General features: G+C 40.9%; 1 long non-coding RNA gene across 1 annotated transcript; it reads right to left on the bottom strand.

Annotated features, from left to right (window-relative positions):
- Window positions 1–80,218: 80,218 nt before the first annotated feature.
- LOC142651626 (uncharacterized) lies at window positions 80,219–131,427 on the bottom strand. The gene is made up of 3 exons (XR_012847654.1): window positions 129,108–131,427; window positions 86,406–86,531; window positions 80,219–80,677 (listed from the first exon to the last, which is right to left on the bottom strand). It is a non-coding gene; the product is annotated as an uncharacterized LOC142651626 (long non-coding RNA).
- Between the last annotated feature and the right edge of the window lie 12,752 nt (window positions 131,428–144,179).

Raw genomic sequence — 144,179 nt, 5'->3', positions numbered from 1 at the left:
ATATAAAAAAAAAGAAATATGATTCACTTTACACGGTACATTTCTGTCATTGTTACTGTACAAAGTATTTCATTCTGCAGAACCAAATGATACACAAGTCTAATGAAAATATATCAGTTTTTCTGCCAAGACAAACACTTCGCAATGTAGATCTCAATAGATGTGCTAGCCAACATATATAAGACTAACACTTTGAATTCATTTGAACCGATATTAGCAAAAACCCATGCTGTTTATTTTCTGAGAGATTAATTTTATTTCTTTCATCTGATCAACTACAGTACAAGAAAGAATATCAAAAATTAGAAGCAACATAGAGTGACTGCTAATGTATGAACAAAGGGAATTCCATAAGAGGACACGTAGATTTTTTCACTATTTATTATTTCTTTTATTTGGTATAAAACTGGTTTTAGAGAAATAAAAAATTTTGTGGGAAAAAATTATTTTTCTATATTTTTGTCATAATGAATACAGTTATGAAACCTCATTCCAGCACAGCCTTATTGTACCTCAGACGGCATTACCTCAATAACAATATCATGGCAATGGGTTCAAATATATGAAACTTTCTTGCCCTATGGCCAAAACATCTATGTGAAAATAGAATACTAAATTATAGGGCACCAGGCATCAAAATGCAATATCCATATATAGACCAGTCCTTTTAGGATATATTCGGCATTATATAAAGTTTATTTTATTTATAGAACTTACGTTATGATCCGCCTGAACTTAACCCGCGTGTTCCATAACCAAAATGGCTGCTTATAAATATTTGGTATGAGTTTGCAGCCCTCTTAGAATACATAATTTACCAATTTCCAATACATGCTGACAGCTAATTGGCCCGTCAAAGTGACCGCACATTGATTGCTGCGCAAAAGTGATTGAGATAGGTCAAAGCTCTCTATGGATAACTCTACAAGCGCCACTCCAGAGACTCAATTCTAGGCATGCAAATCCCTTAGGCCCTGTTCACATCACATTTTCAGGCTCAAGTCGGAGGTATACGTCAGGAGGACTCACAACGTATACCTCTAAAGTGAGGATGCAATGTATCTCTCTGTATAGGTATACAGTGGTATTTGTTGTCCTGGGCAATACCAAGACACAAAGGTCACGCTGCACAGGAAGCCGCGGTGTTCAGTACACAACACAAGACTTTACCTCCAGCCTGCACCGCCAGGCTCTCCAAAACTCTCACCTCCAGTCCACCCTCTGGCTGGAAGTACTCAGTGATTGACTGACAGGCTGGGGATCTTCAGTAGATTACTGACAGTCTGAGAGTCCTCAGTGGATGTCTGCCAGGCTGTCCCTGCTTGTCACCTGTCCCATGCCATATAGCCTGCATTTGCATCAAGCACAGCTCCTCATTGGCACTGGTAGCTCCTATTCATCAGATGTCCATCAGATGTGAGTGCTAGTTTTTGGAGTTTCTACCCCCGCTTGCCCCGCTCTGGCACAAGTGACAGTGCAGGCCACTGGAGTATATAGGGAAAGGAGGCTAATAAGAACTACGTTTCCTGCATTTATCTGAAGTGCCTTCTGTTCTGCTACTACAGCAATTATTCATCCATGTCTACCCTGTCTCTCCTCCTTCTTTCCAGCCCCCTGGACTGAAGAGCCGCTAAGTTGGGAGGGTGGCAAGGATCACAAGACTGGACCCTGGATTGACTGGATCTGTCCCTGGATGGACTGGATATGTCAACCTGTGATTCCCGTAGGATGAGAGAAGATATCAAAGTGCATGGCCTATGTCTTCATGACCGTGTCACTCAGAGGGTGAGAAGAAAGCATTTCCACATCACCCGGCATTATCCCCTTTGAGGAGCAACATGGAAGTAGCTTGGAGGGGATCCAGGGGAGGGGGCACTGTCACTGTGGTGTGAGCATCTGTTGCTGTGGTGTCATCATTATCTTTCACCTCCTCCCACTACAAAGCTCCAGACGTATATGTTTAGCAGAGGCCTCTGACAGATTTCATACAGCGGCATCCGTAAAAAAGTGCACGGGGACACTAAAAATGTAAGATCTCATGTAACGGGATTCATTCACAAAAATGTAGAATAAGTTAACGTTCCTTGTAACTCATAATGTGACAGATGCTCTCCAAATAGTATGTTTTGAAGCGGTAGAAGCCTACCAATAGTCATGTTTTATACGTGAACCATCTTCTAAAATATTCTTTGACAATATGTCGTTTTGATTGTATATGATTGTATATATTTTTCAATGCTGTTGCTTTTTTCTTTTATGAACCCCTGTCAAATGCCATATTAAGGCATATGTAATTGTCATTTAGGTGTTATCCATGATGGTCAGATGAAGGTTTCTGCAGCAATAACAGCTGATCGCCGGGGGATTAGACAAGCCGGACCAGTGGCGATCAGGGGTGGTTTTCATGAGACAACTTGTTTAACCGCTTGGTAACATGCCACATAGATATATATTTGGCAGCTGCCAAGGGGATGTATGGAGCGAGCTCGTGGAGTGAGCCCGATCCATATTAAGTGGGTGTCAGCTGTTGACTACAGCCGACACTTCACTGCAAAGAGTGGGATCCTGCTCGCTTAACCCCTTAAATGCCACGGTTAAATGCGACTGCGTCATGGCAGCCTGGGGCTTAATAAAGACCCCCAGGTCTGCCATCTTTGTGCTCCTATTAAACCTAGTCAGAGGCAGGACTTAATAGAAGCCTGTAAAAAATCACAAAATACTGCAATACATTAATATTGCAGTATATCGTGCAAGCGATCCAATAAACTCGCCGCTTCAAGTCCCCTAAGGGGACTAATAAACAAAAGTAAAAAACAAAAATATTAAAAGTTCCAAATAAAAAACTTTTTCCCATTTTTCCCCTAATGTAATGTTTAAAAAAAATAATTAACATAACTGTAGTCACCGCGTCCGTGAAAATCCAAACTATTCTAATATGATGCTATTTATCCCGCAGGGTAAACGATGTAAAGAAAAAAGAAAAGAAAAAACTTTAACCCTTTAATGACCGGGCCTGAAAAGGCCTTAATGACCAGCTACATTTTTCCATTTTTGCCTCTCTGCCTTTGTGCAGTCATAACTTGAATATTTTTTCTTTGACCTTTCTGTATGAGGCCTTGTTTTATGCCGGAGAATTATTTTTTTTTCCCCGCAGTTTGGGGGTAGAAAAAGTTCACTGTGCAAGGGATATAATTTACTTTTATGGTGTGAATATTGGAAAAACCGATTCTCAGAAGTTTTTTTTTGTTTATTTTTTATCCTATTCAATGCTAACTAATCTGTTAAATTAAGTCTTCTTGTTATTACGGTCATGTAGATACCTAATATGTGTGTGTTTTTTGTTTTTATGTCATTTATGGGCAATAAAATATATTTTATGCAAAAGAATGACTTTTTTTAATTTATTTCTTATGTTAAATTTTTTTTTTCTTTAATCCCATAATGGGATAACTTTATTTTTTACTTATAATGTATTTGCACACTCCTGTACATACTCCTCCTTACACTAGTACACTATGACACAGGCTGCTGTTAGGGCAGCACATAGTGTGCCCTAACAGCAGGAAAACCGAACATACAGCCCTGGGTCCTTTCTAGTCCCCAGGGCTGACTGCAGTGGGATTCCCCGGTCTTCAATCTTGTCACCGGTTTTCTAGTTACGCAATCGAAGAGGGGAGTTCCCTTTGATCACGTTGTGGCCATGGACCTTGGCGATCAAAGCGTTAAACAGTTGGGATCTGAATGTTTTTCCGATTCCAGCTGTGTTTAGGCTGCTCTAAGTTCAGCTGACAGGAGCGCTCATCAATTTCTTCTACAGCAACGCCAAAAGACGTCGCTACAGATGAAGGACCGTTTTTATGGTCACTTTAGTTTCCCTACAAAATTAAATTAAAAAAAGCGTATGCTTTATTATCATGTAATTAACATACTTTGTGTTTTCATTTCATACCATTTTTGATTTCTGTAAGTGAACTGAAACATTCTTGCTTACGTTCAGAGTATTACAATTCATCCTAACCTAGTTCTCTGAGGGTAGGTAAAATCTATCAGTTTGGAGTTAAAGGAACAGTGTCACCAAATTATTTTTTTTAATATGTTAAAGATGTTAGTGTTTTATTAAAAACGTTTGGATTAATTTGTGTGTTTGTGTGTTACTTTTTTTTATTTTTACACTTTTTCTTCCCTATGGGGGCTGCCATTTTTTTTTCCATTTCTGTATGTGTCGATTAACGACACATACAGACATGGAATACGGCAGCTCCAGTCCCATAGGGACTGCGAACGGGGCCGTTCCATCCACTATCGTGTACGCCGCTGTGTGGGAACGGCGCATGCGCCGCTCCCACACAGTTCAATTTGAAATGCGCGCCGTCCGGCGCCATTTTCCTGTGGACCGGAAGTCGCGGCCGGACAGTAAGATTACTACTTCCGGTCGCGGCTTCGGGACTTCGGCACATGGAGCAGCGGCAGCAGACGGAGCGGATGGACCGGAGGGAGCGGCAGCGACTGGAGCAGGTAAGTTATTTCTATGTATGTTCGTGTTTCAGTGTGTGTTTACTACTGTATGTAAACCTACTACACTGTGTGTTAGCTCAAAAAATAGCGACACACAGTGTAGGAGGTTAGACCGTTCAAACCCCTCGTTTCTCCCGGCACTAGCCAGGATAAAGGAGGGGGGGATTCTGAGAGCTCACTAGAGCGAGGGATTTTTACCCAATTTTGCAGCATAAAGCAATGTGGTTGCTTTACCACATGCAATGCTGCAATTTTGGGAATTGCTCCATCTAGTGACCAGTGCTGGGAAATATTATAAATTGAATCCAATTGATAATATTTCCTTACTCGTGAAAAAAAATAAAATAAATTAGAACAATGTTTAATCACCTACACACTAATTGTTTAACTAAAAAAAAAAAAACATGTTTTGCTAACAACACATACCCTTTAAGGACAGAAGAGAATTGTGCTACTGCTGCTGTGTTTAGCTCACAGAGGATTTTTTTTACACTGCTACTTTTGTCATTCTAAAATGATTAGGCCTTGTTTACTTGCAGATTTTGCATGTATTTTTTAAGCCAAATCCAGGACCTTGACCTTGTAGGTCTGCTCTCCCAGATCTAATTCTGGTTTTTGCTTAAAAAATGCATGCAGAATCTGCAGCAAATCTGTACTGTATAAACAAGACCTTAAACTTTATTTTCACAACACATCCATCCTATTTAGGCACCAATATTTTTGAGATGCCATAAGAAGCTTATCTATTACATTTTTATGTATTATATACAACAAGACATTTTCATAAATTTGTTCTAGTTTGTTGTCATACTGTAACCGCTTAGAACGTAAATACATTTAATCTTGGTTTCTGAGTAATTCAAACAGACAATGTAAATGTTGTATCCCAATGATTATACATTATAGGCTATAAAATACAATGTTTAGTAACCATATAAATGTTATAACTAAAAAGGTATTTTGGTAAAGAGTCGACATTAATATCTCACAGGATTTTGGGCCTGGTGCAAGCTGCCCAATAAAAACATATGTCATAGTGCATTCCTTCCATGTTACTTGAAACCTAACCTTCTTAAAGAATACTTGAGCTAAAACAATGGAACATTCCTGAATAAATTATTTTAGACTTGGTTTAGAATACTCATGGCAACATATGTTTGTTGTGAAGATGTTTATCTAAAAATTGTCTCTTGCCATTGGATTGTGGGTTACAGATGATTTAATTATCATCATTACTTAATTATCAGTCTCCTTTCATCATATGCCTTTGTGCATTGAGAGGGTATTCTTCATAGTGAATTGAATTATTTTAACGTCAGCTAATTTTTTTGCATTGAATTCCAGTTTTAATTCTTAAAGTGAATTTGTCATGAGAATATTATCTATTGTTGAAATCAAGTTTTTGTTAAGAATATATTTTCATCATCTTTGGAAAAAATATATATTTTCTATGTCATAGCTATATAAAAAAAATAATCCTAAAATCTTGCAGGTTTCACTCTGGCTACTGAGCCTCACAATAAACTGACACTTCCTGTTCTGTAGAGATCACTTCTCAGTAGTCATCTCATTATCATCACGGGCAGGATTACAATGAAAGGTAGATAGATAACACAGGATCCTACATTGACATTAGGTGATGAACACAGCTCCCCTCTTTCACCTCCCTGCACAGTGACCTCTGCACAGGTCACAGAGCATGCCTAGAAAACTCTCCCATAGTAGTCAATAGGTCCCCTCCTGTTCAAATGTTCCAATGTTCCATGAGGCTGCTGTAAAGCATATTTCTAAAAGCTGTTAACAGCAGCTCAGACAAGATGGCTGCCTCCATAATTATGTACAGGAAATGAAAAGAAAAATCTACAATCAAAACATAAAAACAGATTAGAAAAAATTGACTATTTTTCACATTCTGGTTTTAATTAGGAAAATAAAATTATAGGTGACACATTCCCTTTAAGCCCGTTGTACATGAGCCGATGATTAGGGGAAAGGAACACTTGGTTCAGAGTATCGGCATGAATAAATTGGCCAGCAATCAGCCAACATATGAGTAAACACTTGTTTTGTCTGCCGATCGCATCTTTAATGTGGCTTTAAAAATGACTGTACGATGATTGTTTCATGTAAATGGAGCTAAACGGCGCTTGTTTACTTGCATATATCTGGAGGGTGTAAAGAACCTTTACAATATGGCCAATGGAAAAATAGTTAGATCTACAGATCATTTGACACAAGCCAAGTCAACATATGCTTTTAGAAGAATATCAGGATTGTATGCCAGCTTTATGGTGGTCCATTGTTTGAGATGAACAATGTGTCAGTTGAGAGTCCTTTGAAGGAACACATAACACTGGAACACTGGACTACAGTTGTCATGTGAATGACTCACAGTAAACCTTCTTGATTTAGTAGTCTTTTGGATATATCGAAGTTTATTGTATTTTGTTGGTAAATTTTGGGTGATGCTGCCAGACTAATCATTAATCAACGTATACATTCTGGCTTATTGCCTGCCACCACCCTGCTAGATAATGATTTACAACATTACATTTTCTTCTAAATATAATTCATCACTGTACTTTGTAGCATCTACACACATCAATCAGGGTTCTAACTTCATTCAGACACTTGTAGTCAGATCATGGGGCAGAGGAGTCACACTGTTTTGCTAAAAAGCAGAGTCCTTATTATGTTCTCCTGCTGAAAATAACATTCAAAATAATACAATTGAGGAATGAAAACACTTTCTCCTTTACAAATAAATAAACTAGACTAGGTTAGATGGTGCCTTGTGCAGTATCTTCTATCTAAACCCACAGTCTCTTTTATGGTGTATTATATAGTGCCCAAATACTGCAATAATACAGTGTACATACAACCATACAATGCAGTGCACTGCTAGTTTCTGAAATATCACTGCTCAATCAATAAACTAGAGAATTTAGCTGATTTTTCATAGTTTCGGGCACTAAGTGGGGGATCAGAGGTGCAAGTTCCGGTTGCTTAGGCCATCATGCCAGTAGTGTGCACAGGATACATACCCCTTCAGCCAGCCCTGATGGTAGTACCAGTTTTCATCTGTTGGAATCCCCAATGGTTTTAGTAAGAAATATAGGTCTCTCACATGATTGTTAATATGGAGGTGTGAAAGAACCTTTCGTAAATAACGATATATCTGCTTACTTTAGGTATAATAACTTTATTGTAATATGATTTATTTTCCAGGTGCATTACTCGCAGTGTTTAAACTAGGGGAGGCCCAATATGAGACGCCAGAGCAAAAGACTTGGACCCTAGAATTAGAGGAAAGAACAAAAGAAAAATGAGGGAGCACATTTTGAGAAACGAAAGGTAATAATTATTATTATTCTTTTATCTATTTTTACAGTGCCAACATATTCCGCAGTGCTGCACAGAAGTTATCATCACTTACTGTCCCCATTGAGGATCACAATCTAAATTCTCTATTTGTATGTTTTGGAGTGTATGAGGAAAACCGGAGCACACGGAGGAAGCCTACACAAATACAAAGAGAACATACAAACTCCATGCAGATGCTGTGCTTGGTCAGATTTAAACCCAGGACACCAGATTAGCAAGAGTGGTAACCAAGGGGCCACTTTGTGCCCTTAGTGCTTACCCAAGATGTACAGGCTTGGAGATTCTGTAAGCAATCTCTCTTTGCCCATAGAAACGTATTCATTGTGTACTACAAGGTAAGTGCAGTCAGAACACTGAAATTCCTACCATTTTTTTTTTCTGGTGCCAAGTTCTAAAAACAACACATATATGATTTTCACACTGAAGCCTATATCTACCTGATAAAAGAATCCAGAACATCTCAAGATCTACTCTCACTTTTTGACACTAAACTTGCAAATCCTGTGTTGAACTTGGAGAAGTGCTACAACTCTCTCTTGGATGTCTAGTGGAGAAATGACCTAAACACCAGGACGTTACACTTCAGTACCACCTCTTTCCATTGGAGGCCACCATTTTGTCATTCATTTTTTTCTGCTTTTATAGAAAATTTATGTGGAACTGATACATGTCGTTCCTGGTACCTTAATATCTTATTAGACTGTTGACAAATGTTTCTCTTTTTTCTTTTTAAAGCTCAATATAGCTAGAAGAGTATATAAAAAAAATATCTTTGTAATCTAAAACAGTTTTTAGTAGTAACTTCTATAGTACAGATGCCTTTGTTGATCAGAAATAAACACATCCTCATTAAAGGGGTTTTCTGGTTCAGAAAATCCCTTGTAAAATGAGCTATGGGGGCATTTTGATGTAACAGAGGAAGGGTCAAGCAGTCGGACACTTTATTTCCCAGAGTGGAAAGCCACTGCAAACTGGAGTAGGTCGACTGAAATCAATGGATAGCCAACTGGTTTTTATGAGACAACGTATAATGCTTATTTTGTAATAAGACATACCTATCAAATACATAAAAAAAATAAGATAAAATCATATTTTTTTTCATTTCTAGTAAACAAAGTTTTTTTATTATTATTATCAGGGCCGGCGTTAGCACCCGGTGAATTCGGGCAAGTGCCGGGGCCCACACCCTTGGGGGGCCCACTCAGTCGCCTGATGCTGCCGCTGCCGTGATGTCTCCTCCAGGAGTGGAATCCCTGGCCAGAGTCTTGGCGGGGATTCTGCTTCTAGTGGGAGCACCTGTCTAGGAGGCAGCATGACTACCGCTGTAGCAGCCATAGTGGCTGCCATAGGGCCCACGGCATGAGGGAGCCTGTGCCACCCGTCGTCATGGCTCCCCCATGCCCAGTGGCTTCACTATGGCTGCTACAGTGGTAGCGACGCCACATTCAATAGTATCTGCAACCTTAGAACGCAGATACTATTGAACGCTATGGCTAAGCAGGGAGGTATCTCCCCGATCTGCCATTTACTATGCTACAGACACCCAGGCAGGGTATTAATGGCTAATAGCGCTCTGCCCAGGACTCCGGCACTCGGGAAGCCCCAGATATCACTGTCTATATATGGACAGTAATGTCAGGAGGAGAGAAGGAGTCCCAGACAGAGCGCTAGAAGCAGCTCTGCTCCAGGACTCCGCCTCTGGGGAAGCCCCTGACATCACTGTCCATATATGGACAGTGATGTCAGGAGAGAGCAGTGTCACAGGCAGAGTGCCAGTAGCGCTCTATCCAGGACTTTGGCTCTGGGGTTGCCCCTGACATCACTATCCATATATGGACAGTGATGTCAGGGGCTTCCCCAGAGCTGGAGTACCGGAGCAGAGCCTTTACTAGCGCTCTACCTGGGACATTGCTCTGCACCTTACATCACTGTCCATATATGGACAGTGTTGTCAGGGACTTCCCCAGAGACGGTGTACTGGAGCAGAGCCTTTACTAGCGCTCTGTCCGGGACTTCAGCTCTGCTCCTGACATCACTAACCACATATGGACAGTGATGTCAGGAGCAGAGCAGGAGTCCCAGGCAGAGTGCTAGTAGTCCTCTGCCCGGGACTATGGCTCTGAAGTTGCCCCTGACAACACTGTCCATTTATGGACAGTGACGTCAGGGGCTTCTCTTGAAGCGGAATCCCCAGCCAGAGCTTCGCCAATGCGCTGGCTGGGTATTCCACTCCTAGAGGGAGCCCCAAAGGCGCTACCTACAGGGTGGGGGGCTGTGTGACAGTACCAGGGAGGGGGCATGTCTAGCACTACCAGGGAGGGCGGCTGTGTGGCACTACCAAGAAGGGGCGCTGTGTGACACTACAAAGAAGGGGCGCTGTGTGACACTACCTGGGAAGGGGCCTGTGTGGCACTATCTGGGAGGAGGGGGCTGTGTGGCACTACCTGGGAGGGGGTCTGTATGCCACTACCTGGGAGGGGGGGCTGTGTGGCACTATCTACAGAGGGCACTAATTTTATGGGGGTACAAACTGGGGGCCTAATTTCTATATGGGGGCATAAACAGGGCCTAACCTCTATATGGGGGCACAGAGTGACGTTTTCTGCCATTTTACTGCCGCCGTGAGTTCCCCCGCAAAGGGGCCTACTAAATCTGTATCGCCCAAGGGCCCACATAAACCTGGAGCCGGCCCTGATTATTATTATTATTATTATTATTATTATTATTATTATTATAACTGCTATTAAAGGGGTTGTTCTATTAGGAAAATCCCTGTTCATATGCCCTATTAATGCATATGGTTGTCATAGAGGAAGGTTCACTTTTCGAAAACCCGTTTCTATGAGCCAGAGTGGTGAGATACTGACAAGCAATGACTCTCGCTCTAGCAGTTTCGGGCCATCCATATTTTACATGGATGGCCATTCATCTGAATCATCATCTTGTAATACTACATTTGCACTGACTCTTCCCATGGTAAAATCAGCGGTTTGCTGGGGGTCTCGGGAGCTGGACCCACAGCGATTTATTGATCTGATGAGACAAATAATTTAAGTTTCTTATTTTTATACTCCTATTTAGCTCCAGATGCATGAACTATATGAGAAATATCTTAGCTTTCTGACATTCTTTTAATTCTAAAACAGACATTATAGACAGATAGCTTTAGGTTTTCAGAGGTAACAGTCACACCCGAGCCCTGTGGCCTGAGGGGGCCCAAAGGACCCTTTTCCACATAAATATTATTATAAAGGGCAAATGATAGTGAAGAGGGCACTGCTACATATTTTGCGTCAGGACCCAGGAGTTTCAAGTTATGCCTTTAACTATAGATCATTCTCCCATAAAAAAACGTGTCAAAACTTTTACTTCCCTCAGATTACTGGTACATGGACTTGTCAAAAACCATGTTTCTCTTAAGAAGCTCTCTTGCAGTTAGTATGTGCTCTGATACCGGATCACGTTTAACTTTTCGAAATGTTTGAATGTTTTCTGGCATGTCAGTTATTATTGTCTGCTCCATAATGTAGGTATAGTTAAAACATTCCAGAATCTCATTTTGTCTACAATACATGTTAACATTAATAAAATAAATAAAAACGTATAAATTTAGGGTAAAATTAGCCGTTTACAAGATCAAATTGTGTCATAGTGTGATCCACCAAAAACAAAGCTAATTTGCTGCAGAAATGGGCACTGTATAGAGATATGATATTGTTATTAACATAGTGTAATGGGAGTATGTTCTGCTGCTCTCCACGCCAGGTGCAGGGAGGACAAATATAGATGCTTACATACAAGAGGGGCTACTGTGGAGAACAACATTTTTAAATCAATACCAATCATGTAAATTTACCTCATATGGTTCTATTTTCTGTCTTTGAGACGAAACAGTAATTGCCAGTCAACAAAAGAAACTGCATCTGTCACACAGAAACATGGTACAATATAGCCTTATTTTGTTTAGTAGAATAAAGCTGGCTGCCTGCAATGTACTGGTAAGTGGTATTCACATGTGCCAGTGCATCTGGCAGGCTGGTTCACAACCCGCCAATCTTGTTTGAATACAGACATGTGCAACAAGTTTGATAGAAAGCTTTATTACCTTGAAATTTGGTCTCTAGGACTATAATTTCTTAAATATACAAAGTATGATAAAATGCAAGAATTCATGAGAAGAACCAAAAAGTCCTGCAGTTAAATATTACAATTGTAATATGTATTTAATGGTATTCAGAAATTTCTTCAGGCAAACATGTACTATATGCAAATATTATAGTGGATACATATACGTTTAGGTTTTGCAGCAAGTGTGAATTCTTTTTTTTACCATCAATATTTTTATTGAAAATTTTTCAAAATGACAAATATAATACACAATAACCACAAACACATGGTTGTACAAAAACGCAGTATAGCACATAATATACTTAGTACATAGAACTGGCATAGTGTCGTAAATGGGCAACGCAGAATCATTCTAAGCACCCCTACATTTATACAAAGTACTAGCCCTGCGGAGAGAAAAAATACATTAAAACATGTTGCATGTGGTCAACACACACAGAAAGGCCCTGAAAATAGGGCAAAAACATATATACAGAAAACCAAAAATAGAGAGTTTCAGGTTTAAATATATCGGTTTCAAACATGCATTACGGGGATATACAATTTTGAGGAAAAAGATGCCAATTCTTCCAGGTCTCTACATACTGCGGGTATCTGTGATCTTTATATGCCATCATTTTTTCGTAAGCACATGTAGTATTTAGCATGTCATATATTTCCCCAACAGACGGAAGGTTCACACTCTTCCAATACCTAGTTATCCCTAATTTAGTAGCCAAGAGGATATGTGCCACAAGTACCCTATTTTCTATAGGTATCTCATGTATTCCGAGAAAAAGAAGTGCTAAAGATGGTGATAGTGGAATGCCCCTATTGCACAACCCGGAAAGCAGTTGAAAAATCGATGACCATAGAGGAGCGAGACAAGGGCAAGACCATAGTATATGTATGAGAGTACCTCTGTGCCCACAACCCCTCCAGCAAAGATCAAAAGAAGAACCCGGGTACATACGGCTCAATTTGTCGGGTGTATAATACCATCTGAGGGCTGTTTTGATAGCAGCTTCATAATGAGATACACATTTAACAGTAGAAACAAGGAATTTCAAGGAGTATGTCCATTGGGATACAGCGAAGGTCTGGCCTAGATCCCTCTCCCCAGCAAGTAGGGAGGAGGTTTTAACAAACGAGGATTTAGAGCCAAATACAGAATAAAGGGGTTTAAGGTGGACTGGGGTATCTGATGGGGCTGATCATAATTGGAATACGTCCGCATTGGCTGAAAGTACGCTCAAATCCATAGTGGGTAAGAAATGTCTAATTCGTAAGTATTTATAAAAATCTCTATGTGCAATACCATATTTATGGGTCAGTTCCGAATACGGGGCTAACTTCCCGCCATCCAATAAATCCATTAAGTATACTATGCCTCTCTCTTTCCAAGAGTCCAGTTTCATGTCTAGAAGAGCAATGTGAAATATCTCAATAGGCGTTACATGCTGTAAGGAAATTTGGGAAGATTCGCTACCAGAGTGAAATTTTTTCCAGTAAAACAGAGAAGTAGACAAAACAATAGGGAAGACGGGCTGGTAAGGCTATTGTAGTCAAAGCTGCTATTAGTAAAGCCCTCAAGTTTTGACCCGGAGCTAAAAAGGTCTCTATGTGTATTCGGTGTTGAGACACATCCCCAATCCACCAATTCCTTAAAGAGGCTCTGTCACCAGATTTTGCAACCCCTATCTGCTATTGCAGCAGATAGGCGCTGCAATGTAGATTACAGTAACGTTTTTATTTTTAAAAAACGAGCATTTTTGGCCAAGTTATGACCATTTTTGTAGTTATGCAAATGAGGCTTGCAAAAGTCCAAGTGGGTGTGTTTAAAGTAAAAGTCCAAGTGGGCGTGTATTATGTGCGTACATCGGGGCGTTTTTAATACTTTTACTAGCTGGGCGCTCTGATGAGAAGTATCATCCACTTCTCTTCAGAAAGTCCATAATGTTAAGAACCCTCCTGGTGTTTTCCGTGATTTGTCGGTCCTTCACAAAGCCCACCTGATCTCCCCCTATCAATGAGGGTAATAAAGGTGCCATACGATTAGCTAAAATTTTCGCATAAATTTTTACATCCGTGTTTAACAGCGAGATCGGTCTAAAATTTTGCGGGGCATCGGTAGATTTCCCAGGTTTCGGGAACGTAACAATCATTGCAGAAAACATTTCCCTTGGAAATGATCCTTCATTAAAAGCATGTACTAGAGTAGAATGCAAGTGTGGGAGCAAAACAAGCAAGTGTGAATTCTTGTAGATTTATCTTTTGAAAGTTTTTCTTGAGATATATGTGAATAACCCAGTGACAGTTCATATCAAGTATGAATAAATAAAATAGTTGCCTTCATAAATAATAATCATTTTATTCAATGTGAAAATCCTAAAAATGTTTAATATAATTCGTATACGTGGATCTTGTTCCTTGGCAGGGGTGGGATTCAAATTTTTTAACAACAGGATCCCTGTTTTGCGGACAAAAGACATACGCGTCTGGGGGGGGGGGGGTCGCAGTGTTTTGTGTTGTATTGCACCATGGAAAATTATTCTAATAATAAAATAAAACAATTACGATATTCCAAATACGCCCTATATTAAAGTGGACTCTAAATAAAGAAGTTCCCTTTCCATTTGTTTTAGTGTTGATTTCCACACTTTGTATATAATTACATAAGCGTACATACCTGCCTACCCACACATTATATTAAACTCAACCATTACTTATAGGACTGTATGCGCACATTCAATATCCTATGCGTGCTCAGCCCATTTAGTTAGGCTGTGGACTGTGAGAAGGGTGGAGGACAATGCAGCGTGCGCAGTAAGCCACGACAACTCTCCCGGCTAATGCACAGACACGGTGCCAGGAGCAAGCTCAATCCATATATACAGCCCAAGAACAAAGCTCAGTACATAAATACAACACAAGAACCAAGCTCAGTACATATATACAACACCACAACAAAGCTCAGTACATATATACAACACCAGAACCAAGCTCAGTACATATATACAACACTAGAACAAAGCTCATACATATATAGAGAATGAGAACCAAGCTCAGTACATATATACTAACCAGAACCAAGCACAGTACATAGATACAACACCAAAACCAAACTCAGAACTGTATTTATGTAGTGAGCTGGGTTTTGGTATTGTATTTAGGGACTGAGTTTTGTTCTGGTGCTGTATTTATGTACTGAGCTTGGTTCTGGTGTATATATGTACTGAGCTTGGTTCTTGTGATATATATATATACTGAGATTGGTTCTGGTGTTGTATATATGTACTGAGCTTTGTTTTGGTGCTGTATGTATGTACTGAGCTTGGTTCTGGTGTTGTGTATATGTGTTGAGCTTTGTTCTGGTGTTGTATATATGTATTGAGCTTGGTTCTGGTGCTGTATATATGTACTGAGCTTGGTTGTGGTGTTGTATATATGTATGAGCTTTGTACTGGTGCTGTATTAATGTAATGAGCTTGGTTTTGGTATTGTATTTATGTACTGAGTTTGGTTCTGGTGCGGTATTTATGTACTGAGCTTGGTTCTGGTGTTGTATATATGTACTAAGCATGGTTCTGGTATATGTACTGAACTTGGTTCTGATGCTGTATATATGTACTGAGCTTGGTTCTGATGCTGTATTTATGTACTGAGCTTGGTTCTGGTACTGTATATATGTACTGAGCATGTTTCTGGTGTATAGATGTACTGAGCTTGGTTCTGATGCTGTATATATGTACTGAGTTTGGTTCTGATGCTGTATATTTGTACTGAGTTTGGTTCTGATGCTGTATATATGTACTGAGTTTTTTTCTGGTGCTGTATTTATGTACTGAGCTTGGTTCTGGTGCTGTATTTATGTACTGAGCTTGGTTCTTGAGTTGTATATATGTTCTGAGCTTCTCTTTGGTGCTATATAGATGTATTGAGCTTGGTTGTTATGATGTATACAACTCCAGAATCAAGCTCAGTACATAAATACAGCACAAGCGCAAATGCAGCTCAGTACAGAGCTGTAATTTTAACAACCGGTTCGGGAGAACCAGGGGAAACCGGCCAGATCCCACCCCTGATTCACGTCAAACATGCAGCCCCATGTGTGGTGGAACTTATAGAGCTGGAGGAGCTGAACAGATTGATGTATATTGTTGTGGGAAAAAATTCAGGATATCTTGTAATTTACTTATTTCAATTCCTTCTCACTGTGGGCTAAAAAGTCCAGTGGGTGGTCCATGATACAGTTGAATTGGGTTAGTAAAAATAATTTGAGAAGCACTTATCACTTGCATTTTTTTGCAGGCCCTGAACTGAACTTTAAAGTAGTGCTTTGACTGAAATATAGGCTGTGGGCCAATGGTCACTGTTCTAATAACAAATGGTCAGTGCACCCTTGGCATTGAAAGTCCTTTCCAGTAAGCAAGAGATAATACCTGTAAACTGCACAGTAATTATGATTTTTTTTTTACTACGTACGTGTGAACTCTTCAAGAAATGTCTCCCTCCTTATCCTTACTGTAAAAGTTATTGTTGTCTTTCCAGGGAACACCTAACCAAGTTCCAAAGAAGCCTGGAGGGGCAGAATTACTGAAGTAGATAGAGTGAAAATTGTTAAATATGGAGATAAAAAGTTCTCTTATTCTGCACTTGAAGTAGGACAATACCATGCTGCATTTAGATAAAACACCTTAATAGACTCTAACAATTGGCGACAGCGTTTTTGAAAAGGACAAATGCTATAAATATATACATTTTAGAAGATTTTATCCTATTTGGTAACCATAGGTTTATTGCATTGTGTGGATAAAAGTGCTAGAACAAACATATATCAGCCATATTTCTTTTGAAAATGATATAAGCTTTGCATAGAAATCCTTGATAAATCCTTGCCATTTTTCTGCAATGTTTTACTATTTAAATTCCACAAAAACATCATTCAATAAAATTATTCATATTGTTTTTTTGTATTAAGTTGCAAATAATAGATAGAAATCTTCCCGTTATTCCTTTGTTGGGTATCTTGTACCACACTATTATTATATTTAGAGTTTTTGCATAATGCTACTATCCATCATCTGGCCTCAGAAGGCCTCAGAATCTTCTATTAAAAGGTGGAGGTACTAAATTGTTTTTTCCTTTTAACTCTGCATGCACTGCAGGATTCAACAGCCGTTTTCACGATTCATTCATTTTATGGAGCTGAAGATTGAAATCTTGCTGTTTTACTGTACTTCGGATAAAAAAAAAAAAAAAAGAAACGAAAATGTAAGAATAGAGTTTTGAAACATCTTCGGTTTAATACAAAAGATCTATTAGTTTCTATAGTGTGTATAGAAGTTGCATGTATAGCATTTTGTTGATTTTTGGTAGAAACGCATTTCAGTGCTGCCTACCAACAAATTTTCATTAACCCTTAAATAACTATGAATTATGGATTTTTAATGTCAAATATGTATCAGTGCAGGTTAAACAAACATAAGCATCGTATCAGTCACATGTATCGCTGTGTATTGCTTGGCCACTAATTTAAAAAAAAACTCTGTAGCTAGACATCTTCCTAAAGAATTTGTCTACCTTTGCAACTAATAAAAATTTTTATTGTCACAATGGAAAATAAAAAAATAAGCAACTTTTTAAATAGTCTTGATTAAAAAATGTTCACTGATTTGTGCTTACAGCTATTAGAAAGAGCTCTGTGTCTCCATGGTAACAGACGACAAACAAACCCTGTGTAGACTGATCCTGCAGTCATACTCCTTTCCATTCATCCTGTGAATGGCTGCACAGTCACATGTGATGAATCAGCTTCACAGGTGAAAGCCTGGACACAGAGCAGCCGGAAGAGCAGGGACATGTTGCTATTGCAGTAACGCAAGAGCTTTTTTTTTTACCAGCGGAATTTGCTGCGAATACGCAGTGTAATTGCATCTAATTCTGCAAGCAATGGCATTTGCTGTGGAATTTGACTTGCTCATTCAGCTGAAAATTCTACAATTCTACAGCGAATCCGCACCATAAATCGACATGCTGCAGAATTATAATCCACAGAATTTTTGGATTACCAAAAGGCAAATTAAAGGGACTTCACTATATAAACCATACCTATAGTGCTCAATGCAATGAATATGAGGGAAAATCATACATACATGTATGTCGTACCTCTTGGTACCTCCCTGCCTTTCTCCATCTGATTAGACTCCATTTAATGCATTGTCAAACAACAGAGAGCCTTTACTGTTGACTGTAAATGCAGTTTTGACTGCCTTGGTTATTTTATCATTCTCCATGAGCAATTAGTATACGACATTGTTCTTGATGTTGCATATTTTATTTTGTTTAATGGACACCACATCGCATGCGTGTGTCTTGATGAAGTGATACATCTAGCGGTCATGTCGTCTTTTTCAACCAGTAGGCCCAGTAGAGAGTGTTATTTTTAAGGCTACTGGCACCTCTTCAATTTTTTTAAGTGGTCATTATTTTTACTAGTGACGATTGCATGTTAGTTTTACCCCAGTCAAGTGCTGTTATTGTGAAATGGATACATCTAGTAGCAACAACTGTTTAGATGCAAACTGGTAGGCAACACAGGCTCAAAGTACAGGACATCTGAGTACTGAATTGTGTAGCACAGAAAAATCATCTGCACTCAAACTAACTGTTATGGAAAGCCCTTTCAGATTTACCATGAAAAGTTCCCATATACCATGCAAAACGAGGACCATAAAAATATGGTTTTGCAGAGTTTGGTGTGGAGGAAGTTCACAGAGCCCTGACCTGAATGCCACTGAACATCTCTGGGATGAATTGGATGATGACTGTAAGCGACTGCCCAATCTGACTGATACTCTTGTGGCTGAATAGACTATATGCAGCCATGCTCTAAAATACAGCGAAAAGCATTTCCAGAAGAGTATAAGCTGCTACAGCAGCAAAAGTTCAAAATACAGTATATTTTCCCCTTGACGCAGAATGATGTACATGTAGTTTCTGCATAATGCTATACATGTACGCCATTGTGATTGAGCAGGCACAGGAGCTGTGTCTGAGCGATCGCCGCAAATTCCCAGGTGTGACTGACAGCCGGGCTCCTGCTGCATTGGCTGGGATTGGAGATAACTTTGATCCCAGTTGTTTAACCCCTTAGATGCCGCGTTTACTATTGACAGTAAGGGTATGTGCACACACACTAATTACGTCCGTAATTGACGGACGTATTTCGGCCGCAAGTACCAGACCAAACACAGTGCAAGGAGCCGGGCTCCTAGCATCATACTTATGTACGATGCTAGGAGTCCCTGCCTCGCTGCAGGACAACTGTCCCGTACTGTAATCATGTTTTCAGTACGGGACAGTAGTTCCACGGAGAGGCAGGGACTCCTAGCGTCGTACATAACTATGATGCTAGGAGCCCGGCTCCCTGCACTGTGTTCGGTCCGGGACTTGCGGCCGAAATACGTCCGTCAATTACGGACGTAATTAGTGTGTGTGCACATACCCTAAGATAGAAGGAGGGGGTGAACACAGACCACAGATAGGTTACCATGGCATTCCAATCTTAGACATTTATGACACTTCCACAGGATATGCCATAAATGTCTAATAGATGTAAGTCCCAGCTCTAGGACCATCACCTCTCTTGAGAACAAGGGTACACCAATCCCATCTGGTGAAGCGGATGCTCAGTGGAAAGGTGGATGGTCTTACAGAAACAGCTGCGCTCTGATGTTTCCGTAACTCCCATTACAGATTAAAAATATGATCTGTTCCACAAAAAAAAAAGCCCACATACAATTACATAGATGAAAAAATTACAGTTATGTCTCTTGGAATTCAGGGATACGTTTTATTGTGTAAAAGTAGTAAAATATTAAAAACTATACATATTTGGTATTGCAGTAATCCTACTGACCCAAAGAAAAAAAGGTATCACATTATTTATGTTGCACAATGAATTACGTAAATTTAAAATGCAAAATACAATGGCGGAATTACTGTCTTTTTCACATTCTCCCCCAAAAAGGTCAATAAAAGTTAATAAAAAAAAAACTTTAAAATTTATATATATATATAATGTACGCCCCAAAATGGTGCCATTGAAAATACAACTCCTCCCGCAAAAAACATGCCCTCTCAAATATATGTCGATGGAAAATTAAAAAAGTTATGTCTCTTGAAATGCAATGATGAACCAACGAATAAATAAATAAATGTGGTCCTTAAGGGCCAAAGAGACCTGGTTATTAAGGGAATAATGTCCACAGTTTGGGAATGAGATGATTACCAAGATCATATGGATGTGATAATTGGGCATCCACATACTTTTGCCCAAGTAATTTTATACGTTTATATATGGAAATTGTAAGAAATTATCAACTAACTAGGTGACGCTTTACTTTAATCTCTATCTCAATGATGACTTCTTCTTTCGTTTAATTGTTCTGAAAAAAGACTAAAAAAATTACTATCATAATGTTAGGAAAGCATTTTCATGTTATCGAACACTTTCCTGCACCCCGCTGTAGTACAACGCAGGGAGGTGGTACATTTTACCCCATGCCGCACTATTATTGCACAGAGATGGCATGGGCCTAGGAGCTGTGCCCTGCCTCATCAGCAGCGAGTGTCGGTTGTAACATACATTTTATTATGTATTGGAGATAACACTGATTTAACCCCTTAGATGCTGCATTAAAAAGTAACCTCGGGCAGGGCCGCCCTGAAACGCCGCAACTGAAACGAAACCAACCACCGCCACCCCTTCCTGCACTATAAATTGTATCTGCGTCTACAGGACGCAGATACATAAAATGGATCGCTAGCCCCGGAAGGGCTTTGTCCTACAATTCAGCGTATTTTAATGACACAGGTGCTTGCTTCATTGAAAGGAGCTGAATTGCAGGTCAAGGTTTTATTTAAAAAATACGTTTTTAAACGTGTACATAAATAAACACATTATTTTTCCTGCAAGGTAAATGCCATAAAAAAAAGCATTGCAATAATTGCAGTTTTCATCCCGCCTCCCAGAAAAGGAACAACAAGTAATCAAAAATTGTATGTACCCCAAAAAGAAATGTGCCCCAGAATAAAAACTGGCAAAAAAAAAAACAAGCTAAATAAAGCTACAGTGACCCAAGAAGTAAAAAGTTATGCAGGAACACAAAAATAAACTATTTAAAAAACAAGGTTTTTTTTGTGCAAAAGTAGTAAAACAAACATTTTGTATAACTGTGGTATGGCTATAATCGACCCACAGAATAAAGGTAACATGTTCTTTTTATAACATACACTATATAGACAAAAGTATTGGGGCACCTGCACATTACACCTACAGTAGCTTTTTTGACATCCCATTCTAAATTCATAGGCGTTATTATGGATTTGGTCCCCCCTTTGCAGCTTAAACAGCTTCCACTCTACTGGGAAGGCATTCTACAAGATTTTGGAGTGTGTCTTTGTGAATTTTTTTCCGTTCACCCAGAAGAGCATTTGTGAGGTCAGACACTGATGTTCAAAAGGTGCTGGTTCGCATTCTCCATTCTAGTTCATCCCAAAAGTGTGTGATGGGGTTGAGATCAGTGTAGGTCAGTCAAGTTCTTTCACACCAAACTCACCCAACTATACCTTTTTGGACCTTGCTTTGAGCACTGGAGTACAGTCATGCTGGAACAGGAAAGAACCTTCCCCAAACTGTTTTAACAAAGCTGGAAGCATACAATTGTCCAAAATGTCTTGGTAAGCTAAAGCAATAATATTTCCCTTCACTGGAACTAAGGGCCCTAAGCCAATCCCTGAAAAACAACCACATAGCATTATCCGTCCTCCACAAAACTTTACAGTTGGCACAATGCAGTCAGGCAGGTAACGTTCTCCTGGCATTCACCAAACCCAGACTCGTCCACCAGACTGCCAGATAGAGAAGCGTGATTCTTCACTCCACAGAACAAGTTTCCACTGCTCCATAGAGTCCAGTGGCATTGTGTTTTACACCACTCCATCCAACGCTTGGTATTGTGTTTGGTGATGTAAGACTGGCATGCAGCTGCTTGGCCATGAAAACCATGCCACGAAGCTCCTGGTGCATAGCTTTTGTGCGGATGTTAATGCCACAGAAGGTTTCTAATTCTGCAGTTATAGTCAGCAGAGCATTGGCAAATTTTATGTAATATGCGCCTTAGCACTCGGCGGCCCTGCTCTATAACTTTACATGGTCTGCCACTTTGTGACTGAGTTGCTGTGGTTCCTAAATACTTTCACTTTGCAATAATATCACTCACAGTTGATCGTGTAATATCTAGGAGAGAAGAAATTTCACAAACAGACTTGTTGTAACCAGGGCCGGCCTTAGGATAGATGGTGCCCTGTGCGAAATTATCTTTCAGCGCCCCATCACATCATAAAAAAAAGCCCCATAAAAAATAGTATAATGCCCTATATAGTGCCCCCACATAGTATAATGCCCCTTTAGTGCCCCCATATAGTATAATAATAATATTTAATAATATAATATATTATAACCCTGTCAAGGACACAGTATTTTGTCCTCTAATTGTGCCCAAACAGTATTATGCCCCCTAAGTGTCACAGACCGTATATTGCCTCCCAGTAGTGCCTCTACGCGTATAATGTCCGCTTAGTGGCCTCCACACAGTATAATGCCCCCCTCCCCTGGCTGCTACACACAGCCCCTCCTTGTAGATTGTGCCCACCTGTAGATGGTGCCATACAGCCTTCCTGTAGATAATCCCCCACCTCCCTCATGTAGACAGTGCCATACAGCCCCCAACCTCCCCCTTGTAGACAGTGCCCCCCAAAAAAATTGTACTCACCTAGGCCCCGTTCCCATGAAGAACTGAGCTGTTCCATGACGGGATCCTTGCGTAGGCCGGCGTGATCATGTAGCCTAGTAAAGAGTTTCCCAACCTTTTCGGACTCGAGGCACCACTGGAAAAATAAAATTCTCAGGGCACCCCTACCAAAAATTGTTTTGAGAAAGACAGGAAATGGCTAAAAACAAGCACTACACTCTTAGGGTATGTTCACCCAGTGTTTTTTGTAAAAATCTGCAATTCCTTCAGGTATTTTGAATTGACAGCGTTGTTTGACCTTTTTATTTTTTGAGGTTTTTTTTATTAAGCCGCTGAAGCTAATGCAAAAGACGCAGGCAAAAAATCACTTCAAACTGGCACTGCAGGTATTTTCTGCCTTCTATTAATTTCAATTGGAGCTCAGAGGTGGAAACTACTTGAAGACTATCAGCCCCCCACTCACAGTAATATAACCATCAGCCCCCCAGTCACAGTAAAATAACCATCAGCCCCCCCAGTCACAGTAAAATAACCATCAGCCCGCCACTCACAGTAAAATGACCATCAGCCCACCACTCACAGTAAAATGCCTGCCACTCACATATTCCCCCTCTAGATAGTGCCACACAGCCCCCTTGTAGGTAGTACCATACGTCTCCCTGTAGATAGTGCCACACAGCCCCTTGTAGGTAGCGCCACACAGCCCCCGTAGGTAGTAACACACAGCCCCCTGTAGGTAGTGCCCCACCGCCTCCTTGTAGGTAGTGCCACAGAGCCCCCTGTAGGTAGTGCCACAGAACCCCCTGTAGGTAGTGCCAAACAGCCCCTTGTAGGTAGTGCCACACAGCTCCCTGTAGATAGTGCCACACAGCCCCTTGTAGGTAGTGCCACACAGCCCCCTGTAGGTAGTGCCACACGGCCCCCTGTAGGTAGTGCCACACAGCCCACTTGTAGATTGTGCCACACAGCCCCCTTGTAGGTAGTACCACACAGCACCCTGTAGGTAGTGCCACACAGCCCCTTGTAGGTAGTGCCACACAGCCCCCTGTAGGTAGTGCCACACGGCCCCCTGTAGGTAGTACCACACAGCCTCCTGTAGGTAGTGCCACACTTCCCGCTTGTAGATTGTGCCACACAGCCCCCTTGTAGGTAGTACCACACAGCACCCTGTAGGTAGTGCCACACAGCCCCTTGGTAGGTAGTGTCACAAAGCCCCCTTGTAGGCAGTGCTACACAGCACCCTTGTAGGTAGTGCCACACAGCCCCCTTGTAGATAGCACCCCCTTCCTGTAGATAGCGCCACTGTAGCTCCCTGAAGGAGCGAAATCCCCCTACAGCTGGGGATTCCGCTCCTGGAGCACTTTGCTTGATGTCTCTGTCCATATATGGACAGTGACCTTAGGGGCAACTCCTGAAGTGAAATCCCCGTCCACAGCATTGACAACACTGTGACCGGGGATTCCACTCCAGGAGAAGCCCCTGTCATCTGTGTCCATTTATGGATATTGATATCAAGGGCTTCTCCTGGAGTGGAATCCCCGGTCACAGCGTTGGGGATTCCACTCCAAGAGAAGACCCTGACATCTCTGTCCATTTATGGACAGTGACATCAAGGGCTTCTCCTGGAGTGGAATATCCAGTCACAGTGTCGGTAATGCTGTGGATAGGGATTCCGCTTCAGGAGCTGCCCCTGATGTCACTATCTATATATGGACAGAAACATCAAGCGGAGTGCTCAGGAGCGGAATTCCCAGTCACAGGGGGATTCTACTCCTTCGGGGAGCTACAGTGGCGCTAGTAGATAGAAGAGCAGGAAGACAAATGCTGGAGACGCTGGCTATGGGGAGGGGTAGGGCTGACACAGCAGTAGCGACGCCACTGAGTGAAGAAGCGCCCGGGTGGAAAGGCGGCTGCTGAGTGGCAGGGCCTGGGCACTTCTGAAACAAGCAGGGGAAGGGAGCCAGCGCAGCACCCCCTTCCGCCTGCTGGAGTGATGCGACCTGCGCAATGGCACAGGTCGCACATTCCTAAGGCCGGCCCTGGTTGTAACGGTGGCATCCTATTACAGTACCACGCTGGAATTCAGTGAGTTCTTTAGAAAGACCCATTGTTTCACCAATCTTTGTAAAGGCAGACTACATGGCTAGGCGCTGGATTTTATACATCTGTGGCAATGGGACTGAATGAAACACCTGAATTCAATGATTAAGAGGTGTGTCCAAATACTCTCGTCCATATTTTGTGTATAAATATTCCGCTGTAAAAACAAATTCTAAAAAAACACTAGAACTAGACTGCTGCCTTAATGGGCTATAGGACTCTTATTTCATATAGACGTATACTAAAGATTGATTTCTATCAGTCATGACACATTTTTTCTATGTTGATTTTAACACCTTTTTTGTTTACTTTAGGGAATTATTATCCCCATTCCACCTTCCACTTTACAAACCACAATTAAAATACAATAAATTAATGTCAGGTATATTATGTAATAGCCTACAGAATGAAATAATGTATGTTCAGAACTGAATATAAATATTATATGATGAATTGCTTTTCTCTGAGTAATGTTTTTCACTTGTGTAAAAAAAAAAAAAATGTACTAAGCCGAATGTGATGATCTCATGCACTCTGAGTAATACACTTTCGACAATGTCAATTAAATTAGTTCTGTAAGTACCTGATAACGATTACCAAGCCAACAAGGGAGAAGTATGTGGCACAGAAGGAAAGAAAATAATCTATAAAGAGATTGACTGGTTGCAGCAACAAGTACGTAAACATGCTTCAGAAATATACTTGTAAGGCCTTATTGACACGAACGTCACACGGACCTATATAATTCAATGTGGCCGTTTACGCGGCCATTGTTTCAATGGACCGTGTGAAGGGTCCGTGAGAAAATAGGACATGTCCTATTTTTCCACGCTTCACACATCCCTCCATAGACTCTCGTCTATGGGGGATGCGTGATATCACATCTCGCAGCGCAGAGCACGGATGCACCTCGGACGTGAGATGCGCAACGCCCGTGTGAATCTAGCCTTAGTAGGTGAAGTTTACTGACCTAATATTTTTTGCAGCTGAGATGTGGAAACAACTGTAAAAGTTGTGAAGATGGAATTTCCCTGGATAACATTATCAATTCATACATAACTTGTTGACGGTAATCTCAAGGAAAATTAAGGATACTTAAATTTGGTCCTGGTACGTCATACACTTGCCAGCTGGACTGTAGCCTATAATCCATAAACTGTTACATAATGTCCACCCCTACACATCCCCTAAAGCTAAAAGGTACTTGTGGGAAGAATTTAGTCTTTATAGACAGGAATAAGTAAAAATAGAGCAACAGTTTGTAATTAACTTCTGCAAGGACAGTATTAACAATTTTGCTTTGTTCCGCCATTATTTGCCAATCAAGAATATCCTAAGTCGAACATTTTGTGATCTTTAAATGTAATATTAAACAAAGGAACTTGATCAAACATAAATTTTAATTATCACTGCAATTATGGAAGGGACTGTTATCCTACACCCATGTCAAACTGTAAATGCCCCCTTAACCCATTAGTGACCGCCCATAGGTGCTTTTACGTCAGCCACTAACGGGCTTTATTCTGATGCATTAACCTTTTTACGGCGCTGCATCAGAATAAAGCAGCACTGCCGGAAGGAGTAAAAGCTCCCTGCTACCTGAGGTAGCGGAGGGCTTAGAGCAATGATTGGGGACTGGTTTGTGCAGTTCCCAAAAACGTGATCGCCGGTATTCAAAGAATATAATACTGTATAAAGTTAAAATCTCTTTTCACCCCCCCCCCTTCTTCAGAAAAAACAAAATGGCATACGCAGTAAATGCACTGGATAATCTGCCTCTGCACAGTAACTATCAGGGACCATTATCATTGGTCCCTGATCAGATGGTCACTATGATATACCTGTCACAGTGATCATAATCACATATTTACTAAATAGAGCACAGGATTTGTGCTGTTTCTTTCTCTCACCTCACTGTAGTTTTGTGAGAGGAACGAGAGATACTACGTTCAAATCCTGTGCTGTCAGACACACCACAAATCCACCTGTGTCGCCAGATTACCCATAATCACCCCCATATTACCCGTAATCACTCCCAGATCACCCATGATCTCCACTTTTTTTTTCCTTCTAATTACGCTATTATAATAGCGTCTTCTAGCTGTGGTTTACCGTATTATATATATATATATATATATATATATATATATATATATATATATATATATACAGTGAAGGAAATAAGTATTTGATCCCTTGCTGATTTTGTAAGTTTGCCCACTGTCAAAGACATGAACAGTCTAGAATTTTTATGCTAGGTTAATTTTACCAGTGAGAGATAGATTATATAAAAATAAAAAAAACAGAAAATCACATAGTCAAAATTATATATATTTATTTGCATTGTGCACAGAGAAATAAGTATTTGATCCCCTGCCTCCTCCAGAACAGTTACACACTCCAAATCAACTTGGTGCCTGCATTAAAGACAGCTGTCTTAAATGGTCACCTGTATAAAAGACTCCTGTCCACAGACTCAATTAATCAGTCTGACTCTAAACTCTACAACATGGGCAAGACCAAAGAGCTTTCTAAGGATGTCAGGGACAAGATCATAGACCTGCACAAGGCTGGAATGGTCTACAAAACCATAAGTAAGACGCTGGGTGAGAAGGAGACAACTGTTGGTGCAATAGTAAGAAAATGGAAGACATACAAAATGACTGTCAATCGACATCGATCTGAGGCTCCATGCAAAATCTCACCTCGTGGGGTATCCTTGATCCTGAGGAAGGTGAGAGCTCAGCCGAAAACTACACGGGGGGGAACTTGTTAATGATCTCAAGGCAGCTGGGACCACAGTCACCAAGAAAACCATTGGTAAAACATTACGCCGTAATGGATTAAAATACTGCAGTGCCCGCAAGGTCCCCCTGCTCAAGAAGGCACATGTACAGGCCCGTCTGAAGTTTGCAAATTAACATCTGGATGATTCGGAGAGTGATTGGGAGAAGGTGCTGTGGTCAGATGAGACTAAAATTGAGCTCTTTGGCATTAACTCAACTCGCCGTGTTTGGAGGAAGAGAAATGCTGCCTATGACCCAAAGAACACCGTCCCCACTGTCAAGCATGGAGGTGGAAACATTATGTTTTGGGGGTGTTTCTCTGCTAAGGGCACAGGACTACTTCACCGCATCAATGGGAGAATGGATGGAGCCATGTACCGTCAAATCCTGAGTGACAACCTCCTTCCCTCCACCAGGACATTAAAAATGGCTCGTGGCTGGGTCTTACAGCACGACAATGACCCGAAACATACAGCCAAGGCAACAAAGGAGTGGCTCAAAAAGAAGCACATTAAGGTCATGGAGTGGCCTAGCCAGTCTCCAGACCTTAATCCCATCGAAAACTTATGAAGGGAGCTGAAGATCCGAGTTGCCAAGCGACAGCCTCGAAATCTTAATGATTTACAGATGATCTGCAAAGAGGAGTGGGCCAAAATTCCATCTAACATGTGTGCAAACCTCATCATCAACTACAAAAAACGTCTGACTGCTGTGCTTGCCAACAAGGGTTTTGCCACCAAGTATTAAGTCTTGTTTGCCAAAGGGATCAAATACTTATTTCTCTGTGCACAATGCAAATAAATATATATCATTTTGATAATGTTATTTTCTGTTTTTTTTTTTTTACATAATCTATATCTCACTGGTAAAATTAACCTAGCCTAAAAATTCTAGACTGCTCATGTCTTTGACAGTGGGCAAACTTACAAAATCAGGAAGGGATCAAATACTTATTTCCTTCACTGTATATATATATATATATATATATATATATATATATATATATATTTTTTTTTTTTTGTTTGTTTGTCTTTTATATAAAAATAAATAAATGACAAAATCTAAAATAAAATAGCGTTAATTTGCTTATTAGTTAGCATAGCGGACATGAATTGCAGAATGTTTACCGTGTATCAAGTGTACATTTGGGTATTTTTGAATACAGGAGAAACAGGGTGATAGATTGGGGGGGCGAGGTGTCTCTTCATTCTCATGTTCGCTTTACAAATAAATCCGTCGTTAACCCCTTCCCGACCACCCCACATAGATTATCGGGCTGCAGCACTAGTCCTTGTGCCTGCAGCCCGTTAATCTACGTGTGCTCCTAACAGATCACACAGGCGGACCCCGCAGCCCGGCATCTCCCAGTACAGGCTGCTACAGCCTACATCTTTGTGGTAGCTTAATGCCTCTCCAAATGTGCAGTGGGCCTAAAACATTTTCAAGCAATATGTGTCCTAAAAGCCACTTGGGCCTGCTGCGTGTCCGTGTGTCCAGGCAGCGCATTAAGGCAACAATGGGGGTATTTTTGAACACAGCAGAAACAGGGTGTTAGATTTTGGGGTGTGTTTCTTCATTCTCAAGTTCTCTTTAAGAAATCTGTCTTTAAAGGGGTTTTCCAGTCCCTAAAAATTGATGGCCTATCTGAGGATAATGTATCAATGGCTGATGGGTCAGGGTCCGACTCCCGGGATCCCTCGCCGATCATCTGATTTAAAGGGGGTGCAGAACTCGAACGAGCGCTGCTTCAACGTCATCTTTACTTGCTCACTGTAAATAGTCGACACAAATGTAGCGGCGATTCAAAGTATTGGGGCCTTCCCCATTGAAGTGACTGGGAGAAGACTGCAATACTCTGAACCGCCCACTACATTTGTGTCAACGATTCACAGTGAGGAAGTAGAAATGAAGGAGAACCAGTGCTGCACCACCTTCAAAACATCTGATCAGAAGGGATCCCGGGAGTGGGGACCACGAGCGATGAGCTATTGAATGCCTATCTTGAGGATAGGCCATCAATTTTTAGGGACTGGAATACCCCTTTAAAATGACATTTGTGAAAAATTAGAAAATTGTTTCTTTCACCTGCGTTGCATGAATTCTTATAACACCCATTAATAAATACCTTAAGGGGTGTCGTTTTCAAAAAGGGGTCATTTATGGGGGATTCCATCATTCTGACACCTATGAGCCTCTGGTAACTTGCAGGAAAACAAAATGTACTTCAAATTTATAAAATTATTACCACATTTGTAAGTCCCTACATTCCTCAAAAATTTTTTTTTTTTAATCAATAGTCATGCAAAAATTGAGTAAAGAGATGGAAATATATGCTTAATGAAAAAATGTGTATGGTGTGTATGTACAAATGTGACATATTGCTGTTCAAAATAGTGCAAAATTTAGCATTTTACAAAATTCATAAATTTCCGTTTAATTTACTCAAGTTATATCAATCTACTTTTACCACCTAAATAAAGTACAACATGTATTGAAAAAACAACGTCAGAATTACTCGGATATGCAAAACTATTGCAGAGGAATTGTCTGATAGGCTGGGTTCACACGACCTATTTTCAGGGGTAAACGAGGCGTATTATGCCTCGATTTACGCCTGAAAATATGGCTACAATACGTCGGCAAACATCTGCCCATTCATTTGAATGGGTTTGCCGACGTATTGTGCAGACGACCTGTAATTTACGCGTCGTCGTTTGACAGCTGTCAAACGACGACGCGTAAATTGACTGCCTCGGCAAAGAAGTGCAGGGCCTTCTTTGCAACGTAATTTGAGCCGTTCTTCATTGAAGTGAATGAAGAGCAGCTCAAGATTTACGAGCGTCACAGACGCCTCGCATAATGCGAGGAGGAGCTTTTACGTCTGAAACGAGGCAGCTGTTTTCTCCTGAAAACAGTTTGTCTTTTCAGACGTAAAAGCCTCTCATCGTGTGCACATACCCATAAAGTCAGACATACCACTTGAAAAATCTGGTTTGGTCAGTAAAGGGGTTGTCAGTCCATTGCTTATCCTAAGAATAGGCCATCAATAGCTCATCGCTCGGTGTCCGACTCCCAGGATCCCCGCTTATTTGAAAGCGCACGAGCGCTGCTTCCTCTACATTTCTACTTGCTCACTGTAAATCGTAGACACAGATGTAGCAGCAATTCACAGCATTGCAGCCTTGTTCTCCTATTCACTTCAATGGGAGAAGAAGGCTTGCAATACCTATGAATCGCCGCTACATCCGTATCGACGATTCACAGAAAGCAAGTAGAAATTAAGGGGAAGCAGCACTTTTACTGGTTTTACTGGTTAATATGCACTAAAGGGACCCGAATTATGCGGCAACTCTATTTAAAAATAAATTAAATGTCTACAATAAAAAAACTTTACACTTTCATGATGGTTTTTCCTGTTTTAATGTGACTGTTAGGGGGTTAAAGCACATACATCCTTCCATAGTAAGAACAAAATATCTAACATTATCATTGAGTTGGTGAAATGTTTTTGAGGATTCTTTGATGTCTTAGTACCTAGACAAATTCTCAGTCCTCTAAAGATGACTGGTTAGTCAGCATTACTAATAGACTAGAAATAGCCACATCCGTCTACCTTACTTTGTGAATAGCGCAGAAAAACCATCTTCCTACTGCAAACCTATGATGCTTTCCGTTGCACTTTGGCTATTACATTTCTAGGTTAAGTTTGAGCAATTAAATTAAAAGGTTTACTGCCATAAACAACATGCAATAAAAACAGCTATGACAACATGCCACTGTCATTTTCCTGGTAATGTAAACATTGAAGTGCTCTGGTAGTATTTCAATAGAAAATCTGAAACTTATATAAAGATGTGGTTTAAAATTAGTAGTACGGTGGAATTTCCTATGGTTTTTATTTTTTTTAAAAATTGGAATTCCAGCATAATATTATGCTTGGGCACCAATCTGCATCTTTAGAAACATCATTATAATCACTGAAATGTGATCTGTTGACTATTCAAGTTGACCCACAAGTGCATATACGTACACCAACACATAAACAACGTACGCATACAAACAAATACACAAGTGCACACATTTGTATGCAGACTGTCAGATACACACACAACTTATACACACAAGCGCATACAAACACACACAATCACACATACATACGCAGTGAGATTTTCTGGAAAGATGGGAAGTAGCTTCGCTACCTTGCTCCCTCTATAATTCCCAGAATTAAGCCAGGCATGCAGACTTGTAGTAAGGAATAAATAGTTAAATTACACTTCAGGCGCTTGAGTTACTTGGCCACTGTGCCTCCTCAGATTTTTGATACTGCAAGCGATTTTGCGCAATTTTCTCAGAAACAGTCCCTAAAACAGAAAGTTTTGGTTTTTAAAAGGTTGTGCCCTGTTAAGTTACAAGTAGGTATTTCATCCTAACCCATAGTATTCAACGGGCCATAGATGGCAATATCATGGCAACAGTACAGGAAGTCATAATATGAACTGACTGGTTATCCTGAGTGGCAACCATGTTCGATTCCCTAAATCATATATAACATTAAAGGGGTATTGCCAGAATGGACAATTATCACCAATCTACATGATACGTGGTAAGTGTCTTATCACAGGGCCCCGACCGATTGCTAGAATGGGGGTCCTGAGGCCCTAGTTCCTTCTCGCTGCACCCCTGTAATGAGGAGGAGCTTAAATAGAAAAGCGGTCGAGCATGTGCCCTGCTGCTTCATTCAATGTATAACGGACTGATGGAAAAAGTAGAGCGCTGCATGCCCAACCGCCGCTCCATTCAATGTTCTACTCCCTGCGCTTGTGGAGTGAGCAGGAATGAGGGAGTTTGGGACACCTCCTTCTTGTGATTTGTAGGGGTCCCAGCGGTTTGTGCCCCCACCCATCAGACACTCATCATCTATCCTGTGGATAGGTGATAATTGTGCCTTCCGGGAATACCCCTTTATAGGGATTTTATGGTTTCAGTAAATAAAGCTTATTCTTTGCATAATGAAAGTTATATAATTTCATCATATACTTTCTGTATCAATTCCTCAAAGTTTTTAATATCTCTGCTTGCAGTCATTCAATAGGAAACATCATTGTTTTCTTCCAGTGGATAAGAAAGTCACGTAATGATATGATGGACACACAGGTGTATGGCTTGTTACAGTTACAGCGTAGAGATCAGAGCTTTGTTTTGTAATTAGCCGAGCACCATGTGATCATCACATGACCAGGACTGTTAAGGATCTGCCAGGTACAGCTTCTGTATCCACGCCCATAGGTAATCAGTCTGCACCTGCTTCTATGTCTGTGAGACTGACTCCAGCTTCCACCACTCAGGATGGCAGGCTTAGGAGTGGGAGAGCCTATCACAGCCTGGCCAGACGGAGCTAGCTCCCGCCCTCTGTCTATTTATACCTGCCTTTCCTGTTCCTCCTTGCTTGTGATTTCTTCTCTGTTGGTTTCCTGGCCCTGCTGCAGCTTCTTGATCTACTTGTCCCTGCTTCGTATTGACCCTGGCTTACTGACTACTCTTCTGCTCTGCGTTTGGTACCTCGTACACTCCTGGTTTGACTCGGCTTGTTCACTACTCTCCTGCTCTACGTTTGGCACCTCGTACTCTCCTGGTTTGACTCGGCTCGTTTACTACTCTTGTTGCTCACGGTGTTGCCGTGGGCAACTGCCCCGTTTCCCTTTGTTCTGTGTTTCCTTGTCTGTTGTCTGTCGTGCACTTATTGAGTGTATGGACCATCGCCCAGTTGTACCCCGTCGCCTAGGGCGGGTCGTTGCAAGTAGGCAGGGACTGAGTGGCGGGTAGATTAGGGCTCACTTGTCTGTTTCCCTATCCCTGTCATTACAAGGACAGAGTTATCCGCTGTAAGTAAACAATAAAGATTTCCATTGACTTACGGCAAGAAGAGATCTTGAAAACCACAAACCACAAACCACAGATTTTTATAACTTTTCAATATAGAATAAGATTTATTTGCTGAAACCATACAGTACATCTCCTTTTAGATATGTTTGTACTAATACCTGAAATCCAAACATGACTACGCTGTAGCTTTATTAGGTACAGTCTATCAAAAGTTAGCAGTGGTATCATTGTTTTATTTAGCGCCAACATATTATGTAGCAACATGAAATTAAGGTAAATACTAACCAAAATGTAGCCACATTATGCAACATATAAACCTTAAACAGGCACAAGTACGTCATTGCCTTAGAAATGCCAATCTAGTCTTTAAATGGACATATTACAATGTGATTTATATCAATGGAACTGTTCATCATTCGGTGAATACTACAATGTCTACATCCGCTTTACAACTAACACTATGACCTCATCTAATGCACATTTCTACAGTCAGAACATTTGCAAATGCTAGTGTTGTAATGGTATTACTGGCAAGATTATTTACTTACAACGTTATCAATCTGGCACCTAATAACTTCTACCAGACGTTTTAATAAAGTGATGTCGTCAGTATTACTTTTGAGAGGCTATTGTTCTATTATTTCCTGTTAAAATTCTTTCTAACCCTCACACTGACCTATTATAGCCATACTTCCGATATACTGAGAATTAGTCTAATGCTATTTATGGACACACAAGCAGTCATTTAAGTGTAAATATATACGGTACATATAAATGATCCATATCTACTGTATTAAATACAAAGCATTAACAATAGGCATGGCTGCGCTGTACATATGAACACACCACAAGTGGAGAGACTTCAGTACAATGTTGTACTTCTCATGTGCTATGTTCAACAGTTTGCTTCAATAAGGGGACGTTTACCCCCCACATTAAGGCTACTGCAGTATTTTACTATAGCAGCCAGACGTTACATGTTGGGTTCAATGGGTTTTATAGAAGCTTTGTTCACACACTGCAGCACAGAGGCATTCATATTTATTTTCTTGAACATACTGCTTATTTTTTAAACCCCAATATGCCCTACTTACTTCATTCGTGTGGTGTTTTACCCCATAGAAAAAAGACTAGAAATAAAAAAAAACAAAAAAAAAACCAGCATGCTGCACTAATACCAGCAAGTGTATGGTTCAGGCATACCTCCCAACTTTTAAGCAGTGCCAAGAGGGTCAACTGATACGGCGCACTATGCCAGAACAAATTTTTCCCTGTTAAGCCACGTCTCTAACCCTGCCCAATTCCTGCCCATACAAACCCAGTTCAAGTCGTACCGCTAAAGCCATAACCTGATCTAGGGAGTCAGAAGAGGGATAGCTAACTAGCAGGTCTTTCAGGGCGTTCGACAGACCCAATCTAAACTGGCACCTTAAGGCAGGGTCATTCCACCGAGAAGCTATGCACCACTTCCTAAAGTCAGAACAATACTCCTCAACAGGTCTCTTACCCTGACGTAAGGTCACCAGCTGACTCTCGGCAAAGGCAGTCTTGTCAGTCTCGTCATAAATGAGCCCGAGAGCAGAAAAGATCAATGGAGGAAAGTTCAGGGGCGTCAGGAGCCAAGGAGAAGGCCCATTCTTGGGGACCGTCCTGGAGTCTGGACATAATTATACCCACCTGCTGGCTCTCAGAACCAGAGGAGTGGGGCTTTAAGCGAAAATAGAGCCTACAACTTTCCCGAAAGGAGAAAAAGGTCTTCCGGTCCCCTGAGAACCGGTCGGGCAACTTGAGGTGGGGTTCAAGAGGTGAGGTGAGGGGCACTACCAGGGTAGCATCAGGCTGGTTGTCCCTCTGAGCCAGGGCCTGGACCTGTAGGGAGAGGCCCTGCATTTGCTGAGCCAGGGTCTCAAGGGGGTCCATAGTAGTGTCAGGGACCAGGGTAGACTAGGTATATGGGCTTGTGATTATGTAATGTCGGGGTAGGGAGACAGACAGGTGAGCCCTAATCTACCCGCCACTCAGTCCCTGCCTACTTGCAACGACCCGCCCTAGGCACGGGGTACAACTGGGCGACGGTCCCTACACTCAATAGGTGCACGACAGACAAACAGACAAGGGTACAAAGAAGCCAGGGAAATGGGGAAGCTGCCCACGGGGACACCGTGAGCAACAAGCGAAGTGAACGAGCCGAGTCAAACCAGGAGATGAGCGAGGTACAAAAACGCAGAGCAGAAGAGTGGTCAGTAAAGCAAAGGTCAATCACAAGCAGAGGATCAAGAAGCTGCAGAAGGGCCAGGAAACCAGCAGAGAAGAATCACAAGCAAAGGAGGAACAGGAAAGGCAGGTATAAATAGACAGTGGGTGGGAGCTAGCTCCGTCTGGCCAGGCTGTGATAGGCTCTCCCACTCCTAAGCCTGCCATCCTGGGTGGTGGAAGATGGAGTCAGTCTCACAGACATAGAAGCAGGTGCAGACTGATTAACTATGAGCGTCGACACAGAAGTTGTGTCTGGCAGATCCTTTACACATACAGTATAATGTCCCCATAGCTGCTCTATACAGTATAATGTCCCCATAGCTGCCCCCATAAAGTATAATACCCACATAGCTGCCCCATACAGTATAATGCCTCTTTAGCACGTGCCCCCATACAGTATAATGCTTACTTAGCAGCTGCCCCCATACAGTATAATGCATTCTTAGCAGGTGCCCCCATACAATCCAATGCCCCCTTAGCCCGTGACCCCCTACAATCTAATGCCCCGCTAGCAGGTGCCCCCTACAGTATAATGGCCAATGGTGCCTAATAAAAAATGTATAGAATAAATATTTACCTAGCCCGTTCCCATGATGAGTGGAAGAGATCCCTCTTCTCCTCCACTCTGTACTATGAGTGGCTTGGCGCAGACAGGTGCAATGACGTCAATGCATCAGTGAATGTTAAGGAGGTGACGTTCCCTGCTTCAACACTGGATTCAACTGTGTCTGCATCCTGACACCAGGACAGACCACCAGCCACCCAGGACAGCGTGACACTGCCTGGAATCCGGGACTGTCTTGCTGAATCCGGGACAGTATGGCTGTATGCCTTCAGAACTGAGCTTATTTTGGTCTTTAGGACTGCAGGATATTTTTTGTTTCTGTGTTGCTGCATTCCGAGTGCCTTAACTTTTTTTTTTTCGTAGCTGTATGAGGGCTTGTTTTTTGCATGACAAGTTGTATTTTTTAATGGCACCATTTTGGGGTACATATAAATCATATAAATTATTGATTAACTTTTGTTAACTCCTGGGCAATGTAAAAAAAACAACAGCAATCGTGACATTATTTTTTTGCATTATTAATAACATGTTAGTTTTATTCTATTGAGGTACTATTATGGCGATACAAAATATGTAATGTATAGTTTTTTATGTTTAACTACTTTTGTACAATATAAGTAAATTTTATGAAAAAAAATGTTTTTTACGCATTCCAAGTTCCATAACTTTTAATGTTTTTCGTCGATGTAGCCATATGAGGGAGTGTTCTTTGCAATAATAGTCATGTTTTTTATAGAAACCATTTTGGGGTATAGCTAAATTGTTGATTAACTTTTATTATTATAATTTTTGGGAAAAGAATAGGAAGTAAAGCAATTGCTTTTTGTTTTTTTTTTTTACATTGTTCATGGCAGTTCAAATATTGTTTATTGTACAGGTTGTTACGATTCCCGGTGATACCATATTTGTGTATGTTCGTTTTACACTTTTGCAAAATAAAACCAATCTTTAGAGGAAAAGTTTTTTCAAGTAAGCACTGTTTTTAATTAACTTCATTAAAGTTTATTTTAGTTCATTTTTATATTGCGATTCTTTGATTGCTGATATAATGCTATAACGCTGATATAATGATATAATGTTTTGGTAAACTCATTATATCAATGTATTATTGCCTGTTAGTAATAAACTGACAAGCTTTCTAATATGCATACAGCTCTGGCAGGCCAGGGGAAAAGATCCCAACTTCCATATAAACCCATTGGCACCCCAAGATTACATATAGGTAACTCCAATCTTGGCGTTGCATCGGGATGTCGGCTCCACATTACAACCTGCACCCGTTGCAGATGGTGCGAAGCGTATCTCCTGTGCCCACGCTATCCAATGAACGTAACAGTACGGGGAGGCACCGCTCAAACAGATGTACAGTTATGTAAAAATGGGGGAAGGGGTGAAAGGAGTTTTCTGGTTTCTGCAAATTAATGTTATATTTTTGTATAATTAAAAGTTAGACAATTTTCCAATATACTGTCTGTATTAATTTCTCACTGTTTTAAAGATCTCAAAACACTCATTGTTTACTTCCAGTGGATAAAATTATATCCTGGTCATGTGATGAACACACAGTTGTATGGCTCGTTACAGTTACAGTATGTGTATCAGATCTGTGTCTTTTAAAGATTCCAGTACCTGAATGGACTTCCCTTTTAAGCTCTTAACGCATATTGCTGTACCTATACATCCACATAGAAAGGAGCTTAGCCAATTGGACAAGTATGTTCAATTAGTCCTACAGGCACATCGCTCATGCCAGTGGATGATTACTGGAATTTCCTGATCTATGCCGTGTAACTAGTTAAATGCTGTAGTCAATACAGATTACGGTATTTTTAACTGGGAGATAAAATGGATGTCCCCTTTGACATCACAAAGAAAACCCCCCTGGCGCCATCAACCAGAGTTTCCTCTGTGATTGGGGAGCAGGCAAGGAACCCAGGGTTGCCCATTGACAGTGCCTATTGTTAAGGCACTGGTTACTATAGCTATTATTAGGCTTTATATATAAAGTATCTAGAATAATGTTAAAAGCTATGCCATAAAGTTGCCATAAGTAACAATAAATAAGTTTTAATGGCTTATAAAAGGGAAGAAATAAACAAAGTATTAAAAAAGTTTGGAAAATGATTTTTTATAAATGAAGTTTATTCACAACAGGGGTGGTCCCATCAGGGAAACTCCTTCTTAAAGAGAACCTGTCACAAGCAGCAAAGAATGTAATTCTTGAAGAAGAAAGTAGGAAGAGGACTGGCACTGACCAAATTCAAACACAACGCAGGAGCGTAGCTAGGGGGGGGGGGGCAGGCAGGGCATGTGCCCCGGACGCAACTTAGAGGGGGGCACCAGCGCCACCCCCTCCTGCACTATAATTGTACCTGCGTCTATAGGACACAGGTACAATTAGAACCAATGACTGGTGGATTATCATGGTACATTGAATCGTGGCAAAAACCGTGACGAACCTGCATTGTGTATGTCCTGCAAAAGGACCTTTAGACATAAGGTCACATGACCTCATCTCTGAAGTTCTTACTATTGCTTAGAGACCTGCTGGTCACATGACCGCAGGACTTCAGCAGAAGCAAGACTCCACAGAGAAGACTGGCTGTAAGTATAAGGGGATTGATTTGTTTAATGGGTCTGTATTTAGGGGGACTGTATTTAGGGGGTCTGGTGTGGGGTCTGTATTTAGGGGGTCTGGTCTGGGGTCTGTATCAGTTTAAGGGGTTTAGGGTCTGTATATTTAGGGGTCTGTGTTAGTTTAAGTGGTCTGGGGTCGGTATTTAGGGGGTCTGTTTTAGTTTGAGGTCTGGGGTCGGTATTTAGGGGGTCTGTTTTAGTTTGAGGTCTGAGGTCGGTATTTAGGGGGTCTGTTTTAGTTTGAGGTCTGGGGTCTGTATTAGTTTATAGGGTCTATTTAGGGGGCCTGTTCTAGTGTCTGTATTAGTTTAGGGGTCTTTATTTAGGGGTCTGTATTTAGGGGGTCTGATCTGGGGTCTGTATTAGTTTACAGGCTCTATTTAGGGTGCCTGTTCTAGGGTCTGTATTAGGTTAGGGGGTCTGTATTTAGGGGTCTGGTGTCTCTATTAGAATAGGGGGTCTGGTCTGGGGTCTGTATTAGTTTGAGGTCTGGTGTCTGTATTTAGGGGGTCTGTATTTGGGGGTGTGGTCTGGGGTCTGTATTAGTTTATGGGGTCTGTATTTAGGGGTCTGTATTAGTTTTGGGGTCTTTATTTAGGGGTCTGTATTAGTTTAGGGGGTCTGGTCTGAGGTCTGTATTAAGGGAGTCAGGTCTCAGTCATTATTAGTGTAGGGGGTCTGGGGGACTGTATTTAGGGGTGTGGTCTGGGGTCTGTATTATTTTATGGGGTCTGTATTTAGGAGTCTGTATTAGTTCTGGGGTCTTTATTTAGGGGTCTGTATTAGTTTAGGGGGTCAGGTCTGAGGTCTGTATTAAGGGAGTCAGGTCTGGGGTCATTATTAGTGTAGGAGGTCAGGTCTGGTGTCTGTATTTAGGGGTCTGGTCTGAGGTCTGTATTTATTTAGGGTGCTTGTGATGGGGTCTGTAGTTGTTTAGGGGGTCTGGTCTGGGGACTGCAACAATTTAGAAGGTCTGGGGTCTGTATGTATTCTATAATCTAGTCTGTGGTCCAAATTTATTAGTCTGAGTAAAAGGGGTTGTCCAGGCACATCAAACGGTCATCAGTATAAAAAACGGTCTGTGCCCGGACCATCCCTTTAATGTATGGGCCTGGGCCTTGGTGTCTAAATTTGTGTGTTTCTATAGAAGCTGGAAATGGCTGCAGAAGTGATGGGCAAAGATGTCTAATCAGGAGAAGTCACCATAACGGTCTGCGTCCGATGGAGAAAAAAAGAAAACGGCTCCCATCAGAGAAGACGTCACAGGATCTCCTCTCCTGACATGTCTGTTGCAGGTAATTCTTGTATTCTACATATTTCTGTGTACCCAGAGCTAATAGACAAATGCGTGTTACCATTCCCATTGTCAGGAGGAAGTGTCCCTACACAGTGTGATACTGTCAGCGATGGTTGGAGACTGTCAGTATGTAGGGACACAGCCCTTTGACAAGGGGAATCGTAACAACCATTTGTCAATGCTCACACAAAAAGGTGGTGTTCACTATAGACACGGAAGAGCGGCGGTGGGGAAGGGGGGCTCAAGTTTGTGGAACAGCCCAGGGCCTATGGTCTACTTAATCCGCCACTGCCGGCTATTCAGAGCCTTTCTACAAGTGGAGTGGCGTGATACTTTGCGCCGCTTGTGTCGTTGAAAGACGCTGATTGAAAGGGAATCGTTCAACCCCAGGAGACCTGCGCAGAAGAGAGCAGGTCTCCTTTGCTGCCAGACGGCGTGGGAACAGGATTATGCTGAGTTTGAATAGTTTGTTATTTTATCGTAATGAAAAAGTGTGTGGCATTATCTACGGGGGTGGCTTTATCTACAGGGGGGCTTTACCTACGGGGGGGGGGGGGGGCTTTATCTACCAGTGGGGGCTTTTTCTATGGTGGGGCTCTACAGGGGGGCTATATACAGGGTTGGGCTATACGAGGAGCACTATATACAGGGGTGGGCTATATCTACAGGGGGCTATATACAGGGATGGGCTATCTGTAGAGCACTATAGAGGAGCTATATGTGGGACACTATACAGGGGTGGGCTATATGGGGGCACTATCTACAGGGGGCTCTATGGGGGGCTCTATCTACAGGGGGGGCTATATACTGGAGTGGGCTATATGTGGAGCACTATATACAGGGGTGGACTATATCTACAGGGGAGCTATATACAGGGGTGTGCTATCTGTGGAGCACTATATACAGGGGTGGGCTATATCTACAGGGGGGCTACATACAGGGATGGGCTATCAATGGAGCACTATATACAGGGGTGGGCTATATCTACAGGGGGCTATATACAGGGTTGGGCTATACGTGGAGCACTATATACAGGGGTGGGCTATATCTACAGGGGGCTATATACAGGGATGGGCTATCTGTAGAGCACTATAGGGGAGCAATATGTGGGACACTATACAGGGGTGGGCTATATGGGGGCACTATCTACAGGGGGCTCTATGGGGGGCACTATCTACAGGGGGCACAGTATGTGTGTTTGGGACATGGTGTATGGTGCTATTATAATTAGAGGTGCAGTGTATGGCGCTATTATATTTAGAGGCGTAGTGTGTGGTATAATGAGAACTTTATCTTTGTTTATAGGAGTAGAAATGTAGGAAAAGTGAGAAGCTGAAGACATCTGAGCGGCAAACTGCAGAAATGGGCTGTGACCGGGAGAAGTCATCATAGAGGTCTGGACCAGATGGAGAAAAAGAACTAGAATCTGAGACGTCACCGGTGAGTCACTTAATGTAAATGTTCATTCTGCCTCTAATCAGCACTGTAGTCACTGTATGATCTGCAGCGAGATGATGGGTGGTATGATTATGATATGATTTTTTTTTTTGTGAAACAGCATCTCGCAGCATATCCTTACCATTGTTCGGACCATGCTGGGAGCTGGAAACAATTTAGTGTGAACCTATACGTCAGGGGTTGCACTAAATTGAGCTGTATTTCTGCTGGTGCTGTATATATGTATTGAGCTTGGTTCTGGGGCTGAATTTATGTACTGCAATTACTAAGGGATGGACCCCAATAGTTGGTGGGCGCAAGAGATTCAATACATAGAGTGCCTGCCGGCAAACAAATCCCTTGTTTCCCAACTACCAAAATTAAAACAACAAAATTTTATTAGGTATAACAACCATAGACAGACTACATGAAAGTTAAAATTCCTGGTCCATTGCTGATAAGGATCAGCATAGTGCAATATGTAAAGACTCAAAGGAAGCAATGTGCTAGCGACTGCAGTCCGCAGCACCAATGCTATCAGATAAATTCTAAATGATCAGCAGGACCAATGATTACAATTCAAAAGAGCCCCCCTGACATGTTTCGCTACCGACATAGCGTCTTCAGGGGCATTGGGGCTAGTGACAGCGAGCGGCGGAATCCACAGTCATATATACAGAGAGAAGTGTCTACACGTGTGCCTGTAATTAGCTGGGAGCCAATCAGAAACCGAATAGAGGACCGTGCCTCCACTCGGCTGACTGACAGTAAGCACAGCAAATCGCAGACGATACACTGGCAACCAATGAATGCCGTGCAGGCGCGCATGCGTTGTAAAGAATATACAGGAGATAGAAAAAATCGGGTAGTTAGAACGATGTTGAAGAGGGTTCATCTGGGCGCATGCGTACTGCAATGTATGCAAACATCGTAAGGTGAGATGTAAACGCTAGGTCAATCAGTGACCAGCGATAAAGAGGGGAGATTGTAGACACCTAGACTGGGAATTATGGCTATGATAACGTGAACCACAGAGGTGGTTTAGCACGAGTATATACGATGTGTGTGTAATGCCAACTAGAAGATAACATTAATAGTGGCACAAATTTAGTCTATAGTAGAAGTTAGATTGTAAATTTAAAGGAAACCGTCACAATAGTCACTAAAATAGTCTGAATAGTTATCCAAAAGTAAATCAGATTTAAATCAATGAATGGTAACGGATAGCAAAAGGTATAGTCATAATCAGAATTAGTTCCATAATAATGCAGCCTATAACATAGGGTGCTCAAAGGAAAAACATAATAATGTATACATACCGGAATAATAAGAGGAACCGGCAGATGATAATAAAATTCTCATATCAGATAATAGATAAATTCACAGAAATGCCGCAAAAGTAAAACCCTCGTTAAGGCCCCCTGGACTGAGAGAACCCAAACGATGGATCCAACGTGCCTCCTCTTGTAGTAACCTGCGATCCAGGTTACCTGCTCTGGGGCCAAGTTTAATATGGGTGACACCCCAAAATTGTAAGGCACGAATATCCCCGTCAGGTGTGGAGCGCATGTGCCTAGAGAGTGGTGTGTCTTCTTTGTGATGAATGGTACTTAGGTGTTTTGAGATTCTCCTCCTCAATTCCTGTATGGTCTTGCCAACATACAGTTTAGGACAAGGGCACTTAGCAATATAAATAACCCTCCTACTCTGGCAATTAATAAATTCCCTGATCTGGTAGGATCTTCCATCCAATGGATTTGTGAAATGTTTAACGGTAGGCATGAGATAGCAGAAAGAGCACCGACCACATGGGTGTGAGCCAATAATAGATGACTTTAGCCAACATTTCGACATCACATTCGGTCCGGAGTGATGACTATGGACCAGGTAGTCGCGTAGGTTCCTCCCTCTACGGTAGGTGATACTAGGTGTAGAGGGGATAGCATCACGAAGATTCGGGTTGGCCAAAAAAATTGGCCAGTGTCGGTGTCGAATTTCGCGTACCTGTTGGGAGCCAGTATCAAAAGTGCCGATGCATCTGATGTTAGTAGATCCCATGGATTTGTCAGTGATCGCTATTTGCTGAGCATCTTGAGATTTACGTTCACATAATAATTCACTTCTATTAGTAGCTTTAGCCCTGGCATAAGCTTTATGCAGCCACTTTCTGGGATAACCTCTTGCCACAAATTTGGAGAAGAGGCTATTACATTCCAGTTGGAAGGACCGTTCGTCCGAACAGTTCCTTTTTGCACGGAGGTACTGCCCAATAGGGATTCCCTTCTTAAGGGCAGGAGGATGGTAGCTTTCCCAATGTAATAGACTGTTTGTAGACGTAGGTTTCCTTGAGATATCAGTATGGACACCACCAGCAGGATCCAAGGAAATTTTTAAATCCCAAAAAATAATTTCTTTTTCATGTATACAGTGGGTGAATTTCATACCCACCTGATTAGTATTGAGTATGTTCATGAAATCATGAAATAGGGATAGGTCACCATCCCACAGGAGGAGAATATCATCGATATATCTCCACCAGAAAAGGATGTGACAGGTGTAGGAGGCTAGTGTGTCAGTGAAAACTATGGTGTCTTCCCACCAACCCAAAAATAAGTTCGTATATGTGGGTGCACAGACGGTGCCCATTGCAGTTCCTTTTATCTGTTGATAAAATTTACGATCAAATAAGAAGTAATTGTGAGTGAGGAGAAATTGAAGTAGTGATAGTAGAAATTTATTATGTGCATGAAATTGGGTGCCTTTAGTACCTAAAAAGTGTGCAACTGCTGTGAGGCCAAATTGATGTTGAATATTGGTGTAAAGTGATTCCACGTTGATACTAGAAATGAGTGTGGAGGAAGTAACATGAATCTACTGGATCCTGTTAATGGTGTCCTTGGTATCTCTCAGGAATGAGGGCAAAGAAGTAACAAAAGGTGAAAGGATCTCGTCCAGGTACATACTAATGCCTTGAGTCAGGCTGTCATTACCAGACACAATCGGTCTACCTGGCACTGGGCGAGATTCCTTATGGATCTTTGGCAGAGCGTAGAAGGTCGCCAAGGTTGGGACAGGGTTATAGATCCGTTTAAATTCCTCGTTGGTAATAAGGCTAAGTGTCCTTGCTTCATCAAGTAGTATGTGCAGCTCTCTCAAGAACAGATCAGTAGGATTTTTGTCCTGGATGATGTAGGTAGTAGTATCATCCAACAATCTGTGGGCCATAGCGACATAATCGTCCTGGTCCATAACCACAATGTTACCTCCTTTGTCAGAGGGTTTTATAGTAATTAAATCATTGTGGCAGAGTTCCGTAAGTGCTACTCTTTCTGGTTCACTTAGACTAGCAAGCGCTCTCGTTTTATCTGATCTGATCTTTTTGAGATCCGCACACACCAACTTAACAAACACATCTATTGAGCGTATTGAGAAAATGGTGGAGTAAGCTTCGATTTAGGGAGCAGTGAGGAAAAAGGACCGACTGCAGCATTGGGACCTACTTCGTTCTCATATAGCAGAGCTTCAAGGTCTCTAGGTGTATTCTGTTCGGCTCTATCCATTCCTGCCATGTCAGAGGTATTGTTTTTAAAGTATTTATGCAGGGCTACTTTTCTGGCAAATAAATTCACATCTTTAGTCCACACAAATTCATCGAATAAAGGAGTGGGAGTAAAAGATAAGCCTCTTCGTAAGAGTGCAAGTTCAGAATCGTTTAGGTGGATAGAAGATATATTGTACACCTGCATCTCATCACTTATGGCCGGAGGGATAGACTGTACCATTATTAGTTCAGATTCCATCGAGAGTTGGTTAGTCCTAAAAAAGGAAAAGTATTTGGGGGTACACTTATATTGTTCGTAGTACCAATCGGGCATTTTGTGCTCATAGTAGTTTGACTGGAACCCGTACCAATGGGATGGGGGGTTAAAGGGACAGTTGAGGTGCCAGAGACTGCGGATACAGAAGAAGCTGGTAATGAGCACGAATGCGAGATGGTAGTAAGGATTGGGTGGGACTGACATTTTGTATTTATTCTGGTCTGTACGGTACTTCGTTTTGCAGAATTAAATCTATTGTTGATCTTGCGTTTGGTACCAGATCTAAAACTAGGTGAACGTACAGACGCCTCAGAGTCATAGAAGTCCGTGAAGACTTGTACACGCTTAGGGGCGGGACGTGACTGTGTCTTGTACATATATACTTGACCAGTATCAAAGTCCCTGCGATCCCTAACGTATTTAAGGTGCTTCCTCTCTTTTATTTCAGCTTGTAGTTTTTCAATGTTTTTCTGTAAATTGGTTTCGCAGTTATTAAATTCACTCAGGGTATTAAAGCCCTGAATGTCCCCAATTTCCTTTTCCAGTTGCAGAGCAATTTTATTATAATCACGTTTTTCGAAATCTAGAATATATTGTAATAGTCGCAGAGAGCTCTCTGTAAGGAGCTCTTCCCAGCCTTTGACAAATTCTACGTCACTGCGATGAGTTGGGGGTAATATTGATGCGAAGCCCCCTATACACAATTTTGTCCTGTATATAGGTCTCAAGGCTAGCAATTTCCCAACAGGATCTAATGTATTTTTGATAAGTTTTTTGTAAATCCTTAAAAGCAGTGTGTATGTCAAACTGATGTAACGGGATATTGTCTGTGGAAAAGACGTAGGCTGCTTCTGCGGACAATGTTTCTGAATTAAACCTTTTGGACAGGAAACCTGCCATAATCCTAGAGATAATAAGTGTGATGTTCCAAGTGTGGAACAAGGTCCTAAGATATGGGTGATTAACCCTGCAGTTGTATAGCAATTACTAAGGGATGGACCCCAATAGTTGGTGGGCGCAAGAGATTCAATACATAGAGTGCCTGCCGGCAAACAAAGCCCTTGTTTCCCAACTACCAAAATTAAAACAACAAAATTTTATTAGATATAACAACCATAGACAGACTACATGAAAGTTAAAATTCCTGGTCCATTGCTGATAAGGATCAGCATAGTGCAATATGTAAAGACTCAAAGGAAGCAATGTGCTAGCGACTGCAGTCCGCAGCACCAATGCTATCAGTTAAATTCTAAATGATCAGCAGGACCAATGATTAAAATTCAAAAGATCCCTCCCGACATGTTTCGCTACCGATGTAGCGTCTTCAGGGGTATTGGGGCTAGTGACAGCGAGCGGCGGAATCCACAGTCTTATATACAGGGAGAAGTGTCTACACGTGTGCCTGTAATTAGCTGGGAGCCAATCAGAAACCGAATAGAGGACCGTGCCTCCACTCGGCTGACTGACAGTCTGGTGTGGACGAGTCTGTACGTTCACCTAGTTTTAGATCTGGTACCAAACGCAAGATCAACAATAGATTTAATTCTGCAAAACAAAGTACCGTACAGACCAGATCAAATACAAAATGTCAGTCCCACCCAATCCCTACTACCATCTCGCATTTGTGCTCATTACCAGCTTCTTCTGTATCCGCAGTCTCTGGCACCTCAACTGTCCCTTTAACCCCCCGTCCCATTGGTATTGGTTCCAGTCAAACTACTATGAGCACAAAATGCCCGATTGGTACTACGAACAATATAAGTGTACCCCCAAATACTTTTCCTTTTTTAGGACTAACCAACTCTCGATGGAATCCGAACTAATAATGGTACAGTCTAACCCTCCGGCCATAAGTGATGAGATGCAGGTGTACAATATATCTTCTATCCACCTAAACGATTCTGAACTTGCACTCTTACGAAGAGGCTTATCTTTTGCTCCCACTCCTTTATTCGATGAATTTGTGTGGACTAAAGATGTGAATTTATTTGCCAGAAAAGTAGCCCTGCATAAATACTTTAAAAACAATACCTCTGACATGGCAGGAATGGATAGAGCCGAACAGAATACACCTAGAGACCTTGAAGCTCTGCTATATGAGAACGAAGTAGGTCCCATTGCTGCAGTCGGTCCTTTTTCCTCACTGCGCCCTAAATCGAAGCTTACTCCACCATTTTCTCAATACGCTCACATAGATGTGTTTGTTAAGTTGGTGTGTGCGGATCTCAAAAAGATCAGATCAGATAAAACGAGAGCGCTTGCTAATCTAAGTGAACCAGAAAGAGTAGCACTTACGGAACTCTGCCACAATGATTTAATTACTATAAAACCGTCTGACAAAGGAGGTAACATTGTGGTTATGGACCAGGACGATTATGTCGCTATGGCCCACATATTGTTGGATGATACTACTACCTACATCATCCAGGACAAAAATCCTACTGATCTGTTCTTGAGAGAGCTGCACATACTACTTGATGAAGCAAGGACACTTAGCCTTATTACCAACGAGGAATTTAAACGGATCTATAACCCTGTCCCAACCTTGGCGACCTTCTACGCTCTGCCAAAGATCCATAAGGAATCTCGCCCAGTGCCAGGTAGACCGATTGTGTCTGGTAATGACAGCCTGACTCAAGGCATTAGTATGTACCTGGACGAGATCCTTTCACATTTTGTTACCTCTTTGCCCTCATTCCTGAGAGATACCAAGGACACCATTAACATGATCCAGGAGATTCATGTTACTTCCTCCACACTCATTGCTAGTATCGACGTGGAATCACTTTACACCAATATTCAACATCAATTTGGCCTCACAGCAGTTGCACACTTTTTAGGTACTAAAGGCACCCAATTTCATGCACATAATAAATTTCTACTATCACTACTTTAATTTCTCCTCACTCACAATTACTTCTTATTTGATCGTAAATTTTATGAACAGATAAAAGGAACTGCAATGGGCACCGTCTGTGCACCCACATATGCGAACTTATTTTTGGGTTGGTGGGAAGACACCATAGTTTTCACTGACACACTAGCCTCCTACACCTGTCACATCCTTTTCTGGTGGAGATATATCGATGATATTCTTCTCCTGTGGGATGGTGACCTATCCCTATTTCATGATTTCATGAACATACTCAATACTAATCAGGTGGGTATGAAATTCACCCACTGTATACACGAAAAAGAAATTATTTTTTGGGATTTAAAAATTTCCTTGGATCCTGCTGGTGGTGTCCATACTGATATCTCCAGGAAACCTACGTCTACAAACAGTCTATTACATTGGGAAAGCTACCATCCTCCTGCCCTTAAGAAGGGAATCCCTATTGGGCAGTACCTCCGTGCAAAAAGGAACTGTTCGGACGAACGGTCCTTCCAACTGGAATGTAATAGCCTCTTCTCCAAATTTGTGGCAAGAGGTTATCCCAGAAAGTGGCTGCATAAAGCTTATGCCAGGGCTAAAGCTACTAATAGAAGTGAATTATTATGTGAACGTAAGTCTCAAGATGCTCAGCAAATAGCGATCACTGCTAAATCCATGGGATCTACTAACATCAGATGCATTGGCACTTTTGATACTGGCTCCCAACAGGTAGGCAAAATTCTACACCGACACTGGCCAACTCTTTTGGCCGACCCGGATCTTCGTGATGCTATCCCCTCTACACCTAGTATCACCTACCGTAGAGGGAGGAACCTACGCGACTACCTGGTCTATAGTTATCACTCCGGACCTAATGTGATGTCGAAATATTGGCTAAAGTCATCTATTATTGGCTCACACCCATGTGGTCGGTGCTCTTTCTGCTATCTCATGCCTACCGTTAAACATTTCACAAATCCATTGGATGGAAGATCCTACCAGATCAGGGAATTTATTAATTGCCAGAGTAGGGGGGTTATTTATATTGCTAAGTGCCCTTGTCCTAAACTGTATGTTGGCAAGACCATACAGGAATTGAGGAGGAGAATCTCAAAACACCTAAGTACCATTCACCACAAAGAAGACACACCACTCTCTAGGCACATGTGCTCCACACATGACGGGGATATTCGTGCCTTACAATTTTGGGGTGTCACCCATATTAAACTTGGCCCCAGAGCAGGTAACCTGGATCGCAGGTTACTACAAGAGGAGGCACGTTGGATCCATCGTTTGGGTTCTCTCAGTTCAGGGTGCCTTAACGGGGGTTTTACTTTTGCGGCATTTCTGTGAATTTATCTATTATCTGATATGAGCATTTTATTATCATCTGCCGGTTCCTCTTATTATTCCGGTATGTATACATTATTATGTTTTTCCTTTGAGCACCCTATGTTATAGGCTGCATTATTATGGAACTAATTCTGATTATGACTATACCTTTTGCTATCCGTTACCATTCATTGATTTAAATCTGATTTACTTTTGGATAACTATTCAGACTATTTTAGTGACTATTGTGACGGTTTCCTTTAAATTTACAATCTAACTTCTACTATAGACTAAATTTGTGCCACTATTAATGTTATCTTCTAGTTGGCATTACACACACATCGTATATACTCGTGCTAAACCACCTCTGTGGTTCACGTTATCATAGCCATAATTCCCAGGCTAGGTGCCTACAATCTCCTCTCTTTATCGCTGGTCACTGATTGACCTAGCGTTTACATCTCACCTTACGATGTTTGCATACATTGCTGTACGCATGCGCCCAGATGAACCCTCTTCTACATCGTTCTAACTACCCGATTTTTTCTATCTCCTGTATATGCTTTACAGCGCATGCGCGCTTGCACGGCATTCATTGGTTGCCAGTGTATCGCCTGCGATTTGCTGTGCTTACTGTCAGTCAGCCGAGTGGAGGCACGGTCCTCTATTTGGTTTCTGATTGGCTCCCAGCTAATTAAAGGCACACGTGTAGACACTTCTCCCTGTATATTTGACTGTGGATTCCGCCGCTCGCTGTCACTAGCCCCAATACCCCTGAAGACGCTACGTCGGTAGCGAAACATGTCGGGGGGGCTCTTTTGAATTTTAATCATTGGTCCTGCTGATCATTTAGAATTTAACTGATACGGTAGCATTGGTGCTGCGGACTGCAGTCGCTAGCACATTGCTTCCTTTGAGTCTTTACATATTGCACTATGCTGATCCTTATCAGCAATGGACCAGGAATTTTAACTTTCATGTAGTCTGTCTATGGTTGTTATATCTAATAAAATTTTGTTGTTTTAATTTTGGTAGTTGGGAAACAAGGGCTTTGTTTGCCGGCAGGCACTCTATGTATTGAATCTCTTGCGCCCACCAACTATTGGGGTCCATCCCTTAGTAATTGCTATACAACTGCAGGGTTAATCACCCATATCTTAGGACCTTGTTCCACACTTGGAACATCACACTTATTATCTCTAGGATTATGGCAGGTTTCCTGTCCAAAAGGTTTAATTCAGAAACATTGTCCGCAGAAGCAGCCTACGTCTTTTCCACAGACAATATCCCGTTACATCAGTTTGACATACACACTGCAGGCACTCTATGTATTGAATTTATGTACTGAGCACTATTCTGGTGTTGTGTATAGAACTATATTGCTTGTAAAGTGTTTTTATGCTCGAGTTACATTAAAAAAAATGTGGAAAAGAAATGACACGTCAATTGGTAGAGAAAACAAACATGGCGAGGGGGAAGGAGATGTCAGGAAAGAGGTTGGGGGGGTGGCGCAAAACTGAATCTTTGCCCCAGGTGCTGGAGAACCTAGCTACTTCTCTGCACAACATTGTACCTGCATAGAGATCCCTTCTGGCATATATTATGGAGTCGGCTCTTTAATTTTTGACCACGTGGTGCTCATCGGCAGAAACAGCATGCTGTATATTATGGTAGAAAGTAGAAAATCGAGGCACTCACCGTTTACGGCAATAAACTTCTTTATTAATAATGCTCTTGGTCTGTTTGATCTGGAATGAATCTACGGCCGTTTCGCGGTGCACACGCTTTGTCAAGGCCCTGCCGTCACTTCCTTTTTTGTTGCTTATATATCTTGCTCAATATGAGCCTACTTAATAACCTTTATAATAAAGGTAGCAAAAGGTACACCATATTAAACAACAAGTTATACAATGTAATAAAAATATGCTGTGCACATCACATACAAAAAGCTTAAACTATGTTTATACTAGGAAGGAACTAAGATCGTTACGGTCATTAAGACCGAGCGGTCCTAGAGCCTACGTTTGTAAAATTATCTCTGCCTCTTTTCGTAATAAAGTTTGGTGTCTATCTCCCCAAGAAGAGGTTTTATTTGCACAATTCCTGCTAAGCGCATGCCTCGGTAATCATTACCCTGGAAAGTCACCGCCTGAAAGAACGATTAAAATATCTCTTTATTTGTTAAATTCTAAAACTGGCTCTTGAAGTCCAAAAATATCAAATACAGGCAAAAGCAACTGGTCAGAGCTATGGGGGGCGTCTATGGGTTATAGGATGTGAATCCACCCATAGACCGCAAACTCTCCTTATGTTATAAAGATTTCCTGAACCCTTGCCAAGAAGTAATCCTACGCGTTTCAGTATCACTAAGTTATGTGACACGTCATCAGGGATTATATGATTTGTATTCCTGCCGGTTAGCACTGTTTCAGTGCTGATTTCAAAGTCCCGGCGTGTGCACGGCCCTAATCTAATACAACGGCCGCGCAAGCGCCGAGAGAACGCCGGCTATTTAAAGGCTTAAGCCCTCCTCTCTCTTGACGTCATTTCGGCAGGCCACCAATCCGAATTCAGCACGTAACTCCTGACGTCCCGGGTGGCAGCGAGACTCCGTTACGACAGACAATGAGAAACACCCAGACGACAAAGCGTCCCTAGTAACCCTTGGGATCTCCAAGCGGCTTCACAATCACGACTTGATAAACACAGAAGGTAAACATTGCAGAAGACAGAATCCATAGTACTGCAAATTACTTATCCCATATTATCCAACCAGAAAACATAGTCAGCTGGACTGGACAGACACCGATCTGAGTCCAGAAGACTAAGGCTGGGTTCACACGACCTATTTTCAGACGTAAACGAGGCGTATTATGCCTCGTTTTACGTCTGAAAATAGGGCTACAATACGTCGGCAAACATCTGCCCATTCATTTGAATGGGTTTTCCGACGTACTGTGCAGACAACCTGTCATTTACGCGTCGTCGTTTGACAGCTGTCAAACGACGACGCGTAAAAATACAGCTTCGTCAAAAGAAGTGCAGGTCACTTCTTTCAGACGTAATTTGAGCCGTTCTTCATTGAACTCAATGAAGCACAGCTCAAAATTTACGGCTGTCAGAGAAGCCTCGCAAAATGCGAGGAGGAGCATTTACGTCTGAAATGAGGCAGCTGTTTTCTCCTGAAAACAGTCTGTCTTTTCAGACGTAAAAGTCAGCTATCGTGTGCACATACCCTTATAGATAATGGACGATCGCATAAAGTATGTGAGACACGGAGGTTTCAGGTTATTCTTCCACTGTACCTGGAATAGCTAGTGTAGAAACTAAAGGGGGCAGGATTTGTCACTATTAAACCCCAGCCACACATACAGTGCAATTTCTGTGAGGCGGGGTATAAACTATCACCCAGGGTACAGATGGCACGATATCCATGATATAAAACAGGGATACATCCGTGTATCCACTGAACATAATTCCGAAATGTAGGGGATAAGGGAGAATGTGTTGCAATATAAAATCAGAGGAGGCAAGAGTATGAAATTTGCTCTTTCAGACTAGATGGATTAATGGTCTGCATCCGGAAAATCCATTGTGCTTCCTTCTGCAGAATCTTCTTATCCAAATTTCCACCTCTCACTGACGGTCTAATATGTTCGATTCCTTGGAATTTAAGGATCATTGCATCCCCCTTATGACATTCCCATACATGATGTGACACCGGGGTGTCATCTTTTCTCCTTATGTCTCCCACATGATCACGAATGCTTCTCCTGAATTCCCTACTTGTTTTCCAAACATATTGTAACTGACATCCAGATGTAATAAGGTATACAATTCCCTTTGTTTTAGAATTAATGTAAGACCTATTATCGAAGATCTCACCGGTCGTTGTAAGTGGCAAGGATGTATGCATGGCAAGTTGTTCACGTTTGCCCACTATCTGTTCTCCACACACCGCATTCGAGCTCATCTCATTCTCCTCCACCAGAGCAGGGACTGGTGGGAGTCTATGTGTCTCTGCTGTCCTCTGGTGTTTGCTCGGAGTAGCAGGAGGTTCTGGCATAGCCCGCCAGTTTGGAGGTGCCGCACGTGCTGTTGGAGAGGATGTGCCGGCGCCATCTTGGCCTTCCTTTTCTGCCGTTGCATCTTTATTTCGGCCTGACATACCTTCACATTCACTGCAATATGTAACCAAACGAGCAGGAACGTTCTCCAAAGTAAGTAGCAGTAATGGTGAGGAGATGGAAGGAGCAGAAAGCTCGAAATCAGGATAAATATAGGCAGGAGCTTTCGCGCTATGCTGCCGCTCACATCTCCAGTCAGGCTACGCCCCCAAAAACAGAGAACTTTAATGTGCATAAGAACCCACCAACTGAAAGTCAATACTTTGTGGAGACACCTTTTGCTGCAATTACAGATGTAAGTCTCCTGGGGTATGTATCTATTAGCTTTGCACATCTAGGCACTGGGATTTTTGCCCATTTTTTCAGGAAAAAGCACTGCTCCAAATCCTTCAAGTTAGATGGATTGCGTAGGTGTCTTCAGGTTATGCCACTTATTCTAAATTGGATTAGGGTCCGGACTTTGACTAGGCCATTCAAAGACATTTAAATGTTTCCTCTTAAACCACTCCAGTGTAGCGTTAGTAGTATGTTTAGAGTTATTGTCCTGCCGGAAGGTGAACCTCCGCCCCAGTGCATGCTACCAGCTGTCCAAGACCATGAAAGATGAACATGTATGGTGACAGCATCAATGTAAAGCTCTATTAAGGTGTAGATGGTCATTCAGCACAGAATAGTGGCGTACCTCGAAGCCGATAAGATGCTTGGTAGAGGATATATTTGTCCATTATTTCTTTTAACCATATAAGCCAAAATCTATGGTAAAACTAAGCAGTTGGCTTTTAGAAAATGTTAAACCTCTAAATCACATGCAACGTATATTAATAGTATAAATAAACATAATGACCATCGCTTCTCGATTGCAGGAGTCTGTTAAAATCAGTTACAAGCAATGCGAATAGACTATGAAAACATAATAATCTTGGGAGTTGCCACATTTTATAATGTCTGTAGTCTTATTCAAACCTTTAGTGGCTTAAATCATCTTGCCATCTGTTCTATGACATCCATGTCACACTCAATTAAGATCCCCTATTTTCAAGCTGTCTTCATTGTTTAATGTGCAACTTCTATCTAGTTACTCTACAAGCACCACACGGGAAAAGCTTGCTATCCCTGCTGGAGACCAGCACATACGAGACAGAAGAGAATAATGACAGTGAGCTTTCCTAAGAGTTTCAGCATGACAAGCGCATGCAGTTACTGATTCCAATTATAAAAGTGGAAGGAGAAAAAAGGTGCTGCCTTTGGGAGGCTCCTGTCAAATTGACAAGCTAAAGAAGTCACTCATCTCTCTTTAGCACTGTTAACACCGCTTGAAAGTCTATTTCTAAGGAAACAATATGTTCTAACAAGCATTTCTCTGCTGAGAGATATGTAACGTGTATATTCTGGCTATCCAAGCAAGTGTAAGTGTTACTTATGGTATAGAAAAACTTCTAAGACATCAAGAAACTACTAATAAGACTATATAAGAAGAGTTTGATGGCATTTGTATCATTTCTTTCTGTCTTATCTCAACTGCTATAATGCGTGGTACAATGCCTGACACAATTCAAACAATTTTATCGTACTATTAAATAGAAAATATATCATGCAACTGTAACAATCAATAGTTTCTGATCTCTAAATAAAATCTATTAAAGTTTACCCAAAAAACTTTTTGTTTTAGGAACACAATTATTACAGGGGTATTCTTAACTCAGACGTTTATGGCATATCCACAGGATACATCATAAATGTCTGATAGATGCGGGACCCAACTCTGTAAGTCACATCTGTCTTTAGAACGGGGGGTTACCTGACTCCCATTCCACCGGGTGATGCAGAGAATAAATGGAGAGGTGGCCACGCATATGCGCGACTCTCTCCAATTATTTCTTTGGGAAGTTACAGAAACAGTCAAGAAGGCGGACTCGACTGTTTTTTCCTTAACTCACATAGAAATTAATGGTGAGAGATGCACACAAGTGCAATCACCTCTCCATTTATTCTCCGACTAGATGAGCCGGCACACCAATGGATATATCATATAAGTCTAAATTGGGAATAACCCTTTCAACACCCATATTACCCATGTAAAAAAGTAACTGCTCCCTTAAATTGTAGTAGATGCTATCATTACGAATCATTAGGGCAGATTTACTATTGTGGCTGCGACTGTTTTTTGTTATATTTTGCACCCAAATGCAGCATGTTCTTGGTGCATAACGTCGCATTTTGTTTTAGGCATATTTATTGCAAGAATGCGCTGAAAAAAACTGAATTTAGTATAATGTTCTTATTGTGATGTGTTGTATTTGTTTTATGCCAGATATAACATGAGTAGGAGTATCAGTTTTGGAAACATCCAGGTTATGTAAGATGTAAGATGGCCATTGTTAGTCGTGGTTTGTGTCTTATAAGTGGTTTGTGCCTTATAAGTGGTTTGTGCTAGTTATTAAAACTACTATTTTTTGGCCAGAGGCTTTGTGAAGTTTTGAGCAATGTCTATTGCTGTGGCAGAGAACAATCTAGTTCAATGGATGTTCTTTGGGATGTTCTTTTTTTAATTGCTACGTGATGGGATTGCCTTGCAATTTCACAAAGTATAGCTATTTTTTTCCTCCATAGATTATTATGAAAATCTCTTGGAAATGGCTTGGAAACGTTTTGATGACTCTAGAGAAAAATGTTCTACTACACAAAGTCAGTGTGTATGTAGCCCCAGGTTTTCCTAGAGTAATATCACCACAAGGCTACCCTGGGGAAGATTCAGCACTGTTCCAGTCCTTCCTTATTCTTAGGTAATAGCTCTGTGTTTTCATGGAGTCCCAGAGCCTTAAGGTGCCTAAGGCAGAACAGTTTGTTGTAGAGTATTTTGTTGCTATATAAAGATTGCTAGGATGGCCATTTACACTCCCATTCTAAAACATGAGAAAGACTGTAGTTATTAGGAACCGATCCGATAGCCCCCCTACACTTTATTGCTTTGATTACCAGTTGTTCAACAGAAATTTATTAGATATGACCAATGAAAACGATACATTATGAAATAATCAAATTATTGACTGTTACACTTTGTAAAAATGTATTCACAAATGGAGATTCTCAAGAGGTATGTTCATATCTTATAATAAATTTTCATGGCTAAACACAGGTGTACAAATGACTATTAACTCTTTTTTGAGATTTAGTTTACCTTCTTTTTCTTCCGAAATTAATTTACACCCATTTAGTGAGGTTTAGTTTCAATAGGGATGTGAAAGATGGGTATCAAATTATAGGAAGCATGTAGATGTAACTGTTAGGCATCATTTACACGAGCGTAATATACGCGCGTGCTTTTCACGCGTGTCGTACGCACCTATATTAGTCTATGGGGCAGTGCAGACAGTGCGTGAATTTTGCGCCGCGCGAGTGCGTTGCGTAAAACTCATGACATGTCCTATATTCGTGTGTTTTTTGCACATCACGCACCCATTGAAGTCAATGGGTGCGTGAAAAACACGCATGACACACGGAAGCTCCTGCATTGCATGCACGTTTTTCACGCATCACTTGTTATGTCCATGAAAAAGAGTTTATAAAGCTGGGCCAAACAAGCACAAACCAGGAAGTGCTTGCGTTTCCTATGCGAATGGGCCAGACTGGAAACTCCACCCAGACAACTGCAGGCATGCCGCGTGGGCTGGATGTGGAGAGGCTTATCAGCCTGGTGCAGGAGAAGGGAGAAATCTGGGACACCCGCGCAGAGTCCTATCACGACCGCACGGCCAAGGAGGACGCCTGGGAGCAGATAGCCCAGGCGCTGTTTCGCTCCGAATGGGAGAGCAGCAGGACCCGCAAACGCACTAGGATGGGTGAGTACATGTGTTTATAAACGATGCAATGTCATCCCTATTGATGTAGTGTGTCCCTGTCTGTGTCTTTAGCTAAATGCCCAACTTACGTTTTGTGTTGCTGACGCATCACCGTGTAGCATGTCATTTGCTGTGTAGGGCCCCTCAGGTATTTTATGGCCGATTTCTTTGTGCGTTACCGCAATGTGTGACCATGTATTTGTTTTTCCTCCTACAGTCCTGGATATAAAAACCCGCTGGCGGAGCTGTAGGGACCAGTTTCGCCGTGAGATGGGCGACAGAGGCAGAAGTGGGGATGGGGCTTCCCAAAAGCGGCCCTATATATACACCAAGAACCTGATGTTCCTCAAGGACATCATGGAGATGCGTTCGTAAGAAAATGTGCTATTGCATGTGTCAAATGTTTGTTTGCACAGGTCATGTTCGGCATCCTGTTTTTTTGGACAATGATCACTATTGTGTTCTCATTATGTTTTCCAATTACAGAACCACAGACAATTTGAACGATACAGAGGAGGAGAGTGACCTGCCCGAGTCCGGGCCGCAACCTCCTGGCAGTCGAGTGGTGCCCCTTAGCCCGGAGCCAACACCCCAGGACCCGGCCCCAGAAGAGTCGGGCCCTGCCATAGTCTCTCCACCTGAGGATCGCCCCCCGCGACAACCACCAAGACGCCGACGCAGTCAGAAGCCAACCGCCGGGGCCCAGGTGGATACTCGGGTACTGGACTACCTTCGGCGAGGGGCTGACAAGGACGGGTAGGACTTCTTTGCCCGGGGAATTGTTCCCCTGCTGCGGAGGGTCCCAGAGGATAGGGTGGCACGCCTACACGCGGCCATCATAACCATTATCGATTCCTCAACACCCCCCCACAATCCGCACCACTGCTTCACAGCGATCGAGCAGTGGCGCGGATTTGCCGTGGCAAGCACCACGTCTAATTTACCAGCCCCATACCACCCACCCACCCCTAGCGCACGGCCTCACCCTTATTTCCGACCCATTACTCCCCCTTTCCCTGGCCCAAGTTACCAGAGCCATCATCAGCACCACTATGCTGGAGAGGAACATCCTCAACAGCTCCATGGCCAGCATAGTGGTGCTGAAATGCCCGCATACTCCTCCCCGGGCCACCACTACCAGCACTTGTGAAAGTGCCTGTGTGCTGTGCGGAGCAACACACATTAGTGAAGGGCTCTAAAGTCTGGCCACGTACGTTTTACACCATGTTGGTGTGTAGTTTTTTTTTCTTTTGTTGTGTTCCTTTGCACCCCTTTTTTGCTGTGCATTGTAAACAGTAAAACCAGGTTGTTGACAGTTGCAATTGCGTGGTGTTTTTTTTTTCACACCCCTCCACACAATGTTTGCCACAAATGTATTTTACTGTACACTCACACACTGCTGGGCTTGGCCCCAAATTCGTGCACACGTTCTATGAGGTATTAGTTCATCTATAGGGGTTTGCAATTGTTTGCAAGCGATGTGAAAGTTGGCGTGCTGTCATGTGACAATAGCTACACTAAGGACAGTCGCGATTTGAGTCGCCTAACTTTTGGCCAACCATCATTCATTCTCATGAAAACAGTTTCAGGAATGTCAAATGGCCCGATCAAACCCCAACAGATGTAAGCTCGCAACCCACGTCAAGGGTACTCATGTATTGCGAGTCCCTAACACTACACGCCCATAACCTAAAACACCAAACACTGGCCACTTGGGACCTGTGGACTGAAATCGCAAAAAAATATGCAACCCTTTAAATGACATCAAGCCCCCATGGTGCGGCTCCTGATGGGCTCTCAAAATATGCCGCCAAACTATCCCGCACTCGAAGTCCGGATCTCCCTAGAGGAATAGCCGGGACAGTGTCGCTGGTGGCTGCATGTGTTAGTATATATTCTGCATCAAAGGTAGCATCATGAATGCGGCAGAAGTTATGCAGAACTACACACGCTTGTATGACACGTGTCACATTCTGCGGGGACAATTGCATTGTAGACAGAAAGACCCGCCACCTGTTCGACATAATGCCAAAGGCACATTCCACACATCTTTGAGCTCGGCATAGGCGGAGATTGAACATGCGGCGACGCTCATCCAAGCCCCTTCTTGCAAAAGGCCGCATTACTTGCCTTGTCAGGGCAAACCCCTCATCCGCAACGATGACATATGGGATTGGTGGGCCGCTGGAGCCAGGGAGGATGGAAGGTTGCGGCACCGCCAGTCGATTATTCAAAAGTCGTTTACCCATTCTTGATGAACGGAATATGCGGGCATCTGCAGAGCTTCCATACGAGCCTATGTCAACAATTGTGAAACAATAATTTGTGTCCGCCAAGGCCAACAATACCATAGAAAAAAACTGTTTGTAGTTATAGTATCGCGAGCCACTGCTTCTTCACCCGAATGTGTTTGCCGTCTAGGGCACCAATACAATTAGGAAGTTGCTCGAAGAAATCCCTCCGAAATTCGTAGCCACTGTTCTGTCGTGGGCTGAGGCATGACCGTGGGCTTTAATCTCTGCCACAGCACGACACAGGTGGATGTGATAATGAAGGAAATGGTGGTCACTCCCAAAAGAAACTCAAAATGTAACGAATGGTAACTGTTGCCTGTGGCCAGAAATCTAAAGGCAAGAGAAAACCAAACCAATAAACAACACATGTTAGGGCGGACTTGTAAAACAGACAGCGTCATTGAAGAAGTAATTGCAAGTGCACACATACCTCAAGGTCACAAGCAGGCGTTCCTCTGGGGAAATGCAGCGTCTCATGTTGGTATTCTGGTAGGTGATTCCAGGGCGAATCTGCGTAAGCAGAAGATCACATGTGGACACAGACATGCGGCAGAACGCTCTAAATTTTTCGGGGTGCCGACGTAAGTCCTCATAGAGAGTATGAAAATGCCCTTTGGAGGTTCGTTGGGCACAAGTGGATGAACCCAAATGCGACTTCTTCCACGCGTCTGGTGCTGCAGCATGGGTCGCCGTTCGCCAAAACGACGCAAAATCATCCACGCGAGAAGCACACGTGCCAGCGACTGAGAAGGCATAACTGTGCCTTGCAAGTCAAAACACGTGTCAACTGTTGAAACACACACTGGGGTTTCTGCAAAGGCTGCAATTAAGGCGCAAAACCAGTTTTTCCAGCAAGCAGGGGTTGGGCTAGCCGGCCTATTTGTAGGTTGGCCTCGCATTAACTACCTTTGCGAATTTTAACGCTCGTTTTAAACGCAGGTTGCGCGCGCTTTAAAAACGCAACAACGCTGCGTATACGCATGCCAAATGCAATGGCAATGCGCGCAATACGCAGCGTGTTTTACGCGCACAAAACGCGCACGCTCGTGTAAATCAGGCCTTACAGTGATTATTCATAACTTTTATGTGTTTCATTACATTTTGTTTAAAGATCAGACAAATGTGCAGTGATATGGTTATCTGGAAGAGGGAAACACATTTTCACAGCCCTATATATTAACCTATTTACTAAGGCTATGTTCACACCTGTATTAGAGCCTTCGTCACAGATTTAGTCAAATTTGAAGAGAAAAACTAGCACTGCACGCAGCACTATTTTTCCTGTCAAAACGACGGACTCCTTGTGGAACCTGCCATACATGGATCATTAACTAGACAAAATACTAATGCAGTAGTCAAAGTAGTACCTAATCTCCAATTGAGTTTAGGATTTGGGCAGATCGTCTGTGCAGGTAAAAGTTCAGAGCTTCTTGTCCCTGCTCCTACTCTTAACCCCTTTAGGACACAGCCTGTTTTTGCCTTGTGGACACAGACGATTTTTTCAAATCTGACGTGTCACTTTATGTGCTAATAACTTGGTAATGCTTTTACCTATCTAAGTGATTCTGAGATTGTTTTCTCATGACATATTGTACTTTGTTAGTGAAAAAATGGGGTCGATAAATTCAATATTTATTTGTGAAAAACTTCAAAAGTTTGAGAAAATGTTAATTTAAATGTATCTACTTGTAAAACAGATAGTAATAGCACACAAAATAGTTACCATAAGTGCAACTAATCACCGCATTTAAGGGGTTAATTTACTAAATCAGCGGCAAAGGACCGCTGGCCGGCAAGAGTGGAGTGTCAGCTGACTTCCTGATGCTCCCTGTCGCTGACAGTATGCACCGGGAACGACTCAGTAACTATACGTGCGGTAAGTAACCTCCCGCGACAATGTATAGTTACTGGGTCGTGCGAGTAGGGGTTAAATAGAAGCACTATTTATATTGCCAACCTGACTGTTTCCAAATAGGTTTTGAGGGCCTACTTGGTTTTAAGCAGAACAGACCTACTGTCAGGGGATGACATTTTTTTTTACAGACATAACCAAAAAACGGAAGTTGAGTCACCATATAAGCACACAAAGAACAATTAGAACCTTTAGATTACTTTACCTATGTAAATGCTTGTCAGTATTGCAGAAACTCTGGTCAGGTTTCAATGAGTCCTTGATGGGAAAATGCTATTTAAAACAATTTAGTATATAAAGTAAACATCATAATCTAGCAAAAAAATAAAATAAATCTATATTCAATACACCCTTAAGTACAAGTTAAATATACATCCATAGGGCAAGCTGTTGTATTTCTAATGGTAATACAATGTTCCATTCACACTGTGACAGCTTGACAGAACAATGTGATTAGAGGTCATGGCCTGCACAGGGTAACCAGCACAGACCATGCCCTGACCTGTTACAACAGATGGTCAAGAGAAAGTGAACGGGTTGCATGAGATAAGATAAAAAGGCTTACTTTTGTTTTTCAAAAAAACAGCACCACTCTTGTGCATGGGGCTGAACTGCAATACCAGACACAGTCCATGGACAACATTGGCTGTCAGGATTTATTCCCAGAAACCCCTGTGTCCAAGGCAGTAGCTCTTCTCATTGAGCCATCTGAAATGTTGGACAGCTTCACTGCTGAATCTATTGTCCAAGTTCTTTGGATTCCTTGCCTTGAATGCCTTGATTGGTCAGACCCTTTCGGCTTACTATAAAAGTCTGGCCATTGCACTTCCTGATTGCCAGACGTTTGCGCTTCCTGCCTGTAGTCTAGTTCCTTTCTGCATGACTTTACAAACTGTTGCTCCTTATGTCTACAAAAACTGTTGCTCCTTATGTGTGTACAAAACTTGTGCATCGTCTGCGGTCACTGACCACGAACTCTTCTCATCCTGCCGACGCCTTTCTCTCCAGAAATGCCAGCACATGTGGCTATCTTGTCACAAAGTGACCACTATGGTGCACGCGCAAGCTCAGAACAGCCTGGAAGAGCCAGAGCGCACACATGTGTGAGATTGAGCTGATTGCTCCCAGATCACCCTGGACTATAAGAAGGGCCCTGCCCCTTCCTTCATTGCCTGAGCGTTGTTTGTGCCTTCCCGTGTCAGTCTTTGCAAATGGTCCCTTGAGTGTTCTCCAGTTCCCAGTGTTCCCGTTCCTGCTACCTATATCCTGTATCCCATGCTACCGTGTTCCTGTGCTGTACAGAGTTGGAGTCGTGTTGTGTCGCCTGCTACACCTGCTGTGCTTCACCACACCTGTTGTCTGCCTGCTGCCAGAGTTCATTCCGAGCCTAAACCATCGCTACTGTCTGAATTGCCACAGGTATCTTTTTCCGAACTATAGACTTTGACTTTATACCCTGTTTGGCCAGCTGCTATATCGCTACGGCGGTACGGCCCAATGGGTCCACATACCCACAGATCGTGACAACTTGGATTGTTTCCTTCCCAAGTGTCTGCCTCACTCTACAAACTGTTGTCGCTTATCTATGAACCGAACCTGGACTGTTACTGGACCACTCATCTACCTGATCGTTTTCAGCAAATGGATTCCAAATATGATACAGACCTTGACAGTGGCGCTGTTTCGAATACAACCCCTTAAATATAATAACTTTAAATGTAAAGAATTATGTTCTAGCCCATATTATTGTATCGTTATAGCCACATTTAACCCCTTCCCAACATCTGCCATATATATATACAGTGCAGGTCGGGTGGGGGAATATGGAGTGGGCTCACGGGCTGAGCATGCTCTATAGAACAAGCGTGTCGGCTGTGTGCAACAGCTGACACTTCAGCGTAACAAATTAGATAGTTTAACCCGTTAGATGCCACGCTTAAGAGCGAACGTGGCATCTAAGTAGTTACAAACAGGGGGGTCCTATCTGAGGTGCCATCACCCCCCTGCCCCGCAACTCGGTCTCGGGGTGCCGATTGTTGTCATGGCAGCCTGGAGGGTTGTCATGGCAGCCTTACGAGGGCCCCAGGTCTGCCATCCTTGCACTCCTATAAAGCCCCGCAGGGCTTAATAGGAGAATGTCAGTATAACGATATACTAGAATACATTAGTATTGCAATACATCATGCAAGCGATGATATACATCATGCAAGCAATCCAAGGATCGCTGGTTCAAGTCCCTTAGGGGGACTAGTAAAAAAAAGTTAAAGGATAACTAAACGTTCAACAAACTTCAGACATGTCATAGTGACATGTCATAAGTTTTGATTGGTGGGGGACCGAGCACTGAGACCCCCCCACCAAAAACAAAGCGGCAGAGGTGCTTGTGTGAGCTCTGAGCCGCTTAGTTTCTGTTCGGCTTTTTCCAGAAAGCCGATGTAGTGGAATACGGGCTCGCAGACATTCTATTGAGTCCGTACTCCGCTATATTGATTTCCGGAAAAAGCCCAACAGAAACGAAGCAGCTGAGAGCTCACACGAGCACTTCTGCCACTTCGGTTTACCGGTTGATGGGGGTCTTATTGCTCGGAACCCCCACTAAACAAAACTTCTCACATGTCACTATGACATGTCAGAAGTTTGTTGAACGTATAGCTACCCTTTAAATACAGTTAAGTATATATATATATATATATATATATATATATATACATATATAAAAAATAAACGTTAAAAAAACAACTTTCCCATTTTCCCCCAAGTACAATGTAAATATTTTTTTTTAAATTAACTAAACAGGTATCACTGCGTTCGAAAAAGTCTGAACTATTACATTATAACATTATTTACCCGCATGGTGAAAGCCGTAAAATAAAATAAAAACCACCAGAATCACAGTTGTTTTGGTCACTTCATCTCCCACAAAAAATGGAATAAAAAGTGATCAAAAAGACTCATGTATCCCAAAATTGTACCAATAGAAATACCCAGCAAAAATTAAGCCCTAACACTGCTTAATCGACAGGAAAAAAAATGTCTCTCAGAATATGGCGATAACACACAATTTAGAGGCGTTAAAGAATGCCTCCAAGCGCGTTTCACTTGAGACTAGCTTCGTCAGGCGAAACGCGCGTCAAGGTGTTCTTTCTGTGCCACATCTCTCTATGCCTCCTCCCTCCACCTTGTCTTTGGGTATGTTTCTCTGATCTATAGTCCTGGTGATTTATGTAGCTTTGCTATTTTAGCTCTCATCGGCATTGCTGCATCCTGGTCTTGCCATATGTATTTTTCACCAGTTAGGATTTATTCTGTGTATCTATAATCTCTACATCTGGCTATTTGGCTACTGCTATTCAGCTACATATCTTTCGTATTTATGGTGAGGTAGGGAATGCGATGCTATTTTTGAGATGGGTTGTTTCTCTTTACCTCTGGGTATAATCCCATCTATACCTTACTGATGCTGCTCTCCGTGTATGACCTGTTTTAATGAGTTCATTTGGATACATTTCTGTGATACCATATATTGTTGTTATTTATTATTAATAAAGATTTCTATTTTTTGACGATACGTGGTAGTTATATATGCATATAATTTATTGGGGTGCTAAGTTCCCTATGCTTTTGTGCTTTTAGGTTGTTTTTTTTAGCATCAACTAAAATACAACATTTTAGACTTATAGTTGTACAAAAGATAGTAAAGATATGGTAACTGTATTTTTAGGGTTTTCAAATAGCTAGTAGGATTACTTAAGGGAACCTTATAATAGTTCTACAACAATTACATTGTAACCTGCTTCTGACTGACTTTGAAGGTATAATTCGTGCAGTCACTTTATTTAAAGGCAATTTACACCAGTAAAATTGGTCATATATTAGTAATGCAGAAGTTAAAGCAGTAGTTAATGTTTGGTAATTATATTTTATTTATTTACAGGGATTTTGCCATTTTTCTATTCAAATACGGCAGACATATTGGTTGAATTTGCTTCTAAAAAACTGTTGGTAATGCTGTCATTTTGTTGTTGTTGTTTGATCATGCTGCCAAGATTATAGTTTTATAGTAAACCTACAAAGAACCTCAAAACAGGGTAAAGCAAAAAGGAGAATCCCCAATATGACTCAGAAACAACCTACAAAGCGCGAAAGCGCAAGGGACATAGCATCCCAACAGAATACGAAGATAACTACCATGAATAGTAAAAAATATACATCTTTATTATTACATAACGATACATGGTATTACAATAATAAATACAACAAGAATAACGGATCATATATCAAGAGAAATAGCAGTCAGGTACAGATGACAACATACCATGAGGGAAACAAGAGACAACCAAACTCAGAACACGTCCCAATACTAACATGCCATACACACAAGTATAATGTAATGCCAATAGGCTATAAAGAGTATATATGTTAGGCTATATGCGCGTCGAGGCGTTCCTGTGCCATCTCTCCACGTCCCGTGCTGCCATCATGTCCACAGGTATATCCGTTTTCACATTTTTCTTTTCTGGCATATATCTGTAATTTTTGCCTGTATCTGCGTTGTTGATCCGTTATTCTTGTTGTATTTATGATTGTAATACCATGTATCGTTATGTAATAATAAAGATGTATATTTTTTACTATTCATGGTAGTTATCTTCATATTCTATTAAGATTATAGTTTTACCATAAATTTTTGAGAAACAAATTTATTTGACAGCCAATAAGCTGCATTTACTGTTTTCACTTAGAAAAATAACTTCTAATTTTCTAAATTATTAAATGTTCTTTAGGCTGGAGGTTTGTACATTTCATATTTTTTGCAAAAATGTCATAACAAAGTACAGTACAATATAAGTCAATAGGGTTTTAACCCCTAACGCATTTTCACGTACATGCACGTCACTGAAAAAAAACATTCCCGCATTCGGACATACATGTATGTGATTTGCCCGCGCGATCGCTGCAGGAGCCTGGCTGTGACTGATCTTCCCTTTTTGTGAGTGGCGCTCTCCAGTTCTGCGCATGCTCGGAAGGAAGTTTTCAACTAGCTGAGATGCGTTCTGCTTATTACTGCGCATGCTTTGCTGTGTCTATAGACTTCTATGGGCTTCATTGACTTGAATGGAAATGATAGAAATGAATGGCAAGTCGAGCATACGCAGTGAAGCCTATCTCTTCAGCAAGCAAATAAGGGGGAAAGCACAGAGCACAGCATGAAGAGGAAGAGCATATTGACGCAGAAACGTACAACCTGGTCACGTGAATGCCGGACCTGAACCAGAAAGTAGAGAGCACTGCTGGGGAGAGGAGTTCATGGCAGGAACACAATTTAGTAAACTATTATTGTTGACATTTTTTATTGACAAAACAATTAGAAATTTATTCCAAGCTGTTTAACCCCTTAATGACCGGGCATGTTTGTACCTTAATGACCAAGCCAGATTTGTCAAATCTGGTATGTCTGACTTTATCAGAGAATAACTCTGTGAAAGTTTTGAATATCCAAGTAATTCTGACATTGTTTTTTCGTCACATGTTGTACTTTATTTTAGTGGTAAAAGTAGACTGATACGATTTGCGGAAATTAATTAAAAAATAGAAAAATGGAAGAAATTTTGTAAAAATTACCATTTTCCCCTATTTTTAACTGCAATATGTCACATATGTACACACATACTGTACAATTTTTTTAATTAAATATATATTTCTATCTCTTTACTCTATTTTGGCAGCACTTTTGAAAAAATAAAATACATTTTCAGCAATTTAGAGGACTTACAAATTGAATAATAATTTTATAAATTTTGAAGTACATTTTGTTTTCCTGCACCAAACCAGGTTTTCAGAGGCTCATAGGTGTCAGAGTGATGGAAACCCCCACAAATGACCCCATTTAGAAAACTAGACCCCTTAAGGTATTTACCTAAGGGTATAGTAAGTATTTTGACCCCACAGTTTTTTGCTAAATTTAATACATAGCAGGTGAAAAAAAAAATAATTTCACATTTTTTCATAAAAGTATCAGTTTGAAGACCAATTTCTTTGTAAAGCGACCATGAGAATGAAGAAACACACCACAAAATCTATCATCCTGTTTCTCCTGTTTTCAAAAATACCAACATTGTGGCCCTAATGCGCTGCCTGGACACACGGCAGGACCCAAAAGGAAGGGAGCACCCGGAGGCTTTCAGGACTCATATTTTTCTTGAAAATGTTTTAGGCCCCACTGTACATTTGGAGAGGTTTTGAGCTGCCAGAACGATAGAAACTCCCCATAAACGACCCCATTTAGAAAACTAGACCCCATAACGTAATTATTTAGGTGTATAGTAAGTGTTTTGACCCCACAGTTCTTTGCTAAATTTAATGCATATCAGGTGAAAAAAAAAATTATTTCACTTTTTTCATAAAAGTATTAGTTTGAAGACCGATTTATTTGTAAAGCGAACATGAAAATGAAGAAACACACCACAAAATCTATCACCCTCTTTCTCCTGTTTTCAAAAATACCCACATTGTGGCCCTAATGCGCTGCCTGGACACACAGCAGGACCCAAAAGGAAGGGAACACCCGGAGGCTTTCAGGACTCATATTTTGCTTGAAAATGTTTTAGGCCCCACTGTACATTTGGAGAAGCTTTGAGCTGCCAGAACGATAGAAACTGCCCATAAACGACCCCATTTCGAAAACTAGACCCCTTAAGGTATTTATCTAGGGGTATAGTTAGCATTTTGACCACACAGGTTTTTCGCTAAATATATTGGAATTAGTCTGTAAAAATTAAAATGTACTTTTTTACTGAAACAACATAGAAATTTTTATTATTTACAAGGAATAACGAAGAAAATGCACCCCAACATTTGTAAAGCAATGTCTCCCGATTACGACAATACCCCATATGTGGTAATAAACTGCTGTTTGGACCAACAGCAAGGCTCAGAAGGGAAGGAGCGCCATTTGGATTTATGATTTTGCTGGAATGGTTTTCGGTGCCATGTCGCATTTGCAATGCACTGGAGGGACCAAAACAGTGGAAACCCACCAAAAGTGACCCCATTTTGGAAAAACCTTCAAGGAATTTTTCTAGGGGTATAGTGAGCATTTACACCCCACGGGTCTTTTGCAGAGTTTACTGGAATTAGGGCGCGAAAATTAATATCAACATTTTTTTCCACTAAAATGTTGCATTTTCTCATTTTCACAAGGGATAAAGGAGGAAAAAAACAACCATTTTTTATAAAGCAATTTCTCCCGAGTACGGAAATACCCCACATGTGGTCATACGTTTTTTCATTAGAAATGAATTAACCCTTTCAGGACTGATCCATTTTTTGCTTTCATATTTTAGATTTTCACTCCCCGCTTTCCAAGAGCTATAACTTCTTTATTTTTCCATCAATAGAGCGGTGTGAAGGCTTATTTGTTGCGGGACAATCTGTCGTTTTCATTGGTACCATTTTGGGGTACATGCGATTTTTTTTGATCACTTTTTATTCAATTTTTTTGCAATCCTGAGCAAAAAACAGGAATTCTGACACCGTTTTTTTAGGTTTTCTTTTTGCGGCGCTCACCGTACGCTATAAATGACATTTTTACTTTATTCTGCGGGTTAGTACGGTTACGGCGATACCATATGTATATAGGTTTGGTCCTTTTTTTTTTGCGTTTGCACAATAAAATGACTTATTTATAAAAAAAAAAAATTCTGTGTCGCCATATTCTGAGAGCCGTAATTTTTTAATTTTTTAGTCAAAAAAGCTGTGTAAGGGCTTGTTTTTTGCGGGACGGATAGAAGTTTTTATTGGTACTATTTTCGGGTACATGCGACTTTTTGATCACTTTTTATTCTTTATTTAGGGAGCGGTGGTGACCAAAAAAATTGCGATTCTGTCTTAGTTTTTTATTGATTTTTTTTGGGGTGTTCATCGTGCGGGAAAAATAAGATTATAGTTTTATAGTTGGGTTCGTTACGAACGCGGTGATACCAAATATGTGTACTTTTTTAACGTGTTCATTTTTTTTCTATAATAAAAGTCTTATTATAGGAAAAAAAGCATTTTGTGTTTATAGAACTTATAACTTTTATTTTTACACTTTTTTTAAAACATTTTTATTACTTTTTTTTTACTTTTTTAACTTGTCCCACTAGGGGACACTTAGTCTTGCAGCTTTGATCGCTGCTAGAGTACATTACACTACACACGTAGTGTAATGCACTCTAACTGTCATTGTGACGTGACTGTCACACTGACAGGAAGCAGAGGAGGAACGGCCGGAGGCTGATCCTCCGAGGCTTCCGTACATGGCAACCCGGAGGTCATTATCTGACCTCCGATTGCCGTGACAAGCATCGGTAGCCCCCACGATCACTTCGTGGGGGCTGCTGATGTGCTTCAAACCACTTAAATGCGGCGACGGCAATCCGTCGCCGCACTTAAGGGGTTAACTGCCGAAAGCAGCGGCGATGGTCCGCTGTCCGGCGAGACTGATGTCTCAGCTGTCGGGGACAACAGTCAGCGCGGGTCTGTCACTCTGTGTTTACACAGAGTGACAGTTTGAAATGCAGACGAAAATGAACGTCATGGTGCGGGAACTAGCAGCCGACCATGACGTTCATTTTCGTCCTTGGTCGTTAAGGGGTTAAGGAGAAAAAGCCTAATGGTAAAACACATTTAAAGAGGCTCTGTCACCAGATTTTGCAACCCCTATCTGCTATTGCAGCAGATCGGCGCTGCAATGTAGATTACAGTAACGTTTTTATTTTTTAAAAACGAGCATTTTTGGCCAAGTTATGACCATTTTTGTAGTTATGCAAATGAGGCTTGCAAAAGTCCAAGTGGGTGTGTTTAAAAGTAAAAGTCCAAGTGGGCGTGTATTATGTGCGTACATCGGGGCGTTTTTAATACTTTTACTAGCTGGCCGTTCTGATGAGAAGTATCATCCACTTCTCTTCAGAACGCCCAGCTTCTGGCAGTGCAGACACAGCGTGTTCTCGAGAGATCACGCTGTGTCGTCACTCACAGATCCTGCATCGTGTCAGACGAGCGGGGACACATCGGCACCAGAGGCTACAGATGATTCTGCAGCAGCATCGGCGTTTGCAGGTAAGTAGCTACATCGACTTACCTGCTAACGCCGATGCTGCTGCAGAATCAACTGAAGCCTCTGGTGCCGATGTGTCCGACACGATGCAGGACCTGTGAGTGACGTCACAGATCTGCACTGCCAGAAGCTGGGCGTTCTGAAGAGAAGTGGATGATACTTCTCGTCAGAAAGCCCAGCTAGTAAAAGTATTAAAAACGCCCCGATGTACGCACATAATACACGCCCAGTTGTACGCACATAATACACGCCCACTTGGACTTTTACTTTTAAACACACCCACTTGGACTTTTGCAAGCCTCATTTGCATAACTACAAAAATGGTCATAACTTGGCCAAAAATGCTCGTTTTTTAAAAATAAAAACGTTACTTTTATCTACATTGCAGCGCCTATCTGCTGCAATAGCAGATAGGGGCTGCAAAATCTGGTGACAGAGCCTCTTTAATGTGAGTCTTGGATAAATATTTAGCTATCAACATTCAATGATTCTTCCAAAATTAGTATATAATATATAATAAAATAAGACTCACCTTTTCTTCCCTAAAACTGTGCAATAAAGAAAGTCTTTGGGCGGCAATAACCACAAACGCGAAAATAAGACTTATTTCCCACGCTGTGACTTCATACCTATTTGGATATGCTTGGTCCCCTTTAAATATTAGCTTAAAACACTGTATACAGTTACCACAAATACAATAAAATGGTAATTTAGGCAATCAGCAATGAATAATTGAGTCACAATGACTTGTAATTGTATTAAGGCCTTTTGTTTCATATCAATAATGTCCGAGATGAAACCCTAAGTGCTTTATGTTGTAAGCAGAGGCACAGTGTACAATTATTGAAATCTATTTACTGACAATCAGTCCATTACCAGACTAAAACACTAAAAGCATTTACAGTCAGCTTAGTGACTGCACTGTGCTGACATGCGAGGGCCTGAGGGGCCGCAGCACTGCTACTCTAGAGGGGATGATGGTTTCAAAGAAGGATAGAACTATATGTCAAAAATATGCTTTACTTGTGAGTCAAGAAACAGAGCTACTTTTGTACATTATCACCATGTATAAGCATTATCACATGCTAAGCTTTTTAAAGTGTTTAGCTTTATGAGACCTTTCACTTATTCATTGTGTATTAATATTTTATAAAAAGAACATTTCATGTGTCTGTAAATATAACTAGTAAAATACACTAGTTTATTGAAAGGGATGGATTTGCATGCTATAAATATTGTATGAATGCCTTTTCTAGCTTTGGATATGTTGGGTGGTAAAATAGTGTGATCATATGACAGTAACATAGTAAATAGAAATTCTACACATAATTGGACTTAAAGAGGCTCTGTCACCAGATTTTCAAACCCCTATCTCGTATTGCAGCTGATCGGCGCTGCAATGTAGATTACAGTAACATTTGTTTTTTTTTAAAAACGAGCATTTTTGGCCAAGTTATGAGCATTTTTATATTTATGCAAATTAGCCTTTCTTAAGTACAACTGGGCGTGTTTAAAGTTAAGTCCAAGTGGGCGTGTATTGTGTGTGTACATCTGGGCGTTTTTACTTGTTTTACTAGCTGGGCGTTGTGAATAGAAGTGTATGATGCTGACAAATCAGTATCATCCACTTCTCTTCATTAACACCCAGCTTCTGGCAGTGCACAGACACACAGCGTGTTCTAAAGAGATCACGCTGTGACGTCACTTCCTGCCCCAGGTCCTTCATCGTGTCGGATGAGCGAGGACACATCGGCACCAGGCGACAGAGGCTACAGTTGATTCTGCAGCAGCATCGGCGTTTGCAGGTAAGTCGATGTAGCCTCTGTCGCCTGGTGCCGATGTGTCCTCGCTCGTCCGACACGATGCAGGACCTGGGGCAGGAAGTGACGTCACAGCGTGATCTCTTGAGAACACGCTGTGTCTGTGCACTGCCAGAAGCTGGGTGTTAACGAAGAGAAGTGGATGATGCTGATTCGTCAGCATCATACACTCCCATTCACAACGCCCAGCTAGTAAAAGAAGTAAAAACGCCCAGATGTACACACACAATACACGCCCACTTGGACTTAACTTTAAACACGCCCAGTTGTACTTAAGAAAGGTTCATTTGCATAAATATAAAAATGCTCATAACTTGGCCAAAAATGCTCGTTTTTTTTAAAAAAAACGTTACTGTAATCTACATTGCAGCGCCGATCTGCTGCAATACGAGATAGGAGTTTGAAAAGCTGGTGACAGAGCCTCTTTAAAGAAGCACTCCCGAGTTAGTTTTTGTTTGTTGCTAAGTCTGCCTGTCATCTAACCCTAAGTACTGTAATGCTACAGCCTTTTGTTTTGTATCGCTAGCAATAGAAATGTCTTCTTATCGTTCTTACTTCTCCGCCCTCATCTTTATGTGCTATTTTCTCCTTCCTTCTGGTCCAGATATACAATGGATATAAAAAGTCTACACACCCCTGTTAAAATGCCAGGTTTTTGTCATTGTCCAAAATGAATAATTTCAGAACTTTTTCCACCTTTAATGTCACCTATAATCTGTACAATTGTATTGAAAAATAAACTGAAATCTTTTAGGGTGGAAAAATAAAGAACAAAAATAATGTGGTTGCATTAATATACACACCCTTAAACTAATACTTTGTTGAATTACCCTTTGATTTAAAGACAGCATTCAGTCTTTTTGGGTAGAATTCTATCAGCATGGCACATCTTGACTTGGCAATTGTTGCCCACTCTTCCTTGCAAAAGCGCTCCAAATCTGTCAGATTGCGAGGGCATCTCCTGTGTATAGCCCTCTTTAGGTCACCCCACAGATTTTCAATGGGATTCAGGTCTGAGCTCTGGCTGGGCCATTCCAAAACGTTGATCTTATTCTGGTGAAGACATTCTTTCGTTGATTTGGAGGTATGCTTTGGGTCGTTGCCGTGCAGAAAGATAAAATTCCTCTTCATCTTCAGCTTTTTAGCAGGGGCCAGCAGGTTTTGTGCCAATATTGCCTGATATTTGGAACTATTCATAATTCCAAAAAGTTCAACCTTGGTCTCATCAGACCATAACACGTTTTCCCACATGCTTTTGGCAGACTTGATGTAGGTCTTTAAAAACATAGCCGGATGTTTTTCTTTGTTAGAAAAGACTTCCGTCTTGTCACCCTACCCCACAGCCCAGACATATGAAGAATATGGGAGATTGTTGTCACATGCACTACACAACCAGTACCTGCTAGAAAGTCCTGCAGCTCCTTTAATGTTGCTGTAGGCCTCTTGGTAGCCTCCCGGACCAATTTTCGTCTTGTCGTAATGAGTATTGAGGGACATCCAGTTCTTGGTAATGTCACTGTTGTGCCAAATGTAATCCACTTCTTGATGATCGTCTTCACTGTGTTCCATGGTATATCTAATTCCTTGGAAATTCCTTGGTACCCTTCTCCTGACTGATGCTTTTCAACAATCAGATCCCTTCGATGTGTTGTAAGCTCTTTACGGACCATGGCTTTTGTAGTCACATGCAACAAAGTAAATGTCATGAAAATCCTAATAGAACAGCTGAACTTCATATGGGGTTTCTCAGAATCACGTTAAATAATGGCAGCTGTGCATTGACTACTATTTAACATCACTTATGCAACCACATTATTGTAGTTTTGTTATTTTTATTTTTCCCCTCTAAATGATTTTATTTTATTTTTTTTCAATGGACTTGTACAGATTATGGGTCACATTAAAATGAGGAAAAAGTTCTGAAATGATTCATCTTGTACTAATTTATGACAAAAACCTGGCATTTTACAGGGGTATGTAGACTTATTATATCCACTGTAGCTGTTGCAGCGTCAAATTTAAGTCCCCACGCAAGTCTCTCCTTTCTACACATCTCATAATGGCGCATACAGAGGAGAGACAGCTAGAGGCGCTTCTAGTCAAGTTCCTTCTACCAGAAGCAGACACAGACTGCAGAGGGCCCCTGTGCAAAGATTATGCATGGACCCATCATAACCTAACCACGCCCGTGCGCATATAAAACTATACAAATCTATATTGCACATTTTATTACTAGTTTAGAACACAAGTAACAAACATAATGCAAATAATTTCCATATTTAACAACTGAGTATAACAGAAAGCACTCATGTAACTAACCTATAATGACTTTACCTTGCTCATTGAACTTATCAAGCAGGACTAACTTGCGATACTTCACCTATAGGAATGCAATAGTGCTGAACAGAGGAAGTGATGATAGAAAAGTTAAATGTTTTTATTTTTTTAAATAAATACTTGCAATTCTAATAACCAATGCACTAGTATAAGTAAACTTACTTTATACAGCAAAATACTATAACCAAAGTAGTAAACCAATAATAAAATAAGTGTATTTGTGGTGGTGAAGTGGGTTTACCCATCTTGCACATTTATGGCATATCAACAGGATATGCCATAAATGTCCGATAGATGCGGGTTCCACCTCTGGGACCTGCACCTATCTCTAGAACGGGGTCCCCTAAACCCTGTTCTGCCTTTCTCGGCTCCCGCTGCTTACTGGCCACTTCCTAACTGGATGGACCAGAGTTATGAAGACAGCAAAGCTTGCGGAGCTACGTTGTTTCCTTAACTCCAATAGAAGAGAAGCAGCTCAGCTGCCATGCTACGCTGCTTCCGTAACTGCCATTCACTTCTATGAGAGTTACAGAAACAGTGTAGCTCAGCAAGCTGTGCTGTTTTTGTAACTCCCGTCCATCTAAGCAGGAAGTGGCTGAGAAGCAGCAGGAGCCGAGAAAGGCAGAACGGGGTTTAAGGGGCCCCGTTGTAGAGATAGGCGCAGGTCCCAGAGATGGGACCCGCATCAATCGGATATTTATGTCATATCCTCTGGATATGCTATAAATGTTAAAGAAGGAAAAACCCCTTTAACTGTCCACAGAAGTCCACTCAAAAATGTTCTACAGACAGGGCAGCAACCACTACCTCCTAGTTATTTTTATTTTCAGTCATTCCCCTTCACAACACTCAGCACAAACACCACACAGTAAAAGCACTGGCAAGCTCAGGGTGCGGAGCAAGAAGAACCCTAAGACTGATTGGCTCAGAGGCTCAGCCATCGATTATTAGGCTTAATTTCAGTAGCGCCGCTATCCCGGATCAATAACTGGTCCGAAGATAGCGATGTTGCTTGCTAGGTGCGGCACTCTCTATCTGGTGGTCCTGGTCAACTAGTGAGCGTCACTCTCAGATGTTGCACTGAACCTGACAGTGACGCTGGTTACTAGGTGACGAAGACCCCCAGACAGAGCAAGCCTTGCCAGGCCCCTTCCCTCCTAATATGTCATCTAAGTAATAGATGCGCAGCAGATGGAGAGGGCCCCCTCTTGGCCTCTGTGCAGCCGAACCGGCTGCACTGCCGATATGTCCGTCCCTGCCTCCTCCTTCTTCCAGGGCTGTGAATGCAAGTCCTACATGACAGTAAGTATTGCCTGTCGGTAGTGCCCATAGAGTGCCACAGTGTCCTATGGTAGCAGAATCCTCAGCCAGAGCTTAGCCGACGCTCTGGCTGGGGTTTCCATTCCAAGAGGAGCCCCTGACGTCACTGTCCATACATCGTCACTGTGGCACTATGTCGACACTGCCACTATTTATGTGGCCACTATCTATACTGTGCAGTGACACTATCTACAGGGGCATTCAGCAGGTAGCAAAGAAGCTAGCCGGTGGGAGGAGTTGAATGGCCATGGGGGCGGGTCATGAGAGGGGAGCGGACTCTGAGCGACGTCAAACGATTGTTCAGATCTGCCCGACGTTCGCTCAAACTGGCTTCCGGTCCAGCCATAACTTCCAGAACAGTCTGTTGAGTCTGATTGCGGTCACGTGGTGCTGCACATGGAACGAACGGGGGCAATTACACGATGAAAGAGGACAAAAGGTAAAAATTGTAAAAGAAAAGGTGAACAATGCATGCTCTGTACTATCTAATAATAGAAAAAAAAGCTTGGGAGTGCTTCTGCATGACCACAGAAAGATGCTATGCATGCAGTAAGTGACCTGTGCTATGGTTTCTTAAATCACAAGTTTACCTTTAGACATGTACGGGCCAATAGCTATAAAATATAAAAAGATACCATTTTGTAATACTAGTCCTTCTCAATGAAATAGAATATCATCAAAAAGTTAATTTATTTCACTAATTCAATTCAAAAAGTGAAACTCATATATTATATAGATTCATTACACAGAGAGATCTATTTCCAGCATTTTTTTCTTTTAATGTTGATGATTATGGCTAACAATTAATGAAAACCCAAAATTTTGTGTCTAAGAAAATTAGAATATTATATAGACTCAATTTCAAAAATGATTTTTAATACCGAAATGTTGTCCTACTGACAAGTATGTACAGTATATGTGCTCAATACTTGGTCGGGGCCCCTTTTGCATGAATTACTGCATCAGTGCGGCATGGCATGGAGGCGATCAGCCTGTGGCACTGCTGAGGTGCTATGGAAGCCCCGGTTGCTTTGATAGCGGCCTTCAGCTCATCTGCATTGTTGGGTCTGGTGTCTCTCTTCTCCTTCTTGACAATATCCCTATAGATTCTCTATGGGGTTGAGGTCAGGCGAGTTTGTTGGCCAATCAAGCACAGGGATACTGTGGTTATTAAACAAGGTATTGGTACTTTTGGCAATCTGGACAAGTGCCAAATCCTGCTGGAAAATGAAATCAGCATCTCCATAAAGCTTGTCAGCAGAGGGAAGCATGAAGTGCCCCAAAAATTTCCTGGTAGACGGCCGTGTTGATTCTGGACTTGATATAACACGGTGGAAAACTCGCCTGACCTAAACCCCATAGAGAATCTATGGGGTATTGTCAAGAGGAAGATGAGACACCAGACCCAACAATTCAGATGAGCTGAAGGCCGCTTCCAAAGCAACCTGGGCTTCCATAACACCTCAGCAGTGCCACAGGCTGATCGCCTCCATGCCATGCCACATTAATGCAGTAATTCATGTAAAAGGAGCCCCGACCAAGTATTGAGAGGCATATACTGTACTTACTTTTCAGTGGGCCAACATTTCGGTATTAAAAATAATTTATGAAATTGGGCTTATATAATATAAAAATTTTCTGAGATACTAAATTTTGAGTTTTCATTATCTGTTAGCCAAAATCATCCACATTAAAAAAAAAAAAATGCTGGAAATAGATCACTCTGTGTGTAATGAATCTATATAATATAAGAGTTTCACTTTTTCAATTGAGTTACTGAAATAATTAAACTTTTTGATGATCATTGAGAAGGACTAGTATATCTTAATTACCTATTTTGCATTCTAGTTCACTTCTGGTTTTCTTTGCTATTGATTTACAGAATTCTGTGGTTAACTAGTGGATACTGACTACAAACAGTAACCTATGTAGTCAGCTTCTATAAGTAGAATAAGTTTCCTCAGCATACAGACTGTTCCCTATAGTGGTTGAGGCTGCAGTAACTGAGAAGAACATTTTTAGCAGAAGGAGGGAGAAAGTGAGGACTGGTGAGACATTACAGCCCAAAGAGTGAAAGGAGGTAGAAAGAAGTGGACTCAGTGTAGGAGAGAACACTCTCACACAGCAGAAGAGGGAAATGGAAGGTATGTAGTATTTGCCACAAAGCAGTTTGCTGTAATGAGACAGTGATCACACAGCAGGAGAGGGAGACCATTTACATTGTTTTCTGAGTAGTCATTCTAAAAAGGTAGAAGTCAGGACAACATGAAAAAAAATCAAGACCTAAGAAGTGTCTAAAAATTGACAACTGCAGTGGCTGGCCTGTATCGAAACCTGATTAATCACCATGTAAATAGCTTTCAGAGGCAGGGATTTTTCTGTCAGATTACTCTTGTAACATGGATTGCGTATATATCAAAGTCCTACTTTATTACAGATAATAAATTCTTTGTTAAAATTTCATTGATGCTCCACTAATTTTTCGCATTAATTTCAATGGGGAAAAACGTGTTGTAAAAACCTTAGACATAGTTCTAGTGGTAATTCTTATAATTGCTTCTTTTATTACAAAAAAAAAGAAAAACAAATAGAACAAAACTTTGGCAAAACTGCATGTAATAACAAGTTTGTTTGTGGTGCAGTATTGGTGAGAACTTGACTGTACAGCACTTTTAAAACTGTATAGTATAAGGGTAAATGTATATTTGCTGTAGTGTGCAGTATTAGCTGGCCCCAGTACTCCATCCTAGCTTTGGGCCACACAATGATCAGCCAGAGAATGGTGACCACTATGAAAAGCTGTCTTGTGCATGTCGGATTCTATGCCTCAAAGAGGCTCTGTCACCACATCATAAGTGCCCTATCTTGTACATAATATGATCGGCGCTGTAATGTAGATTACAGCAGTGTTTTTATTTTGACGAAGTTATGACCTATATTAGCTTTATGCTAATGTATTTCTCAAAGGACAACTGGGAGTGTTTTACTATATGGCCAAGTGGGCGTTGTGGAGAGAAGTGTATGACGCTGACCAGTCATCGTCATACACTTCTCTCCATTCATTTATACAGCCCATAGCGATATAGCTATATCGCTATGTGCAGCCACATAAATACACAGTAATGTTACTGCAGTGTCCTGACAATGAATATACATTACCTCCAGCCAGGACGTGATGTCTATTCAGAATCCTGACCACTTCTCTGCACTTCTCTGTGATTTACAGCATAGCAGCCGTAGTCTCGCGAGATTACGCTGTAAACTGTCATTTACAGCGAGATCTCGCTGTGTTGTGCTGTAGTCTCAAACAGACACTACAGAAGTGGTCAGGATTCTGAATACACATCACGTCCTGGCTGGAGGTAATGTCTATTCATTGTCATGACACTGCAGTAACGTTATAGTGTGTTTATGTGGCTGCACATAGCGATATGGCTATATCGCTATGTGCTGTATAAATGAATGGAGAGAAGTGTATGACGATGATTGTTCAGCGTCATACACTTCTCTCCACAACGCCCACTTGGCCATATAGTAAAATACGCCCAGTTGTCCATTGAGAAACTCATTAGCATAAAGCTAATATAGGTCATAACTCTGTCAAAAATGATCGTTTTTCTAAATAAAAAACACTGCTGTAATCTACATTACAGCGCCGATCACATCATGTACAAGATAGGCCACTTATAATGTGGTGACAGAGCCTCTTTAAACATCACAGGTGGTTGAATGCATGGCAGCTCAATAATGCAGCCTATTGCTGTGCTTCCTTGCCATGAGAGTTTGCACTCAGGATGGGCCGGATCATGATTCTCTGGAGGACAGCATCACACCATTTTTTATATTTTTTATTTTTCTGTGTTTTTTTCGGTCTTTTTTTTAAATGTTTCAACATTTTCCTCTTGTAGAAACTCTGCAAACTTCAATATTACCTACTAGCAATCATCAATAACCCAACAAAAGCCTAGAGGCAAGGGAATGCATCTGGATTAAATTAAGATGAGATTATCCAGAGATCGATGGGGTTGCTTTGGTTCCTTTCCATTCTTGTACTTTGTTTAGGAGTCAGTTTTCTACTCATTCCTGCAGTTACTTATCCCCGTAATCTTCTGAGAGTGAAGTCTGGAAAACAACACAATGAATCTTTATTATAGCTCACCAACAACACTATTTTATGTATGTTTGAACTCCTAAGCAATCTAATACATTACTGACATTACTAAGTTTATAAAACAAAATGCTTTACAAACAAATTCAGGTATTTTACGAATATAGTGCTGCATAGTTTTTCAAGTTTATATAACTAAAGAAGTATACAAGATTATATATATTCTTTTTAAAGGTAATTTTATTAAGACCTCATAGCAAAACAATGGTACAAATACAAAAGTATAAAATCCGGAGTGTTCCATATCTTAAGTAATACAATAGTATCAAGTGTACAAGGTCAATTGTTAACAAAAACACACGGATACATTTTTTTCACTTATTGATATGCATGTAAGTTAAAATACAAAAACAAAACTCTAAGGCCAGGTTCCCACGGGACAGATACGCCGCGTAAAAACCACACAGCGTATCCGACCTGGAACCCGCAGTACATTCCATCTGAAAACCGCACCACATTGTGGTGCACTTTTTCGGGCAGAATTTCTGCTGAGAAAAGCAGCGGTAAAAATCGTTCATATTTACGTAGGTCGTTATGGCGAAGCGTCCCTCCATTGCAGCCCGGTCCGGCCTCCCTGGATGACGCTGCAGCCCATGTGACCGCCGCAGCCTGTGATTGGCTGCAGTGGCGGTCACATGGGATGTAACGTCATTCCAGGAGGCCGGCCTCTGATGTCATCCAGGCCGGCCTCCTGGGATGGCGAATCATCCTATGTGACCACCGCTGCAGCGTGTAATTGGCTGCAGCGGTCACATGGGTTGCAACGTCATCCCGGTAGGCCGGACTGCAGTAAAAAGGAGGACGTTTTAGGTAAGTATGATTTTTTATTTTCTGTAGTTGCGGCGTAATCCCTGCGAATACACCGCAGACATTGCCACATTGGGCTTTCTGTTGAAAATAAACAAATACGCAGAATAAATTGACAATAAAATTCTGCACCGCAGGGTCAATTTATTAGCGTTTACGCTGAGTTTTTTTCTGCAGCGTGGGCCTGAGATTTTCTGAATCTCAACCCTATGCTGCTACTGTAAATGCTGCGGAACTTCCGCACAGAATTCAGCGTTTACACTTTGTGGGAACCCGGCCTAAGGGCTTATTCAGATGAGGGTGTATCACGTCCATGTGACGGCCATTAAAACAACGGCCATCACACGGACTCATGTATTTCAATGGGGCCGTTCACACGACTGTTGTTTCATCGGAGCATGTGAAGGATCCGTGAAAAAACTAGGACATGCCCTATTTTACTGCGTGTCACGCATTCCTCCATAGATTCTAGTCTATGGGGGATCCGTGACAACGCGTCCCGCACGGGGATTTTCACGTCCGAGGTTACTGACGCTTGTCTGAATGTAGCCTAACAAACAGCCTTTCCTTATCAGCAGTATATATAAAATTAAATCTGGTGAGGACTAGTCAAAGGGAGAAATTCAGGCCGCAGCGTGGGCCTGAGATTTTCTGAATCTCAACCACTTTGCTGCTACTGTAAATGCTGCGGAACTTCCGCACAGAATTCCGTTGCGGAGATTCCGCAGCATTTACACTTTGTGGGAACCTGGCCTAAGGGCTTATTCAGATGAGCGTGTATCACGTCCATGTGACGGCCGTTAAAACAACGGCCATAACACGGACTCATGTATTTCAATGGGGCCTTTCACACGACCGTTGTTTCATCGGAGCATGTGAAGGGTCCGTGAAAAAACTAGGACATGCCCTATTTTACTGCGTGTCACGCATTCCTCCATAGATTCTAGTCTATGGGGGATCCATGACAACGTGTCCCGCACGGGGATTTTCACGTCCGAGGTTATTGACGCTTGTCTGAATGTAGCCTAACAAACAGCCTTTCCTTATCAGCAAATAACATCTGGTGAGGACTAATCAAAGGGAGAAATTCGGTGGAGGAATGGGGGGACCAAACAAAAACGTCAGCAACTCCAGATCCAATCAACCTGGGCTATCTCTAGTCTATGAGCTGGTATGAGGGTTGGCTATGCAAGATCTCCACACTTTGATAAATTTATCAGGACATCCACATGCTTCGTAAGTGAGTATAAAAAGTGGCAGGGTAGAGTTTACTAACGTAATCCATGCTGACAACGTAGGAAACGTAGGGTGTTTCCAATGCAGGAGTATCGTTTTTTTTAGCATAAAATAATAGGAGCATCATAAGAGATCTAACCGCCTCAGTAGATATAATTTCTTCCAGTAGTAACAAAAGACAAGTTATGGGCTCAAGTATATGAGGGAGTCCTACTTTAAGATCAAAAAATCCCAGTCCTTCAGTCCAGAAAGTATTAATAATTGGACACTCCCAGAAAATATGTATGAAGGAGCCCTCAGCTCCTTGGCAACGTGGACAGACAGGAGTAGGTATACTGTACGTCCCATCCTAAATAATTTGGAAGGTGTGTAATAGATTTGGTGGAAAAATGTTAATAAATGTGAATGAATCAGTGTCATTGGAATTGTAAGTAGATGTCCCGGGGGGAGGGAGGGCTTATCTATAGATAGAGTTCACCAGGGCTTTATAGGAACCGAGAAGTGAAGATTCAAGCTCGGGACAGGGATTAAAGTGTCTATGGGTAAACACCACCAAACGTATACCAGTTGGCTAGCAAGGAAGTACAGATATAAGTTCTGGAGGGCTAGCCCACCCTGAACAGTGGGTAGTTATAGTGTACCCAAAGTAATTCTAGGAGTACCCCCTGCCCAAATAAAAGATCCAAGATCTTTGTCAATATTGGAGTACAGTGATAATAGTAGCCATACTGGAGAATTGTGAAAGAGGTATAAAAATCTAGGTAGGGACTTCATTTTGAACAGATTAATTCTGCCTGTAACTGTGAGGGGGAGGTGTTTCCATCTATCAAAGTCTATCTTGAGACGTTGTTTCAAAGGAGTTACATTGTCAGGTATAAAACTACAAATATCAGAACTATTTACTATACCTTGATAAGTAGATTTATCTTCCCATTGTATCTGGGAAGGAAGTACGACACTCCTAGCTGCATCATCTATCGCCATTACCAAAGATTTTGACCAATTCACACGAAGCCCAGGGAAGGTTGTAAATAAATCAAAGATATTATTGCCTACAATTGAAGCGTATCATCTGCCTAGAGACACACGCTCCTCCCTTCCCCCATCTTGAAGCCCCTTATATCCAGAGAGGCTCTTATAGCTATTGCTAGTGGCTCAATGGCGAGTGCAAAAAGGGAAGGAGATAACGGCCAACATTGCCTAGTCCCTTGGGCTAGCGTAAATAAAGGAGAAAAGTGACAATTGGTTTTAATACTTGCTGTAGGTTAGGAGTATAGTAACTGTACCCATCGGATGAATCTGGGGCCAAATCCAAATTTGCCCAGTACTAACCACTGATAGCATTTGAGTCGGTAGAGTGGTCCTTTCTCAAGATCCAGAGAGGCAACAACTCTGGTGCCACCTGACTCTATAGTAGATGATATGTTGGTAAAGAGCCTCCGAAGATTAACATCAGTGACCTTCCCTGGCAAATAATATGAGATATAATCTTTTGTATACACATCGCCAGAATTTTGGCTAATAATTTAATATCACAGTTAAAGAGGCTCTGTCACCAGATTCTCAAATCCCTATCTCCTATTGCATGTGATCGGCGCTGCAATGTAGATAACAGTAACGTTTTTTTTTTTTTAAAAACGTTCATTTGTGGCCAAGTTATGAGTTATTTTATATATATGCAAATGAGGTTTGAAATGGACAACTGGGCGTTTTTTTTTTCGTTATGTCCAACTGGGCGTGTATTGTGTTTTTAACTGGCCGTGTTTATGTGTATGACGCTGACCAATCCGTGACCAGTCAGCGTCACAAACTCCACTACATTCATTTACAAGCAGCACAGCGTTCTTACTAGAACAATGTGCAGCCAGATATACAAGTGTCCTGATAATGAATACACATGAAATCCAGCCTGTTAACGTTAATCTAGTATCCTGATAATGAATACACATGACCATCCAGCGGGACGTCATGTGTATTGAGAATCCTGACACTTCTGACTCGCAAGACGTTTAACCACATAGATGTCACGGTCAATAGCGACAGTGACATCTGAGCCATTGGAGAGAGGGGACAACCCCTCTGTCAGCCCATCTCCCCCAAGCGATTGTTGGATGCCGATGGTTGTTATGGCAGCCTGAGGGCCTAACGAAGGCCATCAAGTCTCCCAACTTTCTGCTTGAATAGGAGCCAGTAAATAGCACAAGACCAAGACCATGCAGTACACAAGTATTGCAGTGTATTCTACAAGCGAACAAATAATCGCTTGTTCAAGTTCCCTAGAGGAACTAAAAACAGAAATAGTAAAAAAAACTGTCCAATTTTTTTAATTAATGTACAAAAAAAAATTAAATACACCATCCATTAAACATGATGATAGTTTGAAAGCTGTGGAATAATTTATAAAATTAACCAATATGGAGTTGAAACTAGGGGAATTAATTTTTACTTTAATTGTTTCATTTTTAACCCTTTCATGACCAAGAGTCATTGATACCCCTGTGTCCAGGTCAAATTTTCCATTTCTGATATGCACTTCTTTAAACGATAATATCTTCGAATATCCTAACTATTTGTACTTTGTTTTTTACAAGACTTATGAGGCTTTAATTTTCTAGATTAGCTTAATTAATTCCATGTTTTCAATTTTTATTATGAGCAGACAAATCACTAAAAATGTGAACAAAAAACATTTGTAATTTTTTTTATATATTTAACAGTGTTATTTATGTGTTATATCAATCAATGTTATTTATGTTATTTATCAATGTTATATATATACACACACACACACATATATATATATATATATATATATATACAAACACACACACACACACACACACTGTTGCAGCTCTGTAACACTCTCACATGTTTGTTTTATGAAACTAAGTCAAAGAGGTGTCAGCACTTGTAAAGAGATCCGACGCATAGATTAGTGCAAAGCGGGGCATCAGCAGTTAGAACGTATCTAGCCGTATGGCAGTCGTGAAGGGTTATAGACAGAAACAACTTAGAAACTCAAAGCATCGTGATGGGGCCTACCTGCGCCTCATCTTATGCTAATTTGTTTCTGAGAGCCTGGTAAAAAAATATTTTCATTGCAGAGTTAGAGAAGAACATCGAGAAGGTACATAAATTAAAAATGCATTTAATGACAAACACGTGCCCCAATAAACAATTATGTTTTTCTAATTATTGGTTTTAAAAAAAATATTGAAAGTTAAAAAAAAGAAACCTATACCAATTTTCCCCCTAAAGTATGGGAAATTAATAAAGTAAACATAATTGGTATTGGCGCGTCCGTAAAAGTCTGAACTATTAGAATATCATGTCATTTAACTCGCCGAATGATTTACCTATTGAGTGACAGCTGTAGTCCACAAGATTGCATGCAACTCAATATATGGCTTTGAACTGCAGCTGTAACACTATAGATAATATGTATTAGTCATATTACAAAAAGTCTCCATACAGGACAGACCATATTCATACATTTTCTAGAGGAATAACAGAGGAACATCACAACACAGAATTTTAAGTAAAGATGCTATAGAATTGTCATCTCATGGGAACACAAGGATTTACTATAACAGACATGCCATTAGCGCTGACAGGTCGTCCTTAACTGTAGTGACTTACAGGTGACGTCTTTTCTGATTGTAGATGTTTTCTTCTGACTTTGCATCAGTGTTTTCTGGGATTGCCTTTAGTTTGTGAGTTTCTTTTCCATCTGGATGGCATCAGTGTGCCATCCATTTTTCAAGTCTGTGAAAAAAAAAAGAAGAATGACCTCAATTATCCCAACAAGGGTTTTCACGATACCAGAATTTGGACTAACCGATACTTCATGTAGTATTGCGATACTCAATACCAAAACAATACTTTGCCAAAGAAAAAAAAAAAGTTCTTCCATTTTCTGATGTGAGGCACATGGTGTGATGAATTTTGAACCTCCATGTGCCTCACATTAATAACAATTAACCCCATCGTGTTCCTCACAGTCATAATGGCCAACATTGGGTTAATGTGTGAGGTACATGATGGGGTTAATTAATATTAATGTGAGGCACATGGAGGTTCAAAATTCATAACACCTGGTGCCTCACATTAATAAGTGGAAGAAAGCAGTTTTCATTTTATTTTTTAACAGCGTAAATATCATAAATCACGCTATTGTTATTACGGTCACGACGATATTGAATATGCGTATATTTTATATATTGAGACTTTTATTTTAATGTTTATTGCAAAAAAGGTGTGTATTTTTTTTAAACTTTTTGTTTTATTTAAAATTAACATATATCTATATGCCAGTACATTAGCCTGTGTACTGATGGCACACAGGCAGTTGTTAGGACATACCTAACAACAGGAAATTGCCTTAACAACAGGAAATATGAGCAGACAGCCCTGGGGTCCTTCAATGGACACTGGGCTGTCTGCCCATATATGGTATCGCGATCCAAAGGGCATCCCTCCCTTGAGTGCTGTGGTCAGCTTTGATCGCAGCATTCACGGGCAGTGGCGGATTAAGTATCCAAACTTGGGCCCCCTACTCCACCGCCACCCTGCCGCGCCGTAACTATTGTTAATACTACCTTTGTGCAAGCATTAATTAGCCTAAAGCCTAAATAGAATTGTGAGATATTTCTTGCACATATTTTTGGCTTCTAACCATGTCTTATATTCAGGACCACACTGTTCTAGCTCTACTTCCTGGTTTCACCTCAAGTTTCTCCATGCAACCATCCGTGAAAAACTAAAACAGAAGACATTCATTTGGCGTACATGTTTCACGCAAACCCATTGACTTCTATGTGCCATTCCTGCGTCTTCTAAATTGGCCCATTAACTATAATGAACCAATGCTCAGTCCATGTGCTGTCCGTTCTACACTCGAATAGCACCTGAATGTAAAAATCGTTCATCTGAATAAGCCCTTACACTTCTTTTTGCATGAAAGCTGGTCTTAGTACTTGTAGTTTGGCCTCCAGATGGTTTACTTGTCAAGATAAACCACGAAGGCAACCTGAAAGGGATGATGTATGATTGCCCTGGGACTTGTTAACAAATGTTTTCATTTATTTTTGATGGATCTTAACCCCTTAAGGACGCAGCCTAGTTTGGGCCTTAAGGCTCAGAGCCCATTTTTCAAATCTGACATATTTCACTTTATGTGGTAATAACGTCGGAATGCTTAAACCTATCCAAGCGATTCCGAGATTGTTTTCTCGTGACACTTTGGGCTTCATGTTCGTGGTAAAATTTGGTCGATATATTCAGTCTTTATTTGAGAAAAATTGCAAAATTTAGAGAAAATTTAGAAAAAATAGCATTTTTCAGAATTTAAATGCATCTGCTTGAAAAACAGACGGTTATACCACCCACAATGGTCACTAGTTCACATTTCCCATATGTCTACTTTAGATTGGCATCGTTTTTTGAACATTATTTTATTTTTCTTGGACGTTACAAGGCTTAGAACATAAACAGCAATTTCTCATATTTTTAAGAAAATTTCAAAAGCCTTTTTTTTAAGGTACCTCTTCAGTTCTGAAGTGGCTTTGAGGGGCCTATGTATTAGAAACCCCCATAAAGCACCCCATTTTAAAAACTAGACGCCTCAAAGTATTCAAAACAGCATTTAGAAAGTTTTTTAACCCTTCAGGCATTTCACAGGAATTAAAGCAAAGTGGAGGTGAAATTTGCAAATTTCGTTTTTATTTCTGAATTTCAATTTTATTCTATTTTTTTTCTGTAACAAAGAAGGTTTTACCAGAGAAACACTACTAAATATGTATTGTCCAGATTCTTCAGTTTTTAGAAATGTCCCACATGTGGCCCTACTGCGCTCGTGGACTAAAACACAAGCCCCAGAAGCAAAGAAGCACCTAGTGCATTTTGGTGGTGCTTTTTTATTAGCATATATTTTAGGCAGCATGCCAGGTTTGGAGAGGTGTTGAGGTGCCAAAACAGTAGGAATCCCCCAAAACTGACCCCATTTTGGAAACTGCACCCCTCAAGGAATTAATTTATGGTTATTGTTACCATTTTGACCCCGTAGTTTTTTCACAGCGCGTATTTGAATTTGGCTGTGAAATTAAAAGAATGACAATTTTTCCAATAAGATGTCATTTTTGATCAGAATTTCTTATTTTCACAGGGAACAAAATGCCCCATTTTGTTGCCCAATTTGTCCTGAGTGCGGCAATACCCCATTTGTGGTGATAAACTGCTGTTTGGGCCCATGGGAGGCCTCAGAAGGAAAGGAGCGCTATGTGTTTGTTGGAGTCCAGATTTTGCTGGATTGGTTTTCGGGTGCCATGTCGCATTTGCAGAGCCTCAGAGGTATCAAAGCAATGGAAACCCACCAAAAGTGACCCCATTTTGGAAACAAAACCCCTCAAGGAATTTATTTATGGGTGTTGTGACCATTTAGACACCACAGTTTTTTCACAGAACTTATTTGAATTGGGCTGTGAATTTTAAAAAAAAAACTTTTTTCCAATAAGATGTAGTTTTGGCTCAAAATGTCTTATTTTCACAACGAATAAAATACCCCATTTTGTTGCCAAATTTGTCCTGAGTGCGGCAATACCCTATTTGTGGCCATAAACTGCCGTTTGGGCCCATGGGAGGTATTAGAAGGAAAGGAGCGCTATGTGTTCTTTGGAGCACAGATTTTGCTGGATTGGTTTTTGGGTGCCATGTCACATTTGCAGAGCTCCAAAGGTATCAAAGCAATGGAAACCCACCAGAAGTGACCCCATTTTGGAAACTACACCCCTCAAGGAATTCATTTATGGGTGTTGTGACCATTTAGACTCCACAGTTTTTTCACAGAATTTATTTGAATTGGGCTGTGAATTCAAAAAAATGTAATTTTTTCCAATAAGAGGTAGTTTTGGCTCAAAATTTCTTATTTTCACAAGGAATAAAATACCCCAATTTGTTGCCCAATTTGTCCTGAGTGCGGCAATACCCCATTTGTGGTGATAAACTGCCGTTTGGGCCCATGGGAGGCCTCAGAAGGAAAGGAGCGCTATGTGTTCTTTGGAGCCCAGATTTTGCTGGATTGGTTTTCGGGTGCCATGTCGCATTTGCAGAGCCCCAAAGGTATCAAAGCAATGGAAACCCACCAGAAGTGACCCCATTTTGGAAACTAAACCCCTCAAGGAATTCATTTATGGGTGTTGTGACCATTTAGACCCCACAGTTTTTTCACAGAATTTATTTGAATTGGGCTGTGAATTCAAAAAAATGTAATTTTTTCCAATAAGAGGTAGTTTTGGCTCAAAATTTCTTATTTTCACAAGGAATAAAATACCGCATTTTGTTGCCCAATTTGTCCTGAGTGTGGCAATACCCTATTTGTGGTGATAAACTGCCGTTTGGGCCCATGGGAGGGCTCAGAAGGAAAGGACCACCATGTGGCCTACTGGGAATTTTCTGGTGCTAAGTCGTGTGTGCAGAAGCCCCTGAGGTATCAGTACAGTTGAAACCCCCGAGAAGTGACCCCGTTTTAAAAACGACACCCCTTAAGGAATTCATCTAGAGGTGTAGTGAGCATTTTGACCCCACAGGTATTGTGTAAAAGATAATGTGCAGCAGTTGGTGCAGAGTGAAATTTGCAATTTTCTATACATATATGCCAATTCAGTGTCCGATATATTGTGCCCAGCATGCGCCACCGGAGATATACACCTCATAAACTGTAATGTTGGCTCTCCCGGGTACGGCAATACCCTACATGTGGCTGTTATCAGCTGCCTGGGCACGCAGCAGGGCTCAGAGGGGAAAGATGAGGAGGGGTAAGCTGTGCGAAGTGGATCAGAGCGAGTAAAACTGGGGTAAATTAAAAATAAAGGGATGGATGATAAATTTGAAAACACTCTTTCATACAGAGCTCTAGTTTTTCGGGACACGCGTCACATTGATATATTGTGTCCTTCCTTATCCCCCTCTTATAGCAGACTCTGCACCTCTTTTGACTTTTTCCCTTCTTGCCAGTTTGGGGAACTTCTCCTAAAAAGTGTTGCCCTGGTACGATGCCTGTGGCCCCGCTTCCAGAAGTACTGTAAGGCTTCAGGACTTGATCTGACAAGTCCACCCCTCCCATGTACCTATTGTAGTCCAGGATGCAGTCTAGTTTGGGGGTCCCTGTACTGGTACCTCGTACAGGTACATGGGTACTGGTGTGGCATCTCCCTGGTCTTGTACTTGACACACAATATGTTGCTGCTAGATTGTGCCCTGCTCTCACCCCTTCTGAGTGTTTGCCCAAGCAGAGTCTTAGGGAGGCCTCTCAGGTTTCTTCTAGCAGTGCCGCATGCCGCAGGACTTCTGGAAGCGAGGCAGTTGAAGAGTGGGACGCTGGTATAAAAATTATCCAGGTAGAGGTGGTAACCCTGGTCCAGCAGTGGGTGCACCAAATCCCACACAATTTTTGTATTAACTCCCAGTAAGGGGGTGCATTCTGGGGGCTGAGTACTGGTGTCCTTCCCTTTATATATCCTAAATTTGTAGGTATACCCGGATGCACTCTCGCACAGCTTATACATCTTCACGCCATACCTTGCCCTCTTACCCGGCAGGTACTCGCGGAATTGAAGCCTCCCTTTCAAATGTACCAGGGATTCATCTATAGAAATACACTTCTCGGGGGTGAATGCTTGGGAAAACCGGGCACTGAAATGGGCTAATAGGGGTCTCCGTTTATACAAACGGTCAAAACTGGGGTCATCTCGGGGTGGGCACGGCTCATTATGAGTATAATGTAAGAAGCGAAGTATTGCCTCATTTTTATTTTATTTTTTCGTTTCCAGCTCAGTTCTGAAGTTGCTTTGAGGGGCCCATATATTAGACACGCCTATCAAACACCCCATTTCAGAAACTAGACCCCTCAAAGTATTCACAACAGCATTTAAAAAGTTTATTAACCCTTTAGGCGTTTCACAGGAATTTAGAGCAAAGTAGAGGTGACATTTAATTAATTTAATTTAATTTATTAGGCACCATGTCCGGTTTGAAGAGGTCTTGTGGTGCTAAAACAGTGGAAACCCCCCAAAAGTGACCCCTTTTTGGAAACTAGAGACCTTGAGGAATCCATTGCAGTTTTCTTGGGGTGCATGCGACTTTTTGATCAGTTTTTATTCTAATTTTAGGTGGCGTGGTGACTAAAAAAACAGCAATTTTACTATTGTTTTTTATTAAATTTTTTTTACAGCGTTCACCGTGCGCTATAAATGTCATATTTACTTTATTCTGCGCGGCGATACGATTACGGCGATACCAGATGTTTATAGTTTTATTTTATGTCTTATGGCGTTTGCACAATAAAATACATTGTAAAATATAATTTATTTTTTGTGTTACCATATTCTAAGAGCCATAACTGTTTTATTTTTCCATCAGGAAAGTCGTGCGAGGACTTATTTTTTGCGTAATGAACTGTAGTTTCGATCAGGACCATTTTTAGGTACATGCGACTTTTTGATCTCTTTTTATTCCATTTTTTGGGAGGTGAAGTGACCAAACAATTGTGATTGTGGTACGGTTTATTATTATTTTCTCTTACGGCGTTCACCGCGCAGGATAAATAACGACATAGTTTTGTAGTTCAGGCCGTTACGGACGCGGCGATACCAATTATGTATAGTTTATTTGTTTATTTATATATTTTTATTAATAATAAAGAACTGATAAGGGAAAAAGGGGGACTTTTACTTTTATTACTTTTAAATCTTTTATTTTCTTATTTTTACACAACTTTTTTTTACTTTTTTACACTTTTTTTACTTTGTCCCACTAGGGGACATGAGGGCAGGAGGCTCTGATCGCTATTCTAATACACTGCACTACATGCGTAGTGCAGTGTATTCGAGCTGTCAGCTGTTCGCTGACAGCAAGCATAGTGGGTCCTGATTTTGTCGGGACCCACTAGGCTTCCGTCGATGGCGTAGCCAGAGTCCATTGTTAGGATTCTGGTTGCCATAGTAGCCATCACGGCCCGCTACCGTGTAGCAGGCCGGCGATGGCAGCTTAACCCCTAAGAAGCCGCGATCGCTATTGAACGCGGCTTCTAAGGGGTTAATCGGCGGGGACCATCGCGATCGGTCCCTGCACACTAAGCTGTGATAGCCTGCTGTCGGAAACAGCAGGTATCACAGCTCAGACACGCGCCGGGATTAAATGGCGCCGTGTTTACTCAGGTCAGTAATAGTACTGACCTGAGCGCGAACGTTCTACTTAGCAGGACGTACTATTACTGACCTGAGCGCGAAGGGGTTAAAGAGGCTCTGTCACCAGATTTTGCAACGCCTATCTGCTATTGCAGCAGATAGGCGCTGCAATGTAGATTACAGTAACGTTTTTATTTTTAAAAAACGAGCATTTTTGGCCAAGTTATGACCATTTTTGTAGTTATGCAAATGAGGCTTGCAAAAGTCCAAGTGGGTGTGTTTAAAAGTAAAAGTCCAAGTGGGCGTGTATTATGTGCGTACATCGGGGCGTTTTTAATACTTTTACTAGCTGGGCGCTCTGATGAGAAGTATCATCCACTTCTCTTCAGAACGCCCAGCTTCTGGCAGTGCAGACACAGCGTGTTCTCGAGAGATCACGCTGTGACGTCACTCACAGGTCCTGCATCGTGTCAGACGAGCGAGGACACCGGCACCAGAGGCTTCAGTTGATTCTGCAGCAGCATCAGCGTTAGCAGGTAAGTCGATGTAGCTACTTACCTGCAAACGCTGATGCTGCTGCAGAATCAACTGTAGCCTCTGGTTCCCGATTGCCAATTGTAAACAGAAATAGACACCTCACAGGTCCTCAACTGGCAGCTTCATTAAATAGTACCCGCAAAACGCCAGTGTCAACGTCTACAGTGAAGTGGCGACTCCGGGATGCTGGCCTTCAGGGCAGAGTGGCAAAGAAAAAGCCATATCTGAGACTGGCTAATAAAAGGAAAAGATTAATATGGGCAAAAGCACACAGACATTGGACAGAGGAAGATTGCAAAAAAGTGTTATGGACAGACGAATCGACGAACAGACGAATCGAAGTTTGAGGTGTTTGGATCACACAGAAGAACATTTGTGAGACGCAGAACAACTGAAAAGATGCTGGAAGAGTGCCTGATGCCATCTGTCAAGCATGGTGGAGGTAATGTGATGGTCTGGGGTTGCTTTGGTGCTGGTAAAGTGGGAGAGTTTGAATAAGGAAGGCTATCACTCCATTTTGCAACGCCATGCCATACCCTGTGGACAGCGCTTGATTGGAGCCAATTTCATCCTAAAACAGGACAATGACCCAAAGCACACCTCCAAATTATGCAAGAACTATTTAGGGAAGAAGCAGGCAGCTGGTATTCTATCTGTAATGGAGTGGCCAGCGCAGTCACCAGATCTCAACCCCATAGAGCTGTTGTGGGAGCAGCTTGACCGTATGGTACGCAAGAAGTGCCCATCAAGTCAATCCAACTTGTGGGAGGGGCTTCTGGAAGCATGGGGTGAAATTTCTCCCGATTACCTCAGCAAATTAACAGCTAGAATGCCAAAGGTCTGCAATGCTGTAATTGCTGCAAATGGAGCATTCTTTGACAAAAGCAAAGTTTGAAGGAGAAAATTAGTATTTCAAATAAAAATAATTATTTCTAACCTTGTCAATGTCTTGACTATATTTTCTAGTCATTTTGCAACTCATTTGATAAATATAAGTGTGAGTTTTCATGGAAAACACTAAATTGTCTGGGTGACCCCAAACTTTTGAACGGTAGTGTATATAATATGAGCTTCACTTTTTGAATTGAATTACTGAAATAAATTGATGATATTCTAATTCATTAAGAAGGACTAGTATATATATCTGCCTGTGTGTGTGTGTGTGTGCGTGTGTGCGTGTGTGCGTGTGTGCGTGTGTGTGTGTGTGTGTGTGTGTGTGTATATGTATGTCTGTATGTCTATGTATATTTACCTTTATGTCTGTATGTGTGTTCCAGTATGTGTATATATATATATATATATATATATATATATATATATATATATATATATATATATAATTTGCTGGAGGAAGAAACTATAGCAGTAACGAGTCCAGTGCCAGCAGGTTCTCCAAGCTTACACCCTCCTGACCCCCAACATGTTTAGCATTATCTTCCCCCGACATCTTCACCCTCTTCTGTAAACCTGCCAGGCCGCCTAACCATGCAACGACCATTGCTGCCTGGACCTACCTCCCATGTACTAAGGGGAAGACGAAAGCATATGGAACCTGAGGCCACACACTGGATGCTGCGGGCCCTCAAGGGGAAAGGAGAGACCCAGGGAGGAGGAGGATGAGACACTGCAGCCAGGTAAGTATGAAGGAAAAGGAGGAAGACCCCACACCCTGGAGACTGAGATAGAGGCTGTCTAATGTAAACAGAGGAGAGACAGACTCAGCATTTCTATCTTTTCTTTAATTACATTACACAGTCTCTCTCCTGTCTTATATACAGAGAGGTCAGAGACTGTCTCATATGCAGTGTTTCTCTCTCTTCTATTTACATTAGACAGTCTTTCTACTGTCTAATATACAAAGAAGACAGATTGTCTCATATACAAAGGGTGGATATGTTTTTTAAGAGCAATTAAGGAATTACTGTACATGCATTTCCCCTATCTAAAAAAAAATACCAATACAATTATTTAACATTAGGGAATTGCAGGCACAGCTATACCATAATATATACTGATAATCAGTATATATTATGGAATCGCTGTGCATGCAATTCCCTTAAGGCCTTTTTACACGGGCCAATTATCAGGCAAACGTGCATTCACAGAACACTCGTTCCCGATTGCCGATTGTAAACAGGGCAACAATCAGTCGATGTACGAGCAAACACATGTTCATTGCTGATCGTATCGTTAATTCAGCAATAAATATTATAGTTGCCGGCAGCACATCTCCCTGTGTAAACAGCGAGACGACCTGCTGACATGATAGAAATGTATGGGGAGGAGCGATCATAAAAACGAGCACTCATCCCCATACATAGCTGTCTCGTTGATCGGCGCTCGTTTACATGGCCCATGGTCATGTTGCGTAAAAGGACCTTGTTGTAAAAGAATTGGGTCTTGGTATTTTTTATTAGATAAGGGAAATGCATGCACAGTAATTCCTTAATTACTCTTAAAAAAAGAAAATCGAGATTCAAATTAAAAATGGTCCATAGGGTTAAAAAAAATCTAGATTTTATTTTTGGGCAAAATCACACAGCCCTAATGTACAGTATATATATATATATATATATATATATATATATATATATATATGTTCCGGTATGTGCATGTGTATATATGTGGTTACGTTTTGGTTTGTGGAGGGCAGCAACAGAAAGTTCCATACAGGGCGCCATGAAACCTAAGGCCGGCCACGGCTATCACATACAATAATACAGTTAAGTTTTGACAATTTATATATCTATCATTTATTGATGAATATTATGTCACTTATATTTTATCGCTATTAGCATTCCAAGTAATAGTTAATACAAAAATATTTGACAAATAGTTTTTCAATTACTATAATAATTATTTATAACACATCTGTTAGAGGAAAAATATATATACAGCAGTGTTCAAAAAAAATAGCAGTCCAACATCATTAACCTAATAAGTCAATGTTTTTGGTAGAAGTAATATTTCTACAGAGCAAATAATTAACTTCTAAGTGTAGTAGAGTTGCAGAAAAAACACCCACGAATTAGGCCTTATTCACACGAACGTGTATTACGTCCGTGATACGCGCATGAAAATCAAGCGCGTCGCACGGACCTATGTTAGTGAATGGGGCCGTTCAGACAGTCCGTGATTCTCACGCAGCGTATGTGCGCTGCGTAAAACTCATGACATGTCCTATACTTGGCCGTTTTTCGCGCATCACTCACCCATTGAAGTCAATGGGTGCGTGGATATCGCGCACGGCACACGGAAGCACTTCCGCGTGCCGCACGTGATTCGCGCTACAGCAGTAAAATAAATTCATGAAAAAAGAAAAGCACTTCCTGCTTTAATGTTTATAAACATAAAAACAGAGTGTCATCACGCTGCCATATGCGCGGAAATCACGCAGGCACGCACTAAATACTCATGCCACACGGAACTTTTGCACTCGCAAAATGCAGCCTCCGGCCTTAGAACATGCATGCCGCTCAATCTAAGTAATTGAATCATTAACTGAAAGGGACTTGTTCAAAATAATAGCAATTTGGAGTTAAATTGGTGGTCATTCTTTCTGTGGAATAACAGGTTCCAATTTTGCCCTTATTTAAGGTAGGAGGGTGGCAAATATTGCACATCTTGGTTATAGTGCATTTCCTTCTGAAATACTGGGGGAAATTGGTGATTCCAGACATCGTTCAGATGAAAAACGGACTTTGATTAAAAAGTTGATTGGAGAGGGAAAAACATATAGAGAATTGCAGCAAATTATAGGATGCTCAGCTAAAATGATCTCAAATGCTGTGAAGTGGCAACCAAAACCTGAAAAACGCGCAAATAAGCAGGGAACTACTGTTCGAATGGATCGAAAAATAGCCGATATGGCAAAGGCTCAGCCAATGATCACCTCCAGAAAAATCAGCAGCACATTTCCCTGTGTAAACAGCGAGACATGCTGCCGAATTGATAGAAATGTATGGGGATGAGCGATCGTAATTACAAGCTCTCGTTCCCATACACAGCTCCTTGTGAAAGGAGCAAATGAGCGTCGATCAATGAGCTGTCTGGTAACTTCAGATGAAAGAAGATCTGAAGTTACCAGTGAGCACTGCTACAATCAGAAGACTATTAAGTGAAGCCAATTTACCAGCAAGAACTCCCCGCAAAGCCCCGTTGTTGAAAAAAAGACATGTCGAATAGGTTCAAATTTGCTAAGGAACACATTGACTGGCCCAAAGAGAAATTGCGCAACATTTTATGGACTGATGAAACCAAAATTTTTATTTTCGGGTCCAGTGGCCGCAGACAGTATGTGAGATGACCTCCGAGCACTGAATTCAAGCCACAGTACACTGTGAAGACAGTAAAGCCTGGTGCAAATATCATGATATGGGGATGACATCATACCATGGTGTTGGGCCTATTTAAAGCATACAAGGGATCATGGATCAGTTTGAATATATCAAAAATACTTGAGGAGATCATGTTGCCTTATGCCGAAGAAGAAATTCCCTTGAAATGGGTGTTTCAACACGAGAATGACCCAAAACACACTAGAAAGCAAACACCATCTTGGTTACAGAAAAACAGGATTTAGGTAATGACGTGGCCAGCCCAAACCCATGACCTCAATCCCATAGAGAACTTGTGGGGTGACATAAAAAATGCGGTTTATGAGGCAAACGCAAAAATGCAGAAGAACTGTGGAATATAGTCCAATCTTCCTGGACTGGAATACCTGTTCAGAGGTGCCAGAAGTTGGTCAACCTCATGCAACACAGATGTCAAGCAGTTCTCAGAAACAATGGTTATGCCACTAAATATTAGTTCAGTAAAGTGAAATCTGAAACATTCTCTCAGTTTATACATTAAAATTTTGAGTTTTTAAAGAAAAATGCTGTCACTGCTATTTTTTGAACAGCCTAATATTCCTTTTTCTTTACTTTCTGTAAAGGATTAACACAAACTGGATACATTTTGATATTGTTTTGATTTGGAATTGAATGTGCAGTATTTCCAGTGCATTTGCATTTAGGCAAATAAATATTTTTTTTCTTTTTTAAAGAGGCTCTGTCACCAGATTATCAAATCCCTATTTCCTATTGAATATGATTGTCGCTGCAATGTAGATAACAGCAAAGTTTGTTTTTTTTGAAAAACGATAATTTTTTACCAAGTTATCAGCAATTTTATATTTATGCAAATGAGCTTTTCAATGGACAACTGTGCGTGTTTTCTCGTTTTACCAACTGGGCGTGTATTGTGTTTTTACCAACTGGGCGTGTATTGTGTTTTTACCAACTGGGCGTTGTGAATAGAAATGTATGACGCTGACGAATCAGCATCATACACTTTTCATCGTTCCCACCCAGCTTCTTTCACTGCAGACATACAGCGTGACGTCACCCACAGGTCCTTCAGCATTGTCGTCGGACAAAGAAGATACATCGGCTCCAGGCGTCCAAAAGGTTAATATGCTCATCTCTAGGGAGTTTGCTATGCTTACCTGCACTGTACCCTCTGACGCCTGGAGCTGATGTGTCTTCTCTCTTCCGACGCCAAGGTTGAAGGACCTGTGGGTGACATCACGCTGTGTGTCAGCAGTGAAAGAAGCTGTCTGGGAATGATGACGTCACCCACAGGTCCTTCAACCTTGGCGTCGGAAGAGAGAAGACACATCAGCACCAGAGGGTACAGTGCAGGGTATGTGCAGGTAAGCATAGCAAACTCCCTAGAGACGAGCATATTAACCTTTTGGATGACTGGAGCTTTGTAGCTGGATAACTTTGCTGTTATCTACATTGCTGCGCCGATCACATTCAATAGGAGTTAGGGATTTGATAATCTGGTGACAGAGCCTCTTTAAACTCACTGCTATTTTTTTGAACACTACTGTATGTGAGCTATGTCTGTTAAGTTATGCTCCTGATCTCTTCTATATCTCTTAGTGGTGCCCAACTATATTGAAAATTTGCAATGTGTCTGATGATACTTTCGGAGTTCTGTGACAAATGCAAGCTACCTCCTAAAGAATCCTTTTGCTTATAAGTTTTCCACTTCCTTTGCACTCTCTACCAGACTCAATTTCTTTCTTTTCCTACGTGCTTTGAACAAATCTGTCTCCAACACCTATTTCAAAGGGGTTATATTTAACATTTAACCTGTAAATTCAGGATAAACCCCATTTATGCAACCAAGGGCGATTCAGATCTTCAACTAATCATGACGCTCCCACATCCATATAACATCTAAGTGGGGAAAACCCCATCACTATCCATCCTTGAAGTAGTTTCAAGGTTTTGCCAATGTCAGTTTTTCTGGAGAAAATACATCGGATATGATATAATAGACCATTTTATACTTACTCAGTACCATTAATATCGTACCTTCACACCCCAGGTCTCGACTATACTTACATCTGTTAATACATACCCTATTCAGCTGGGTCAAGCCTCCAATATGGTCTTTGATCCCAGGTCATCTACCCATATTTGTAAAGACCTATTCCTTCTTCCTTTTCTTACCTGTTGACCTAAATTCCCTTTTTAAGAGTTGTACATTAATTAGGACATAGAGTCCGCCGGTTGTGTTAAAAGATACAATTGTATCCACAATTCAAGACAATTATTTAATTCAGTTGTAAAATGAACCAAGAAGAGGAGATAATTTTCTGGATCTGGTCTTGACAAAACTAACCAGATACAATATCAGATGTGCAGGTTCAGCAGCACTTGGGCATTAGTGAACATAATATGGTAAGTTAATAATATTAATAAAACAGTGTAAATGGGAACTACAAAAGCCTGGAACTTTAGAAAAGCAAAATTCAATCGACTAAGGGATGGTTAGTCTGGTAGAATGGGATCATGAAATGGTGAATAGGGATACTGAAATTAAATGGGAGTTTTTAAAGATATATTACATACATTGTGTAGTAAGTTTATACCCTCTGGTAACAAAATGTCTAGGATTAAAGGAAACCAATATGACTGAATGTAATTAGACAAAAACAGCATTTAAAACATTGAGGGTATGTGCACACACACTAATTACGTCCGTAATTGACGGACGTATTTCGGCCGCAAGTACCGGACCGAACACAGTGCAGGGAGCCGGGCTCCTAGCATCATACTTATGTACGATGCTAGGAGTCCCTGCCTCGCTGCAGGACAATTGTCCCGTACTGAAAACATGATTACAGTACGGGACAGTTGTCCTGCAGCGAGGCAGGGACTCCTAGCATCGTACATAAGTATGATGCTAGGAGCCCGGCTCCCTGCACTGTGTTCGGTCCAGTACTTGCGGCCGAAATATGTCCGTCAATTACGGACGTAATTAGTGTGTGTGCACATACCCTGAAGGAAGAGTGTTCAGAAAAAGAATTCCAAGCATACAAAGATCTCAATAGGCAATGTAAAAATGAAATCAAGTTAGCAAAGTTATCTACAGAAAAACAAATTGCAAACAACATAAAATAAATTACATTTTTTTTATAAATATATAAATGCCAAAAAGTTCAAAATCGAAAAAAATATCGGCCCTCTAAAAGTTGACCATGGGAATATAATTGTTGAGGACAAAGGAAAAACTGAGATATTGAACACGTACTTATTATCTGTGAGCTGCTAGTGCCATAAATCCTTATGGGAGACGGTAATCAAGGTTTTTGATTAAAGAGGCTCTGTCACCAGATTTTGCAACCCCTATCTGCTATTGCAGCAGATAGGCGCTGCAATGTAGATTACAGTAACGTTTTTATTTTAAAAAAACGAGCATTTTTGGCCAAGTTATGACCATTTTTGTAGTTATGCAAATGAGGCTTGCAAAAGTCCAAGTGGGTGTGTTTAAAAGTAAAAGTCCAAGTGGGCGTGTATTATGTGCGTACATCGGGGCGTTTTTAATACTTTCACTAGCTGGGCGCTCTGATGAGAAGTAACATCCTCTTCTCTTCAGAACGCCCAGCTTGTGACAGTGCAGATCTGTGACGTCACTCACAGGTCCTGCATCGTGACGGCCACATCGGCACCAGAGGCTACAGTTGATTCTGCAGCAGCATCAGCGTTTGCAGGTAAGTCGATCTTACCTGCAAACGCTGATGCTGCTGCAGAATCAACTGTAGCCTCTGCTGCCGATGTGGCCGTCACGATGCAGGACCTGTGAGTGACGTCACAGATCTGCACTGTCACAAGCTGGGCGTTCTGAAGAGAAGAGGATGTTACTTCTCTTCACAGCGCCCAGCTAGTAAAAGTATTAAAAACGCCCCGATGTACGCACCTAATACACGCCCACTTGGACTTTTACTTTTAAACACACCCACTTGGACTTTTGCAAGCCTCATTTGCATAATTACAAAAATGGTCATAACTTGGCCAAAAATGCTCGTTTTTTAAAAATAAAAACGTTACTGTAATCTACATTGCAGCGCCTATCTGCTGCAATAGCAGATAGGGGTTGCAAAATCTGGTGACAGAGCCTCTTTAAATATTGCTTACTTAACACAAGAAATAATACAGCTGCGTCTAAGCAAATTAAATATTAATAAAGTCCAGGCGGCATTCATCCACAGGTATTAAGGGAATTGAGTTTGGTAATTGATAGACCATTGTGTCTCATCTTCTTAGACTCATTTGTAACATGGTGAGTGCTACAGGATTCAAAAATGGTAAAAAGGTGTAATTGTGTAACTACCACCCAGTAAGTTTGACATCTGTGGTATTTAAAGAGGCTCTGTCACCAGATTATAAGTGCCCTATCTTCTACATAATGTGATCGGCGCTGTAATGTAGATAACATCAGTGATTTTTATTTTGAAAAACGATAATTTTTTAGCAAGTTATGAGCAATTTTAGATTTATGCTAATGACTTTCTTAATAGACAACTGGGTATGTTTTTACTTTTTACCAACTGGGTGTTGTACAGAGAAGTGTATGACGCTGACCAATCAGTTGTCCAATCAGTGTCATACACTCCTCATTGTTCCAGCCCAGCTTTTTTCACTGCACAATCACACTGTAACTATGGGCTGGAACAATGAGAAGTGTATGGCACTGATTGGACAACTGATTGGTCAGCGTCATACACTTCTCTGTACAACACCCAGTTGGTAAAAAGTAAAAACACGCCCAGTTATCTATAAAGAAACTAATTAGCATAAATCGAAAATTGCTCATAACTTGCTCAAAAATCATAGTTTTTCAAAATAAAAACCACTGCTGTTATCTACATTACAGCGCCGATCATATTATGTAGGAGATAGGGCATTTATAATCTGGTGACAGAGCCTCTTTAAAATAATTGAAGGTATTTTAAGAGATGAACTGCAAAAGTATATAGCGGTAAATAATCTTTTAACCAGCACGGATTTATGAAAAACATGATATGCTCGGTTATTATGAGGAGGTAAGTGCAAATCTGGATGTTGGTCATGTGGCTGATGTGATATATCTAGGTTTGCTACTGTATCACACAACAGCCTTTTACTAAAGCTACATACACAGGGACTGGGGGACAATGTATGCACATTGGTAAAGAATTGGTTAAGGGACAGAAAACAAAGGGTGGTTGTAAATTGTACATACTCAAAATGGGCAATGGAGTACCACAAGGATCTGTGTTAGGCCAGATTCTTTTTAATCACTTTATCAATGACCTAGTGGATGGGATTGAAAGTAAAGTTTCAATTTTTGCTGATAATACAAAACTTTGTAGGATACTTAAAACTCAGCTTGATTGTAAAATATTACAGAAATACCTATGTAACCTGGCAGCAGAGGCAAAAGCATGGCAGATTAATTTTAATGTTGAGAAATGTAAACTAATGCACCTATGCCACAGTGATCATATTATTGCTTATGTATTAAATGGAATAAAACAGAACAAGTGGACTTGGATATTCTGGTTACTAGTAAGCTAAGCAGCAGTACTTAATGTCAATCAGTAGCTGCAAAAGCAAGAAGATTTCTTGGTATATAATAAGTGAAATAAATACCTGTGATTCCAATGTAATATTACACCTCTATAAATCGCTTGTAAGACCACATCTCGAATATGGGATTTAGTTTTGGGCTCCACATTATAAATAGGATATAGTCAGATTATTAGATTATGTGAGGCTTGAAATTGGGACTTGACCTGCTTAGAAAAAAAAAAATTGCCTTAAGGCTTCATGCCCACTTCAGTCTTTTCCTTCAGGGTGCTATCTGTTTTTGTCACTGATAGCACCCTGAACCCATTCATTTCAATGGGCCCATGCACACTTCCATTATTTAAACGGATCCGTTGTTCCATTCCGTTGTGTCCTACTTTGGTCAGTGATTCAGTGACCGTGTGGCCCATAGAAGTCAATGGATCAGTCAAAAAAATGGATGGAACACGGAAGGCTTCCGTGTGTCGTCCGTTTTTGACGGATCCGTTGCCATAGCAAGGCTGGGTGAGCCAAAGTTCACAGACTCACAGACTACAGTACACATTCATTCCTGAATATGGATGTGGAGAGACTCATAGCATTGGTGCATGATCACCCAGAACTGTGGGATACGTGGGCAGAATGCTACCACGACCGCTATAAAAAGGACGCCGCGTGGGAGGAACTTGCAATGGAGCTTTTGACGCACACATATGGCAGCAGGGAACTAGTGCCCAGCGTCACAAAATAAGCAAGTAAATGCACACATTTCCCTCCAAAGATCGCAAAAAAACAAAACAAGCCAAGCAGCGTAATCTCAAACTGTTCTCTATGCTTTGAAAGCTACAGAAAACAGCACCAAAAACTTCTTGTAACCTTTCTATGGGTGTTTCCTGGGACATGTGACAAGTTCAAATGAAGTTTACCTTACGTTTTTTAAACGGAAAAACGGAAGCCAAACGGAAGCACAACGTCCGTGTAAAACGGAAACACGGAACGGAAACGGAATGCACACAGAAACAAAAATGGACACACGGATCCGTCAAAAACGGCCGATAAAACGGTGATGGAAGTATGCATGAGGCCTAAAGGCGATCTCATTGTGTAGTCAGTAAAAAGAACTGGCAAATAATTTATTCTTTCCAAGGACTTTAGAAAGGATCAGGGGACATTTACTATGTGTGGAGGAAAGACGCTTCAGACATCAATAAAGGAAAGGGTTCTCTACAGTTAGAGTTATCAAACTATGGAATTCCCTAACTCAAAATTTAGTAATAGCAGATACTATGTCAGCATTTACAAAAGGGCTAGATGCTTATGTCATAGTAAATGGCATTGTGGGTTATAATGAATCTAACAATGAATGTTGTATAATTAATCAAGATAATTGTGTTTTATTGTGTATAATTGTGTTTTTTATCAACCTATGTTACTGTGTATACTGTGGAGGGAATTTATCAAGTACTGTACATCAGTTTTTTGGCATAGAAAAGTCCCGACTTTTGCATGTTTTCTCCGACTTCGCCATTCACAGTCCGACAAATCCATAATAATTTAGGCCAGAAGTTGGGGTAGATTTCCCTTGCTGGTGCAAGGACATCCAGAGATGCACCTAATTTATTAAGAGGCGTGCGTCTCTTAATAAGTCAGGTGTATTTTTCTCCAGTGCTGTTTAGAATAAGACTGGTGTTTGAAAAAACGCCAGTGTTAATAAATCTGCCCCTTTAACTCTTTTTCCAAATGTACCTTGTTATATACCTACAGTTGCATGAAAACATTAAGTGATCCCTTTGGAATTACCTGGATTTCTGCATTGATTACTAAAAAATTGTGGTCAAAATGTTATCGCAGTCACAATTTTAGACAAACACAAACTACCTCAACTAATAACACACAAGCAGTTGTACTGTTCATGTATTTTATTGAGCACATTGAGTAAATATCAGGAAGTGCAGGAAGAGAAAGTGAGCCTTTAAATTTACAAACCTGTAGATCCCTATTTAGCAGCTATCATCTCTACCAAACTTTTCCTGTAGCTGAAAATAGGATTTGTACAATGTTGAGGAGGAATTTTTGACCATTCCTCCCCGCAAATGTGTTTCAGTTCATCAGTATTTATGGGATGCCTTACATGCACAGCCCTCTTCAGGTCATGCCAAAGCATCTCGATAGGGTTAGGACTCTGACTTGGCCATCCCAAAACACAAATTATGTTCTTTTTCATCCATTCTTTAGTTGATTTACTTGTGTGCTCTGGGTCATTGTCTCATTGCATCACGCAACGTCTCTTCAGCCTGAGGTCATGGCCTGCTGTCCTTACATTCTCCTGTAAATAAATCTTTAATACAACTTAGTATTCATTGTTCCCTCAATGATGGCAAGGCGTCAAGGCCCTGAGGCAGCAAATAACCCCAAACCATGATGGTCCATCATGCTTCACAGTTGGGATATAGTTTTGATGTTGGTGTGCAGTGTTCTTTTCCCTCCAAACATAGTGTTGTGCATTTGTACTAAAAAGTTCCACTTTTGTGTCATTTGTCAATAGAACATTTTCCCAGAAGCAATGTGTAACATCCAGGTGGTCTAAGACAAACCTGAGTCGAGGCGCAATGTTTATTTTAAAAGCAGCGGCTTCCTTCAGTGTGTCCTTCCATGAACTCCATTCCTCATTGTTTGTAATAGTGGACACATGAACAGAAGTGTTTGCAGTTTGTGGAGTATTTAGTAGGTATTTTGCTGTTACCCTTGGGTTCTTTCTTACCTCTTACAGGACTGCCTGTTGTGCTCTTAGAGTGACCTTAACAGTACCCCACTACTAGGTAGAATAGCAAAACTCCTATTTTTTTCTAAATTTGTAGACAATTTGTCTAACTGTGGATTGATGTATACCCGGGTCTTTAGAAATGCTATTGTGGCGTTTTACGGCTTCATCCCTCTCTATAACACATCTTCTGAAAGTTTTTTGCCTCAAAGCATGGTTCACACAAAACATTTTTTCATGAGAAGGACAGCAACTGGGCTTTGTGTCCCTTTATTTAAAGGGGTTGTCCCAAGTTGACTCAAATTTTTTTTTTTATACATTCTAAGCAGGAAATGAATTTTAAAACATTTGGTGTTAAAAAAAATTTAAAATTCATTTCCTAAGTGCCTTTTTTTTACACTTGATAACTCAGCAAGTGCTGGTTATCTTTTCTAAAAAGGGGCGTGAGCGGCTCGATGTCAATCAAGCCGCTCCGCTCTGCAGTGTGCGCGCTCCCGATGTTGCTAGATACTGTAGTTCTAGCAACATCGGGAGAATGTTCGTCTCAAGCGGGCATGGTAAGCCCGATTGAGACGAACTTACCGTGAATGTACTGTACACTACACTACACTACACTACACTCACCCCGTTTCGGCAAGCCACTTTTCCCTCCCCCACCCTGTCACTACATTTTTGTACCCGCTGCATCGGTGCTGCATCAGCACCCGGCGAACAACTAAAAATATATAAAATAAAATAATAATCACCTAAGACGTTCTAACGGCGCTCTGAACGGTCCCGTCACTTGCCATCTTCCTTCTTCTTGGCGCCGCTCGCATTCATAGTAACAATGCGTTGTGGCGCAGATGACGTAATCATATCAGGCCCACGTGATTACTTCATCTGCGCCCACCGCTCTGTTATTGTGAATGGGAGAAGAAAAGTGACGGGACCGTTCAGCTCTTCGTGGGAACGTCTTAGGTGAGTTTATTTTTGTATGTATGTTGTTATGTATGTTGGTATGTATGTATGTATGTATGTGTGTATGTATGTATATGTTTTCTTGTATGTATGTTGTCATGTTTGTATGTGTATATGTGCATGTATGTGTATATGTGCATGTATGTTTTCATGTATGTATGTTTGCATGTATGTATGTTTGCTTGTATGTATGTTTGCTTGTATGTATGTTTGCTTGTATGTATGTTTGCTTGTATGTATGTTTGCTTGTATGTATGTTTGCTTGTATGTATGTTTGCATATTTGTATGTGTATATGTGCATGTATGTGTATATGTGCATGTATTTTTGCTTGTATGTATGTTTGCTTGTATGTATGTATGTATGCTTGCTTGTATGTATGTATGTATGTTTGTATGTTTGCTTGTATGTATGTTTGCTTGTATGTATGTATGTTTGCTTGTATGTATGTTTGCTTGTATGTATGTTTGCTTGTAGGTATGTATGTTTGCTTGTATGTATGTATGTATGTTTGCATGTATGTATGTTTGCTTGTATGTATGTTTGCTTGTATGTATGTTTGCTTGTATGTATGTTTTCATGTATGTATGTTTGCATGTATGTATGTTTGCTTGTATGTATGTTTGCTTGTATGTATGTTTGCTTGTATGTATGTTTGCATATTTGTATGTGTATATGTGCATGTATGTGTATATGTGCATGTATTTTTGCTTGTATGTATGTTTGCTTGTATGTATGTATGTATGCTTGCTTGTATGTATGTATGTATGTATGCTTGCTTGTATGTATGTATGTATGTTTGTATGTTTGCTTGTATGTATGTTTGCTTGTATGTATGTTTGCTTGTATGTATGTTTGCTTGTATGTATGTTTGCTTGTAGGTATGTATGTTTGCTTGTATGTATGTATGTATGTATGTATGTATGTATGTTTGCATGTATGTATGTTTGCTTGTATGTATGTTTGCTTGTATGTATGTTTGCTTGTATGTATGTTTGCATGTATGTATGTTTGCATATACGTATGTTTGCTTGTATGTATGTTTGCTTGTATGTATGTATGTATGTTTGCATGTTTGTATGTGTATATGTGCATGTATGTGTATATGTGCATGTATGTTTGCTTGTATGTATGTTTGCTTGTATGTATGTATGTATGTATGTATGTATGCTTGCTTGCTTGTATGTATGTATGTTTGCATGTATGTATGTTTGCTTGTATGTTTGCTTGTATGTATATTTGCTTGTATGTATGTATGTATGTGCATGTATGTGTATATGTGCATGTATGTTTGCATGTATGTATGTTTTCATGTATGTATGTTTTCATGTATGTATGTTTGCATGTATGTATGTTTTCTTGTATGTATGTTTTCTTGTATGTATGTTGTCATGTTTGTGTTTTCATGTATGTGTTTTCATGTATGTATGTTGTCATGTTTGTATGTGTATATGTGCATGTATGTTTGCATGTATGTATGTTTGCATGTATGTATGTATGTTGTCATGTTTGTATGTGTGTATGTTTTCATGTATGTGTTTTCATGTAGGTATGTTTGCATGTATGTATGTTTGTATGTATGTTTTCATGTATGTATGTTGTCATGTTTGTATGTGTATACGTGCATGTATGTTTGCATGTATGTATGTATGTTTGTTTGTATATATGTCTGTATGGCCATGTATGATACTGTCTGCTGGCACCCTGTATCTAAGCCAACTTTGCCGCAGGCTTCTATACATGGTATAACAGTCAGTATCACACATGAAAGTGAAAGTAAGCCTACGACATGTTTTATTTCATTTTTTTTTTTATATTTTTGATTTTTTACAGGTTTGGTGTTTGGACTACGTCGGTTTCGAGGACTACTTAGATGACGCTTTTTTTTTCATCAATAAAATGGTTAATGAGGGTTGTGTTGGGGGTGCTTTATTTCAATAAAATATTTTATCTATATCTTTGTCTTTTCTTTTCAAGTTTTATTACTATCACTTTAGTAATGGCCGCTGTCTGAGTGACAAGGTCCATTACTAAGGGGAGGCTTAGTGTTAGCCGGTACAGAGGCTAACACTAAACACCATTATTACCACGGTACCCACCACCACCAGGGGTGCCGGGAAGAGCTGGGTACGATCCAGTACCCGACCATCTGTTGTGATGGTCGGGTACTGGGGCGGCCGCAGGCTGGTATTATGAGGCTGGGAAGGGCCAAAAACAGTGGACCTTCCCACCCTTGTAATGCTAGGCTGCTGCTGCTGTGTTGTATCTGGCTGGTTATAAAAATGGGGGGGACCCCACGTCATTTTTTTTTATTATTTATTTATTATTTTTATTAAAAAGACATGGGGTTCCACCCAATTTATCATAACCAGCCACATACAACACAGTGTTATTAGCCTGGGAATGTACTAAACCAGTGGCCCCTCCCACCCGTGTAATGCCAGACTGCTGCGGCCTTGTATATGGCTGGTTATTAAAAATGTGGGGGACCCAACGTCTATTGTTAAATTTTACAAAAAAACGACGTGGGGGTCCCCCCCATTTTTATAACCAGCCCGATACAACACAGCAGCAGCAGCCTAGCATTACAAGGGTGGGAAGGTCCACTGTTTTTGGCCCTTCCCAGCCTCATAATACCAGCCTACGGCCGCCCCAGTACCCGACCATCACAACAGATGGTCGGGTACTGGATCGTACCAAGCTCTTCCCGGCACCCCTGGTGGTGGTGGGTACCGGGGTAATAATGGGTGGTTAGTGCTAGCCTCTGCACTGGCTAACACTAAGTACCGCCTTAATAATGGACGCTGTCAATCAGCCAACTGTCATTATCTAGGCACTAATAAAGTTTGAAAAAAAAACACAAAGACAATTTTTTTTTATTGAAATAAGAAATCCCCAACAAAACCCTCGTTAACCATTTTATTAAAATGTGAAAAAACGTAGATCTACGCAGTAGTCCAACGAATCGAAAGACGTAGTCCAATCGGTACATCAAAATCTGCAACAACATTAAAAAAAAGTTAGCAATGTGAACAATACCGATACTTATACTCACCTACACACACACAAACAACCACACACAAACATATACACAAACACATATAAACACACACCCATATATTACACATACACATATACACACACACATATACACACACACATATACACACACACATATACACACACACATATACACACACACATATACACACACACATATACACACACACATACACACACACACATATATACAAAAACACACACACATATACACAAACACACACGTATACAAAAACACACACAAACATATACACATATGCACAAACACACCCATATATACACAAACACACACACACATATACACACACACATATGCATACATATACACATATGCACAAACACACCCATATATACACAAACACACACATATACACACACATATACATATACAAAAACACACAAACATATACACACAAACATATGCACAAACACACCCACATACACAAACACACACACACATAAACACACACACAAACATATACACAAACACATATACACACAAACATATACACAAACACATGTACACAAACAAACCCACATATACACAAACATATACATATATACACAAACACACCCATATATACACACACACACACATATACACAAACACACCCATATATACACAAACACACACACATAAACACACCAAAAAAGCACACACACATATACACACAAACATATACACACAAACATATGTACACAAACACACCCATATATACACAAACACATACACAAACCCACACATATACAAAAACACACACACACACAAACATATACACAAACACACCCATATATACACACACACAAATATACACAAACACAAAAATATACACAAACATATACACACAAATACACCCATATATACACTCACACATAAACACACACACATATACACAAACACACCCATATATACACAAACACAGACACACACACACACACACACACACACACACTTACCTTTAGCGGAGCGCAGACTTCTCGCGACGGGTGCCTTCCACTTAATCTCCTTGCATCTCCTGCGCATGCGCCGAGATGCGCCGAGATGCGCGTTCATGAGTAAATGACATCCTCTGCTCCGGACGCAGAGGATGTCATTACGCATGCGCGGCCACCGCTAAAGGTAAATAGCGGTGGCCGGGAACCTAGGCAACGAGCAGGATACAAAGAGGGACCGACCGCAACTTCAATCAACGATATCAAGAAAACGACATCGCTGGACGACGGACAGGTAATTAGAATTCTTCTTATTTTTACATGGGGGAGCTAACTAGCACCATTTATCAACTTGGGACAACCCCTTTAACCCCTATCTGCACAACGACATACCATTGCATCGTGGTGGGGGGATGATGTTTGGAGTGGGCTCATCCCATGAGTCTGCTCCGTACGAAGTGGGTGTCAGCTGTGTATTACAGCTGACACCCGGGACTAACGGCCATGAACAGCAATCGCGCTGTTCCTGGCCATTTAACCCCTCTGACAGCTCATCTCCCCCACAACGCGATCGGGGGATGCTGATGGTTGTCAATGCTGCCCAGGGGCCTAATGAAGGCCCCCAGGGTTGCCTTTCTTCACTCCTGTTAAGCCCTGCCAGTTAAGCCTGCACCATCACCAGCAGGTGTCAGCTGTATTTTACAGCTGACACCCTACTGCATGGCCAGGACTGGAGCTAGCCTCTGATCCAGCCTATTAACCCCTTAAATGCAGCGCTCAAAAGCGAGCGCTGCATCTATAGGGTTTACCAGCAGATCAGAACCCATCGATATAATCGTGGAGTTCCAATAGCTGCTAACAATGGCCTCCTGCCTGCCAAGTACAGAAGCCTGTTAAGTCCCGCTCAGAGGCGGGGCCTAAAAGGCTTTCGTCCCCAGAAACAAGATGGCGCAGGCTCAGAAGCTGAGCCTACGAGATCAGCCGCAGGTGGGTGTCACCTGTATGTTACAACTGACACCCTGCTGTAAAGGCAGGGAACGGAGCTAGCTCCGATCCTTGCCATTAACCCCTGAGGGTATGTTCACACGCTGAGTCAAAAAAGGCTGAAAATTACGGAGCTGTTTTCAGAGTAAACAGCCTGTGATTTTTTGAAGCTGAAAATGAAGCTTCTTTTAATTTGGAGCTTTTTTGAGGCGTTTTTCATAGTGTTCAAAGAAAAATCAGCTCCCAAAAATGCCTCAAGAAGTGACATGCACTTCTTTTTACGGAGCGTATTTTTACGCTCCGTTTTTTAAAACAGCAGCGTAAAAAGACGCGCCGTATGAACTAAATGCTGTTTTTCCCATTGATTTCAGTGGGCAGATGTTTGTAGGCGTTTAGCTTCAATTTTTCAGGCATTTTTTTCGAGGCGTAAACGCCCCGAAATATGCCTGAAAACACTGCGTGTGAACATACCCTTAGATGCCGCAATCAAAAGCAATCTCGGCATCCTAGTGGTTTGAAGCCGATCGGCAGCGCTGCGAAGTGATCGCAGGGTTGTCGATCATTGCTATGGAAACTGGAGGCCTAACAATGGCCTCCTGGTCTGCCACGTATGGAAGCCCATTAGGCCCCGCCAGGAGGTGGCGCCCAATAGGCTTGCTGTCAGTGAATAACTGACAGCTCTAATGCAATGCACTACGTGGCTAGTGCAATGTATTAGAGTAAAGATCAGAAGTGCAGACCTTCAAGTCCCCTAGTGGGACAAAAAAAAAGTTTATAAAAATGTTGAATAAAAGTGTAAAAATACAAGTTTCAAGTTAACAAAAAATAAACAGTCTTTTTTCCTATAATAAGTCATATAAATAGAAAAAAATGAAAACGTTATTTTTCCCGCACAGTCAACACCACAAAAAAAAAAAAAGCAATGCCAGAATCGCTATTTTTTGGTCACCACCCCTCAAAAAGCTGCATGTACCCGAAAATAGTACCAATAAAAACTACAACCTGTCCAGCAAAAAACAAGCCCTTACAGAGCTTTTTTGATGAAAAATAACCTGACACTGCCTTCGTCTCCCCCCACCTTTTTACAAGCATTAAAGAAGTTTCTATGTCAGACCGGGTGAGTGCTGCTTTTTTCACTCTACTTGCATTGTGTTACATATGGTTTTACCTACGAAGCCCAGCACCTTCCTAGACTTTTACTGCAGAATGTCCAGAACAACTACTGGTCCCAGCAGTGCCGACTGATTCTCTTGTTCTTAAGTATAAAAAAGTTATATAAAGCTCTTATAATATATTGTGACACGAAAATATTTTTTATTTTTTTTTAAAAAGTGATTTTAATTGTGCAAACGCGGCAAAACATTGAAAAAACGATATACATATGGTATTGCCGTAATCGTATCGACCCGCAGAATAAAGTAAAATATAATTTATAGCCCACGGTGAACCATGTTAAAAAGAATAGAAAACATTGTCAGAATTGATTCTTTTTGGCCACCTTGCTTGCCAAAAAGTGGAATAAAAAGTCATCAAAAAATTGCATGTACCCCAAAATGGTACCAATGAAAACTACAGATTGTCCCGCAACAAATAAGCCCTCACACAGCTCCGGTGGAGAAAGAATACAGAAGTTCTGCCTCTCAGAATGTGTCGACGCAAAATGTGCAGTGTTCCAAAAGCAGATAATATTGGGCACCATTTATCAGTGCGACACTGGCCAGACATTATTATACCTTCTTATTATGCCCTGATTTACTCTACCCAGCCTACTTATGCTCCCACATTATAAACTGAAATACTAGTAAAACCCCAAACTGAACTAAGACCAAGCAAAATCTGCGCTCCAAAAGCCAAATGGCGCTCCTTCCCTTCTGAGCCCTACAGTGTGCCCAAACAGCAGTTTATGTCCACATATATGGCATCGCCATACCCGGGAGAACTACTTAACCTTTTATGAGGTATTTGTCTTCAGTGGCACAAACTGGCCACAAAAGTTTGTGCACTAAAATGGTATATCAGTGGAAAATTGCAATTTTTACTTTGCACCATCTGCTACGCATTCATTTCTAATGAAAAAACACCTGTGGGGTCAAAATGCTCACTACACCCTTTAATATTCCCTATGGGGTGCAGTTTCCAAAATAGGGGTCACTACTTGGGGGTTTGTTTTACTTTTTGACCTCAGAGCCCTGCAATTGTGGGCCAATGCTGTGAAAATCACCAAAATAGGCTTCAAATTTGCATGGTGCTCTTCAATGGTGAGCCCTTGTCCAGGCAAATGATAAATGCCTGGAGGGGTGTAGTTTCTAAAATGGGGTCACTTCTTGGGGACTTCCACTATACTCTGGTACCTCAGGGTTTTGCAAATGCGACATGGCGCCTAAAAATCAAATCAGCAAGATCTGCATGCCAAATAGCGCTCCTGGGTTCCTGAACCCTGCTGTGTGTCCAAACAGCAGTTTATGACCACATGTGGGGTATTGCCGTACTCAGGAGAAATTGCTTTACAAATGTTGGGGTGCTTTTTCTCCTTTATTTCTTGCACAAATTAAAAATTTCTATGTTTTTTCAGAAAAAAAGTAAATTTTTCATGTTCACAAACGAATTCCAATGAATTCAGCAAAAAAAACGTGGGGTCAAAATGCTAATTATGCTAACTGGAAATGAAAAAATTCAACATTTTATTGTTAAAAATGTTGATATTAATTTTCACGGCCTAATTTCACTAAACTCAGAAAAAAAACTGTGGGGTCTAAATGCTCACTATACCCCTCGATAAATTCCTTGAGGGCTTTAGTTTCCCTAATGGGGTGACTTTTGAAGGGTTACCACTGTTTTGGTCCCTCAGGGGCTTTGCAAATGCGACATGACACCCAAAAACTATTCCAGCAAAACTTGAGCTTCAAAAGCCAAATGGCGCTCCTTCCCTCCTAAGCACTGCCGTGTGCTCAAACAACAGTTTATTACCAAATATCGGGTATTGCCGTAATCGGGTGAAATTGCTTTTCAAATATTGGGGTGCATTTTCCCCTTTATTCCTTGTAAAAATTAAAAACGTCCAAGTTTTATCAGAAAAAAAATAATTTTCAATTTCACGTCATGATTACACTAAATTCTGCAAAAAAACTGTGGGATCAAAATGCTGACTATACCCCTCAATAAATTCCTTCACGGGTGAATTCTCCCAAATGGTGTCACTTTTGTGGGGCTTCCAATAAGTTGGTCCCGCAGTAGCTTTGCAAATGTGACATGGCGCCGCAAACCATTCCAGCAAAATTTCAGCTCCAAAAGCCAAATAACGCTCCTTCCCTCCTAAGCCCTGCCGTGGGTATGAACAGCAATTTATGTCCACATATGGGGTATTGCCGTGCTCAGGAGAAATTGCTTTAGAAATATTGGGGTGCTTTTTCTCCTTTAGCCCTTGTTAAAATGAAAAAAAATCTAAGCTAAAGCTACATTTTATGAGGAAAAAAATTAGGTTTTCATGCCAGACTTCCAATTAATTCTGCAAAAAATATGTGGGGTCAAAATGCTCACTATACCCATAGATAAATCCCATAAGTGTTATAGTTTCCATAATGGGGTCACTTTTGGGGGGTTTCCAATGTTTTTGTGCCTAGAGGGCTTTGCAAATGCGAAATGGCACCGAAAACCTTTCCAGTAAAATTTGAGCTCTAAAAGCCTTCCCTTCTGAGGGCTGCCGTTTGTTCAGACATAGGTTTATGACCACATATGGGGTATTTCCGTAATTGGGAGAAATTGCTTTACAACTGTTGTGGTGTTTATTCTCCATTATTCCTTGTAAAAATGAAAACATTGCATGTTTTATTGGAAAAAATATAAATTTTCATTTTTATGGCTCAATTCAAAGAAATTTAGCAAAAAAACTGTGGCCTCAAAATGCTGACTATACCCCTAGCTTAATTCCTTGGGTGGGGGGGGGGGTGCAGTTTCCGGAATGGTGTCTTATTAAAGGGGTTTTCCCTATGTTTTGGCACCACAAGACCTTTTCAAACCTAACATGGTGCCTAAAATACTTTCTAATAGAAAGAAGGCCTGAAAATCCACTAGGTGCTCCTTTGCTTTGAGGGCCTGTGTTTCAGTCCATTAACACACTAGAGTCATATGTGGGATATTTCTAAAAACTGCAGAATCTGGTCAATATATATGGAGTTGCGTTCCTCTGATTAAAAAAACCTTCTGTGTTACAGGAATAAATTTATTACAAATGAATTTCAGCAAAAATAATTTAATTTGTAAATTTAACCTCCACTTTGCTTTAATTCCTGTGAAACGCCTAAAGAGCAACTATTTTGTGTGGTATTTCTATCTGTCTTACAAGCAGATACATTCAAATTTCGAAAAATAGCAATTTTTACAAATTTTCTCTAAATTTTGGTGTTTTTCACAAATAAATATTGAATTTATCGATCACATTTTTTCACTAACATAAAGTAAAATATGTCACTAGAAAACAATCCCAGAATCATTTGGATAAATAAAAGCATTCCAAAGTTATTACCACATAAAGTGACAAGTCAGATTTGAAAAAAATAGGCTGTGACAGCAGCATCTCCAAGGGGTTAAAAGTAAAAAAAAAGAAATAAACAAAATTGGTATTGCCACGTCCATAAAAGTCAGGACTATTACAATATACCATCATTTAACCCACACGATGAACGCTGTAAAAAATAAATAATGAAAATGCCAGAATCGCTGTTTTTTGGTCACTTCATATCCCACAAAAAATTAAATAAAGAGTTATCAAAAAGTCTCATGTAGCCCAAGTGGTACCAATAGAAAATACAGCTCACCAGACAAAAAATAAGCCCTCATACAGCTCAATCGCCGGAAAAATAAAAAAGATATGGCTCTAAGAATGTGGCGACAAAACACAAATTTTATTTTTAACAATTCATTTCTTCCTTGTAAAAGTAGTAAAACATAAAAAAAAAAAATGCCGTAATCGTATTGACTGGTAGAATAAAGTTCACATGCCGTTTTTACCGTATGGTGAAAGCTGAAAAAACAAAACCTCAAAAGATTGAGGAATCACAGTTTTTTCCTATTTCACCACACAAATCATTTTTTCCAAGTTCCCAATACATTATATGGTACAATAAATGGTCCGTGAAAAACTACAACTCGTCCCGCAAAAAAAAACAAGCCCTTATACGGCTTTATTAACAGAAAAACAAAAAAGTTATGGCTTTTGGAAGGTGGGGAGGAAAAATGAAAATCCAGAAAATGGCTGTGACAGGACGGGGTTAATGGTCTATGAAACTCACAATCTCATCTACTTAATTGAAACACCTTTTGCCAATTATTGCTTGGAGAAGTCAATTATACAGATGTACACTTAAGGTCCTCTTACACGGTCCTTAAAGGCCCTTTTACACTGGCCGATAATTGGCTGATGCAGCGAGCGATGATCAACGAGACATAGTTGATCGGCGCTCGTTTGCTCCTGTCACACGGATCTATGGATGGGGACGAGCAGTCGTTACTCCGATCGCTCGTCCCCATACATTATCATGTTGGCAGAGCGTCTCACGGTTTACACAGCTGCCGACAACGATAAAATGTTACTTTTTTAAAACAATACGACCAGCAGATGATCGAGCGCTTGCTCGTTCATATGCTGATCGCTGCCTTGTTTGATGAACGTTCGTCTGCCCGATAATTGCCTAGTGTAAAACCTCCTTAATTGTGACTTAGATAACAATCATACCACATTTTATTAGTAATCAATACAGAAATCCAGGTAAATCTAGAGGGTTCACTTACCTTTTCTTGCAACTGTATAGCCGTCTGATATGCTCTGAGTTTATTTACAACCCCATTCAAATAAAGTACTAAAAAAGGCTAGACGTTTATATAATGACTACTACCATTGGGAATAAGAGTTAGGGATTGAGACTGATGTTCGATTTGATCCAGGAAGATTATCAGACTACCGTGTGAAGTCAAGAGGCTATATGTTTCCCAAGTGAGGAAAATTGGCAAATTGGCAACAATAAACGATTTGACTTACTCTGAATCAAACCAGGTCTGAAAATGGTTGAACTTGATGGACATGTTTCTTTTTTCAACTTGTGCAAGTATGTACCATCCAAAGAACTACGGGCCACTTTAACCACAGCTAAAGTGAATGTTAATAATCTAACAATGAGATTTCAAGGGAAAATAGCAGTGCAAAAGCCAATACAATCTAAAACTAAAATGAAAAAAAAATAGTCTCACGTGTGCAAAAAAATCACCTGGATGATCCCTGAATTTATTATAAAACAAGTCCCATTATGTAGACGGTCAATCTGTAGTACTCTGTTGAGCTCTTTTGCATTGTACAGTATAAGGCCTCATGCACACGGCTGTGCCCGTGATCACGGAACGCGATTGCGGGCATGGCCGGCTGCCGACCGCATTTTCTGACCGTTCTCCCATACTAAGTATGGGAGCACGGCCCATAAAACGAAAAAGATAGGACATGTTCTATCTTTTGTGGCACAGTTCTACAGCACGGACACCTATCCGTAGCGATACGTAAAGTTGTCCGCAGGTTTCTCCATTCCTGGCTATTACAGTAGGAGTGTGGTTGTCAATCACAGCTGCTCTCCTGCTGGTGATCATGTAGGCACAATTGCTGTGCTTGTACATTCACCCTACAAAACATATACAGTGTGGTGCGTAAAGTGCTCAGTAACCACAACGTACATGTATGTTGTGGTGCAGGAAAGGGTTAACAGTGCAGACTGAAAAGGGAAAAAGCATGGTAATTGCTGTGAAGCTTCTTTTCGCCTTTCTTATGGCAGCATAGTGATAATCCAACTTTAAGATTAACAGCTGAGTAGTTTCTAACAATTCTGAAAAACTATCCTGTAAATCTGCTGCAAAATCTGAATGTGTTACATGCACATTTTGTCGTGGATTTCCCATTTAGCATAGGAGTGTGTCATGTACCAGAAAAGTGGACCCTCTGTAACACAATCAGACTAATGCAGTCTAAACTGGGGTGCAGAATCTAAAGGAAACCCATGATCTTTACCCTTGACCCCGCAGGGGAGGTTTGGACTTTGCTGCAGGGAGGTCCCCAGGTTGCAGTCTCAAAAGTAGTCTTTGAACAGTGGCAGCTGTGTAGATACCCAATTAGTAGCAGAAATTGGAGCAGGCTGAAGTTGTTTTAAGGACTAAGTAAATTGTCTTAGCTGGAAGAGTAATCAGGACAACACGCCATGTGTAAGCACAAGTGACTTGTCCGAAACACGTAGGCCCGCTATCTGATGCATCCACCCCTTTGTATATGGACTTTTTAATACATTTGGAATAAAGTTGGAATATTACTTCCTTTTAAACTCAGTGCTGGATCAAGTTTCTCTTTTTCTGCCTTTAATCAGGAACATTACCAGAGGATCAGGCATCAGTTGGAATCAGTAAATGAAGCCTAGGCAAGCCAGGAGTTGAAGAGTTACCAAGCATCATAACCAGGGATGAACCGGGAGACTAAACAGAAACAGATCCAGCAACGCTAAGTAGTCCCCGAAGTAGTCTTGTTGTCAACTGTGTAGGAACCGGATTGAAAGCAGATATTGGCGCAGGCTGAACTCATAGTAAGAACAAAGCAAATGGTCTTAGCCAGGAGAGCAATCAGGAACAGTACTGGAGGATCAGGCAGTTGTCTAAGTCTGTAAAGGAAGGCAAGCAGTCAAAGAGTTAACTATTGCATCATAACCAGGGCTGAAACAGAAGCATAAGCAGAAACAGAGCCGAAGTGTTAACCAGAAGCAAGAGTAGAGATATAGAACTATAAGTCCCAAAAATTCTAGAGGCAGAAACAAGCTGATATATATATCTCTATATAGGGCCTTGATGAGGTTGCCAGTATGCATCACGTTGCCATGGCAATACAATGAAGTCAACCATAAATGCAAGGGCGTGGTAGAGAAGTGACGATAACAGTACCCCCCCCCCCTCTCTCTTGTATCTTAGGAAATTTAGCTTGAAACTTCTGTAAACTAAGAGCATGTACGTCTTCCTACAAACTTTGCTCATGACCATACGCCTTCCAGACGATCACATAATTTCTCTAGTGTGCTTGGAATTCACCAGTTGTTTATCTCATATTCCGGCTCCAAGTCTTTGGATACGAGAAAGTATATTAAGCACAAGTGGGCGGAGAAGGGGAACATAAAAGGCACTAGAAATACTGAGTGCAGGTGGTAGTTTTAAACGATACATGACTGAGTTGCTTGGTTTAACAATGCAAAGAGGACCAATAAAACAAGGAGCTAGCTTAAAAGATGGTAACCATAATCTAATGTTCTTGGTGGACAGCCAAACCCTGTCTCCAGGGTGCACAACTGGGCCTGGACTGCAGTTTCTATAAGTAAACGTGTTGGACTTGGAGAACGCCTTTTTAGGTTTGGGATAGAGACCAAATCTCATTCAAATCTTGTCAACAGGTGGTAAAGCTGAGATCAGCTTAACATGTAATGCAAACAGTGCACCTTGACCAAAAATGACAAAGAATAGAGTTTTACCAGAGGATTCGGAATTGTGGTTGTCGTGTGCAAATTCACCCCAAGATAATAGGTCTGCCGTATTATCTTGATGTGCAGAGGAATACAATTTTAAAAATTGCTCCAGAGATTGGTTAGTGCATTCTGTCTACCCATTGGTCTGAGGGTGGTAGCCAGATGACAGATCTAAGGAGATGCCCATGGAGACCTCCAGAACTTAGAAGCAGACAGCAAACCTCCATAGGAAACGATGTGTCGGGAATGACCATTAAGACAAAAAGTCTCTTTGAAAAGTACCATGGCTAGATGCAGTTCTGAAGGCAACCCCTCAAGAGGAATAAAATGTGCCAACTCAGAGAAGGGGTCAGTCACAACCCAAATTACAGTATAACCATTGGAAAAAATAAAATCTGTAACAATGTCTATAGATATATAAGTCCAGGGATTAGTAGGATTGGGTACTAGTTGCAGAAGCCCAGCTGGTGCTAAGCAAGAGAACTTACAATGAGTGCACAGGTGGTGCATGCTCCTCCACTGTTAAGATGCACTCAGGTACAATAATGTTGGTGCCGGATGCTCTACTTCTTCATCTGCAGGATCAAGAGAGAGTGAAAACGCATCTGCACATCAGTTCTTCTCTGCAGAGTGATAGGTGATGCAGAGGCGTAGCTAGGTTCTCCTGCACCCGGGGCAAAGATTCAGATTGGCGCACCCCCCCCCCCAACTTATTTCCCGACCTCTCGTTCCCCCTCGCCATGTTTGCTTTCTCTACCAATCAATGAGGTGTAATTGTTTTTTCACAATTTTTTTAATGTAACTCGTGTATAAAAGCATTTCTACATTTTACAAGCGATATAGTTCTATAATGTAATTAACATAAAAATAAATTAAAAGAAAATAAATGAAAGAGGCCACACAGCCCCCTGTAGATAGCGCCACACACAGCCCCTCTCTTGTAGATAGTGCCACACACAGCCCGCTGTCCCTTTGTAAATAGCGCCACACTCCCCCCCTCCTTGTAAATAGCGCCACACTCCCCCCCTTGTACTTAGCGCCACACTGTGAACAGACCGGTGAGCGGTACCCTACCGCTACCACTCTCCGTTCTGCCTGGTGTGACTTACCGGAGGAGCCGAGGAGGTCATGCGGCGCAGCCAGCGGCAGAGTTCCTTCTGACTAGGGTCGGTGACATCCAGGGCCGGCCTTAGGTTGGATGGCGCCTTGTGCGGGACTCTCTATTGCCACCCCTACACAAACTAAAAATTAACCACATATATAGACACGCTGGAACATATATACTGTACATACATAAAGACACAGATATTTAGACATACAGGCAAATATACATACACACATTCTGGAATACATACATACAGGTAAATATATAGACGTACAGAAACATATACACACACACACACACACACACACACACACACCGGCGGATAAATACACAGACAGGGACATATACAAATACATAAAAGGCACAAATCTACAAGCACAAAGACACATTCACAAACAGACACATATATACCCACACAGGCACATATGTACACAGCACAGATAATGTAGTAGATGTTACCTGCAGTCCTATGTAACACCACAGATAACACAGTGATAACTCTCTGAGTACAGATAATGTAGTAGATGTTACCTGCAGTCCTATGTAACACCACAGATAACACAGTGATAACTCTCTGAGTACAGATAATGTAGTAGTGTTACCTGCAGTCCTATGTAACACCATAGATAACACAGTGATAACTCTCTGAGTACAGATAATGTAGTATATGTTACCTGCAGTCCTATGTAACACCACAGATGACATAGTGATAACTCTCTGAGTACAGATAATCTAGTAGTGTTACCTGCAGTCCTATGTAACACCGCAGATGACATAGTGATAACTCTCTGAGTACAGATAATCCAGTAGTTACCTGCAGTCCTATGTAACACCACAGATAACACAGTGATAACTCTCTGAGTACAGATAATGTAGTAGATGTAAGAGACAAACACATGCAGAGACACAGACAGACAGAGAGACACACACACACACACACACACACACACACACACACACTCACACACTGTAACATATACACATACTAAGACAGAGAGACACACACACTGTATTCACACTACACACACAGACACTCACCATGTCTCCTTGCTGACAGGTCAGGACGGACTGTGTGTGGGCGGAGCTTCCTCTTCTGCTCGTCGGCTGTGTGTAACAGCAGAGCACAGAGTAGAAGCAGATGCTGGGAGGCTGCAGCATGGGAGTGGACCTGTCCCCTGACCTGAGTCATCTGACCTCATGTCACTGACGTGAGGTCAGGTGACAGGTCAGGTGACTGGACTGGTCCACTCCCTGGCCGTCACAGAACCCAGTCAGAACGCCGATGTGTAAACATACGGGGCGCCTATCATCAGCGATCAGCTGCTCTTCGGCGCCCCCCCATTCCCTTGCGCCCGGGGCACATGCCCCGCCTGCCCCCCCCTAGCTATGCCCCTGGGTGATGACAAAATCAGAGGATTAGAAGAACCACCATGGCTGATTTAAGATATTGCAGGTTCTTATGGTCTGTGAGAATGGCGATGGAAAATGTTGCTCCTTCTCCATTCTTTTAGAGCATATTTAATAGCAAGGAGTTTATGGTCACCAATGGAAAAATTCTGCTCTGGAAAGGAGAAATTCATGGAGAAAAATGTACAAGGATAGTATTGTTCTTAGGAGTAGGACTGAGAGAAAATGGCTTCAATGGAAGAAGCATCCACTGCCAGAAAGAAAGGTTGTTCACACCAGGGTGACGCAGAATAGGAGCAAAAGGAAAACTGGCCTTTCAAATGATCAAATGCTTGGATGACTTCATCAGACCAGTCTGGAGGATTAGATGTTATTTGGGTAAGCGCTGAGAGAGGGGAAACAACCCTGGAATAATTCTGAATTAAATGCTGGTAGTAGTTGGTAAAGCCAAGAAAGCGCTGTAGGGCCTTTAGGCCTATTGGACAAGGCCCATTGAAGAATAGAGGACTTTTTTTCAGGATCCATCCTAAACCCCAGAGCAGATATTATGTAACCCAAAAAAGGCAATTCAGACTGTTCAAAAAAACATTACTCCAGCTGAGAGAACAGAGAATTTTGCTGGAGCCAAACGAGAACCATCTTGACATGGACTCGTTGGGAAGGCAAGTCCTTGGAGAACGCTAAAATGTTGTCCAAGTAAGCGATAACACATATACAGAGCAGATCTCAGAAGATTTTGTTGACGAAGTGTTGGGGCATTATATAGCTAGAACTGCCTGACTAAATATTCATTATGTCCATCCTGGGCATTGAAGGCATTCTTCCACTCTTCTTCTTCTCTTATGCGGATTTGGTTATCACCCTGAGAACATCGATTTGTAAAACTGGTGCCAACTTTTGATGTGATCAAACAATTCCGTAATCAGGAGTGAAGGATATAATTTTTTTTCTGGGTGATTTCATTCAAACCCCTATAATCTATACAGGATCAAAGGGAACTGTCTTAAAAAAAAACAAAAAAACAGCCCCAACAGAAGAGGAGAAATTTCGAATAAAGCTATGTTCAAGATTTTCCTTGACATAGGCTGCCGTTGCCTCCATCTTAGTGAGAAATAGGAGGTTCTCATGGCCTCATGGCGGGGTGCACCTGGGAAGTAGGTCAATAGCACAGTCAAACTCATGATGAGTTGGAAGGATCTTGGCTTGTTATTTGGAGAACACATCTGCAAAGAATGCATACTCTGGTGACAGCTGCGGAACTGTGGTCACAGAAAGAACAGACATACACAATAGTCAAACCGGGATGCAAGTGATGCTGACAGGAGGACCCCCAACTAACCAGTTTAGTTGTGGACAAATCGATAATGGGTGAGTGCAGCTGTAACCATGGAAAACAGAATCAGTGGATTAAAGAGGAACTGTCACCTATTCTAAAAAGTCTGTTTTAGTAAAACATTTTATTCCACATGAAATTACAATTCTGGAACATCTTTTCTTAGAACTCTATGTTGTGTCGTTCCTCTGTAAAGCCCCCTAGAAATGTATCAATAGATTAGCAACTGGGTGTTTCCATTGGGGGTATGTCACTTCACAGACTGACCGTGTCCAAACAGTGCTTACAGTGTAAGACTGTGTTGGGACACACCCCTTTGATAATTGTATTGGTAACACCCAGTTGTCAATTTATTAATAAATTTCTGGTGGGACTAACAGAGGAACGGTACAACACACAAAGAGATAGGTGGACCTCCTATACCAGATTAGACTGATGCAGACTAAACTGGGTTACGTAGTCTAAGGGACCCTCTGGTCTTCACACCTGATCCTCGCAAGGCAGTATGGACTTTGCTGCAGAGAGGTCCCCAGGTCGCAGTCCCCAAAGTATTCTTTGAACAGTGGCAACTGTTTTGGAACCCGATTAGAAGTCGTTGTAAGGACAAAGCTAATGGTCTTACCGGAAGAGTAAGGGCCCTCTTACACGACCCGACGTGGGCCGTATAAATGAGCGCCAATCAATGAGACAGCTCGTTGATCGGCACTCGTTTGCTCTTTTCACAAGGAGCTTTGTATGGAGACGAGCGCTCATTACTACGATTGATTGTCCCCATACATTTCTATTATGTCAGCAGTACGTCTCCCTGTTTACACAGGAAGATGTGTTGCCGACAATGATAATATTTTTGGCTGCATAAACGATACAATCAGCCAATGAACGAGCGTTTGTTTGTTCATCGGCTGATCATTGCCCTGTTACACAGGGCAACAGAACGCTCATTGGCTCGATAGTTGTAAAAGGGCCTTAATCAGTAACAGTACCAGAGGATCAGGTAGTAGTTGCAATCAGTAAAAGAAGCCGATTCAAACTAGGAGTTAAAGAGTTAACCATGCATCATAATCAGGAATGAACCTGGAGCGTAAGCACAAACAGCCCCAGGAACACTAGAGGCAAAAACAAGCTGACTCGGGCAATAGAGGAGGGACCTAGAGGCAGTATATGTAGACCTTGATGAGGTCATCAGTATATGTCACGTTGCCATGGCAATGTGAAGCAGACAACCAGGAATGCAATGGCGTGGCAGGAGGCAAGGAGGGCATCACTGGTGAGAGCTGAGGTGAGAAATAGAGTCAAATCCAGGGTGAAACTGCCAAATTCTTTATATACTGTACCTTCAAAGACAATATGAGACCAAACATGCCAATCATAGAAAAATAACACAATCTTTATTGTTAATTACAGAAAAAAAATGTATCAAAAAGAATATCAGAACAGTGAAAGCGGCATCACCGGATTATAAAGTAAGGAACATAACAAACCCACCAAAGTAACTTCATTAGTCATACATAAGTGCATAGTGCAAATACAAAGCAGAGGAATAAGCAACATTAGATACTAACAAGGGGAACTCTATTTAGGTTAACATTATATTCACCCCCTTAATGATCAATGGCAGGAAGGTAATACATAAAAAAGTAATATAGGAACAAAAGCAGTAAATTGTGTGTGGGGTAAAAGCTCTTGCAAAACTTTTATGGTACAAATAGCTCTGTAAAACATGTAAAGATACAAAAATAAAAAAGTCCCTCAGTACATGCCCATAGTCTTTTCAAACCAGGATGGCACCAATAACAGATAAAACACGCTGTGGATTTAAAAATCCACACCATGCCTGCAAACTGCTGTAGATTGTTTCTGCAGCATGTGAATAGGGATTTGGGAAAAAACCCAATAATATGCACTGTACTGAACTGTGCTGCAGATTTTTGGTATGGATTTATGTGAACGCAGCCTAACAGTAACATCCTTTTAAATTGGATTGTCAGTGTGTCCCTAGCAACCAGTCTGTTTCGCATTATTCAGGTCAGCTGAACTGCTGCTGATGGCAGAGAGGGGGTAAGCAGACCTGGAAGCATCCAAACTATTCATTCCCCCTGTCTACTAGATTTATCAAAATTAAATAACAGAAAACTTAGACTGAGGGCCGCTATACATTTCTAAGGGGTTAGCAAGGCACAGAACGCCACTATGGCCAGAACTAGAACAAAACAACTAGAATTCCAAGGCTTAATGTTTAAAGTATAGTCTTAAAAATCTTTGAATCAAGCATCAACATCTGTATTCTTATATTTTTACATGAAATTAATCCCCTCATTCAGCTTTATAACTTCCATTATAGACCCTTGGCATGTGAAAAAGCCTTGTGACAGCAATATAGTGATTATTATACAAGCTTGTCAATCAACCTACATAAATACATAGAACTACATATAGCCATTGTCCAGTGAAACAGGAATATCATGCATAGCTTCTTTATACCGCAATGATTGCTAAAGTCTTTATCAATCTTTTTGACTTTCATGTGCAAATATGTAAAATGAAAAGAGTGATAATGAAGATAGAATTTTATCGTATATAAATGTAAGCATTAAAATGAAGCATTTTTTTTCTATAACGCTTGTGGTATATTAAGTAAACTCTTTGCAACATATAGTAACTAATAATTTTACTTATATTTCTAAAGCATAAACAATATCTTAATGCCCTCATGCAGTCAGGTGCAATAAAGTTATTATTGTGTTTAGCTAAAATTATAATTTGGAATAAGTACAGAAGGTTGTGTACTGAAGTATTGTGCGCTACCTAGCGGTAGCCATTGCCCAGACAGTGGCTAGAATAAATAAGTAAAGCTGAGACGGCAGATTTAAATGATCTTTTATAGATAACTTGAACTAGATGGCCCATATTATTATAGCGTAACGCCTTATTGTCAAAAACGGCATGAATGTGTTTGAAACATCCGTCCATGGTTTACAATGTTATATTTCACACTCTCAGGTATAAGCGTTGGCATGTGATGATGAACTAAAAACATTTTTTCACCAGTGACAATTCCCATTTGGTATTCTTAATGCCCAAGGTGGCTACACTTTTTAATCTATGTACCTGAGCTGTAACTTACCAGCGTCACAATTTTCTAGTCTTCTCTTGTCTTATAGTTCTATATTCATTTTATGTACAATAGTTGCCTTTCACCTTAAGGATACAGTTCTCTTACCTAGAATAACCTGGGGCTTACATAAGATTTCTATATAAAATGTGCATTTTGCTGTAAGTTTAATCCATTTATTTTTCATGGCCAGACAGAACGTCAGAGAAAGGTGGGGGGGGGGGGGGGGTTACACAATTGCCTGACAACATACATAACAGTTATGTAGTGGCCTGGAAAAAATAATCCTTTTGAGAATACAGGCTGCAACATAGTACCATTCTGATCACATACACAGAATACAAGCTACCATTTTACACTCGACAAATGATACATTTGTGTAGTATTTATATTCCTTTTCTTATAAAACATACTGTCATAATTACTGGTAAGCTACGTGAAATATGCTAAGTAGAATATGTTAATCTTCTGAAAGAAACATGACTGAGTCACCATTTATGTTATGTGAACCTGAAAACACACAACATTAGGAATATAGCCCTTGGGAAGGAGCGCAGTCTGACTGTATCAAAATGAATGACTGTCTGAGTGTGAAATTTTTCCAGGGGGATGAAAGAAATGCAAAGCATATCTAGGTCAACATGAATAGCAATGCTATTCAGACATTATGTTACTATTTGTATCAAAACAGTAACAATGCAATTATCTTCTGGAGGATTCAGGAACGTAGACTTCCAGAACTGTAGGTCAATTTTTTGCGTATATGCAAACTGTCAAAATTATCGTAAGTGCTCCAAATTTGGCAATTATTGAAAAAAAATAAAAATGTTTTTATATCACACCGAGTTAGCAACTACATGTTCATGTTAACCCTTTGTCTGTCTAAAGGCCCGACAAGATATTCCAGCACAATGACTAAATGACATGGACATTACATTCCTAATTGTACTTAAATATCTATTTGACACAACTATATTGCAACAAATTTTCGTAAATGAACATTATTTCCCATCAACATTGATCATGATGCTGATCTTTTACAAGAAAGTAATAAAGCACATTTAACATAGGTTGGTGCATTTTATTACAAAGAAAATTTTGACTGTATGCGTTCGGATAAATTGATCCCAAATTCTACTAAAGCACGCAGCTTTCCAGCTTACCTTTATGAAAAATACATCAACATGAATAGGACGTCAAAGGTAAGTACATTTCATTTGCAATATATTCCCACATTTAAGGCTGCCCTAACTGTTCTAATGCTAAAATGAAACCAAGATATGGTCAATTACACACAAAGAAAAACAGAATACGCTGAATGGTTCAAGGAATAGAGAAAGTGACATGGTATTTCACCTCTTACAATGTGTGAATATTGATCGATATCTTATTTTAGAGATATATGGAATTCAAAGTTATCTAAAGCATGTAACATACATTAAAAAGGTACGTATGCTATAAGTTGGAAGCTCCCAAAATACGGGGCAGACAGCTTCAGTATTTCTTACAGCGCAATACCATCTTATTCATGTGTGCATACTTACATACCTAGGATATGAGCTGCTCCAAAGGCTTTGTGTCTGGCTCTTTTGTGAAAGGAAGATATTGAAGTTGTAGAGTTGTATTGCTTGACGGTATCTTTTCAGCAGCAGGTGCTTCAGATGCAGAACGTCTACAGCCACTTACTGAAAGTTACTCCACAAAAAGACAAATGAAAGCGAGGAGATCACATTGTACAGACAGTTTAACCATACGTATGCCGCATACAGTGACCATTGTGTGGGCCGGCATAATAGAAATCGACATTCACCTGTACAGCACTGGAGGCATAGAAAAGTGTGGAGTGATACAATTATGGAATGACACATAGCTGTTTAAGAAGATGCAGTGAGTGTAAACAAAGGTAGTTAACGCCAGATTTATGTTATGTCGTAATCACTGCCAATTTGCTTTTTTTTTTTTTTTTGCTGTTTCAGCATAGAAAATACAAAAAAGAAAATCATTTTGTTTAAAGAAATTATTGATCCAGGATTGCCAGAATAGGTGTTGCAATAGCCATTGAAGAACGATTGTCAGTCTTCGAAAATTAGGCAAATTGGAGATCATTTGATGGCATTCTATTGTAGCTTTTGTAATCACAGTAATTTTCCTTGGTAAAGCTGCTTCGTGATGAAGGGGAGTTCTCACCGCATAATTGTGAAAGATATCGAAAGATTCAGGATTCAGCATCTGGTTTCAAAAGCACTTCACATTCAAATTGCCATTTTACTTTATCCTGAAAATTTATTAGAGATTCAGATCATGTCGCTTTAAATAGAAAGGTGAAAGCAGGGTAATTTCAATCTATGAATTATTCAGATTCATACTGAAGAAACTGCTACCCATGAACTGATTCCCTGACAGTGTCTTTTCCAAAGCCTCCATTACGCTTGTCATTTTTATTTCTTTATCTACGATCTCTCTTTCAGCTACTGAGATTGTCCCTTAGGGCTCAGCTTCGGCAAACCAAGTATTTCAAATTGGCAATAACCTAAAATGTGCTGCAGTCTTTATAGGCTGTATTTTTCCAAACCATTACAAGAAAAACCCCCAAAAAACACACACATCCATGACGATATCTGTTAGGTTCTTCGATTAGATGAATTAGAAACAAAAGAAGAAAATGAAGGAAAAGGATGAGGCATCCTACAGAAGAGGAGTTGTTCTCCTGTAACAACCCAGAAGATAAAGTGATGCTTTGTGCATTCTCCTTTGTTGTCAGCGAGACATCCTAGCTGCATAGCATCACGCAAAACAACTGTTAAAGCAGACTGACTTAGTGCCCTGATTTCCAGCAGGAGCAGATAAGGACTGCATTACAGACTAATCCACACGAACAGGCACTTAAACCAGGCAACTCATAGCTGCAAATGAAGAAAATACAATAAGCCGGCAGCTGCATAAGGTAAATCCAAAAGAAAAGCAATAAAACAAGAAGCAAAAGTAGTGTGTTTCATTCAGTGAGGCTTTATCCAACAGACATTGCAATCCTAGAAATTCTCCACATGATGGCTGGTTGTGTCACTGCTAGACGGTTGCTGCCCTGTATCCAGAGAAGGATTGGGATTGATTTAGGTCAGCAAGTCTGGCTACTCTTTTTAGCCTGTTTCTTCCTCATGTGAAAGATAAATTGCCTCATACTGTTTTGCCAGCTTTACACGTAACCCAGGATGTATAAGAAAGCTTCGGCTGTACAATGGATGCAAAGGCCCAAGATATAGACACCAGCAAGCATCGGATCCTTTGTCTTAGTGTTCCTATTCCTTGCAGGTAGGCTAGCGAGGCACAAAAAACTATTATACCAGGTGAGAAAGCAGATGTTTCTTCGTTCTTTCGGAGCATTTTGGATTCCAGCCTTTGAGCAGTGCTTGTTTAACTAAAAAACGTAGCAAGTTTGATGTCCCCGTCTGTATCCAAGATACTTTCCAGCTCTTATTCAAAAAAAGACCAATCCTTCTTGTATCCGAAATAGATATAAGGGTAACTCCCTAGGAAAAAAAAAAGATGTTCCGTATCCCGTCTTATGCGTCTGTATTGCCGCACTGCGACCAGAAAACTGCAGTAGAAAGAGCTCTTGCAGTTGTGGAAATGTAGAAAGCAGCAGCTCTGTGACACAGCAGTCAGCTGACTTGTAGTGTTATCATTCAATGTCCTCTACCCAAAAAAAGGCCAATTTTTCGGAAGAAAAAAAAAGCACTGCGGAGAGAAACGAGCATTCCTAAATGTAAAATCACATTATAATAGCTAGCCAGACTTGTCTGTCTGAACACCTGAAAGTCACTCCTAGTGCAACGCGTGCAGTTTTGCTCACAGGAACTCTGGCCACATGAAGCTAGCTGACTGTCTGAAATCTCAGACATGCTGACGTAAGATTAGGCATCTTCTTTTTTTTTTTTTTTTTTTGGTAACAAAAAAGCTTTTGTTGCTTTGTGATGATAACTGCGAAGTTGGTTTTTAAACTGAATATGTAAAGCTGGTTTCAGATTATTGTACTGTATGTTAATATTGCATATATGGACGTAAAACACACATGGTGTTGCTGAATCCCTTTTTCCATAGAATCTTTACCAGGAAACACAATAGGAACATTTTGTTTAGTATTCATTTATCCAGCTATTAGAAATGCATACAGTAAGTTTAATATTATTAGAAGAATGAACACTAGTTATATAATGCTACAGATCTGTTAAAAATGGATTTCATATACCAGTGAATGTTAGACAAAAGGCATAATTGTGTCTCGTACAAATCCTATGACTGAGAACGGGCATACTGTAGCTAAAGCGAGATGCTGTGCTTTAAATCCAGGTCTGATCCTGAAGGGGTCGCCAAGCACTGTCTGGATTTGAACTAGTATTTCATATAACATTTTAGCTTTGTTTGCTTTGTTAATAATTAAAGTTCTCTCTGCATTGCACTGACTATTTACTTGTCTGCAATGTCCTACTGCTCGAAAGTATTGAACTGAGCTAAGATGTCCTGCCTATGGTGCTAAGCCAAGTATAAGGGTATGTTTACAAACGGCAGATTTATTTCAGAAATTTCTGCGAATCATCGGAACGGAGCTTGTAGAAATCCATACCCAAAACCACCACTTCTCAATCTTTTTCTACTGGGGCCTCACCAGACAGAACATGGTGATGCCTGCGCCTCACCATTGGTCACAGTCGATGTCAACATTTTAATAAATTTCCACAATTTATACTGAAATTTGTCTCCTGAACACAGTTGGGAAACGCCCATAGACTATAAGCGTCCGGGCAGTCCGCACCTATCTCTGCAAGGACGTTACAGAATGTCCTGCAGAGTTAGCCTGTTTGCTGCTGCTCGGCGGCATTTAGCTTCGTGATATCATATAACATAATTTCACAATGTGTAGCCTAAATACCTTTAGTTAACAGATCTAAACTCCTTTAGAATCCTTGATAACTCAAAACTTATTATGGCCCAGCATTTCTCAAAAAGAGTCTTGAAGGGGTTTTCCAGTTCCTTTGAAATTCATGGCTTATACTTAGGTTAGGCTATCAATATTAGATCAGTGGGGGTCAGACTCTTGGCTCTTCATTGTTTACAATGATCCATACAGCACAGCTCCATACTTTTAGTAGAAGCTATACCTGGTATTACAGTTCAGTCCCATTTACAAGAATGGGATGAAACTGTAGCGAATTGTAATACCAGGCCCAGCCACTACTAAAAATATGTTGCTGTGCCTGATAAACAACGAAGGGGACGTGGCAGTCGCGGTGCGCCTCATCCCCTTAAAAACAGCTGATCGGCGGGGGTTACTGGAGTCGTACCTCCACCGATATAATATTGATGACATGTATAGGCCTTCAATTTTAAAGAAACGGAAAATACCTTTAAGTTTCTAAGGCTTTTTTCCTATGAATATCAGATTTTATTTTCAAACTGTGTTTCAAGTGTTTGGTGAATGCTTTTGGTGATTAGCCCTTCAAAATGCATGCAATTCTGTTGTGACATTGCTTTTCAGACTATCTTTGATGAATGCTGAGATACGAGTTTCTGGACCATCAAGGGCTCTAGAGACATCCACATGGACACATGAATAGTAGAATTTGATGTCCTGATAAACTTGATGTGCCATAATGAACTTAAAGTTACTTTAGTTGTTTGCATAGAAGCATTCTAAAATGAATATGCGAGCTTTGCTTTTTGAAATAGGAAGTGTATAACACCTGATGTACTCATTTAATTCACTCCTTAACTAAGCATTAACCAGAATACTGTACTTATTGTAGTAAATTATAAAGATACTGGATGTCACTGCAGAATTATGTGTCCAGAGAGATTGCTCAATTCTGAGTTGTCTCCTATATGGCCACAATCAGTCGTGCAGATTTGCTGCAGGTTTCCATAAATCCGTTGCGGAACAGTGTTAACTGCATAGAAATAAATACAAATTTTAAATATGTAGTATACACGTTGCGGAAAAAGAGATTGCCGAGCAGAATTTTAATTTTGCTGCATGCTCATTCTGTTGCGGATTTGCTGCCGATTTATTGAAGAATCTGCATGTTTCGTATTTGATGTGGATTTTCAGTGCGGATTGCTGTCCAGGAACTCGAATGACATCATTTAAGGGAGGAAGAAACACCATTTTGAGAAACTTGGCTTGCTAGAAGGGAAGGTCAGCACTGAAGATGGACACATATAGGTGGCTAGAGATAGAAGTTCTCTTTGCCCTTTGAAATTTTTTTTTGTGTCTCCACAAAAATCTGTACCACAATCCACAGAGTAAAATCCACATTACTTTCCGCACCTCCGTGTCAAATCCACGTTAAAATCTGCATTGCAGATTTGCAGTGGACACTGCAGCAAATCTGTCACATCTGAATGTACCCTTAGGCCCTGTTCACACAGAGTTTTTTTGGCGCTGATTTTGAAGCGGAAACTATGCCAAAAACCGGCCGAAATCGTTCTTCATTGATTTCAATGGAAGGCAGAGGCGTCCTTTACCCGGGCATGTCCTTTCTTGCTGCGGTTCCGTCTATGACCTCCCATTGAAATCAATGGGAAGCAGAAAAAACAAAGGGTGCTCGTTTCCGAGCGTACTTCGCAGCGTTTTTTGCCTGAAGGAATTCCTGAAGGAATTCTGAGGCAGATTTTTTCTGCCTGCAAAAAAACTCAGTGTGAACAGAGTCTTATACTTTCCTTCCATTACTTCTGTCGTGCAAACATGCTGTTCGAAGGTTCTTCACAGAACTTTGTTATTGATTAAACATGTTGATAGAATGAAAAAAAGAGATGCCTGTCAATCAAGCTGAGCTGGGCACGGAGGAGTTGGAGGTGATCTGCCCATCTGACACTTCTTCCCAAGCCTGGCACTCCTTAAAACTATGTTTTCTCTAAAACCCTGCAGCGCTTCTGAGTAAAACATACTTCAATGTAATGAGGTCACCTGTCACTATTTCATGCTGCCTGTGGTTAGGGCAGCATGAACCTGCTGACATGTACCTTTCAAACACTTCAAAAAAGGGGGATCAGGCAGCACTCTCTCGGTAGTTATGTATTATGTTGTGTGCACGAACCCAGGTGGCTGAACTTGCTAACACCAGAACATACTTCATCTGACTTTTCAGGATAAACTACCATGTGTGTGTACATGAGGAATAGCATGATTTCTCGCCATTATATGACTTTGTTTGTGTAGATTTCCCTTTTACATGCTATAGCTGTAGTTTTAATTTCTCTCTGATCTGCGTGGGGGGGGGGCGGAGCCTAGCAGCCATACACTACACACAGTAGGAAGAGAATATGTTCCATAACCTTCTCTCTCACTCAGAAACAGCACCAGGATTATGCAGGACATATATAGAAAAGTACTGACCTTTACTGGTGTGCATAAAGTGCTTTAGTTGTGGTAGCAAGTTTCTATGCCTGTCTGTTCTGCTGTTACCTCCTTCACTTCCTGCTCATTCTTCCCCCTCCCCTCTCCAAAATCTTCCATAGACATGTGTAATCCTATATATGTGAGCTGCAGCCCGACTCAAGACGGGTAGAGCTGAATTTTCAGAGGGAAAATCAGTTTAACAGAGGGAGGGGGAGCAGGAAAACAGCCAGAAAAGAGCAGAAAGACTTTTGGCACTCTGATAAGATATATTACAAAGTTTATTAATCATCTGTACTATTCATTTATGCAGAGTTTGTTGAAATGAATGTGCCCATTTAAGTACCTTTATATAATTTCATTAAGCATCCATGTCAGACAAATTCACCACTGTGTAGCTTAAAATATTATTTGAAGCAACATTTCGGGACCCTTGATCAGGCTACCAATAAAAAAAAGACAAAATAATTGCATGTTACAAAAGCATGTTACACAGGACATACATATATACCCAATATATGGACAAAAGTATTGGGAGACACCTATTAATCCTTGATTTCAAATATTTCATTCAGTCCCATTGCCCCAAGTGTTTAGAATCATGCACCTAGCCATGCAGTCTGCCTTTACAAACATTTGTGATAGAATGGGTCATTCTAAAGAGCTCACTCAATTCAAGTGTTGTACTGTAATAGGATGTCACCTTTGCAACATATCTGTTTGTGCATTTTCCCCCCTCCTAGATATTCCACGATCAACTGTGAGTGGTATTATTGTAAAGTGGAAGAGTTTAGGAACCAAAGCAACTCAACCACGGAGTGGCAGATCAAGTAAGGTTACAGAGCGGGGTCGATGGGTGCTGAGACGCATAGTGCATAAAAGTCGCCAATGCTCTGTTAACTCCATAACTGCAGAGCTCCAAACCTCCTCTTACATTAACATTCACACAAAAACTGTGCGCCGGGAGCTTCATGGCATGGGTTTCTATGGCCGAGAAGCTGCATTAAAACCTTACATCACCATCCACAATGGCAGACGTCGGAAGGAGTGGCGTAAAGCATGCCACCACTGGACTCGGGAGCAGTGGAAACGTGTTTTGTGGCGTGGTGAATCGGCTTCTCTATATAGCAGTTTGATGAACGAGTCTGGGTTTGGTGAATGCCAGGAGAACGTTACCTGCCTAACTGCATTGTGAAAACTGTAAAGTTTCATGGAGGAGGGATAATGCTATCGGGTTGTTTTTCAGGGGTTGCCCTAGGCCCCTTAGTTCCAGTGGAGGGAAATCCTAATGCTTTAGCATACCCAGACATTTTGGACAATTGTATGCTTCCAACTTTGTGGGAACAGTTTGGGGAAGATGCTTTTCTGTTCTAGCATGACTGGATCCAAGTGCAGAAAGTAAGGTCCATAAAGGCATGGTTAGGTGAGTTTGATGTGGAAGAACTTGACTGCTCTGCACAGAGCCCTGACCCTAACCCTACCAGACATCTTTGGGATGAGCCAGAATGGAGATTATGAGCCAATGCTCTTCTAAATGAATAGGCAAAAATTCCCTCAGACACACTCCAAAATCTTGTAGAAAGCTTGCCCAGAAAAGGGGAAGCTATTTTAACTGTAAAGGGAGAGGGGGGATGGCAACATCATATTAATGCCTATGGATTTAAAATGGGATGTCATAAAAGCTTGAGCAGGTGTAATGTGTAGATGACCCAATACTTTTGTCCATATAGTGTATATCTACTTATCAGTATGTAAATATCAAGGTATCAATGCGTACGTGTCTAATAGAGAAACAGCAAGGATATAAATATGGTTGAGATTACAAGTTAATTGGCAAATATCAGGATAGCACTATCTATCTTTTTGTGTGTGTGTATGTTAATAACAAGCACATCAAGGCATGTATATACTATATTAAAAAAATGTTTTATCAATATCCCCAGTAGCAGTGGGGTGTTTCTAAATATGTACAGTCAAAGGCAGTTACTGTATGTTTGACGATTTCAGACAATAGTTTACATCCATAGTTTCAGATAAGTGTCATTTATTCAGTACCCACTATTATCTTGCATTATAGTTAAACTAAAGACCTATGATAGCTTGAGATTATTAAACAGGCCAAAACAGACACAAACAGGCGCAATATTACATAAGAGACCCAAAATGAAACGCTACCCTCCTAAGAACTATGGAAGCTACTGTGGGTCAGTATTAGGCAATGGGGAACAGAAAGGTGCATTGGCCACATAAATTGAATGTTTGCCTCCTGGAGATGGTATTAACTCACTGTGGACAAGTCCAGGTATAGGCCACTTGAAAATGCATGGTATGGAAGACCTTCATGCCAGGTTCAGATCTGGACGGCATGCATCTGAGTGAAAATGCAGACACAGAGTTTTGGAGGACACTTACCTCGGTACAGATGTGTGGCTTAATTAAAGGTGCCTTTCTGTCTATGTCCGGAACGTGACTTAACCGGGGAGAAGCCAGCCACTACATCAGGGCTTAAAACATGTGCCTATATACTTACAGCACCGGTGTGAAGTTTTGGTTTCTTTGTGGCTTTCATGAGATTTGTACTGTTTAAAAAATATATGCATTTGCCTACACGATAAACAGAAAACAAAACACCTTACTGAAATGATACAAGGTACCAATCGTTTGACATTATCAGGTAATGAAACCGAAGGAGGTAGACAGACCTTTATATGTAGAGAAGTCTATCTGCCGTGGTAGATTCTGTTGAACAGTTGTAGATTATCTTAGACATCAAGAAGTCTATTATAGGGGAAGAGTCATGATAACTCTTTCTCTAGGAGTTGTACTGGCAGCCATATTGTTTTCATTCAGAAGCAAATATTACTAAGGAATGGGTGATGGGTTTAAATGTATTTTGCAATGTCCAAAGTCTTGTCTAAATTACATAACTGCATTTTTCCAGATAATTTTTTTTATCATCACCAAATGACACCTTACATGCGGCATGCTTTCCCCTTATATTTAAACTTATTATAAGAGAGTGTGATTTATTGACTCCACCACTCTATTACACTGGAGGCATTCTCTTTTTCAAAACTTTCAAACCATTGTTAAAAGTTAAACACTAATACTTTTCAAGTAACATAAGACTAGTTTAAAGCTTTCATGGCTCCGTAGTCTTCTAAAAGCATATTACTTACTCATATGACATTATAAACCACTGAAGCTTTATGTAGACTATCTTCTGAAAAAGCGGTGAAATAGTATGCATTTTGTAGGGCAAACGATACTGTTATCTGATATGAATGTCAATGCTTTCTCCTATAATATGGGGTATCCAAATAATGATACAGTCAATTTCACAAAGCTTCAATTCGACATTCAACCTCTGCAAAGAAAATGCTCTGTTTCTAATGAACCAAGATGAGATCTAAGATTTCAATTAACTGTGAGGTATGGCAAGAAGACCGAATAGTAGGTAAATTAAAATCCCCAACCCCTCCCGTCCTTCCATTACTAGAATGATTTTTACCAGTGTGAACAACAACTGTGTGTGAGAGCTCAAACATTTAAAAGTAGGTACCAAATATCAAATACTATGAAATGTTTAAGTCACTACATGCCAAGACTCAGGACTAGAATAGACAAGGACAAGGTATTTTTTAACAGAAAGCAAACCAGTTTGTCCCATATGATACTCTCTCTTTCGGATGCTACAATACCATGTAACCACATACAGTGATGTGAAAAAAGCAAGAGCATACTGTGTAAAGTTTTTGTTTTTTTTAACATATGTGGGCATCAATATTTGATCGTCATCCAAACAGTATATAAAGAGAAAGGTTATGCAACTGAACAAAAAAGGTTGACTTTGCAATAACTTAATTTAAATAAAATAATATTCATAAAAAATAAATTCACAGACATGCCTTTTTATCACTATGTATTTAGGCACTTTGATGTCAATAGTGGTAAGAGCTACCTGTAGGTCCCGTAAAGAAATTCTGGGATTCTTAGAGACTTTCAGTGTTTTACATTCTGCACTCAGGCTGAACTTGCTGGGACGGCTTAGCCTGGGCAAGTGGGCAGTTGTTTAGAATCTTTACTTGTAGGTGATCTTACCCACAATTGATGTCCAACTGTTTAGTAATATTTTTAGGTCCCTTTCTGGACAAAAATACATCTATAACCTTTCTTTCTGAAGGACTCAAAGAATCTAGGCATGGGGATACCACACATTTGTGGCATTGAGATCCTCTTGACATCAACAGCATGTGCCGGCTGTAACTACAGTCGACATCCCGCTGTAACAGCGTTTAAAACCTTAGACATTTAGCACTTTAGATATTGCAGATCAATAGCGACCGTGGCACCTAAGGAGTTTGACAAAGGCAGGCAGCTCCCTCTCTCACGTCATGGCCACCCATGCGACGAGATCTGCCAGGCCTGCCATGTGTATGTGTCTATTAAACCCTGCCTAAGGCATGGTCAAGTCAGTGTATATTCATTGTAATACATTAGTAGTAATATTGTATTATAAAGAAATAAAATAGAGGAGATGTTGAAGTGATACAGTGAAAAAGTAAATAAAAATGAAATAAGGTATATTAACTTCTTTAGACCCATGTGGAGTATGCTCTTTATGAGCTGGAGGCAGTAGCCACATCATGACGAGCATACTCGTCATTCTAAAATTGCGAAATGTTGACGCAATTTAAATGGAATGAAAGGTGTCACTACAGGATACCTGGTCTCCTGCACTGGGCCGTATTTTGAGTTGATGCTGCCCTAGGCACTTTTAGTGCTGACGCCCACCATAATTTTCAAAGTTACGGAAAAAGTGTAGTTCGCTGGCATAGCGGATCCAGCGATGGACCCAGGAAAGGTAATAATAATTGTTTTGCGTTATTGTTTTGTGTTACTAATGTTTTTTTTTGGTGTTGGTTTGTGTTTTTTCCTTACAGGTTCGGTTCTTTGACTACATCGCATTCAAGGACTACACAAAATGTAGATTACAGCGTTTTTTATTTTCAATGAAATGGTTAACGAGGGTTGTGTAGGTTTTTATTTCAGTCAAATATTTTTTCTGTGTGTCTGTTTCTTTTTAACTTTATTACTATTGCCTTAGTAATGGCCGCTCTCTGATTGACAGCGTCCACTACTAAGGTAGGGCTTAGTGTTAGCCGGTGAATAGGCAAGCACTAACCCCCATTTTTACACCATACCCACTGCCTCTAGGGGTACCGGGAAGAGCTGGGTACAATCCAGAACCCGACCATCTGCAATGATGGTTGGCCACTAGGGTTGCCACAGGCTGGTATTATTAGGCTTGGAAAGTCCAAAAAACTTCTCCCTTCCCACCCTGATAATGCTAGCCTGCTGCTGCTATGTTGTATCTGGCTGGTTATGAAATCTGGCTCTTTTTTCATAACCAGCCAGATACAACATAGCAGCAGGCTAACATTACCATCAACGTTTGTGGTTGATTTATAGCACAGCAAGCGTAATCTCGCTGTAAATTACAGTTTACAGCGTAATCTTGCGAGACTACGCTTGCTGTGCTGTAAATCAACAGCAAACGTTAGCGAAGTGTCAGGAATCTGAATAGACATCACGTCCTGGCTGGTAGTGATGTCTATTCACTGTCAGGACACTTCAGTAACGTTAATGTGTGTGTATGTAGCTGCACATAGTGATCTAGTAAGATCACTATGTGCTGTGTAAATGAATGGAGAGAAGTGTATGATGCTGATTGATCAGCGTCATACACTTCTCTGTACAACGCCCACTTGGTCAAAAAGTAAAACACACCCAGTTGGGCATTAAAAAAGTCATTAGCATAAAGCTAAAATAGGTCATAACTCCAACAAAAATGATTGTTTTTCTAAATAAAAAACACTGCTTTAATCTACATTACAGCGCAGATCACATTATGTAGAAGATAGGCCACTTACAATGTGGTGACAGAGCCTCTTTAAGCTAGGAGTCTGAGTAGGGCCGGCCTTAGGTTGGATGGCGCCTTGTGCAAGACTCTCTATTACTGCCCTCCATAAACCAAAAATTAACCAGACACAGTGGATATAAAAATTCTACACACCCGTGTTAAAATGCCAGGTTTTTGTCATGTGACAAAATCAGTTCAAGATTAATCATTTCAGAACTTTTTCCACCTTTAACCCCTTCCCGCCGCAGCCATTTTTCAGATTTTAATTTTCGTTTTTTTCCTCCCTACATTCCAAAAGCCATAACTTTTTAATTTTCCATCGATATAGTCCTATGAGGGCTTAATTTTTGCAGGACGAGTTGTAGTTTTTTGTAGCACCATTTATTCCGCCATATAATGTACTAAGAAATGGGCAAAAAATTATTTGTGGGGTAGAAAATGAAAAAAACAATGATTCCTCCATGGTTTTTTGCACTTCGTTTTTACGGAATTCACTGTGCAATTAAAACAACATATTAACTTTATTCTGTGGGTCAATACGATTACGGCGATACCAAATATATATTGTTTTTTCTATATTTTACACTATATTTTAGTGTAAAAAATAAAATTTATTTTGTGTCGCCAAATTCCGTGGTATGAGGGCTTATTTTTTGCGGGATAAGCTGTAGTTTTTAATGATACCATTTTGGGGTACATGCAATGTTTTTATCTGTTTTTATTTCATTTTTTGTGGGAGATGAGGTGACCAAAAAATAGAGATTCTGGCGTTTCCAATTGTTTTTTTTTTACGGCGTTCACCGTGTGGGTTAAATAATGATATATTGTAATAGTTCAGACTTTTGCGGGTGTGGCAATACCAATTATGTTTATTTATTATTTTTTTTACTATGCTCTAGGGGGAAAATGGGAAAAGGTTTTTTTTTTTAATTGTTATTTTATTTTAATTTTTTTACATAAAAAAAACCTTTATTTTACTAATTTTTACTTTTTTTATTAGTCCCCCTAGGGGACTTCAACCAGCGATCGTTAGATCGCTTGCACTATATACTGCAATACTAATGTATTGCATTATATCGTGATTCTGACAGGCTTCTATTAAGCCCTGCCAGAGGCAGGGTTGAATAGAAACAACAAAGATGGCGGACCTGGGGGGCCTTCATGAGGCCCCCAGGCAGCCATAGCAACCATCGCCTCCCCGTGATTGTATTGCGGTGCGATGAGCTGTTAGAGGGGGTCGCCCCCCTCTATCGGACTATTCAAATGCTGCGGTCGCTATTGACCGCGGCATTTAATGAGTTAAACTAGCGGGATCGTGCTCGAGCGCGATGCCGCTCGTTACTCTGAAGTGTCGGCTGTATCATACAGCCGACACCGGCATCGTATGGAGCGGTTTCACTCCGTGAGCCCGTTCCATACTTCCCCTACCCGACTTTGGAGTATGGATACGTCAAATGTCAGGAAGGGTTTAATGTCCCCTATCATCTGTACAATTGTATTGAAAAACAAACTAAAATCTTTTTTAATCTTTAATACAAAAATAATGTGGTTGCATAAATATGCACAACCTTAAACTAATACTTTGTTGAATTACCCTTTGACTTTATGACAGCATTCAGTGTTTTTGGGTAGAAGTCTATGAGCATGGCACAGCATGGCAATTGTTGTCCACTCTTCCTTGGAAAAGCGCTCCAATGTGTCAGATTGCGAGGGCATCTCCTGTGTACAGCCCTCTTCAGGTCACTCCACAGATTTTCAATGGGATTCAGGTCTGGGCTCTGGCTGGGCCGTTCCAAAACTTTGATCTTCTTCTGGTGAAGCCAGCCATTCTTTTGTTGATTTGGAGGTATGCTTTGGGTCGTTGCTGCGCTGAAAGGTGAAATTCCTCTTCACCTTCTTCTTTTTAGCAGGGGCCTGCAGGTTTTGTGCCAATATTGACTGATATTTAGATATTTAGATCATAATTCCCTCCACCTTAACTAAAGCCCCAGTTCTAGCTGAAGAAAAACAGCCCCAAGGGATAATGCTCCGTCCACCATGCTTCACTGTGGGTATTGTGTTCTTTTGGTGATGTGCAGTGTTAGCTTTGCGCCAAATGTAATCCAATTCTTGATGACCGTCTTCACTGTGTTCTATTGTATACTTAATGCCTTGGAAATTCTTTGGTACCCTTCTCCTGACTGATGCTTTTCAACAATCAGATCCATGGCAGGGCTTAGTAGAAGCCTCTCAGAAAGACGATATATTGCAATACATTAGTATTGCAGTATATCGTGCAAGCGATCCAACGATCGCTGGTTGAAGTCCCCTTGGGGGACTAATAAAAAAAGTAAAAATTTGTAAAATAAAGTTGTTGTTTTTTATGTAAAAAAATAAATAATTAATAGTAAAAAAAACAAACACCTTTTCCCATTTCCCCCCTAGAGCATAGTAAAAAAATTATTAAATAAACATAATTGGCATTGCCGCATCCGTAAAAGTCTGAACTATTCCAATATATCATTATTTAACCTGCATGGTGTACGCTGTGAAAAAAATTAAATTGTAAATGCCAGAATCGCTATTTTTTGGCCACCTCATCTCCCACAATAAATGGAATAAAAAGTGATCAAAACGTTGCATGTACCCCAAAATTGTATAATTAAAAACTACAGCTTATCCCTAAAAAAATAAGCCCTCAATACTTAATCGACAGAAAAATAAAAAAGTTATGGCTCTCAGAATTTGGCGACAGAAAATAAATGTTATTTTTTAAAATTAGGATTTTACTTGTAAAAGCAGTAAAATATAGAAAAAACTATATATATTTGGTATCGCCGTAATCGGATTGACCCACAGAATAAAGTTATCATGTTGTTTTAATTGCACAGTGAATTCCGTAAAAATGAAGCGCAAAAAAACAATGGAGGAATCGCTGTTTTTTTTTTCATTTTCTACCCCACAAATAATTTTTTTTCTAGTTCATTATATGGCACAATAAATGGCGCTACGAAAAACTCGTCCCGCAAAAATCTAAAAACTAAAAAACTAAAATTAAAATCTAAAAGTTGTTTACGACGGGAAGGGGTAAATAATGGCAGCTGTTTACTGACTACTATTTAACCCTTTCCTGACCTATGATGAAAATGAACGTCATGGTCGGCTGCTAGATCGCGCATCATGACGTTCATTTTCGTCAGTATTTCAAACTGTCACTCTGTGTAAACACAGAGTGACAGGCCCGCGCTGACAGCTGTCCTAGACAGCTGACACATCAATCTCGCTGGTCACCGGACCATCGCTGCTGCTTTCGGCAATTAACCACTTA

The sequence above is a fragment of the Rhinoderma darwinii genome, chromosome 5, assembly GCF_050947455.1.
Source record: "Rhinoderma darwinii isolate aRhiDar2 chromosome 5, aRhiDar2.hap1, whole genome shotgun sequence".
Classification (NCBI taxonomy): domain Eukaryota; kingdom Metazoa; phylum Chordata; class Amphibia; order Anura; family Rhinodermatidae; genus Rhinoderma; species Rhinoderma darwinii.
The sequence above is the reverse complement of the archived record's forward strand: the minus strand, read 5'-3'. Positions and strand labels throughout refer to the sequence as shown.